Consider the following 143,460-nt stretch of genomic DNA (forward strand, 5'->3'; position numbering starts at 1 on the left):
CAAATCCCACAAAACATCTTTCACAATATAAGCTGATTTAAACAAGCTTCCAGTACACTTTCTACTTTCTGGTACAAAGGTCATATCAAATTTCTCCTTTTAACTCTTTGTTTTCCACTACATCTGACACCCACACATGTTCTGAAATGTTACTGGATAGCCAGGTAACCGTTATTGTCAGAATAGCTTGTGGTATTTTTAGAGTGTAAGATGCCAAGTAGATTTTGCTACCCATCTTGTTACTATTAATCAAATCTTTGCAGACAGTACAACAGTCATGTTCATTAGGAATTATTTATACCACCATTTTTCTGCCATTCACATCCTCCCTGTTATTGATTAACTGTTGCTTGAAAAGGGCAGTGACCCAATCAAACAGTGTCTTTTACTGTTTGATGGTTTGGTCAGTTAGCCTCATTCGTCTGTTTCATACTCTGGATTAAATACTTGACAGCTGCAGCTGAAAAGGTACTGTCTGTTTCTACCTAAAGGCTCTTAAAGTAAAAATTAGAGACATATTTCATTAGTCTGAATGATTTTTCTATTTTATTTCTCTTTAAAATTTCACAAACAAAATGTGTTAAATAGCATCATATTTAAAAGCATAACATTATCTCTGTTAAAGGAAGTGCCCTAAAAGCCAACTTCCTTAACCTAAATGATGCAGATTATATCGTTCAAAAAAAAAAAAAAAAAAAAATCTGGCAAGGAAATGTAATGTTTGTTTCACTGTTTGGGTGGGAATCTTTTTTTCCTCACAATCTGTCTCCAGAGATACAGTATCTGTACCAGCATACATCGTGGCTCAAAACAATAACAGGAATTATTTGTGGGCCAAGGATGAATCCATGACCTTGGCCTAGTGGGGCTTAAAATAAGCTCCCCAGTGCACTCCAGGAAGGTAGACAGTGACACTGTAAGAAGTACAGTCCATAAGAAACCACACACACCACAAACATAACCACACACTTTTGTTTGCTAAAACACACAGAGGTTTTTGAGGGGTTTTAGAGATGAATCTGTGCGTTATGTAGCAGGCAAGTACCTTGTAGTGCTTGTAGCAACAGCACACAACTCACCAATTCATCACCATCACTTTTACATTTTTATTTATGTACAGAAAAAACAAACAAGATATAAACCGTTTTTAAAATGAGCTTCACAAATACCAGTACAGATTTTCTCAAAGTTTGAAAAGAGGCGGGCTAGCTGTTTCCCCATTTGCACTCTTTATGCTAAGCTAAGTGAACCATCTTCCAGCAGGTAGCCTCGTACTTAGCAGACAGACATGAGAGTGGTAACCCTCTTTTTTTTTTTATCCAACTCTCATCAACAAAACCATTAAGCTGATGTTCAGAAATGATGAAGTATTCCTTTTAAAATGGTTGAACTTTTCTATGAAGGATTATAAACAGCACAGAGCCCTATACAGCTGTTTCAGAATGTATTTTATCTGTTATGTTATAAGTGAATTAACAGGACTGTTTATTTCTTGTGTTTACTTCAATTGAAGGCTTGAATAAACACATAACATGTGTTTAATGAAGTCATGCATGGGACAGAGATAAAATTCAGGGGCCTGAATGGGAGAGAGCAGATGAACTATGAGAGAGACAAACAGAGAGAGAAGAAAGAATGTGAGAGAGATCATGCCAGGTTCTGCCTTTTGAAGTGTTGAAACTCTTGACTGGAAAGGCGAATCCTGCTTTGTGCATCATCTCACAAGCCCACCTCTTTGAGTGCAATTTTCAGGTACCTTTGGATATTTTATTAGATGTGAATCATTAGTCCAGAGAAAGCAGGCATAATGTTTTACTGCCGTGTGTATGAGATACTGCTGACTCAGTGTGAAATGATGTTGCAAAAGGGGATGCTAGAAATTTGACCTTTTTCATTCTATTGGCTGTTCCTGTTGTTCCAGCACCATTCATTCAGCTGACATTTAAATGAATACGCTTGTTCCCTCTCTTTCCAAAAGTAAAATTGGTCGATCAAAACCAATCTCAAGCTTGTTAGCTTAGCATAAAGACCGCAAGTAGTAAGAAACAGCTAGCCTGGCTCTGTCCAAATTTTAACAAATCTCCATACTGGCACCTCAAAAGCTAGCTAATTAATTTATTACATCTTGTTACTTTGCAGCTGCTAACTGCTAAGGTAACCACCAGTTAAGATAAACTGCAGACATGAGAGTGATGTCAATCTTCTCATTTAACATTTAGCAAGAAAACAAATAAGCATATTCCCTAATTGTCAAACTATTTAAACACAGACAGCAGTGTAACACTAAGTTCTCTGTGTAAATTAGTTTAATTTGCAGTTACATTGCTGACTTAACAGTCAGTATCAATTAGTCCAAGTTTCTAGACATTATGATCATTAATAATAATAAATAACTTATGGAAGTGAGACAGTAAGAGTGAACTTTTGTTCCTTCTGATTGAGGAAAAATTTATGGGTTTTTGTCCTCTGCCACAGGAAGTCTTGAAGTAACTGTAGTCAAGATGATGCCTAAAATGGTAAATAAATAAAACAAAGGGGAAGTGAAAGTGTTGCTCCTTCAGATGCAGTCATGCTAGTCTGCTCCTGAATGCATAGGATCTATTGGATTCCCATTAGCAATTATTTATTTCCTGCTGCCTGCCTGTTAGAGCAAAAGCCTCACCATTGAGTTCATCTATGATTCAGATGATACAACAATCAATTATTTATTTTGTCACAGTAAAGTTTGGCTCCACTCATGTAGGGATTTCACTCAGAGAGATGAGGTGATTACACATGGAGAAGTCTGTTTCCAGTTGTATGTTGTTACTGATTCTGTTAGGAAGTGAGGACATTCTTAATGCTATTTTTGACAAGAAAATACATGTTAATGGCATGGTTCACTAGATTTATTATTATTATTATTAGAATATAAGGGGTTAGAGGTTACAGTAAACACATTTTATCATGAGGTTCACAATCTCAGGTGAACTCTCAGCAGTTTTTGCACAGTAGTAACTGGATTCTCAAAAGCCTCAATTAATACAAGCACATGAAAGGCATTACAGTTTTACTCAACATCATTTCACTGTTTCCATCATCCACTGATCTGTTGTACCTTTAAGCCGCTGGAGTGGGCTTAAATGAGAGCTTGTGCACAGCGGAAACTATCTGACTACACTCGAAGAAGATAAAATGTTAATTCCCTGGATGGACCTGATGGTATCGCTGCTAGTGGCACTGACTCCACATTACACACTGGCTGAAGGATTTCATTTTTGATGGAGTGTGAATTTCTGTTATCAAGACAGACCTGTCACTCAAGACTACACTGATCTGTTACTTATACCCCTGCCAGTTCAAAAATAATTTGAGTAATGGGGCATGATGACAGAGTAGAAGCAGGAAAATCACATTGTAAAATGACTGAGTCACATTTCAAGCCCTGAAGGATCAAATAATTCGGATGTGGCTTCATCTTGGCAGCTAGACTTGTATGTACGGTGAAGCAGATGCATTACAATCTGTGGATGTATAAAGCAAACCAAGCTTTCCCCATCAGGAACATGGCTGCTTACTTACAAATGACGGTGCACTTCAAAGATTTGCTTTGAGAATGGAACATTCCAGCCTCTTGCATTGTTTTCTATGGCCATTGATCATTCCCTCTTGTAAGTCTGATGTAAACAAAAGATCCGTGTGCCAGAGGCCATGAAGTGCTGCCAACTCACCAGGAGTCCCACTTGCCTCACACTTCAACAGGCTAAGTGTGTGTATGTGTGTGTTTGCATGTGTATGTATTTCATTCTCCCGGCTCCTGCTAATCTCCTGACCCCAGATGGAGAACAGTGGGTGAGCAGATTGTATTTCCTGCTTGATTCAATATTAATAGATCAGTATGCTACTCTGCCACACACTCTTTGCAGGGCAAAAACAGAAGACCCCCCCCACCCACACACACATCTAGCCACCCTCTCTTATCTTGGCTCTTGGCCCAGCAACTGCCTATGTAGGATATGAGGCCTTGAGAATGTCGGGGCACAAACAAGGCGCAGATTCTGAGAGGGAAACTGAATTAACAGAGTAACCTGATAAGGTGTGAAGGACGGGACTATGGATCTGCTTCCATCTAACAATCTGCTGTGAGCATCCACACAATGGGGTAAAAGCTCCACTGGGATTGAGAATGACATACAAGGTCTGTAGGGCTCGTATTCATTAAGCATCTCAGCAGAGCAGAGTTATAATGTAAGATATTCTCCCATTCAAATCAGCATTTCTGTTCTTAGAGGCTTGAAAAACTGAGTGTGTGTTCACATTTCTGGGAACACCAGTGCGTGAATCTCTCATGCTGCTCTTCACGCTGCTCTTCATTTTAGTGCTTACAGTTTATGATGAGATTGACAGCCAGTCTTTAGGACTACTTTAAACAGGTTGAGAAAAGTGAACCTGAGCTTGACTGTACATGTGCGCACAGGAACATGGGATGACAGCTCGTATTTCGTGTGCAGTGACAATGCAGAAAGTTGCCTCATATTCTCATATAAATAATCTTAGTGATGGCAGAGTGTGGTTTATCTTGGCCTGACAACAATCTTTTTAAAAGGGAGGAAGTCATTAATAACACAGGCTGTTATAACAACATTACAGGGAGAAAAAAATATTAAGGTATTTATATTTTGTCAAAGAGGAATAAAGGTTAAGGTGTGAACAGGGATCATGCTTACATGTAGCGTGTCTATGGATGTATGTGTGACCCTGATTTTCTAGTATGAATGATGAGCCCTCAGACTATGGCTCCTTTGGGTGTGTGATGTTTAATACACAATTAGGTTTGTAGGTGCTTATGGTTTGTAGATAGGAACATTATCATCCAGGAAGGTATCAGAATGAATCATTGAGCAAATTGGTTTACTCCTGTGTAAGTATGGATAATTTATTTAGGGCTAATAAGAAACAGGAAGCACTCCAAAGACTACACACTTTCTCACACTGTCATCATCACTGAAGGTCTGCTGGATATTGATTCAGGCAGATACTGGCCATAGGATACCAGTGTCTAAACAAGACAGAGAGGACAGCCTGGATTTAAGTGTTTAACTCAAAGACTTGATGCCATATTTTTCCAAACAAAGGCATACAAAATGGGCTTGAATCTAGGATAAACTGACTCACCGACAATCTACCAGACCATAACACTACTTTTAAAGCACTAATAATCCCTTAGCTCTTTGGATTTCAGCAAATTCGACCATGTCTGTGGGATGAGAACATGCCTCTCACCTGTACAGTCAATCACGAAATAGTGCTGGCCAAGCACATACCACTTTGGTGTGGGGGCAGGCGGTTCAACAAGCCCTATACATTATTCCATCTCTGCTGTTGCTGCTGAGCAAGGGCTGTTACAGTCGGGTTGGGGGTCGACGTGTCTGTTGGCTATAAACAAACCCAGCCACAATGGGACGTTAACAGCTGACGAGCAGAGAGGAACACCACGTGAGGAGCCAGATGAAAAGGTACATTCATTTTGGATCTGCTAAAACATGAGGGGGGTATCATAATTCAGGGAAATATCTCATGTGACTGTCGGTGGCAAACCATGTTGCTGTAGACCAGTAAGCTGGCGCCGCTGTTTCTGGCGATGGTGATGGTGATGGTAGTGTTGAGGGAAGACGGTGTCTTTTCCAGTCTTGATGTGAACTGGAGCTGGTGACACATTAGGGGAAACACGCAGTCAGACTGGTCGTCTTCCGCTCATAGAGCCAGGGTACTTTTACGGATTTCATCGAGATGGCTTGGAGAGTGGGAAGAACACGGTCGTTTTATCGGCCAATCCTTTATTTAAACTAAGGCTGGTATTGTTTCTGTCTGGGGGACTCAGAGGAAAAGAAAAAGGTAATGTCTACAATTAACTATTTTGACTGGAAATTGAATTGAGACGTTGCTGCGCCGCGTTTTACTCGCTAATGATTTGGTGGTTCATTTTGGCGAGCCGGTGGTCTTGTCTTCTCCTAACATCAGCCGGATTACCTCCGTATTGTTGTCTCGTCAGACTTTGCTGCCCTCACTGCGGTTACATACCATAATGTGCCCTACATGTACGGACAGGTTCGACCACCTATTGCGGTTGCTGCGGTTCCTAAGCCCACGTCTGGCTACACAAATCCCGAACCAGTGTTGTGTTGTTCCTGTGCTGCAGGCCTGCCGACGGGGATCAAGGCGAATGCCAACGTAGCGTTGTTAGCATAGCGCCTGGCTAACTCAGGCTAACGTTACTGGTTAGCTGTTTGATATTCTACATCTTTTCTACGGTGTTTACTTCAGCTGTTTGTAAATGAAAATAGCTCTGTTCGATATTTCGTTTTTAAAAACTTGAGCGTAAACGCAGTGTTTAAAGTGAGACCAGCCCTCAGGTAATCTTGAAGCAGCCATTGTATGTGAACAGACTGGAGGATACATAGCGTTGAATTATAGGACCAGAAAGTTCCGTTATGTTTGTTTTGCTAACTAGCTGCTCAACTTTCCGTTTGCGGTCGCGCAGCTCGCAGGGGAACCTAACTGCGCGGCGTGGACATAGCCTGAAATACAACGCTTTTATCATCGTGCACAAGAACAAGAAATGAATAACGGTGTGAAGTGAGGTGACGGCTGCTGCTGCTGCTGCTCTTGTTACACAATGATGTGGTGAGTTTCATCGAGGGACAACGGTTTTTCTGTTGCAAAATTGCCTTGTCTCGTCTGTCATGAATACAGTCTGATTATAATTTCGATTTAGTTGTAAAATATAATGTCAAAAGTAATCGAGAAATGCTGCCTGTAGGAGGTAATAGACTATGTCTGACCAGAGTTGTACGGGTGCAGCTGCATATACGTTGTATTATAGTACATGCTGTTGAATTTATTAGAGGTGTCTGGTAGTCAGGCATCTTTCAGAGTATTAAGAATCTGCAGTTTTGTCAGTTAATCACTGGTTACGGTGTTGCATTTAATGTCATACAGTATCAACATGTTGCCTTTTGAGTGACATGAAGAGTAATAACAACTTGCGTTTTTAAGTGAGGAGTAACATTTTGTTAATCAGTTTTAATTTGCATGGTTTTGCAGATATATTACAGGCTTATCTGATCTCCCTGTGCCAAAGCTTCAAAGTCCCTCATTTGCACTTGCCTCTAGCAGTCCTCTGGATGAAATAAAGATGCCCCAGACGAAATTAGATGCATATTTTTGTTTATATATATTTGTTTTTGGGTTGAAAGCAATTGCATATGCTGCCATTACATATAGAAACTTTAGACTTCAGACTTTATTGCCAAGTAAGTTTGCACATACAAGCAATTTGTCTTGGTATATTGGTGCTAAAAAACTGACAGACAGAAAGAAAATTAGAAGTAAGAGTAAGGAATAAAGAGCAAAAAACAAATACTATATGTACAGGGGACATAAATATACTTATAATTTAAATGTAGAAATACAATACAATATACAAATTTATTTGTCCTTGTTCGCATGCAACAAAATTGTGTTTAGTGTATCGAAACATCATATTTTCCGTTATAGTGAGGGTGTGGTTTCCTGTATACGTTCAGTTTTTTGAAAAGGATTGCTCGACACAGCTTGACCGGCTGATAAAGTGTGTGCAGGGTTAATCACTCCACAAACACTGCATCTTTGCTTCACCTCTCTGCTTCTCCTACTTGAGAGGTTTATCAAGGTTCCTCACACGAATGCAGAAAAAACACAGTTATGGTTAAAATTAAATTAAAAAAATTAAAAAAAATTTTTTGCCAATTTTAACCTATGTTATATTTTTATTTTCTGCTGACAGATGAATCTCTCTTTGGAGATCATATGTAAATGTGGTGTCCCTATCCCCTCTTGTTGTTCCAGGTGATGACCTGGATGGTGCCATGTGAATGACTGAAGACCATGAAGCCCACACACAAGCTGCTGTTTGTCCTGTGCCCCATGCTGGTCCTGGGCTTTATTTACTACTCCTCCGGGAAACTACATCTAAACGTTTGGGGCCAGAAGCCTCGTAAGTGACATCTCCAGTTTGACTACAACATTCATTCATCATCTGATCATCCATCTGTCGTAAACCTACTCGTATTTTTATCTGTTTTTATTGAGCAAGTCTGTTTCACATCTGTCTCTGTTTTGCTGTCTGCCTCTCTGTGCTGACTGCCAGTTAGCCCTGCGTCTATTTCAGTGTGTTTTTTCTGTTTTGTTTTATAGTCTCTCTGCTAAACCGTTTGAATATCAAGCTGTGTGTTGATGTCACCAAACCTATCTGTGCTCAGTATTAAATTAGCTTGTCTTTCACCAGACCACCGGATGTTGTAGGGGGAATCTAATCAAATATTCGTGTTAGTTGCTTCATCTCTGCTAATCGAAATGAGCTGATGCACCCATTTAGTTTGTCTCAGATGAGACTGTCTGTGGGTAGGCCTCTCTCCCCTATGTAGGCAACAGCAATAAAACCTGTGTGGTAACCAAACAGATGAAAGCTTGTTCTGCTTTATACAATCCTACGTATTCTCTCATCTGATTTTGTAGATAAGAGGAAATGACATTTTGTGAGTTCCATACTCTGATGATGAAACCCTAAAGCACAAAACGGAAAATGCGGTTTTGCAGTGCCGTTTAATATCATGCTGAGAGTTCATTTCTTCAACTTTTTGCTTAATAATAACCATGACCATTATGATTTGGGTGTAGGTTATGAGTCAGTGTTCCTAGTAGTGTTGAAAGTGTTTTTGAGTCCAAATTTAGAAACTTAGTGATGAGGGACATGGATGTTTGTATGCTGTTGCCATGTGGCTAGGAAATAAGTCTCCAGGTAAAATGTATGATCAGAATCAGCTTGTGCAAACCGATGACGGTGAAGTGGGGGAATTATGTCATACTGTGTGGGCGCCCTGAAATGGCTATTAAAATCCAGCAGATGGGGCTAGAAGATTTCTCTTCAAAGTTGTGGAACTTTCTTTCCTGTGCCTCCTACAGTGTACATTTTCTAGGAAAACATTCTCAGGTAGCAGGGTTTGGCCCAGAAAACACAAATGTCACTGTTGTGAGCCAGACTGAGAGCCTAGCTAGAGAAACAACACTCTGTCTAATGTGTTAAGATTGCGGAAAATGTTTATCTCTCACATGTTGTGTCTTTGATATCCTCACACTGGCTGTATTGGAAAGTTTTGTTAGAGAACTGGAGTTTGGATTAGTCTTATTCTGAAAGGGTAATCCACCCTTTCCTGTTAAGCCCACTCTTTTCCCAACTGCTGCCTGCGTTGAGCAAAAATACAGTCATATTTAGCACTGATCTTAGAGGAGAAGGCACAGGGATTATTTTTAGGGTCAGCAATATGGTGTTTCAGGATGGCTTGTTGATGCCAGGACTGATGCTCTGGTGTACGCCCATCAGTTCACACCGCTCCATCGTAAGTGCTAATTATCAGCTGACTCATCAGGAACGTTGCAACCTCCATCCAAACACTGACCTCACTACTTAAATGTTCAAGTGATGGAGAAAAACATTATACTATATGTAGGAAGCCTGTAAGTGAACTGAGAATGCTCTTCTTCCCTGGTGTCATTACTTTCATTTCAACTCATCACTGTTCCTCAGCATTGCTGTCCCTGTGAGGAGATAAGTGCCTTTGGATTTCCTTGCCTTATGTGCCAAGTGCCAGTGGTGCAAGTTCTGATTTTCTATCTGTAAAGGTATTCTGTTGTGTATTCTACATTTGAACATAGAGCTCTACCATAACAGAGACCTGCGTAAAAGCCAGAAGACAATACTGAAACAAATATAAGAATTCATCAATGTTATTGTCTGAAAGGGATATTGTGCTAGCACAGCATAAGCTTTTAATGTATGTGATAAATCATTTCTTCTAATACTTGTTTATTTTCACATTTTTCATGTACTATGACTTGATTCCTAACTCTGCCTGCTCTTGGTCTCATGGGCAACTTTAGCATTTCAAACTGTCTGTGTTGTTGCACTTGACCTTGCTCTGCCTAGTAAAGTAAGTGATGTACTGTTGCTCTTTGTCCATTTTGTGGTGGCTGTGGCAAACTGTCAAAGTAAAATTTAATTTCACTGCGAGTGTAAATATACTGAAGATTATATGGTTTACATACTGTCAGTGACTTTCATAACTTCCTCCAGCAACTTTGCTTGCTAAACTTTTTGTGTGTTCATTGCTGACAGAGCACATGATCGATAAATGACTGGCTGCAGTGCACATCACAGCAGGTTTTAGTTTTCTGTTGCAACACTTTCCACTTTCTCTAAACTCAGCATTAGTCTTCATAATTCTAAAGCAGGGGAGTAAAAATGCTTTCAACTTTGTACTGTGTCACCTGCATTGGATTGAAATAGTATGCAATCAGTTTATTTTAATAACTACGTGATACCCTTTGATGTGAGGAAAGCCAAAAGAGCGGGGCTTATTTTCTCCCCAGCACACAGTTCAACAGCACAAAAAGGAGAGGAGCTTTGATTGCAGTGAGAAATATTGGCTTTCTGCTGTACTGTGGTGCCAGATGTTTGGCTTAAAGAGGGTCAAAGGGGAAAGATGAGCATGTGGACAGTCTCTCCTGCCCTGCTCCCTGCTCAGCTAAGCTATGCTGTCTGACTGAGAGGATCTGGATAATCTCTGTTCCTCATTCTTTACTTATAGCACGAGACACTAAGTCACTGCTCTAGGGACAAATGGAACATATAGAGGCTTATACCCTGCTCATCATGTACATCATTATGAATGTCCCTGTAGTTATGTTATACTTTTTTTTACTACCATAAATATATTGCTTGAAAGCGACAGTGTGTTCTTATTTATCAGGCTCTTTAACTTGTGTCTGCTTGCAACAGAAAACATAGGTTTGGGATACACTGGGTTATAAAATCCAGGTGAAAGAGTTGCATACTAATTGATGAATGATGAGCCTTATTAATACAGAATCAGAGCCTTTAATAATGCATTAGTAGTATTTTCAATAAGTCCTTGCTCTGATAAGCTGACTACCTGTAAAAAGTGTGCGTGGTGCTTATAACAGTGGGCTGTTTGTGCCTTGTCCTGTTCCTCTTCTTTAGCCTCAGTTTTATGATTAATCCAGAGTTGTTTAAGCAATAATGTCTGTAGGCATTGATCAGAGCAAATTCTGTTCCCTTTTGATGATTTTTAATTTTCTTTTTTGTTGGGATTTTTGTCTATTTTTCAAGCAATGACTGGGGGCAGCATTTCCTGTGGCTTTTTGTTTTATAGTATCCTTTGACTACCGGAGAGTGTCACTTTCACAGCAGGTTCATGTGACCGTTGTCATTCTTTTGTCAGCTTGAGCGGACGTTTGACTGTTGTAAGGCTAGAGTGATGAGGGGCCCATGTCCACTTTACCTGTGTCCTTTCAACAGCAGAGTCTTCTTTTTCCACCTAATGTAGTTAGCCTTTAAGTCGTACTCATTGTTGCTGCTCCAGTTGAGCTCTCAGTTAACATGGTTAAGAATTGCTGTGGCTGACACACAAAGGCCCATTAGCTGCTGCTTTTATTTTTTTTTCCCAGAGTCTCATTCAACTCTGAAAGCACAATTAAAGCCCGGTCAGCTGCGATGAAATAAATTCACACTGTCTGCTGTATTGACGTGTTAAAATGAGAAAATAGGCTTTTTATGCAGCTGTACAAGTAATGCATTGATGGCTGCCTGCACAGACACGATCAGGAGCTCTTGTTGTTAATGAATCAAACGTTCTGTCGCCTCCAGCTCTCTCTGTAATTGCTGGTTTTGAGTGTCAATATGTTCAATTACAATACAGCCGTTGTCATTGATCTGTAGTCATGTTGTGAGACAACTTTGAAAGTTTAAAACAATGATTTCATTGATTTTCCTCAGTGCAGCAAGGCAGGAATAATAGTAATGCATTTATGACGTGCAGTCAAATCACTCTAATAACCATTTAGGTGTCTCAGAACAGTAACAGAAAGATAGTAAGTAGGAATAACTACACTGGTTGACAAACACTAAGTGATGGAGAGTAAAAAGCCACTGTAAAGAGAGTTAAAACTGCTGAAGTCAAGTGCTCTAATGATGTCCCACTTTTTACCAGATAATGGCTGCAGTGAAGCCTGTGGTTGAAAGATGTGGTTGAAAATGCAGAAAATTTGGACCATGTGCTGATTTTTTTTTTCCACGCTGCTGTTTCCAAGATCAATAATGAACCTTCAAGGTCAACAACTTAGCTGTTTGCCAACTGATTAGAATAGAAGAAAGAATTGATTTTCTTTTGAACTTCCCAACAGCATCAGCCCTTATACTTTGTATGCTCTGGTGCTATTAACAGTAGTATCACCTCAGGGTGTTAAATCACACTTTTAATTATCACCTGCAGGGTGAGAAAAGACTGAGCCACCCAAGCTGCTATTTACAACTTTTAACCCTGTTGATTTCCAGTAAAATACTTCTCTAAAATAAACCATTGAGGTAGTTCATAATAATGTTGTCATCACAAGATGAATCTGTTTGCTCACAGTGATTCTGTGTGAACCAGATTTTTCAAAAAGATTTTTTAAGAATGTTTCTATACTTTGCTCATACATCTGTAGCAATATATGATCCTTCATAATGGGCTTCTCATTCCCCCCTGTTGTTTTCAGTGCTTCTTTAGTATTAAGGTCAACAGCTGCTCAAGGAGCGTGCTCTAAATATTCTCAAACGCAGCTTAGTTTTCATAATCAGGGATCGCCTTCTCTTGTCTTGGAAATGTAGTGGTACACCTCTGCCAAATCAACTGGAGCAGAGTTTGAAGCGAAGTAATTGGGGAAATGTGATCTGCCAGAAGCCCGCACATGGAGAGGCAGTGTTGCACTTGCAGACTATTAAAAAAGAAGACATCTTTGTACAGATTTTGCTGTCTTTGTGCTGTTTTTGTCCTTGCTCTGTTCGGGCTTTGTGTTTATTCATCCGCATTTGGGTGAAATGACACTGCAGCTGTCCCCTGTCTATTTTGATAGAGACGATGGACTAATTTCTTCTTATTTTTTTCTCTAAAACCTGTGCAGGTTTTTTGTTTGAAGCTAGCTCTCCTTTTAATTAAAGGCCTCCAGTCTCTACCTGTTTACTAAAACTAATTATAATCATTAAAAAGGGGAAGGAGAGAGGTGATGTATGGAAATTTCCTAAATCTGAGCGTAATAACACCGTCTCTGTGTTTGCCAATTGTTTGTGTGTATGTTTTTGTGCACACCCGCTGTCTTGTGTTTTGCTGAAGCTAATGTTGAAACCATATTTTTTTAATCATTGTACTATACTTGTACAAGTACTTTGGTCTTGTTTCATAGTTTTATGGTTAATAGTTGCTTCCACAGTTCTACAGTGATGATCTTACTTCAGTGTCTTAACCCCCTTTTGTTTACAGACAATGATGCAGAAGAGGCAACTGTAGTCCTGACTAAAGGGACTGAAGTTAAAAGAATTCCAGGTAGAGGCACTGAGACTCTGCCCATATATACTGGGTGACCTGTGAAGCGGGTGATTTTAAACTGGGCTGTTGAGGGTTTTTTTTTCCTATGGAATATATATCTGCTAACTCAGCAATGAAAGCTTTCCATTTTTACCACTTTCATCTACCTATCATCATTTTAATGTTTGCTTTATTATCAGAAATATTTGTGCTCATTCACTCATTCAGTCCTTGTGGGTAACTCAATACACCACCATAATAATGGCAAAAACACAATCAGGGCTTTCTGCAGTTAATTTTCCACTTCATTGGGCTGTTCATCTGTGAATAAAGAGTGAGACGCAGAATTGTAATTCCACCTACTGGGATTAAAGCTACTAACCTCTCCTTCTCCTTCTTCCCTTCTCACGCTGTAATGTCTGACATTTGCAGTTGGCTTTATTTTCAAGTCCAAATGCTGCCATAACAGACTGACCTCAAATGGTGCTAACTGACCCTTTTGTGTTTCAGAGGTGGAACCAGACCACAGCGAGGGACCAATAGTAAGCTCAGGTACATCGGAAGCCCCACCGGCCTAACCCCGCCACATCTTTGTTGTCCTGCCGCCTTTAAAAAATAAAATAAAAATCACAGCACCTTTTAAAACCCGGCAATACTTCAGCAGCCACGTTAATTCATGTAGTTCTAGTATTAGAATACTGAATATGACAATTTGTGAGGAGTTGAACATCTGCTCAGTCATTGTCCTCATGAAGCTGCAGTGTGATACAACACTGCCCTCTGTTGTCACAGCTCGGTAACAGATGGTTGGCAAGTGAAGCAGTCTGCAGGAGTTTTGGTGCACAATGCTGTTAGGTTCCAGAAAGTAATATTTTGTCTTACTGGTTGGACCCTGGCTCCTTTAATTTCTCTCAAGCTGTTTCCCTCGATTTGGCCCTCTGGCTGCCTTATGCTTCTCAACTGAAACATAATGCTGTCACACACGCACACTTGCTCATCTTGGCTGCTATGGCAAAGTACCCATCTTCCAGGGCAGTGCTTGGATCCCTCCCTAACCAGCAGTCACGCATTCCCATTGTCCTTTTTCTTTATCTTTCTCCTCCAGCTTCTCTGTGAAGACAAGGGCCGCAACCACAGGAGTAATACAGCGCTTCTACTTTCAACTAATGCTCATGTTAAACCTAGTCATACTAATGCAGTTACATCAGTTTACAGACAGAAGTTAATCTAATATGTTAAATGTTTTTATAGACCTTGTATGCATAAAATATAGGACTGCATTAGATGCTTAAATTCACAATAAAGTTCTCATTTCACCATAATATTTATCCGCTAGTTTTCTGTGCTTCTCTGTCTTCTACCAACGCTTTACCAGGCACCTATTGGCTGCCCCTTTGGTTGTCCATAGGTGATCTTATTAACTTCTTTTCTAACTTTATTTTGAACTCAACAGATTGTTTTGGCTGGCTTCTCCCTAACCTTGCTTGTCTCGTTTGTCACCAATTCTAATGCTTTTACTTTTACATTTTGTCATTTTGTTTTTCCTTGTGAAAGATGCACAGATTTGTTAACTACAGCTATTGAGCTGATAGTTGAAATTATGTAGACTGGATGGCCTGTGCTCATGATCCAACTATGTTTCCACCCCAAAGATGCCACTTTTTTCTGTCTTCATGCAGACTTGTGTGGTAACAGTTCATTTCTATGTCTTTCTTCTGTTCCAGTGTATGATAAGCAGGGCTTTCTGCTGCAGCTGGACGCAAAACTGTGAGTAAATCTCTTTCTAGTAAACACTTCTGTCATTTCATTTAACACATTTAGCAATTCTCCATCATTTACTGCATGGGATATTCCTCACTTGTTATAATTAAACCAGCTGAATCCCCAGTTAGACTTGGACTGCCATTAGTTTAGATTTGTTTTACAGCTCGTTTCATTGAATACTCAGTCATAAAGATTCTGGTTGATGGGAAAACATGAAACATGGAAATATAAACCTTCAGCCCATTAATCTCACTTGATTTTTTTTTTTTTTTTTTAAATAAACACACAGCGTTTCAACAGAGTCCTAACCAAAGCCTGGTGACAAATGCACACATTTGATTAGTGGTCTGAGTAATACATGTAGAAGCTAGTGTGAATTGAGATTTTTCTGTTTGTTCCAGAGCGGCTGTGGTTTGTCAAGTTGAGAACGCACTACACCAGAACATGCTCAGTCATTACACGGCTGTCATCGTGTCAGCGTGTCTGTTGATATGTGTATAATTCCCTGAATTGGTTTGACACTCTTGCTCTAAACTGCAATGATAAGGCCCTTTCTCTGCGCACCCCCCACTATTAACACGCAGGCAATAATCATATGCTGCCATCACCGCCCTGGCTCTCACAGGGCATGTCTATCCATGCTCTGCATACACACTGTAAGCACTGTGTCAGCGCACACTTTAAGGTGGTTTTCACATGGATTGAGTTCGTCTAATGCTGCTCCTTACATTATATCTACAATGTCATTAATTACACCATCAGAGCACATGCATACGTTAGTGTAATTCATCTTAAAGCTAGTAATTAGTTTTGTGACTGGTTATTTATTTCCACTGGTAGTATGACTGATAGAAAAGTGCCCCATAGATTTCTTTCTCATCAAATCACTTACCAGCTTGAAGCCAGTTATGGTGGAGTTGCAAGCGAACAACATTCTAGCTGGACTGAAATGTATTATATCAACACAGAAGAGCCTCACATTGTGCACAAGCAGCCTCTTCTCTTGCCAACTCTGATTTCAGGCCTCACATAGTGCTAAGACACAGGCCTCTCTCCCTTCTCCCTGTTTATTTGAACTAGATGCATAGCATCCATCAGGTTATGAATGATCGTGCTGGTAATCGGGAGGTTCTAGTTTAGCTCCACCAGTGTGATTATTTGAACAAGGCCTCTCTGCTTTGTCTCGCCAGTCACAGGTGATACTCTGAGCTGTTGCTGAGTCCTCCGACTTCCTAAGCAACCCGTTTCCATATCTCTCAAGCAGATTGTTTGACAAGCTCAAGCTTTTGATGCTTTAAAATGTGTCAGTATAATTGATATTCAGTTATCATGATGTGTCTGACTAATCCTCTCCCTCTGTTCTGTTAATGTGTAGGCCATTGGAGTTGGCATACAAGTATGGCAACCTCAGCGAAGGAGTGTGCAAGCCAGGATATGCAGCAGCCAAGATGACCACCATCTTTCCTAAGTGAGAAAGTTTGCCTTTTCTTTTACACATAATTTGGACTGGATGTCCTGAAGGGTTTTTTGTCTAAACCTAGAGGCAGACTCCTTCTTCAAATGTAAGAGCTTCATATACACAATCAGGAGCTTCACAAACAAGTCGCTTTAATTGGATGTCAGCACAAGAAAAGCTAAAACTTGTACTCGAGCATACCACGACGCATGATGTCACTGCACGAGCCAACTTGGCCTTCAGGGGTTTTGAGTCAGATACAGAGAAGCCGCCACATTCCTTTACAATCTTCCTCAGTTTCAATCATGTTTCTATCGTCTTCTCCCCTACCACAAAAACTCGACTGTGTCTTTGTGATTCCCCCGTCGCACAAAAGAACCTTTGTTGCCCGAGTACAAGGTCTCCCATCTTTCACCCAATCATATCCTAGAGCCTTAGAGGCGTCGTCTATGAACGATACCGACAAACTTCCTGTCCTGACTCATCACGAGCTTCCTGTTACCCAGCCCACACAATCCTCCACGGCCCTCTCTGATGTCATCGGCTCCTTTGATTTTCCTCCACGCCTCTTATTTGCCGCCTCTCTCAGCTCGATCTGTATGACATTGCCCCATTAGCATTCTCGGAGCTAAGCTAATAGAGGGGCAATTTTCCGCATTGTTGAACAATAGCCAGTGGCACATCAATGCAGTTCTTGACCCAGTTATGGGACAAATTCACAGACTTCCATTTCCAAGTATTGAACTTGATTTATCTGTTGCCTGAAGATGCAGTTACAGTCAAAGCTATAGATGAGAAAAAAAGTTCCAACAGTAAATTCTAGTGTATTACTCAGCTTTTTAAATTTTACATATGGGATGTACAGTATATATCAAATGACTTAACTGTGTGTATTCCTACACGCAAACATCAGCCACACTGTCAGCTGTAAATTGTGGTGCTGCCCTCTCCCTATCTGAGAGGCTACGTGTTAACAATGTCCTCCCTCGTAATGACTTCCTCTAATCAGCCGCACGTGTCGGATCAAAGTTCTGTACGACCCCTGTGATTACTACCACCTTCAACCCAGTCACACGCAGGTCAATGAGCACAATTAATGCCACACCTTGTGTAAGTTTGTACATATGTATGTGTTTGTATGTGTGAGTGTATGGTTGAATATACACAGTCATGCAGTATGTGATTTATTGTGTCCCTATGTGAAAGGGAGTAAACCAATTAACATGTTGTTTTTCTTTATCTCAGCCTGCTTTGTATGTTTCCCAGGCAAAACCGAATCAATTTAAATGTTCTTGTTAGCATTTTGTCTAAATAGGAGTGGCCTACAGTTCAGCTGTTAGAGAAAACCTACTTAACCTCTAGAAGTACGGTCCTGTGGCTCCCCCTCTAATCATTCCCGCTTCCTCCATGTTTGTCTTCTCTGAAGCCCTTTGCCCTCGCAGAATCCAATTTATTATCCACACCTCCCCTCCCCTTGGCTTTACCCAAACCTGTTTGCATTGGAACCCTAAATCAAGCGTTGGCAGTGAACTTGGAGCGGCACGGTTATGAAAATATTGCCAGTGAGAGATGGATGCACCAAAGGAAGCGAGCACAATGCGTTCCTTGCCTGTTGGCTGTTTTGGGAGCCCTCACTTTTTATTTAACAACAAGCAGCCCCCTCTGTCTCTCTGCTTTGTCAGGATGTCAGTGACTGACTGTCGGTCAGGGTTCAGTGACTCGCAGTGATCCTGTGTTATTTATAGCCCCCTGTGGCCTCAGAAGTCTCGGGTTTAATGAATCTCCATTTGTTTTGGCAGGACAGAAGTCTGCGAGTGTGTGTGCCCCTCGTCAGGTGATGTGAGGAGGCGAGAGAGCTGTACAGAACTGCCTCTCCTCTTGAGACTTTGCTCTCATGCTTTAAAGCTGGGGGATAATGAGGGTATCAAAGACCGATTAGGGTGCTTGGAAGGGGTTGAAGCTATCCGGAAGGCCTCCCAGTAATGTCAGCCATGTTTGGTCATTGTGCCTCAGAGCTCCACATATTTCTTGTGAACCCACAGCAGTGTTGTGGTAACAAGCTATCCCAGATTCCCGTTGAAAAACGAGGGAGTGTGGTCGAACTTGTGTGTCCTCTCCTGATTCCAGAGTTTAAAATGCCTTTTCTAGTTATTGTGGTCTGTCAGCTGTCGGAGCCATAATTTATGGATGGTGAGGAAGAACAGCCATTTGTATGAGTGTGTGTGTGCAGTAAAGGGACAGCCAACCATCAGCGCCTCAGCAAGATGCAGTTGCTGGTGGTCTGGTTCCAGTTAATGAGACAGTACAACAATCCCTGTAACTGTCTTCTATCACAAACAAAATAATACACACCAGCTCTGCAGATCTCTCTGAGGCGCCCAGTGTTGTCTTTTCTGTCCCGAATAATCATTTAGGTCTAACAGTAAAGTTGTACAAGTATATTCAAGTTGCTCCGTGCATGTCAACATCAGTAAAGAGACATCTCTCTCCTCTTGTGTCCCTCCCCCCAGCTTAACAGCAGGTCATAAAAACACACATCCATCCTGAAGCCACACTCGCAGAAGTGGCACGTAGCCCAGCACTCGGGTCGCAGGCGTGACTAAGAGGAAATGGCTTCTTTTGATTTTAGTGCTGCTATTAATCAAAGAGGGACCCATACATACACTTACACAGACACACAGGATAAGGAAAAGGCGATGCTGGAAGTAGCAGTTCACAGGGCGTTAAAAACATTGGTCACAGATGTATTTTTGAATATCAGGGTGTTTTTTAATGTGGCAGGATGATTGGCTTTCTCGCTCGAGTAGTTGAAACTTTGTGTTCTCTGTCATGGGCAAGACATTTTATATTTTAGACTCTAGTCTCTGAGATGGTTGTTGTTAGAGAACAACATCCTCAGCTCTAATTCAGTTTGTAGAAACAACGTTGCCCCAGATCATTTGAGGAAAAGCATTCTGGCACAGCTGTGTTGTCTGGGGAGATTTATCAAAACTGTGTGTCAGCTGTGATTTAGGCTTGGTAGGAGAGGTTATGTTGATGGGTTATGCACTGCAGCTTCCCCCTGTGTCACTCCCTGCCTCTCAGTTTGTATTGCCCACTTAGTTTTTAGCTACCTTGCTAATGTGTGTGCTTGTTTTGGGAAGCTTTAGCAGGGCACAGGAGGGGGAGATGCTATTAGATTAATGACAGTGGAACAAGTGAATTTGTTTATCACTTTGTGGCTTAAACTCTGCCCAGGACATTAACACTCTGGTCACAGGTGGAACGGGGTAAATGGGAAGCCACAGGCTCTGTCTATGGAGAGGAGTAAAGGTGTGGTGGAGGAATGCACAACGTAATGAATAATTCTTAATGATAGGAATGGTTTACAACATGATACCTGTCTTCTAACCTCTGCTGAATAAAACTCTTTCCCTCATTCACCTTCTTTCTTCCATCCTTTCTTTCCATTTCAGGTTCATGAAACCAGCACCCATGTTTCTTGATCGGAACTTCAAACGTTTAGGAAAAGTCAGCAATTACTTACCCCCATTTGGTTTTAAAACACAAGGTAAGATATACTCATTTCATCAGTTACCCTCCCCTGGTGATATATCCTGAACATTATTTAAATCATGTATGTTCTCAAGGCTGTTGTTTATAAAAACACAGCCAATACCGCATCTTTTTGATTTGTTACATGTAGGCATGCTTGTGCAAAGGATGCATTATTTTTTCACTTACTTAAAGTTAGGGGATTCACAAGACACAGATTTAAAAGAATTATTAAAATTAAAGCAGCATTGCTACATTTCCCCTGTTAGACCCTCCTAAATACTTGCTTCTTTCCAACTCCTCACCTTAGGTTTGTAGGGCAGCTCCATGGTAAAGATTTATCTTGAGCCAGAGTCGAGAAAACTCAGATGACATCACCAGGGTTATTTTCTTAGACTTTGAAACGCTCCCTCCAGAGTCACAAAAGACATCATACAACTGTTTTCACTGGCTTAATAGTACTTCTTGTGATTAGTAAACTGAACTTCATGCGTAAAAATCTTTGGAGTGTTCCTTTAAAGTCAGCCTGTGTTCTCAGTGTGACTGTTTTTATAGGGTTTAGATGCTTTGCTGGAGCGTGACAGCGGCTGCATGGTACAGTACTTTGTGCCTGTAGTGCCTGGTATCTCAAAGTAATAAACCATCTGATTGTGTTGGTATCAAGCTCAGTTTTGCGTGTTTTCAATATTGCCATGATTTTTTTTTACTGTTTTGTTCTGCATCGCCAACATTACATTTCGGTCAATGGAGGCGATGAAATGAAAAGTAAAAGCTGCCAACCTTCCTCTCTTATCACCAGGCATCAGTTGGCTTCTCATACTGTATCTACTTATCCAATCAAGGCCAGTCAACGCACTGTCAACAACATTAATGAGACAAACTATTCTGTAATCTGATATTCAGATTGAATTAACACTTTATTTTTCCTTTTAAATTTGCTGAAAAGTATCAGGGACGTGGGCAGTTATTCAGATGTTCACTGGGCCAAGCTAGTTTTTTTTTTTTTTTTCATCATCGAAGTTTCACTGTGTTTCGCTGTGGGGAATGCCAAATTTCTGCCACTTGGCACTGTTCATCATTTGTCATTGTTGTTTTTGGCAGAATGCATTTTGCCTCAGGCTTGTTACTGTGCCCTGTCCTGAGTTAAGACAAGGTGAGAGAGCTAATCCATCACAGCCCGCACTTAGTTTTTGCCAAAATAATGTTATCATGAAATAGCAATGTAAGCAGAGACTGTTTTTGAAAACCACTGCTATTGGTTTATTCGTGGACTGTGGAACAATAAAGATGCCAAAAGCAGTTCCCAAACATCAGCTTTTTCAATGAAAGCAGTCACCAAATCTATCTCACATCATCCGCCATCATCCAGAACAGATTCTTATGTATCAGTATTTACAAATTGTCAAAGCAATCCCTCCTTTGAGTTGGAGGATATTTTAGAAAGGAGGATGTGTTAAATCAAATAGATGCCGTATTTTTATTCATTTTTTAATTAAAAAAAAAATCCCTGGCCAGTTTTCAGTCTCAAGCTCTGACCTAGCCAGTGTTATAACCCTCTGTCCAGGCTAGGTCCAGGTAACAAGACCTTTGGCAGTCAGTTGTTTCTTGATACTCTGACTATACTGTGTCCATATATCAGAAAATATGATTGTATGTGTTTATTTACAATTTGTGTGCCAGCTTATCACAACTACCTTGTTGGATGAGTTCTGCCTTAGGACCAGGGAACCCTTATGTCTCCACACAGTCCAGATTTCATGTCTCCACACACTGTGCTTGTTCTCTGACCTTAAACACACATCAGATATCACGGCAGCACATAATACCATGGGAAGTGAAGAGATAACATTAACCTGGCTTCAGTGACATGCTCTGTCACATATTTTCCAGTACTTAGAAGCAGAGGGTACACTGAATGTTACCTTTGTGCTCCGGCAAGTTCTCTGCTGTCATACTAACACACACACACACACACACACACAGACACACACACACAGCCTCAGTTGCTATCAAAAGAGCACTCCCTGTGTGAGTGTTACACCTGGTTTCTGTTTTCTCCACGGACTGCGACGGCCGTGGGGTTTCCCTTTTAGTGGTACCCATGTGGAGAGATGATACGTGTGGATCTTGAATAGAACGCCACAAAGGATTCCAAATTGGGAACACAGAGTGGCGGTGGTGGTGGGCGGGAGTTTTATTTTTACTTTTTTATTCTGCCAGGAGGTATCTTTTGGCACACATCAACCATAGCCTGAGAACAGTAAAGCTGTGTTGATTCGGTCTCAGAGAAAAGCTGCTTGTCAGGATGCCAGTCAGCCACTGAATGGTCGACACGTGTTACTGGTTATATTTTGCATTAATTGTGAGATGCTGCACTGCAGATAAAATGTTATTCTTTCTAAATAATGTCTGTTGGCAGTCCAGAGTGAACATAGTGAAGCTGTTTACATGATGTTGTTCAGTTAAAGAGCGGTTTAACTCAGTCAACTTTGACACATTATCAGACATTTTTATGAAAAGACAAAAAAATCTGCTTAATAATGGTTAAATTTTCTAGTACTATTAAGAAAGCCTCCTTCTGTTTTCAGTTTCAGTGAGTCTGACAGTTCTGTACATTATCTTGCAACCTGCTACAACTTATGTTGATAAAGTGATGTATACGTGCCTTGTATACTATGTTTGGGAAACCTGTGGGTAGAAAAGACAATTCACGGAAGACACAAGTTTAGAGTTGTCTCATCTGGTTTGTTTATTACATCTCAGTGCTGGTTACCGTCTGTCTTTAATTCCCCTGATGGCATGAGAGGCAGTTGTGTGTAATGCCTGGAAGCTGTGTGTAATATTGAATTATCTTCCAGTGTGGTGTACACAGGATTATACAAGTTTATGTATATGGTACTTGTAAAAGCTGATGTTGACTGTTCAAATAATCAGAGCACTAGCATTGCATGGTGTGCCCAGAATTGCACAGGGCTTAGAAAATGTGCACTGCAGCCCTCTTAATTACACTTAGGTAACTGACAGAGGCCTTCATGTGGTATTTTCAGTCAATCAAACTTTATTTGTATGGCACCTTTTGTACGGGGAAGTGCAATTCAAAGAGACACTTCAAATGTAAACAGTAAAACAATTTGAGACTAATACACATGCAAATAAAAACCATGAAAAAGCAATTTCAAAAAGATTTGAAAAATACAAATTAACATTAAAATCAAATCAATGTGAATTAGCTCTTAATTTAGCTGAGTGCAGACTACACTGATGTGTAATTTACTTTATAATGTCATTAACATAACAATAGTCTTTACACAAGCACCGTCTCTGTCACATGATCACACTTGATGTGCATGTAAACTTATCTTCTCTGTAACATGAGACAAGAACAGGTGCACAAGTATACATTCATATTAGAAAGTCTGTTCCCTCTTTTGCCTTTTTTGACCCAAAGAAGAAAAATATTTGGTGAAATATAACTTCTGTGTATAATTTATATCTTTGCATGTTGCATCGTAACCATCACTGGCCTATTATAAACATGATGGTCTCATAGATTGTTGCCAGTTGAGACAGAGGTGTTGTTTTCATTCTCAGCATGCCACTAAATGAAGGCACACAGACCGTTATGCAACTTTACAGATAGTTAGGAGGAAGCATGATTCAGTCAGAAAAACACAGACATGAACTGTGTTACACACAGCAGTCTTCAGCTATTTTTTAGGATTGTCCAGTTACAAATATCCTCAAATTTGTCCTCATACGGCAATCAAATTATAATTTTTTCTTTTTCACCATTTCAGTTGATGTTGAATAAAAAACCTACTTAAGTGCAATCCTAACAAATACCACTCTCTCATCACAAGATTCTTTATATTGTTTAGACTACACTTTTCCCAACAATGTGTCTGTGTTTATGTGTTATGCGACGCTTCCGCCGTTCCTCTATGTTGCCAGTAAAGATTTTTGTCATTTCAAGAGTTCCATGTCGGACTAATGTCTCAACGTACGGCCATTTGTCTCCAGCTCTACCACGAGACATACTTTGCTGAAATGTTTACCCCGGGTACTTAAAACAATTAGCTTCCATGTCGTCCTTTGGAAGAGAGTCCTGCCCATTGTGATTTTTCACTTTTCACCCGCTTGGATCCAGGTGTGGTCCTCGCTCTTGTGTTTATGCTGCTCGGGGTGATGCTTGACGCCAGACATCGACACCACATCCAAACAATGGGCTGTTTCTCCGCTCGCCTCTCCTCAGCAGGTTAATCATTAGGATCGTTAGCCAGGGTGAATGGGGCTGTAATATGTCTTACAAACTGCTTTGAGGCCCCAGTCTAAACTCTCTTCTTCTCACTCTTCCCTTTACTCTCACTTTTGCTGTTGCTCTTGGCCTCTCTTTGTGCTATATGGTGATTATATTATGTTAAGGGGAGAGGGCAATGAAAATGCCACTCACGTTATAACAATGTGATGCAGGGTGACTGGGATGCAAATAAACGAAAGGTAGTCATAGTATCATAGAAGTGTAATCCATGCAGTCCTTCCACATTACTACAAATGTAACTCAGATTAAATATAGTAACAACTGTAATGGATTCTGCACATCTGGGATGTTATGATGAATGGTGAATTACAAGTATGAGAGGCCTAAAAATGGTCAAGAGGAGAGAGAAATATATGAAATACCTAACACTGGAAGCATGACTCCAGCAGAATGCCCTGTAGAACATGGCAGGAATGCATGCTATGGCTAAACATCTGCGTTTCTTGCCCCGCGATCGGAGAGGTGCTGGCCACGTAGGAAGACAGGCTCAGCATCGCCCACTTAACCAGGAGAATGTGCTTGTTTGAAAACAGCATTCCTCTCTGAGTGCTTTTATGGGAGAGTTTCTACATACACACGCATACCAACCTGAACCCTGTATGTCTTTTTCTCCCAGATTTCACTCCTCTCCGTTTTCTCCCATCACCCACTATTCCTGAGGGTTGATTGGTCACTCCTTATCTGTGACTGAATAAACGGAGAGAGGTGTTTTCTCCTCCAACTGTCTCAAGACCACCTAGACTATATCTGTATCTCTAACACTATGTCAGAGTTTTCGGCAGTTTATACATCTTCTAAAGGAGCAGTTTCCTTAGTTCTGGCTTTTCAGATATATCATTTTTACTGTTAGAAGACATCTAATGTTAAATGTTAAACTGCTGGACTGCTTCATAAAGAGTGAGCACTAAACATCATGACTAACCCTAACGATAACAGTGCATTTTCTGATGCCAGATTATGTGATACAGTATCTTAGATTTAGGGAATTTGACTGTAGTGATCTGAAGCTAGTCTTCTTTCTATTGCCAAGAGAGCAATTATCCTCCAGTGTATTTATACACAAACTTCTCTGGGCAATAAATTAACGTACACAATATGCTCACATAAGAAGTCATTTTTGACAACTTATTGTATCATTAATTGTCCTCCGCATGGTGATGGTTTCTGTTTTTTCCTCTGCAGAGAAAACCATAGACAACATTTTAACTGCCACAAAAAATTATGGACTTGGAGAAGAGCTGGACAGGTAATTATCCTGCTTATGTCATCTACATCAACAGGAAGTCCTGTTTTGTTTGCCTGTCAGTTCTTGATATTACTAACCTGTGACTCCTGCCTTCCAGTCTCAGCTGTAAGAGATGCATCATCGTGGGCAACGGAGGCATCCTGTCCAACAAGTCTCTGGGCTCTCGTATAGATGACTACGATGTTGTAGTGAGGTGAGACGACTGCTTCAAGACATAAATACTATGATAACGACTTGATGAAACTTTTAAGTGCATAGTCTGTAGTTGGTCTTTAGTATAGATCAATAACAACATCTTAGATACTTGTGAATTTTTGTGTCATGAACTTTTGAAGCATGATTTCAACTCACTAAAACATTTTTTGTGCTGGCAGGTTGAATGAGGCTCCAGTCCGTGGTTATGTCAAAGACGTAGGGACCAAAACCACCATGAGGATTACCTATCCAGAGGGAGCTATCCAGAGGCCTGAAAACTATGAAAAAGACTCACTTTTTGTTTTTTCCGCTTTCAAACCACTGGATTTCAAGTGGCTGAAACAGATGGTCTTCAAGGAGAAACTGGTGAGGATGTATTTAAATCATTGTTAAGGAATGAAAGTGAAAATCTTAAACATATTTAAAGCAACACAGTGTAACTTTTGCTTAGCAATAGTGGCCTCTGCAGCCATGTGTGGTAGTTAATTCTGTTGGGCTCCATGTCTGACCAGAAAACAAAGTCGATTAATCACCTGATCAAAGCTGCGACTGCATAGTCCCACTCACTGAGCAGAAACACGCCCCAAACTGTGTATATCATCCATGACCTCAGGCATCTGGAGCAGGAATTGCTGTAGCTGTAACAAACACACCAAACTCTATCTGTAACACTTGAAGTTTTCTTGCTGAATATTGGAGATTATCGCTGGTTTTTAATGACTGCTGTATCTTTTTAAGTGATCTGAAGTTCGCCAGTATTGTTGAACTTGCTGGGCCTGATTCTGGCAGTTTAAGCGGCTGCATATCACTCCGTAACACACTTCTCACAGGAGATTGTACTTGCTCACCAAAGTATCATAGTGCCAAAACAAGCTTTGAAGGCGCAGAGCAGCAACAAAAGAGGTACCGTTGTCCCCATTCCAAATCAATGTACCATCAACACGATTTTTAAGCTGTTATTTTAAGGTAAAATAGTTGCATAATGTTGCTGTAACACACACACACCCCCGAAACAATAACTGAATGACGACTCACAGCAGAAAAATCTGAAACACTTTGAGTGGGTGTTTGAATATAAAAGAGTCCAAAATGAGAAAAGTGTCTGCTGCACAACAAAACTCTCAAACTACTTGGAAGTAGAGTTTTTACTTCTCCGGGTGTCTAAATATGTCTGAATATCTGAGTTATGTGGGGTTTTTTTAGCAGAGCATAGCATTCTAACCTCTGATCACATTCTGTACATTCCTTTCTGTGGAAATGTAAGCCAGTCTAGTAAAGGGATTAAGAAGACAACATGAATCTACTATACAGTGGATGTTTCAGATGGTTTAAATACTTAATATGGAAAGGACAGTTGAGAAAAACCAATGACTATTACACATGTTAGTTGTTCTGCTGTCTCTGGCGAGAGAGTGAATTTTCTTCATACTACATTGCCATTTTCTCCTGAGTTACGTCACTCTCCTGTTTTGGGTGTCCTTCGAAACATTATGATTGCCACAGTTAAATGACAGGCTGTGAATTGGCCTCTTAATCACAAGGGTCAGACTGAATGACAGAACTGGCTTTCCCTTATCTCTTAAGGTATTGCAGAATGCATTCATTCATAATGGCCCCTTTGCCCCCTACATTATAACCTTTGTCACTAGAAAAAGCTGTCATAAGCACTTTGATTCAGTTCTTCTTGAACAGTCTCTAGTGTCACTGTGAGATTTCTTTGAGTCCATTCGGCTCCAGGACAATGGGAGCATTTAGTAAAAGCTTTTCAGAGTCATTAAAGTAGAGGTAGTGGTACTTTAAGTCCCATACCAGTGTTTTTACATGTTTCAGCACATCTGTAGTAATTCATTATTTCTTAACATCATTGTTAACCATCTTCAAGTGTTAAAGATTTGAAAAATGTTATATCTCAGCAATACTCGATCTGAATATTGGTCATGGCAATAAATTTTAAACACTTTTCTTGGGCAGTCAGAAAACCACAGTCATCAAAGATTTTAAACATCACTCCAATTTTTTGTTAAACAACATTAAAAGGTGCAAATTTATTTATTTATATGAAAGAAACTGCACATGTGTTGTAGAAAACGGGCTAAACCTTTTATAAGTAGCTGTACAATCTTTTTATTTTATTTATTTAACCTTTATTCAATCAGGAAAAAACCCATTGAGATTAAAAATCTCTTTTGCAAGAGTTTCCTGGCCAAGACAGCAGCAGTATAGGTTACAGCAATGGAATCATTCATAGAAACACACAAATATGATGCATAAATATACAAAATTTTAAAAAAAGTACATAAGAATAATTATCTTAAAGGCAACTAATTATCAAGAACATCAAAGCAGTTGTAGAAATTAGCCTATTAATCTATGCTTCTGTCTCATCAGGCTCCCCCGAATTGGGGAAACCTGCTTCATTTTCCACCACAGCTGTGACCAGGGGACATTTGTCGAAAACCGATGAGTGAGAAAATGGAGATTAAAAAAGAAATATAGAGGAAAGGACGAAACATTTATCATAGGGGATGGGAAGGGCATGGAATGGCAAGCTGAACCTAAGTAATGGTGTGAAGTTGGATTAAAGGATGAGAGAACAGAGGAAAGATAGATGGAAAGGGTAAAGTTAAATAGGGTAAAGGGATAATAGCTGGGGAAAAGAAAATGAGCAGTGGAAGGTAACGGTAAAGTAAAATGGAGGAAAATAGCTTGCTTGGCTGGCTGATGGCCCCTTCAGCCTTTGATAGGGCCCAGATTTTTCTGGTGTGTCAGAGGGAGAGGACAGTGGAAATGGCTGCCTGGGATAATTGATCTGGCCCCTGGCATCTGACTCAGCCGTCTTTGATCTGCTGAGGAAGGAAGAATGTCTCTCATGGGTTAAAAATCAGGGAACAAAGAAGAAAAAAATCATCAGTGTCTTTTGGGCCGAGCCTCGATGATAATATGGAAGAAGGGAACTGACAGATGTGCAAAGACCTATGTTTGACCTCTGGATAGTCTTTGTTTTTACACATCTGCAGTACTTCATTTACCATCATATAAATACTGTATATCATCCTATGTAAATGTGTCCTGGGCAATTTATTTCACTTTAATGGCCAACTGAGGTCACTGGAATTAGTTTTTGGCATTGGAGGTAACCTCAGTTCAGCGTGAGCAATATAATACATGAGCAGACATCAGTGTCACATATCATATTAAAACAGTAGTGTATGGACTTAGATACTAAAAAGACCCAAACTAAAGAGTTTAGACTTATAATTGCCCACTATTGTGCCATTAGACTAGATTTGAATGAAGTGAAATTAATGGAAATTACTGTAGTATTTATTTGCTTGTTTAAACGCTCCACATCACACTGATCACTTTAGGGAAACACACAAAGATGTCATTAATTTGTTTTGTCATTAAAATGAGTGCCATGTAGATTTTAACACACAGTTTGTTACTGTGTGTTTCCAGAGCAACAGTATCTGTTTAATAGTGGATTTCAAGTCTTAGCAACAACATGAAAGGAACTGAAGTCCTGCTAAAAGACTGTTGTCCTAGCTTCATTGTATCCGACTCACACCCACCCTAACTAATGCAGTGGAAACATAAACATGAAGAGGTGTTTATGTGTGTATGTACATGTGCCTTCTGTGAACTCAGGAACACATTTCCAAAAACACAAACTCACATGTTTTATGTTTTATTAGTTTTTCTCTTATTACCAGATAACTGTCAGAGACATTTGGTTCAGAGAGAGATACTGCACACTCTGCTCACCGACTACGAGCAAGCTTCCCTCTCTGTGCTCTGTCCATTTAGTCTGTGCCAGAGCGAGATGTAATGTAACTGTGGACAGCTGTCCTTTGGGAGCTTTTACATCTGCTGGCGGAGAAAGGGATTTCTTTGTGTAACCTGCACACTCACAGCTGGAAGGGATGCAAAACCTTTTTACTCGCCTCCTGCAGTTATGAAAGCAAGTGTCTCTCTCCCGTCTTCTTCTTTAAAAGGTTAGTGTGTGGTACACAGTTGTAGTGCAGCCGCAAGTGACTCATCTAGCCGGCTGTCAGTGTGCCTGACTATCCTGCGCTATTGTGGCCTACAGCGCAGACTTGGATGGCTGGACAGAATACAAATTAGCGAGGCAATTTCCCAATCTGTTATCCAGTGTTTTGTACACTCTCACAAACACACACACACACACACACACACACACACATAACCTCCCACTCAATCACGCACGCACAGAGTCATAAAGTTCAGGGCAAAATTCAGATGAAGTCTAGATTTGAAAACTTGACCTTGGACCTGATTAGATCTTCAACCCTTCAAACACGGTTCTCTCCCAGAATGTGTCTCGCATTTTAGATCAGTGAAGCCCTCTGCTACATCTACAATTACTGTGCTGCAGCATCACAAGGCTTCCGACCTCCCTAATCCCTCATTACCGCAGGTATACGTGATTACGACTCAACTTTGTCACTCCACTTGAAACACTGACCCCACATATGCAGCAGCCTGGTTGATTGCCTAGTTACATGCTGTTTACAAATGTGCTCAAACATGATTTCCACGATTGTTGATATTTCCTTTTTTCCTATGCGTCTCGTTTCGATTTTCTATTTTTATTTTTTTTTGCCCCTCATGCACGGGGCGCACTCACAGTTCATGCACACGGTTCATGCACACACAGCCGCAGTTGTTTGTATATGTGGGGATATTTTCAAACAGAGCCAGTGAAGGATATACAGCCGGTGGTAAACACGGGGTTCGAAGGTGGAGTGTCGGTGTTCTATCTCTCCTGTTTGTTTACAGGAGCTTTCCCTGCCTCTCTACGGGCCAGAGAGATAAATGATAGATGGAGACAATTTGATAGAAATACAGCCAGGGGTTCTTACTCAGAAGTATCAAAATATTGTGGTGAAACCAGTATTTTAAAAGCATTGCACATCTCGTTTGCCAGAAATCAAGTGTGCGAGGAATTACCAAAATAGCCTGTTGCTTCATATTACCGACAAATTTCCAAATTAGCTCCCTCCAGCTGGAGTGTTGTGAGGAAGTATTTCCTATTCTTACACTCTGTAATGTTCATTTTTTTTCAGTTTAGAAACATGTAATTTTATCCCAAAAAGTTTATTGTAACTCTATCACTGAGAATGCTCCGTGGGACAGAAATAACAGCTATATGGCTCTTTTGTAAGCCCAAACATCTGTGCAGAAGCCCAAAGTAGCATGCATACATGCGTTCATAAACATTTACATACTTGTAAACATGGGTTCTGGACATGAACCAAGTGACTAACATGGTGTCCGGATGTCACTGATTACCGTGAGTGTTGTGTTTCAAAAATGAGTCACCTACCTAGCCTGCAATGATTAACACTCAGACCTGAACACTGGGTTCCTTTAGTAATATGCTGTCATGCAATGGATGTTGGGTAATTGAGTTATTTATGCAAGTTCAAGGAGGACTTTGACATGTCAAAGTAGGTCACAAGAAAGACTAATTTGGCTTTTTAGTCCGATACCAGCCGGTCCTGCTAGCAGCGATAGCTTTGTGATCTTCTAAGATGTCACCATGTAGTAGCTGGGGGCCGCACTGCAGAGACAAGTCCTCAGGGTCTCAGTGTTGTTGAGTGCTGGCACCGTTTTCACGTTCGCCGTCATGGGAGTGTGGAGACAAGGGTTTCACACAGCGGATAACCTTAGAGGAAAAGAGAAACCACTGATAACTCAGTGAGAGCAGAGGTCATGGTATGTGTCAAGAAAAGCAAAGGCAAATTGGTGAATGCTTCACATTCCTGGCACAGAAAAGTGAATAAAATAACCAAAGCTGCCATTTTACCTCTGTGGATCTAAGAAACCGTAATCCCCTCTGTGCTGTGCACCTCACTATTTACCACCTACTTTGGTAAACCTCTCTTTCTTTCAGACATTCCTTCTGAAACGGTTCCTCTTCAGTGGAGCACTTATGTGGTGAGACACTGCGACTTGTAAACTCAAAGGTCCGACATGTACACAGTGCTAATGACCTCCAGACAACCTTAATTGTGATTGTTAGCAGTTTGGGGACTGCCGTTTTCGTTTCTAAATTGCTTTAAGTCTACCTTCCGGAATCCAGGCCACCTCGTTTGAGACGTCCTCTTCATAAGCCTCAAACAAGACCACATCCTCACACAGTGGTTTACAGGGACCGAAGAGCCCATATAGAGACAAAATGTATGATAGCTGCCTATCAAGGAAGAAAGGACGAATGTCATTTTAGCCATATTATGAGATTATTACGAACAGTACCGAAAGAGCAGATCCAAACTTTGAAATCAGACATGTACTGTATCTTGTGACACGATGGTCTTGCTTCACTATGTTTGTGTCTGTTTACAGTGAAAGGCTTTAAAGCCACCTGTAGTAACCGAGCAGATGTGAAACATTTTGTTCTTGCCTTTCCCCTCTTGTTACACACCCATTCAGTGTGCTCCACATTTCTACACATTTCATTTAGTCCCTCAGGAGCTATAAACTGAGCTATCTGCTTCATTCAACACAGAGAAACCTTTTATTTTAAAGGTGAGCTGAAGTTTCATTGGCTTATGCTTTAACCCACACCGAGACCAAACCACACTGAAAACTATAAACGCAAGGCTTTAAACCAGGCTGTTTTCTTATTTGGGCATTTTTACATTTTTGTTGGGTAAAGTGCATTTTCAGGTTGTTTTTTTTTTGTAGCTGGAAAAGGCTTCATGTCATCGTGTTTATACCCAGTCTAACTTATGTAAATTTCCCACATGTGGGATAAATAAAGTCTATCTTATCTTAAGAATGTCACCATCAGTAACCTATAGTTAGTTGTCTGATATTTTTATTGGTTTTTATTGCGCCCACATGTTTTGAAAACAGATGCACACAAGCAACCCAAGGTAGTAATTTTCACATTTTTAGAATGTTGTACATTTTCAGCACCCCTTCTGTCATTGTTCCGAACCATCTCTCTCTCTCCGCATCACTTTTTCCATCTGTTTGATCCGTCACCTCTCTTGGCTTTACAGTAGCTCCTCTCCTCACCCTCTGATATTGTCTTCCCCTAATCCCGCAGTTAAAGATCCTTTGGTGTTGGTTTGTATAGCTTGGATTTTCCTACAGCTGTGAAATTACTAGTCAAATACACCTAGCCTTTTTTCTGATGTAGTCAACAACAGTGACATAGTACCGCCTTAAGTTCCCAGTTAGAGAGGAATCTCTCGGAATAATACATTTTCACTTCAGTTAAATGAACTATTAATTGTACACATTTGGGTTCCATCCCACTTTTATAGACACCCAGACTTAACATCAGCTTTTTTGACACTGAGTGACTCTAAATCTGTCAAGTCATGTTTTGATGATGCAGTTGTGTGGGACAGTACAGTCACCCGCTAAATGCTAAGTACGAGTTTGCTCATGTCACTGTGGCCCTACCTGGTTTGGTCAGGCTCTGTTAAATGTCTAAACATGAAGTAAGGGACTGTGAGTCTGCTCTTCTTGTCCTGTGTCATTCATCAGAACTATTTTTCCTCTTCATTGACTCATAATTTCAGAAACACTGCCAAGAACTGTCAGTATCCTGACAATACCAGGCTCTTATTAAGGGTGCCTCTGGGAATATGGCAGCAGATTCATCTCCAGTACATCTCCAGTGCATTAAAAAAAAACCTGAGTGGAAATGCTGGAAATTCAATAAAGAAGTCTAAATATTGCAAAACTGTAGCCTTCCTCAAATGAATACATCAAACATTTCCACCATGTTCTCCACATTGTTTTTCACCGTTTGAAGTTTGACTGGCTCTACTTCATCTCTTTGCGCCCTCTTTTTCTGCAATGATTTAACGTTAACCAACTGGTGAGTCAGTGCCACCAAGTGTTTTTCTGGATGTGGATGAAAATGCACATAAATTTACGTTTTCCTCTGCCAGGTTTCTTGAAATTTGTTCAGATTTTGAGCTAAATTTGGACAGAAACTAACATCAACATGAGTGGAACTGTTATGCCCCACCACCTTCTGACTGAGTGATGTCGACCTCTCTGACATCTATCTGCTTGCATTGCAAACTATCAAGTCTCCAAGTTCAAGGTTGTTTTAACAGGTGCTTTATTGGAGCACGCAGCCCTGTGTACACACTTAAATCTAATAATCCAGACCAATTTAACCGTAAAGCTGTCACAGGAGAGGGGAAACAGTCATTTCCTCTCTGACTACAGCCCAGCTACAGCCTAACCAGCCAAGCTCCATACTTCTGTTCACCTTTGAGCGTGTGTGTGTGTCAGGGCTCAATGAGTAAGTGGTGTCGGACTATTCTGCAGCTTCCTGTCGTGTCCGTGTTCAAATGCTACTGGAGCAGCACTGTTTCTCTTGACAAACTAATACACACTCCCGTAGAGGTTAGTGGTCAGTTCACAGTGGAAATCACATCCTGTTCTCTGGAGGTTATTTGCAAGCGCTCTGAGTACTGCTGCTCCAGTGTTCACCACTGACAGTGCAGTGATTTAACAGCCTTGCTTTTAACCTTTATTTACCCAGACAAGGCTTGACATCGTATTAAAACTCACCTTGTGTCACAGTCGTATATTTTATTATTCATACCCAGTAGCAACCCACAATTGCAGCATTCACTGATGTCACTTTAAAGCTCCTCTGGAGCACTGTGAGAGCTATATGTGCTGCCTAAGGAGGTTTATCATTAACTTTCCCTAACCATCCTAACTACTGCAGCTTTGAGTTGGAGACCTTTTTCATTTAAACAACATCCCACATTCCTAAAGTCATAACAGCACCCGCCACCCCCTCCTTCCCTCCCAGCAGACCTGAATCCTTACATACTAATTGCTCTTACATTTGTCAAAGCCACCTGTACTTGTCTGAATATCTTCAAAGAGATCCCCACCCCATGACATTTTGTCTCTATGGTACATGTCAGGTCATAGCTGTGTAAAGCAAGGGGTGTGTGTTGTGTGTCATTAGCTTCTCTCCTTCCTAGAATAAAGAAAAAAATGCATCACTCTCTTTATTCAGCGTACACAGACACACACACATCCAAACAGCGCTGCTAAATAGATTGCTGGCAAACACAAGCTGTGTTGACAGGAGAGATGAGCTGCTGTTCCTGTTGGAGCTTGCCGGAGGCACAGAGCTGGGCCCGCGTTCAAAAAGAGCCGCCACTGTTGAAGCCACAAAGCCGGCAGACTTGTTGCTACTGCCTCTGCCAACACACACAAACACGCACACACTCACACACAGTCATGCATTGCTGTATCAAAGGCGGCCAGGCGGGTGTTTGACTATTTGAACAGGTGATTCCCATTTACATCTGCTGACCCTGTTGGCTTCATGCCTTTTAGGAAGTCACACTGTCAGGCAAGTCAATCACGCACATAACAGCGGGTGCTAGTTCATAGCACTTTCATTTAGTTTATCATTTAGAGTAATGCTGCAAAGGGGACTAACTTGTAAGAGGTGTGATTTAGATCAGATTTTGCTAAGAAGTAAGAATTGGGTAACCGTTTATCGTTTTATTACCATTATTTTTTTGGACCCTGAAATTTTGTAAAGAGCCTTTTTGTGATTTAGTGTCTCAGTATCGGACCATTCAGTGGCTACTTCGGTATGACTGAGTTGAGCAAGTGTGTTTCATTAGAGTTACATAATTTTATTCAGGTGGTGCCGCAGGCCTGTCTGACAGGTTGCCCTTGCGACTGATGATGATTGCCTTGTGTAAAAAGACCTGAGGTCTGGCAGAACACCCTCAGGTCAAGGTGTGATTTGAACCATTTCCTGTCAAATGCCATATTTAACCTCGGATGTTGGCTAAAGAAACTGTTTTGGGGTTTGTGATTTCCCAACTGCAATGTATAATAACACATCAGTGTTGACTTGACCGCTATTTTTCTCCAATTAAAATTACACAGTTCACTAATATACCAATATTAAAGCTTAAAGCAAACTCCTTCATCAGGCCTAACCCCTAACGCCATGTGCAACAGAAGCAGTAAGTTCTGATGGGGAAGCCGGAGAGAAACCTTATCAAGACATGTTAAGGAAAAAAATGGAAAAGATCAACCCAGTAATGGAAAGGAAAATCCTGCTTCTGAGTCAGTGTGTGCGTGAACACAAACTTCCCAAAAGTTCATCACCATCGTCATCATCATCGTGACTTTTATCTGTCAATATTCTCTTAGTTTTCTGATTTTAAATCAGAAGAAAAGAACTTGTAAAGTTAGAGTAATTTGGGATTTTTTATGTATGAATGCTTTGACTTTAATATTGCACCGAAAAATGAGAATGAGAAATGAGAAAAAGGTGTGTTAAGATGCATCTTTTCACTACAACAAATTAAATTTGGGAAAGAGGTACCAGGTCAGCTGTACCCCTCACCCGCTGCTAGACCCTCCTCCTGCCAGCATTTGTAATTACTGATGTCCTGTGAGCCCCTCACTCTGACTTCATCCATTAAAGGCCCAAAAGCCATTTTCCTAATCAGTGCTAGTTGGGGTCTGGCTTCTGGTTGGCTTCTGTGTTTTATGTCAGTGTTACAGAGGATAATGTCACTTTGATGTTGGGCTGGTAAATCGTGGTTGGCCGTCCAAAATAGAGATGTCATCATGTGAATGCCTTGTTTTGTGTTTTATGTACATGACTGACCTTGCAGAGAAACAAAAACAGTAAAGTATTTATGACTAATGTACAATTTTTCTGTTTTTCCTCCATTCTTTCCTCAGAAAAATATAGATGGTTTTTGGAAGTCGGTGGCTCACTCTGTCCCACGGGAGCCAACCAAGATGAGAATCCTGAACCCCTACTTTATCCAGGAGGCTGCCTTCCAGTTTATAGGCCTGCCCTTTAACAATGGTGTCATGGGAAAAGGAGTAAGTCACGTGTAGCTGAGAATATCCTTAAAACAATGCACGATGAGATCTTCTTTTGTCAGTTTCTTGGAAATTTGTTACATACACATTTTCCTGGAACCCTGTATAGGTAATCATGGTTATAGTTCGAAACAGAAAGCAAAGGAGAAAGTTCTCTCTTTCTAAGTGATTTTAGATATATGGCAAAATTGTCAAAAAAGGCACACACATTTGGATTGATTTTTTTTGTACTGAAAAACTGAAATACCTGGATGTGAGGTGAGTAGATTCAGACTTGGGTTGCACCAAACAAGTGCTCTCTAAATTGATTTCTGTAATAATAATATTCTGCACGCACATCAGTACTACTACACTGTAGCCAAGCTTAGATGGGAACAGCACAGTGCCCTGCTTTGCACTGTAGTCTTTTTTTCAATAATTGATGGAGGAGAAGATACAGAAGTTATTTAAGGTCTTTTGCTTTACCTTATGTTCTCACTCACACAGGAGCTTTGATGGGGGAACAGTTGAAACAAAGATATGGGTTCCAATCTATTTTTTTCTCGAAATAGCAGGTTTCTTTCTTCTTTAAGTAAGTTTGAACTTAAATTGTGGTTTTGAAGCCTTTTCCTGGAGTTTATGTACCTCAGAATGGCAGCGTTCCTCCACCACTTTCACAACACAAAGAGGGAAAGAGAAAGTAGATTAAGAGGAAATGCCAACTACTTTCTCACTGTTGACATTGCCAAAATGTTGGATACCTGCTGCAGCCCTGGTCCAGTCTAAATTCACAGTACTCACAGTAGTTATTTTGCTAAGAAGTTGATGTATGTGCTTTGTTCATGACTCATTTTGTTTGTCTGGACCTGAAACTGCTGTGCTGTATCAGGTGTTGACCAGAGACCAGAGAACATTTTGTTAGTTAGTCTGTGGCTGCCAACCAGGGTACAGAGCAGAAAAATATAACCTAAATGCAAAAGAGCACATGATCTGAAGTACTGCTGTGTATGTGTATATGGTTGCATGTGCTCATACTGTTTGTGTGATCTGTTGGTAGGTAGAGAGGGAATATTGTTAGAGAAATGAGGAGGGTATCACCGTAGCTCTGCCCTCTGGGGCCACCAGAACACCCCTGCATGAACTCCCCTCTGCAACATGTGTTCAACATGTGGGCATCTGGCCTGTGTGTGTGTGCGTGTGTGTGTATGAGAGAGAGAGCGAGAGGGAGAGAGTACATGGCCATTTGTGTGTATGTGTGGGTGTTTGTCTCATACAATACAAGCTGCAGAGTTGTATGATTTGGCACATTCTTTCTCTACAACACTTTCCTTTCTCTCTTCTGACCATCAGAGTGTATGTTTATGTGCGTGAAAATTAATGAGGAGGTCTGTTTGTTATACCAGTGTTTATGTTGAGTGTGTATGTGAGTGTGTGTAAATTAATCTGTATTCGAACACACAGTAGGGGGTTGGCCAGCTGCTAGTTCAACTCCACCTACCCTGAGGGCTGCAAATCAGGGTAATGGTTTAAATGGGGCCTCCTTCCACTCTTTCTTCTGGACCCGCTTTTTTTTTTTTTTTTCAACACACACTTTTTCCCTCTCTCTTGTTCTCCAACATTCACACACACAATCACACACACACAGCCCCAATACCCCCCAGATCTCTGGCAGCCCACGGCAGTTAGGAAGCACAGTTCAACCCTGTAGATCACTGTGTTGTAGCAGGGGTCTGCAGGGGTCGCGTCTTAAAGGTAATAGTTAATCACCAAGTGCTCAAAGTCAGTTAGCAGCAGCGGAGCAGAACAAAGACAGAGGTATAAAGGAGAGAGGGAAGCAGATAGAGGAGAGGGAGTGGACATCTGTCTCTGAAATAGTGTTTCAGAGACTGGAAATGAGAATACTGCACATGTTTTTAGTCCATATTAATCTTTGTGTTGTTCAAAATGAATTTACATTGACAAATGCTCCTGGTGTGTGCATGCGTGTGTGTGTGCTGTAATGACCTGACAGCCTGTGTCTCTGCTTTTACTACAGAACATTCCAACGTTAGGAACAGTCGCTATAACGATGGCACTGCATAACTGTGATGAGGTGGCGGTGGCAGGTTTCGGCTATGATATGAACACACCCCACGCACCTCTGCACTACTATGAGACTGTCAAGATGTCCGCCATTAAAGAGGTGAGTGACTTACTTCACTACAAGCTTATCTAAAAATCAAGGTGCTCTTAAATTGCCAGATGGAATCTGGTGTGACCTTCTGTCCATGTTAATGATATTAATATATATTCTGGCTTCTCCCTGCCCACTCTGGCCACTGAAGAATAGGTGAAGAAACAAATGACTGTAATCTTTGATGAGGAGGGACCACCAGTCATGTGGAGGTTGAGGGGGAGTTGAAATGGCTTCCAGCCAAAATACATTCACTACAAAGCGTTCACTATTTGGGCTGATGGTAATATTAGTCCAAGAACTGTGCATGAATTCAACTGCTCAGCTTTTGCATTTATATCCAAAGATATTCCAGTACTTTGAGATTCCCTCTGTGCTATCTGCGTAGTCATGATTTGTGTCTAAATGAGGCACATAGTGTTAGTGATAAAATAAACATTTGAACTTCTGCTCTCTCCTTAAAAGTGCTTCAGACACTGTAGGGAAAAAACCCTATTAAATCTAAACTAAAACTAGAAAAAAGAAAACTGAAACAAATGAAAAACTTGAGTCATATCCCATGTAATTAAAAACTAAAACTATTAACACTTTCTAATAGAACTAAACTGAATGTAATTGTAAGAGGAAAAATAAATTATGAGTGCAAACATTTAAGAAATTAAAACTTTAACTACCACTAGCCTTTCATCAGTCTCTGTAGCAGCGTGCTTACTATTGCTGCGTGGTTTGAACAATCATTTTCTAAACGCCCTCATGACAGACCTCTCCCCTCCATCAGTCAACTCTTCCTCTCTGTGTTTACACTGAAACCCAGTGGAATCAAAGATGTCACCCGTGTGCTGACGGGTGTAAACCATGAGCTCAGTATGACGATAACCTTTGTCTAAACTCCCAGTGAACCCATGGCATTTATTATCATCATCTTTATCAACATTATCATCATCAGCCACACATGGCTAATTAATGGGAATACTTTTGGCTTTTTTGTTTGGAACACTTTAACCACTGCCAGTCCCTGGGGTTGTTTGATTTTCTGGAACTGCACGGCCGCTGAGCTGTGAAATCATCCACGCATTATTCCACCGCTTTGGAGAAAGAGCTTGTTTCCTATTAGGGTGGATGCTGTGAAGCTCCACGGAAATCCAGCGGTCAGAAAAGATTCACTAAAATTGAAAATGAAATGTCACACACATCATATGTCACACACATCACTTGCTGCTGAGGTCACCTGCTGTGGTACATGAGATGCTGCACTTTTATCTGATCCTCAGGTCTGTTAATCAAGTTTAAACTACCAGACCAGCACCAACCAGCAGACAGACAACTTTAGCAGCCAGCTGGTTAACATTTGCAGGCTACCTAGCTAATTAGCTAGGCAGTTGTAGTATTTTAAACAGCTTTAAAAACTTAGATGTTAAAAATGTAGGTGCTAAATATTCTGTTGGTCATTCTTTAACAAGATTTTCCTGTCCTTAACTTCTTTACCAGTGCTCAGTTGTTTACTTGTTTACACTTTCCCTGGCCTGCAGGGAAAAGTGTGAAGCATATTCCTTTTTTCCCCCCTTCACATCAAAAATAAATAAACAAATAAATTGAAAAAAATCTTATCAATTCTTAAATCGATGTGACATGATTTTTTGACTGCAGAAATGGATCTCTGTTGGACTCGCAGCCCTGTTTCTGATGCTAATCTCCCATAAAACTGTAGCTCATTGTTCCTCGTGGTCCTGGTGTGACCCATCACGCAGTGGTAGGAGGTTTGACTCAGAGGGGCCCAGAGCTCTTAGGAGAGTCTTAAACTGTCTGAGTCCGAGTCTTGTAGGGCCCAGCCTAGCTTTCTGCTTTTTTCTTCCTCCTATTCCCTCCTGTATGTTTCTTCCTCCACCTCTTGCCTCCTTCATTTGCTCTCTGACCGTTTCTTCGTTTCACCATCCCAAAGCACCGCACAGGAACCAGCAGCTCTGGTTACATGTCAACCCACTGGACTGAATCCTCATAGCACAGCAGGGAGGAAAACTGACCCAGCGTGGCTTTGCACATATAAATGCACACATGTACACCCACACGTATAGTCACTGGGAATATGAAATTCCCAGACTAACAAACAGACTTATGGCTCAGTGCATAGCACAGTGCTTTTGTTATAAGTACTGTTGAGTATGGCCTGTACAGTTTTCCTCTCTGTTGTCAGACTCTGACTCTGTTTTTTTTTTTTTTTACTCTGGTTCTCCCGTAGTCATGGACACACAACATATCCAAGGAGAAGGAGTTCCTCCGCAAGCTGGTGAAGGCCAACATCATCACAGACCTGACCAACGGTATCTGAGTTTACAACCCACCCACAGTCTCCCTCTGCCTTTCCCAAAGGACTACAGAACAGGAAGCTGGGAAATGGATCGACCCAGGGAGTGAGAACCCTTAGAATCCAGGTGGCCTGCACACTGCCGGGGTTTTTTTTTTTTTTTTTATCAAAAGGAGATTATTTCAAATTTTAAAAAAAGATACAGGAGGGTTTCTGTGGAGAGATGCACACATGTGCCTTCTGAACCAAAGACTCCTGCTGATTGAAGCGGGGGTGGCGAGGGGGCCCCAGGGAGGACTGGATCTGCCCGATTCCTGGAGACAGTCGCAGAAAAGCTCCGCCGGCCCCCAACGGCTTCAACGTTTACCACTTCAAACCCCTGAGTATCACACGACTTGAAAGCCGAGGTGACATGTTGACATGCAGATGTCAGGGGTTTAGCTTGACTTACTGGCTAACTAAATGAAGAGAAAGAAGAGAGAGGGATGAGAAGAGGACTGTCACAGAGATTGCGCTGGGATGGGTTGAGTATTAGCAGTGCCAAACGTACCTCGTACAGGGGAGAGGTCGCCCTCCTCTCCTTTTGCTGCCTGAATGTATTCACTTTCCTCAGTGTAAATATCAAAGATTTTTACTGTGCTTTTTAACAAGCTGCAGCAAACCCCCACCCCTGTCCCCGCCCCACCCACCTGCCATTTGTCCATTCATTCCTTGACTTTTTTACAATCTGTCCAGGGTCCAAAATTAACACTTGCCAGATGACAGCAGATAAATCAGTGAGGGTCACCTGCCACACAGACTGGAGTTACTTTGAGACACAAACATTATAATGTTAATTAAAATACAGTTTTCGCTGTAAAGCCTCTATAGAGGAACTGTATTAGTGACCCTATAACAAGGTGCTTGTAAAGCTGGCAGAGTGATTGAGTGTGTTTTTCTGATGTCTGGATGGTTAGTTATCCCCATGTTTCTGCTCAGATCAGGTGAGAGGCCACCAAAAACAAAAAAATTAAAAGTATTCAAGAGAAACTAGATTTGTTTGTTTTAAATGGTGATTTTAGCTTTAAGACTCTACACTACAGTACATAGACAGCACACATTTGACAAATGTATGTTGATTGTTTTGATCTATCTAAGTTATTTGTGACTTTTATTTTCTTAAATTAACCAGCTCTGGCAGGTGAGCCCCAAAGTGAAATTTTCCATTTGTAAATCCTTCCTCCTCTCATTTCATTCGTGCCACAGTACTGTCTTCATCCCTTCATCAGCTGTGAGCCTTCAGGCTGTGGCAGAGACATACACAGTCGAGGAGAGCAGAGACTGTATGTCAGATCCCTCTCCCAACATCCTGTTGCTGCAGACTTTCTTGTTCGTCAGTAAATGGTGGAATCTCGGATTGTAGAATATAAATATATATATTTTTTGTTTTTAGGTTAATTTTAATAATTTATTTTGTTACAAAGTCCTGATGTTTTGGTCACAGGCAGGCCTGCTTTCCATTGTTTTGTTCAGAGAAAACACAAATGGTTGAAATTTGTGTTTGGATTTTGCCACCATGTGCTTCCTCGGAGACTGCATCTCTTAAATTAGCGGCAGAAGCAGTGTTGTGATTGAATCCACTAATGAATTGGCTTAGTGTTAAACGTCAGCAGCCCTTTGTAGTTGAGGGTCTTGCCACATTTTTCAGTATTTATATGCGGCATTAACACACAGTAGAAACTGTTAAGTATTACACAAACAATCTTGTTTCCTTCCATCAAAAAAAGAAGTCTGAGAATGTCAAAATGCTCATAATTTTATAATATGAATGCGAAAATCAGCTTTATGTAGTGATGGTGCATTTTAAACTTTTTTTGGTCAAAAGACAATTCAGTATGTTTCATTTTTTTCTTTGGAAGTGTATATTTACTGTACATGTACATTGTACATAAAGATTTACTTCCAGTACACACATTCAGTTTGTTGCTGCTGTTGTTACATTTGTTACATTGCTCCGTCACGTTTCTTTTCTTGATTTAGTTTCCACAAACACTGCTGGGATCGTGCAGCCGCGTGTCCTACCCAGTCCCTTCAGAACAGATCCACTGGGTTTGAAGGAATGGTTCATTATTTTCAAAAATGAGGCCCAGTTTTTTTTGTTTTTTTCTTTTTTCTTATTAGTTTCTTGAGAGCCAGAGTACAGGGAACAGCTGACCATTGCACTATCATGAGGCACTCTCAGTGCCTTACACCTCATCACCTGGAAAACTGTGGGGAAGAGTTGGACGTAGGAAAGTTACCGCAGCTGATTCAGCTCCAGGTCAAGACAGGTCACTCCTCACATATTTGGGACCAGTCCATTTCATATGAGTACTGTATGTTCATTATATATACAGTGTGGGAAGACTTTAAGACTGGTACTGCTGGTGGTTTTGTATGTTTTACCCCATAAACTACATATTCACTAGTGTATTTTAAATGTTGGCTACTAAACAGCAACTGTTTTAATGCAACAATGACCAAATTCACTTTTCACTTCATTTATTATTGCTTATTGTTTGTCTGTGATGCAGCTCCTCAGTTCCATGGTCTTTGGCAGCTGACTGTTAAAGGGGAACTCCGCTGATGTCACACATGAGGAGTACAACTCTGTTGTATAATGTCGCTCTGGAAGAAGCTTTTTTAGGGACTAAAAGAGGATAGATTTGAACATCCCCCAGCTCTGTGGAGGTACAATGCTAAATCACTGGAGTACCACTTTAATGCTTGAATGTTAAATGCACGAGGAAAGACAGTTTGAAAATGGTATGGTCCCTACTGACTGCCACTGCACCATATCATGTTAACTTTGACATAAAATAGAGGCAAATGTTAAAGAAAAACAGTTGTGATAAACAAGATACTAAAATATTAGGAACCAGTTGCTACAATTTTTATAGTATGTCGAGGGAAATGGTCACTGATAATATAAAATATGTGTCCACAGTGACAGTGGGCTAAAACATGCTAAACCACCAGTATAGTCTTTAAAGCTTTGAGAATAAGCAGATCCTCATCAGAAATAAACCCTTTTCTTTGTCTATTTTTTTTTTTTTCTTAAAGTAGGTTTTGAGTTTTATGAATGCTGGAGGAGTTCAAATGGATTGGACCCAAATTGCCTCTTTTAATATCCTCTACATTATAAAACAGAATGTATTCACTCATCCTATTTATAAACCTTGATTGTTTTTAGTTTGTTATTTTTAACATTTCACCTTCATCAGTGGGAAGTCAAAGTATTACTGTTTGTTTTTATATATATATATATATATATAAATGGCTTTCTGCGACTCAATAAATAAGTTTGTAATGGATATTTGCCTGTGCATGTTTGCATCTTTTGATTCTGTGGAGCAACTGGATATATCTTTCCCCAACAGCTCTACAGTATTTTTTTTTTTTTGAGTTGTATTTTTCTTGTTGTATAAATGTAACTCTGTACACTGTGAATTTTCAGTATATATAGTAAATATTTTTTAAGTATTTAGTCTACTTTCTGTTTTATCTGAACTGACAGGTGTTTACTTTCATCCCTGCCTCTGTCACAGTGTAACAGCAGGTGGCCCGAGGATCTTTGCAGATGATCTCAAAGCACACTGTGGCCTTCAGGGCCACAGTCCATTGAGCTTACAGCAGAGGGGGGCCTCACGTCACGCAGCGTACATCAGGTATTCTACAGTCTGTATGTCACTTTCGGAGGTTACAAACTGCAGGAAGCTCACAGTAAAGATGAAGGAGGGATTGAGTGGAGGAGCGTGGAGAAGGGGATTTCCTCTGCTGCTCTGTACTCTGTATCTCCTACCTGCAGAGCCCAGAGGAAATCATTTTTCAATCCTCCATCCACCGGACTTCCTCCCTAATGTACTCTCCTTTTCTCTTGTGTGTTTATGTCTCTCCCACTCGCTGTCCCTCTCTGACTCTAACTTTCCTCCCCTCACCCTCTCCTCCTCTGTCCTTCTCCCCCATTCTTTGTATTTTGCTGTCTGTTCCCATCTCTGTGCCGTGTATTTCTTTCTCTTCACCTGCTTAACTCTGAGGTGGATCTTGTTTCATCGCTGCAGCCCAGAGGGACCCATTCAAAAACCTGCTGCGCTCACACACACACTAAACACACAGACCATTCAGCTGCAGCCGTGAAACCCTCACTCTCTTTGACGCACCACCGCAACATCACCATAAACTATGGTTGCTGGGAACGAGTGAGAGCAGGCCGTCCAGCTGTGGGCTGCTGTAAGTCAGCCCTGGTGTGAGGTGAAAGGACAAAACGCTGAGGGCCCTTAAAGCGCCACTGGACCGTCCCATCCTGCTGTTAATGGGGTGCTAGAAAGTTTTTTGGCCCCCACAAGTCACGCCTCACTGGTCACCAAAACCACCGTGCTCTGGCTACTCTGACTCAACAGATTTCCTGACCTCCACAGGGTGGGATTGAATGCTGGCTCCTTGCAGCAGGAACCAACCCCCCCACCCCCCACCCCCAAAGCAGCTGGCTGGCCAGCCGGGCTGGCTGGAGGCGGTGGTTCTTGTTTGTCCGGCAGACGGGGGTATGAGCACGCCTGCACCTCTTCAGTCCGTGGACCTTTTATTCTCTGCGACAGGTTTCCCCACCCCACCTCCTCTCAGTAGGGTTGGAACGGAGAGGCCACGACCTCCGGGCCTGAAATTTAAACTCCTCGTAAAAAGAGTTGGACTGTGGAGAGAAAACACCCATTCAGACACCCATTTTTTCTGTGTTTACTTAATGCCGGGTCAGCTGAGATGAGGGAAAACAACATTCCCTTCTCCGCACTGTGTCCCACATTCTGTCAGTTTACCTTTGTCTGTGGTTGGGACACACCTACAGGGCTGTCCAGCACCTGTATCACTAAAGGGAAATGAGCATTTCTTCTTGTCCTGTCAGCTTCTAAACAAGTAGTGTGCAATGATCATTCATGGATCATAAGTGATTATGAACAAAGACAGTTTCAGAATTTAGAATTTTTACAATTTTATGAAAACTTAGCAAACTCTATCTGCTGATGAAGATCATGCAATATAATCAAAAGCTCCAGACGAATGGCTACGCTTACCCTTTGTTGAGAATGGAATCTGTTGTTTCAAAGATCAAGAGTGACCAAAATATACAATTTTAGTTGATGTAAAACAGCAAAAGGCCACAAATCCCCACCCTGGAGAAGCTGAAACAGTGCATATTTGGTATTTCTAGCAGTGCTAATGTGATGTTGATCTGTCCGTCGATCAGTCTGTCCACCACTTTGGTCCAGACTGAAGTACCTCAAAATATATTGAATGGTCTGCCATGATATTCATGGCTTACAGAGATAAAATTCCAGTCAGTATTGTGATCCACTGGCTTGTCTTTTAGATGGTGATGCCTTCACCTTTCAAGCACCACCATCAGATCAAATTTTTAACTGGTCCAACACTGGTTTAAGAAAGTGAATATATGTTATACCCACTAAACATTGTGACTGTGAGCATGTTAGCATGCTGCCATTAGCATTTAGCTCAAAGCAGTGTTGTCCCTATTTATAGCCTCACTGCTGGCTTGGCTGTAGACACTTAGTTTTGTTGCTTAAAAAAATAACTTAACTTGATTAATTGAATATCAAAATATGTAATGTATAATTTTTTATTATTTTTATCATTTCAGCTACACTTCCTCGAGATAAGACTGAGGCCAGAGAGATGCTCTGAGGTTTCACCACTGCTTACCTCCATAGCTCCCATGCTGTGTACTCTGATCACCCTCCATCCATCCACATAATAACTGAGCCATATGCTGACACTTTGCTTTATGGTTTGTTTGTATGAACAGTGATACAACAAACCAGGAGGACGCCTGCAGGAATGCAGCTCTGATGAAGTATAAATTACTGCAGATTCATCTGTGCTATTTTCACTCGTTGAGCTAATGTGGAAACACGTTGTTATGGAGTTCATTGTTTTGCTTGTCCAGCTACAGTAGGACTTTGTCCCACAGATTTTGCCTGGGGGCTTTGGACAGCGTGCAGGATGAGGGGAGTTCCCACTTGAAAAAGTGGAAACAAAATTAAAAACTGGAAGAGGTCCAAGAAAAAATAGAGTGACCTTGGATGGAGTGCACACAAAGGGGACAGACAGGAAGTACAAGCGGTGAGGGCAGTGACCTGTGCCTCCAGAAGAAACCAGAGAAATACCCTTTAACTGTTCTTCACATCTGGAGCGGTCACTCTGCTTTATTCTTTTCTGTCTCCCTTCAGCATCACCACCCAAAATCCAAACCACCCACCCTCTTCCCTATCCGGTCCTGAACTTGGACAGACTCAGCTACAGAGGTCCAGTACAGCGCCCTGTATCCATGGTGACCACTGTACACATCCGAAAGGGACAGCAGTACTTTTCGGAGAGGAGCGTTAACTTTTCCAGACACAGACAAAAGATAAAAATCAAAAAATCTCATATCTTCATGTCCACATAAATTCAGTTTTATATTCTTGCAAGGAAATGAAAAATTCCACAACAGCATGTTCCTGTGACTAAACCTGTGTGTGTGTGTGTGTGTGTGCACACATACGCGCTGTGCTAAAGATATATTTGTGTTGTGCTTGCATGGGGTTTAACAGTGGGTGTACAAACAGTGTCACACTGCAAATCCCTCTCACAAAGCCAAACAAGTTCATCGCCATCGCTCACTGTGATGGATGATGTAGACACACTTCTGAAAGGCACACACACTTCTTAAATTTGTGGTGCCCTCTGCTGTAACTCTGCCACCTGCCTGTTGACTTAAAGTTTACACAGTGATTCATTTTATTGAGAACATTTTTCACTCTGGAGGTTATTGTCTCATCTTTTTAAGAGGAGTGCTGGCATTATTCGGCAACGGAATTACTTCTATGTGTGTGGTAATGTTTCAGGTGTATTTCAAGGAGTAAAAACAAATCTGTGCTTTGGGTACTATTAGGAAAAGAAGTTTTTTTTTTACTCGTCTTTGTCTCAAATATTAGATTTTTATGATTCTAGCAGACCTCTCTTCCCTCCTGTTGTTGTTCAGCTCATCCTTATTATCTGACGGTACATTCCTGCATGTCATACACCTCAGCTGTGTGCATTGTTGCCTTGTTGGTTGCTACTATAAATAGCGCTGTGGCAGAGACCAGGATCCTCCCTGCATTTGTCTCTGCCTCAGCGCAGAAAGTGGGCCCGGAGAGGAAAGCTAAGGAGCTGTTTACCCAGCCTTTGTGCTCGGCAGGCCTCAGTGTTTGCCCTGCAGGGAGTGCCTCAGCTGGAAGGCCTTTCCGTGCATCGGAGGGTGGGTAGGTGGGTGGGTGGTGTGGCAGGACGGAACGGTACAAACCTGCAAGTTGGAGGGTGGAGAAGATCCAGGAGGTGGTGTGGTGAGCTGGGGGGGGGGGGGGGGGTACGGTGTGCATCTGTCTGTGTGGAACGTGACAGCAGGTGACACACTGCTGAAGAGGCCAGGGCTGAGCAAACATGTGAAGCAGGGCAGCAAACATGCGTGAGTGTGTGTCTGCAGGTGCACACAGTCAGTCATGCATGGGTGCACGGGAGGATTACTTCAGTGGCCTTCTGGGCACAGAACCCAGAGACCTGAGGGGTCAGGAGGCTTTGGGCCAGAGCCTCTGTTTGAAGTGACTGTTGGAAGGTCAATCACTTGAATACAAAGGGATGCAATAAGACCATAAAGAGACTCAAAACAATGACAAAGACTCAAAACTATTAGCAGAATGACTACAACGACTGCAAAGAGAGACAAATAACCATAAAAAGATGCAAAACAACCACAAACACACCACAAACAAGCCAGAGGAAACAACCACAAACCTCCCTCAGTCTGGGTGTCTTGTGCTTACGTAGGAGGGGTGAGGCACATGTCTGTGCCCAAGGGCCCATTGCCATGAAATCAGTCCATGCCTGTGTGTGTGTAACCACACTTGCACTATCTCTGTGTGTGTGCAAGTACAAGTGAAATATAGTGAAACACTGGACATTTATGAGTCTGGAAGTGTAAACACTGAAGGACAGATGTCACTTTGATGGATTCTTCCACTGGAACACTTTTCCAGAAACACTCCATGACCGTCCTCTGTGACAATCACTTCCCCTCTCCCTCCCTCCCTCCCTCCTCCCAGCGCAGGAACAAAAAGACATCTGAGCTATGTGGATGGGGAAGAAAAATCGCAGCACTTTGTACAGCGGGCCACCGCGCTCCGGTTTCACAAAGTCTCTGACAGGCGGAGCGGCGCGCTGTTTTTACGCATAGCCTCCAGTCCTGCGAGGCATTGTAGACATTGTTTGGTAGCTGTGTAGTAGACTCCTGAGAAGACACCGGAGCGGCACAGTCTCTGATAACCTGGATACCTGAGTCCGATGTAAGTTTTTAAGAAAAAAAAAAGAAAAGACAAGAGAGGCGCTTGCTTGGAGACGCGGACCGAAGCTGCGTAAAGGCGTGACGCATGGACTTGTAATGTTTAAGAAAGACATTTCGACCGATAGAGCTGCGTTTGTTTCCAACTGAACTTTACGTTCAAATCCGCTGAAGATCAAGTGACAAGTAAAGGAAGAAGAAGAAGAAAGCAAGGCGTCACAAATGAGGTGACGGCGCAGAGTCTCTCCTTGGACGTTTTGATACTGTAACGACCTTGACTTCACTTTTGAAGAGACGCAGAACATGTTGTGAGAGAATCTCTCGCGGTGTTATTTACTCATTAACTACACGAGCTGTGTTTGGAGGCAAGACTGAACAGGTTACTGAAGGTAAGGAGAGGGGAGCCATGCCTGAAAAACTGGCTTCATTTCATTAAACGATGGTTGGACGTGAGTCAGCGGAGAAGCAGCAAACTGGGGACACGCATTTTACACACTGACTGTCTTTCTCCCTGTCTCTTTCACACACACGCACACACACACACCATGCTGGGCTGTTTGTGTCACCCCAAACAATCTCCTGCCTAATTAGATTTTATATAGGCTTCACACCGCGTGCACCAGCCAGCTGTAAAGTTTATTTTCTCTGACCTGGATAGCTCAGCCGCCTGCAAAATGTCAAACTTAACATGTCATTTGGTCTTAAAATACACTGTTTCCTCAACTGAAATGACTGAAAATACAATTTAAATAACTTCACTTATTTCCAGAAGAGTTTGACTTTTCACGACTTTTTCCCTCAGAAACGAGACTGATGCAGAAAACGAGCCTGAGCCGCTTTTATAAAAACACTTGTTTCAGGAGATTTGGGGGGAACATTGTAATAAAAGTGATCACGTTCAGGGGTGGTAGTTCACTCAAACTTTAAATCTAACTTTAAGGCCCTTTATACAACTTCAGGATGATGTGATTTTAGCTCACAGGTAATAATCTGTACTCACTATTCTCCTCTGTTCTCTGCCCAGGGTGCTGAGGCTCTGACAGGACACCGGCCAGAGAAAAGAGCGATTTCGGCCGCGCAAGAAAAAAAAAAAAAGAAGAAGAAAAGAAACGAAAAGAAAGAAGGAGGAGGAGGAGGCGCCTCTCCCGTTGAAGCTGAACCGCTTTTAGATGGATTCTTCATGTTTGCTTCAGCCGCAGAGGAGTCAGCCCGCTCTGAACACTCGCACCTTGCCGTGACAGTGAAGTGCAAAACATGACGCGTCGCGGCGTATGGATTGCCAAAAACATGAGCTGGACGCAGCGCGGAAGAAGCGGCTCTCACATCGTCCCCGGTGCGCAGCAGACTGCGCGCAGCACAGCCGGTAAGACGCCGCTCTGATTCTATAAAGTTGTGTGAGCAGTGATTTAAAACTATGTCTTAGTCATTTTTGAGGAATATTGTTGGTTACATTGGTGAGAGCAGACCTGCGCTCTTGTCTTCGTGTTTGCTGTGACAACACTGTTTGATGTTTGATTCCTTTTCACATCAGTGGCTTTTTTTTTTTTTTTTTTGCTGAACTCCAAACCTGCCTGCACGCACCTGCCAGCTGTTTTAGGCGCCTCTTCCTCTCAGGGTCACCGTGACCTGGACTCAGTGTTGGATTTAATTTGGTGTTTATTGGGAGCATGTTTGAGAAATGTAATCCGGGAGGAGGATGGTGGAGGTGTTTGTTCTCTGCGTTTTATGAGGTAAAGTTGTATGATTTATGGTTTGAAGCGTTTACAAGGTGTGAGGAGGTGACACTGAACTGTGGAAAAATGTAAATCAAAATGAGTGTGATATTAAATGTGTGTGTGTGCTCTTATGGCTGAGAAGGAAACAGTGACATTCAGGAAGTCTTCCTGTGTGACCCTCCTCTGTGGTGGGCTGCAAATCTAAATATCAAAGTGCTGGTTTTACACACACACACACACACACACACACAGCTGCATCCATTTCTCTCCTCTCCGATGCCTCTGAGGGGATCAGGGGCAGATGAAGTCTTTTAAGCTTCAGGTGTTTCGACGTGTTGGAAGTCAAGCACATTTTTTTTTCAGTCTCAGATCAAACTCATTGGATCATGAGCTGGTGGCAGGGATGCTGCTTCAGGATCTTTTGCAACAGTTTTTTTTTCCTTCCTCACACTCACACTTTCAGTTTGTGGTACTTTCCGTCCCGAACTGTGCAATTTGTCAGGATTTATCCATTCAGAGATGTTAGAAGAAACTACATGATGCATCACTGACTCACACATTCACAGATGAACTTTCATACTTACTCACTGACTCAGTGACCCACTGACTCACACATTCATGTATGTACAATGTCACTCGTGCTCGACTGGCCTCAGATGTTCAGAGTCAGATCTTGCTTTGGTGTTTTAACTTTGTGTTTCCTCTCTGCTTTTCAAAGCTGTTGTATTGTACTTGATGAATCTCTGTGTGTCCGAGAGCTTTGGCATCACCTGAGATATGTCACACATCCCCAGCAGGCGTCCCCCCACTGAATGCCCCTGTAAAATGTGTGAAAACATGTCGTGAAACAACCTTGTTTTTCTTTGCTCGTGTCTTTTAAAATCTCAGGTTTGTTCTCAGGCCATACATGAGAGTATCGCCTCAGCTTCAGGCATCTCACACTCCCCCGTCATGCTGCCACAGCTTTCACTTCCTCCAGTCAAAGGTCACAAGGTCAGCAGCTCCACCGAGGGTCAGGTACCGTGGGGCAGCGCGTTCTCTTTACCAGCAGCCTCCTGATGTGTGGTCTGGTTTGTTTTAACTGGCATGTGGCTTTACGAGTGCTAGCGGGCCGTTTGTTGGTGTTATGGGTTAACTCTTTCTTGCTCTGATGGGGTTCTGTGTTGTTCCTCAAGCCCAAGAAAATCCAGTTTAACAATTGTAATCAAAATGACAAAATAAGTTATCATTATTCCCACGCATTTATACTGGAGCATCCCCATAAATATATTTGGAGCCACAGTGGCTGCAACCAGGATCTGACACAGTTTGTCTTCCTCTCCCAGTGGTCTTCATTACTCACTTAAGCTTTCAGATGCAGAGCCTGATATTTCAAATATTACTTTTATGTATTTCATTTGATACTCAGAGATATACTTAGAAAATGTAATTCTGCAAGATATTATTTATCATCAGATTTGCCAACAAAAACATAACAATCTAACTCACCTGATGTCCAAAGGGAAATGAACTGGAAAAATGCAGAATGGAAGATAAAATTCAGCCACTTTCAGAGCTCAGTAAATACTACAAAAGGTATACAAAACAATGTTTTTCCTTTCAGAACTTTCTTTCTTAAAAAAATCTTTGTTGAAATTCTTGATTTTCAGGAGTCTTCTTAGTCTTGCATTGCTTGTATTAACTTATTAGAATGGCATTAAAGTTGAGTTACGTTAGCTACGCAACTAAAAATAATATACACATTACCATCATATAATGTGACAAAAAGAGGTTTATTGTACCAGATTTAGCTACTAGGCTACTATACTGAGATTTAGCTGCTAATATGTCAGCTGCAGAGGCTAAAAAGACCACTCACCCTAATGGTCAGCCCTCATGTCTCCAATGTTTCTCCAGTGTAACATCTAAACAACTGCAGATAAATATTCATTACTCACCCAAAATCTATATGTAGGTCTTAGATAGCATGTCTGGATTAACTTCAACTGCTATAGTATATTGACAATCATTGTAAATTAGATTTTTTCCCTTGTTTTTCTCATTAGTACTTCATATCCTTAGTATTCAGAGTTAGCTAGCTAGCTAACATGAGAAAAATACAGTTTCATCCGTGTTTTGAAAATATACATCTTTACAGCTAGCACAAACTGCATGTTTTTTGGTTTGAATCTGGACGTTGTCATTCAGTATGAGTATTTGGGGATTTTAAGAGTAATGAAAAAATCTGCATTCAATACACTATACAGTCAACATTTATCAAGTTGCCTTTTTAGTGTGTATTTTTGTTCTGTTCTCCTTTCACAAAATTCACTGCAAGGATCAGTCATTCTTATGACATTTTATGGACTGTTACAAGAACTAATAACTTTAATCGTTCTGTATCCACTAGAGAACAATAAAAAACACTATACAACAGGTGAAATCTACTGACTGCTCAGTAGGTACAAAGGTGCATAAAAAGCATCATCAAACACAGCGAGAGGATTCAATTTTGCGAGCAACATGTTATTTAACCTTTTTGCTTCCACAGCAACGTTGATGCATTGACATATTCAACCTTTAAACTAGGGCACAGTCTTTTCAGATTAGTGGAAATCTGTCCTTAAAAGATGGATGTGTGTTCTGCGCAGGGAGCCTTGTCTTCAGCCGTGTCTCAGCCTCAGTGTGTAACGTTACTCTGGTTGTTTTGTCCCAGCACTAATGGAGAGAGTGCAGTGAGAGAGATTGATTATGCAACCTGAAGTGCCACAGGGCAACTTCAATCTGGAAGTGCTTAAAGTACGCAGCGAACCACAGTGATTCCTTCAGGGCAAATTGAAGGAGGCATGATCTGACAAAAAGGAATTTCAATTTGTTAGATGTATTCCTTCAGACAAATGCTTCCCATGCAACTTCTGTTTTCTGGGCCCTTGCTTTTGTAGCGGTGGACAATCTTGTGTAAGTACGCTTGGGGAATTATTTCTTTCTCTGATCTTGAATTGTTTTGTTGTTGTTGAGCACTTTGGCTTCTTCAAGTTCAAACAGCTTAAATTATTTAGAACAAAGCAGCAGTTAATACTTTTGGAGCCGCTGATGAAACATAAAGCTAACTCCTGTCCTTATCGTAAAATCTCCCTCCTTAAAACAACTTTTTCTCAAAATGCAGAAGAATGTTAACTAGCCCAGCACAGTGTTTGTGTTTGTGGGAGCGTTTTTTGATACAATAAGCTGTATTCTTCTGAAATTAGCAGGTCAGATTCATTAATCATAGCGTCTGAGGGCTGCTTTGAACTATCAGGCCAGGTCATTAAACCCAGCCTGTCTGGGGCGCGAGCGGGCGACACGGAAACACTTTGGAGAGTGCTGGTTCACCGAGACACAAGACACACTATTAATGGCCAGTTTTGAGTCTGTGTGTGTGTGGGTGTGTGTGTGTGTGTGTGTCACTGATGGCCACTTCTCAGAGTGTTATGCTCAGGCTCAGTGTGGGCTTAATTTGGAGAAATAACAACATGAGATGGGAGCAAGAAAAGGTCGTGAGCAGGGGGGAGAGGGGATTTCAGAGAGTGTGTGTTTGGCTTTATGTGAAAGATGAGGGGTTCTGTGTGCATGTGTGTTTGTACAAAGCCAGTTTTTAGTGGAAATGTCAGTAATATAGAGAGAAACTGAAAGATGTTTTGTGTTAAATGTTAATTGTTTTCTATCTATTCCTCTCCATCCCTCTCCATTCTTTCCCTCTGTCCTTTTTGCGGCCTTTTAAGCGCCACCGTCCTCACGAGCACTGGAAAATGAAATGCTATCCTCTGATCATTGCTCCAACACAGCTAAAATGTGTTCCCATTTAAGGTGAGGCTCACCCAACCACTCTCTGTGTGGCTTCCTTTTAAAACCAACTTAATCAGGCAGGAATTTGGGTTATTAGGGTCAGGGACACAGGGAAGTTGCCTTAGTGAGAAACACAGTGAAGGAGAGCGAGACGGTCAGGACACAGATGTGTCGCATCAGGAGGGTCTCTTTATCTCAAGGCTCATGGGAAAAACAGGCCCAGAGCAGCGGATGACAGTGTCCCATCTAATTTACCTGATCGGGTCACAAGAGGCTTATAAGTCTGTTGCATTGTGGGTTTCTACATGGGTAATTAGTGCTAACTGCACATCAGCTAAACTTTCCAGTGACCCTGTGCGGTTAATCTTGTAGAGGCCGTTGTACATCGTGGAAGTTACAGCTGATGTGGAAAATCCTACAGCAGGTTCATTGCACTCCCTCATTGTATTAGAAACCCTGCTCTTTCATTGTTTTGCAGTTTCAAAAGCTGTTGCAGTTTTTTTTGTTGGTGTATTAAAAGACAACTCTGGTTTAAAATAACTTTGTCTTATTGGCCATCAGTCCTGTTGTTTATAATATCATTATATTCATTAATTTAATTGCTGAGATCTAGGAACATGGCAACATTGCTAATCATATGGTTTCAAAAGCTGCATTTATTGAATTCATTTTTTTTGTCCACTTGTGAGCAGTAGAACAAAACAATGACATAGTTGTGCTAAATGTGTTAGGAAATAATTGTCTGGGGTTCATTCAGTTGTGTTTGTGTCCAAATGAAAAATGTAAGTTCAATATTCACTCTCTGTTTTAGCTCTGTTTTTTGTCTCCACCAGCTCCTGAAGGAAAAACTTCTGTCTGTCGGTCTGTAGCTGCTAAATGCTGCAATATGTGTACCAGCTAGATGCTAATTGTGTCTGCTGTGCTGAGCAGGTAGCGTACGGTGGGTTTATCAGAGTTGGCTGATCAGAGTGTTGATAATTAAACAAAACAATAAAATTGTGGGCCCCAAAACCAGAACAAAGAAATAGTCTGTGCATCTGAGAGGGACTGTAGAAACAGGCGATGACACTCTGAGGGTGTGTCAGTACAAATGACCTCTTTTACATTACCCATAATCATTTGATGCATGGTTAGCGTAAAAATAGTGATTAAACCAAATCACAAATCTTGTTGAACCACATTTGAAACAGGAAATTAAGGCAAACAGAAAAATGAATAACCAGACTATTCATTACGCATCTATCAAATTTAACAGACTGACTTGCTGTGTGATCGCTTGTGTTTCTTGCTCCATGGGATCTATTCTTAGCAATGTTGCTGTTTTCCACAGTATCCACAATCACCTTGTTAAATATGTTATCATAACCACTACAAATTATGGTTTAAATTACAAGCATAAGTTGCACAAGCCCAAGTTATTCTTTAATTGTTGTTTATGCAGTAATACACTACATACCAGCTTCTCATTTCTCCTTGGAAATAAATAGATGTTGTTGTGTTTACTCCCCACAAGTTTCAGAAAACCAGCCAATCTAAATATCATGTTACTTTGTGACACTTACAGTAATTTTTTTTTTCTTTTCTCCTAATGAAATGTTATTGACAGATTGATGAAATAGTGACGTGTTAGTGAAAAGCCAGAGATCCTGGCAGGACACATAACAAAAGCATGTAGGAGAAGAACAGAAAAACAGAAACATGTAAACACAGAAGGGTGAGTTTGATTTGCATACCTTAAACCTGTTAGCTGGAAACATTGAGGGAGTGTCTGAGTGTCTTAGCAGCTGATGCTGTCAGAGAATGCTGTCATTTTATGCCCTCAGCACCGTTTGGATATACCCGTAATATATATCTTCTGTGCTCTCTATTACAGCCTCAGCTCTCTGCTTCACTGTGAGAAAATGTTTCCTTTCATGAAGTCAGGTGGCGTTGGTGGTAAAGATGATGACAGCACCTCCTGCTTTCTCTCTGTCTGTCGTAATAATGCCATCAGGGCTGTAGCTCGAGGTTAATGTAGGTGACATGTTTATGAACCGTGAAGGCGTACATTTTATCTTGGTTGTTATGACCCAGTGATCCCAGCGCTTTGATGACCTGCAGTAACTCTCCGCAGCACCACTGGCAACTTGAACCTGCACGTGTGAGGGCGTTAATCCAGAACTGTTACTCTTCAAACACATTGTTCTCCACTAAAAGTGCTTCATTTATCCCAGTGAAGAACCATTAGACACGTTTCTCTGTTGCTCTGCTCTTTGGTGTGGAGAGAAGGCTGCAGGGTCAGTGAGGTAAATCACTAATCATTCAGGTTTGTCATCAGGAAACCAATAATTTTTTCCTCTAATAGGTTCTTCTAATGAGGTCCAGGTTGTACTGTCTAACCCCAAAGGCAAAGCTTGAAAGAGGTACTGTTCTCTCTAATAGTTAACCCTGCACAAACTGCTAATCAGCAAAATAATCACCATATTGAAGATTCATATTGAAGATGTATCTTGAAGCATGTTTTTTCTTTTTACGTGAGCTGCAAGCACATCATTGATATGTTATCATGTTATAAATATAACAAGGTGAACATGTTGGCAAACAGTTACCTGTTTATACAACCAGCAGATAAATATTTCTGTACTATGCGATGAATGAAAGTTCATTATTCACTTTCCTTTCAGCTTTGTTTTTGATTTTCACCTTTTCAGCTCTTTAGCTGCTAAATGCTCCCCTATGTTAGCTAATTGCTGAACTTGTAGTAAGGTGTTTATTAGAGCTTTTTCCCTGGAAACAGCTGCCACCTGCAGCTGACAACGAGTCTAGTGGGAGTGATGAGACTGAGCCAAAATGTTGAAGTGGCAGTGATTCCGAAACAATGAGCTAAAATAGACCTGAGGGGAACTGCAGGGTCATGTGGTAATTCTTTAAGGATGGTCACTGCAAGTGACCTCTTTCACGTTGCACACATCATTCGGTCAATTGTTTATAGACAAAAAATGAATTAGAGCAGCTTTAAATATTGGTGACAATTCTATACTTTTGTATTAAAATGCTGGAAACTAGTGAAAAGTGCCCATGCTATGAACAATCCAGCAGTACACACTAAAATATGACATTTTATGGAGTTATATAAAAGAATAAGACATTTGAACTGAACCAGCAAATCTTATACAACTGAATATCAAACTTGTTGACTATCAATTTTCTGTCAGTTGAGTTGTCACTGAGATGACCATTTGTTTCAGCACTAAAAAGTTAGTCAGTAGCACCTGTCTCGGCCATCTTGGTAGTTAGAGCCCAGCCCGGCCCAGCTCATGATACTCACAGTCAGTCACCCTGCTCCTGACACATTATTCCTCTCAGCTCACCAGAGTTTCTCTCTCTCATACTCTACTGTCTGTTAGTGGCCTGGAAGAATCTCAGACACCTTCAGGCTCAGATGTTGTCAGTCGCTTAATAAAATCTCCTGGTGGGAGAAACACAGAGAGGGGTAAGGTCACACAGATTCACTCCCCTCTTCACCATCCTCCTCCAGGCTCTGTAGTGTCTACACCTCTGATTATCCCGGCCTCCCCTGAGTGTGTGTGTGTGTGTGTGTGTATGCTCAAGAGTGTGAGAAATTGACTAAGATAGGCTGTGTGTTTTTGTGGCAGAGGAGAGGATTATGAGAGAAAGGAGTAGAAAGAATGACTGTGTGTGCGCACCAGAGTGTGTGCACGTGTGTGTGTGTGTGTTTTGGGGGTTAATGTGGGGGGCCTACCTACCTATCTGAACCGAGGCATGGGACCTGCTATCTGTTTCTCATTTCAGCGGCGCTCTGTGGTTTTCCAGCAGTGACAGGCCTCAGAGTGGAAACTGGCACTAACGAGCAATTACATCCTGCCTGCCTGCCAGGGATTATGGGATTACAGACTGACCGGGCTTCAGTCTGCGCTCTCTTTCTTCTCTCTCATTTTGTCATTCCCTTGCTTCCCTGTGTTCACCTTGTCTCTGCTCTCAGACTTCTCCCATTCAGTGGTTCAATTATCTTTTTCTCATTTGTCTTTCCCCCTGGACAATAACTCATTCTCTATTTTTAATTCTCCTTACTCTTATCACAGAATTTTTATTATTATTATTATTATTATCTCATTCCCTCTATCGCTCCTCCTCTACCTTTTTCTCCATTGACTTTGTGGCTGCCTTGCATGCTTAAGACATGCTGTGGCTATCTGCTGAAGAGTGAAATTGGTTTGGTTGGAAAGGGACGATAGCTCATACAGAGAAAAGGACATTTGATGTGTATGAAATATTAAATGAAGTATGATGAAAATGAAAAGCAGGAGGAGGAGAGGACTGTAAAGAGAAGGTGTGGTAAAACATGACTCTTTGACATCATATTAATTTTTAAAAAAATTATGTTTATTAATGTAGCTCCAAATCACAGATTTGTCCTAGAGGACTTTTCTTAGACTCTTTTGTTAGGCCCCTTGTATGACATACTGAAAAGATATTAAACTCTGTCAACAGAACGCCACGAGCAAAATTAAGGCAAAGTTACAAAACCGGTTTTCACACTGCTCTGGATGCATATATGCAGAGCTCTGGGGCACATGGACATACAGCAGATATCATCATACTTCATTTTTGTGGGACCTCCGCCGATTTCTCTGTGTCTGGTAGTGATCAGACGTCTCTCCTGGTGTTCTGCTGCCTCTCTCTCCTGCATCTCCTCTTACACTGCAGGTGTCTTTTATTGAGCCAGCAGTGATTTACTGTACTCTTGTTTTTCTCCCCACTCCTGCAATCAGGCACCGTGTTAGTGACAGGTTAAAGCTGGAGGTCAGAACATTTCATGCACGTGCACGCGCTCACAGCAGAGAACAGAGTGCGTCTCTAATAGGAGGTCATTATCAGAGAAGTTTGGCTTTTAGAGGGAGGCGAAGCAACGGGAGAGCTCAGAGCTTTCTCTCTCTCTCTCTCTCTTTTTTTTACAAGGTGATAGGTTTATAGAGGCTCTGTGGGCAAAGCTCAGGTCCCAGGGTGTAATAGTATACAGTAGGCACATAGATCAGTAATCAGAAACACATTTATGTTATGCTGTCCTGCTTCCTCTCTGTGTCTCTGTTGGAAATACCAATAATAATAGCCTTAATAACATCTTTGAAAGTAATAAAGAGGGAATTATTGTATTATATACATGTCCTCAGAGAGCTACAGTGGCATCAAGAAAAATGTTTGAGAGTGAAGTTTGACGGCTCTTAGCCAAATGTTTGACAGATATATATAAGTTGTAAGACCTTCATTTTATGCCTCTTAGGCTGATTATTAATCACTGTCACAAACTTTATATAAAACAATATCTTCAGTGTCCTAGTTTCTTCCTCAATTCTCGTCCCCATTTTAACTAATGAAATTAATTTAATATATTAATCTTTAGTTTAAATATGTGAACATTAGATTTAGTTACTTTCTTATTCATGTGGCATGATGGAACATCAAAATTTATTTCTCAGTTGCAGAAAACAAGCTAATGTAGCTTTAGCTAAGGCTAACTCCCTACTCAAAAAACTATTCACACATAGGTCATGATCATTTCTATGCGGTCAGATATTTTGGGCAAATATGTATTTACTGTGTTTTGACTTTAGGGTGGTACAGTCAGAAGGTTAATATCAGTTGATGGTTAGAAGATGAAGGTAGAAATGCTGACAATAATGAATAAAAACTCTCATAATATTCCTGCTTTAGGGCATACGCCTGTTCAGTGCACATTACATTGAGTGAACTGACTTTTGTGCTGGCAGCCCCTTTTCTTTAACCTCATAAATATCCCCAAAACAAAATCCACATCCATCTTCTCCAAGCACTTAAACAGTATTTGGAAAAGCAATTCACAAGAACAGAATAAGCTCTGGAAATAGTAGCTGGCTCTGGTTTTATGGGTTGTACTTGCTTCAGGAGGGCTTACCCACTTAACTAACTGTGAACAACAACTGGACTGCAGAGGACCAACAATGTAAATGGAAGGTGACAAGAACTCCGCTCTCTCTGCTGCAGACATGCGGCCTGATGGACAAACCAGAGGCTTTAATCAGCCAGACGAGGCAGAAACACATGCTCGCCTCTCTAAACACACATAGAAATGTGCACATGTAGGGTTTGGATCTGAAGCTGTACATACACACACCATCAGCAGGCTTGTGTCAGTCTGGAGCTCTTCAGGACTAGTGTCCCGCTCCTTCTTTTAATCCTCTCTCTCCGCCCCTCGACTCCCCCACCCACCTCATCCCTGAAAAGGCTGGAGGCGTCAGGCTGTAAACAGCTCCAGAGTGCCGGGGTGAAATGAACCAGCAGACAGGCCCGTGTAGACTCCCAGCTCGCTGATCTAAAAGGGGCTAAACACTCCCAGCTGTGGTATTAGTGACTCAGAATGGCACCTCTCCTGAGACCCAATGAGGATCTGTAGCCCTACGTCCCACCTCACACTGCTGTTAGGTTTTAAATCAGCTCAGAGACAGAGGGAGATGGAGAGCCGGGGAGTCAGCGCAGTTTGGTTTTAGGTTGCAGCGGTGGCGCGTACACTGTCTGTCTGTCTGTCTGAATTATGCTCAGTTTGTCTCTCCTCCTCCTGTTGTTCCTTCTCACACCCCTCAGTGTCTGTAACCTCACTTTCCCTTGACTGGATCACTAAAGCTGGAACATGCAGGATTGCATAAATGCATCAACAGGTCTTATCGTGACCTATGATCCTTAACGTTTTGTCAGTCTTCCATTTCATTGCGCAGACAGAACTGCTGGGATTGTTTTTGACTGTTAAATAAACAGGGTACACTACATATCGGTGAGATCTATGAGCACGTGAACAGTACATGTTCAAATATGTTACTGTGGGCGTACAGAGTTGCTGTAGTTCAGTGCCAAGGTTATACAAAGCCTCTTAGAGATGAAAGATGTGGTTTCAAAGATGTTGGAGGTATCTGCGGGCTGTAGATTGTTTCACCTGACTAGTTTAGCATTTTTCAAAGGAGAAGTTAAAAAGTGCTTTACAGGAGAAAGAAAAGTGAAAGAGGGAATAAAAAGAGGCAGAGAAGACAGAGAGAACAAACCACAAAATATGTTGTGACATTTTAAAAGAAACAAAAGGAAAGTGGGATTTATGCACTGATTTGGCAAGTCAGAGACTTTGCAGGAGGCTGCTCCAAAGCAACAGCAGAGGCACAGTTACCTCTGGTTTTTAAACTTGACTTTGGAACAACCAGAAATCTCCAGAGTCTCCTACCACTCATCAGAGTAATAATAATAATAATGGGACAAAGCAGGCGATTTGAAGATGTTTTCTTGGGCTCTGAGAAATTGTGATGGACAAGGAAAGCAGGAAAAAAACATATGTTACACAATTTTTTTTAGAATTTTCTAAAATCTTGTTTTTCTTTAAATTACTTGATTGTTTTACCTTTTCAAATCTCTAAAAAAAATATTTAAATTAAACAATTTGTCTTTGGTTGACAACCAAAGACAGGTAAACAATCTCTTCCCCTTCAGGAATTACCCTTGGACTAAATGAGTCATCAAAAGATGATCAAGAGACATCAGGATAGATTCTAATTATTTAAGCCAGTCCTACTACTGACATGTCTATAAATACATTAACAGAGTGTATGGTCACTATAATGATTCATCTTGTTCATACTGGCTGTGAAGAGATTCTATCCTAGAACTGACATGGGAGAGAAAATCCACAGTCCTTGTTCTGTACTAAAATGAATTCCAAAGTTTTAGAGCAGAAAATGGTACAACGCTGATGTTTTTTTGTATTTTAGTCACGCTAGAGGCATAGCTCTGTGGATGTCTGTTGGTTGGTTGGTTGGTTGGTTGGTCGAGACTGAAATATCTCAACCACTGGACTGATTCCCATGACATTTTGTACAGATGTTCATTGTACCCAGAGGATTAGTTTTTTGCAGGATAGGTGAGGAGCATGTTCACTTCTTCCACTGAGTACTCTTCCCATTTCTGAAACACAGACCTCTGCTGACTTTCATAATCCGGCAGCCACAAAAGATCTTGATGACCTCATGTTATGGGCGCTCTGCAGCCAGCACTATCCTCCACCCTGCACGTACTATATATAAACATCTGCATCCGTGACACCTCTTATCACCTGTCCTGCATCTCTGTGGTTTTTGTCTGGGACCTCCGCGAAGTGATCTCGCTATGCCTGGTTCCCCCTGCTTGTGCCTCTGCCACAGGAATGACCCTGAAGAATGCCTTTGACAAGTATATCGCAGATGCTGCCTTTTGTTGCCAGACTGAGGCTGTTTGCATGGATGTATGAACTGGCAAGCCAACACTAGCCACGCTAGCTGGCAGCAAACACTGGTGTTTTACTGAAGCAGCAACAAACATACTGTCCTCACACACATTGAAGACGTGATTTATGTGACATGTCGGCTTGCTCAGGGGCCCGCGGGGCTGTTTTTTTTTTTTTTTTTACAGTATCTGGACAATTGTGAATGTATAGACATCATATTGCCCGCATGTTGTGCCTTTAGTTTATGTTAACCTTTTCAAAGGGAGTTATGGGAGGAGAAATGTTGACAGAGAGAAGGCTTGTTCTTGTTCTGACATTCCTCTCTCCCTCTTTCTCTCTTTCTCTCCAGGTGGGACCAGATGGAGGGTTCGGAGGAAGGATAGACAGGAGATTACCTCTGTAATGTCAGCAAAGGCCAAGGTTTGTCAGAAACAGACGCCATTGCCAGAAGAGCACTGTGAAACTTTCCCCTCCTCTTCCCACACTTTTTCTTCCTCCAATCTTCTGTCACTTCTTCTGCTCTCCATCTCTGTCTTTGTCTCACTCTTCTTATTTGTCATCCATTTATATGAAACCACCATCTCTGCAAATAACCACCAGCCTTATCATTTTTCATTTCCACCGTACAGACCACTATAAACCAGGGGATGAGTTATGTGGAGGTATAAATTGTTAATGAAATCCATCCCCACAAGGCTCAGACCTGAGCTTTCCTTAAAACCATGTCAGCGCCAAAGCTTTCATTGCTAAATTATAAGCCAGTGGACAAAGCCTGATCCGGGGCGGAAAGAAAGCAGAGTTATTTGACTTAAGTATTACTGAAGAGTAAGTGAGATCACTTTTGATGAAATAGGCTTAAGACAGATCTTGAAGAGCTTTGTGTGTTTTATGTGCTCTTGTAAATAATCTCATTGTCTTCATCTGTTTTTATATCTGTAAAGCACTTTGTCAAATTAGTTTTATTATTAAGTACACACTCACAATGAAAACAACAATATGGCATCATGATTGTTATTTTATTATAATATATGACTAAACACCGCCGATCCTCTGATGGTGACTGTCTTTTATTTGTAAGTAAGCTACCCACTAAGAACCGTATGCCACTGTAATTCTTACTTTTCTGGAAGTAGTCCAGAACAGTACATATCAAAATCTACATAAAGGATTAGCTCAACATTTTGGAAAATGCATGTATTCAATTTCTTGCTGAGAGTTTGAGGAGATGCTTGACACTACCCTCATGTCAGTATGCTAAATATGAAGGTACAATCAGCAGCTAGTTAGCTTAGCTTAGCATAAAGACTGAAAACCAGAGACAGTTAGCCTGGTTCTGCTAAAAGATGGAAAAGGAATAAATATGCTAAAATAATGTTGCTTAATAAACTCTTACCAAACTCTGCAGTTCCTCTCAGTTCTACCTTGTGGGTCATTATCTTCAGCCACAGTAGGCAGCTCTGACAAACCCACTGTACTGTAATGTAATAGCAGACTGACAAAGTTAGCAACTAGCAAGTAACTCAGCAACAGAGCTACAAGAAAGGTGAATATTGGACTTGCATACGCTAGGCAAACAGAAACACGGCTCTAAATAAATAATGTATATGCTAATGTTGCTCCGCATCTGCTGGATATGTCAGTGGGCAACTGTTTGCTAACAGATTTTCCATATCAACTTTATTGATATCAACTTTAGTTGTCAGTATGTCAGTGCCATGTTTACAGTTTGTTGCTCTGCCCCCAAGTGCAAAACAAACAAACAAACAAACAAACAAACAAAAAAAAAACGCAATGCAGCTTAAAAAATGACTACATTTCTAAACTACTTTCCATGTCCTCAAGGAAATTGTGTCTTTGAGAATCTTATTCAGTCTTTTATTCATTTAACTTTAACATGCAAGAAAGTCAAATTAATAAATCCCTCAGATTTCTTTCTGCCAGCTCACATGTGTCTTCTGTGTCCTGTAGGTGCTGCTCTGGGTGCTCCTCTCTCTGCTGCCTCTGGCGGAAGGAGCTCATATGAAAGCGGGTGCTGCTGGTGTGGGATCAGACTCAGGCCACGCTGTGGGCCTGCTGGGAGGCCAGGAGGAGCGAGAGCTTCCTGTGACGTTGCCAGAGGTGGTGGAGGACGAGGAGCAGGAAGATGACAGTGACCCTTACTCCACTTGGCATGCTCTATATGGTACTGAATCTCTTATTAAAGAGTCATTTACAGCACATCTGCTTCACCAGGCAGCATTAGAGTGGAAAGAGGGAGTGTGGCAGGGGATCTGCTTTGTATCTCAGTCAACTAAATATACAGCCATAAGATATATACAGTAATATCTATATACTGTGTTTACATGTAATTTAAAAGGTGACACATTATTTTAAATTTAAAGTTAGAGTGAACCTGTAGGTTCATTGATAATTGATGTGAATAAATTCTGATTTTCACTGCAAATCTCTCTGTTTACCATTTCTCTTTCCTTTCCATTTTAGATCCTTTTGTGATGGATGAGGTGGATGACCATCCCAGTAGTCGCTGGGCCGGGCGTTCTCCACGCTCCTCTGACCCCACGGAACCTCAACCCAAGGGATCACAGAAGAAGAAGAAGAAGAGGAGGAGGAAAGAGGAAGAGGAAGAGACAGGAAAAAGAGATAAAAAGGGTAAAGGTAAAAACAGGCGGCCAAAGCAGAGCAGCAGAGACTGCCGTGTGGAGAAGAGAGAGATGAGGGTTCGGGACCTGGGCCTGGGGTTTGACTCAGATGAGATTGTCCTCTTTAAGTTTTGCGTGGGTTCCTGCCAGTCTTCAAGAACAAATTACGACCTGGCGCTGAAGGCGCTGCTGGAAAATGGGTCGCTGCCTCGGCGCAAGGTCAGCAGCCACCCCTGCTGCCGGCCCGACCGGTACGAGTCAGTCTCCTTCATGGACGCCCAGACCACGTGGAGGACCATCCAGTCGTTATCTGCCGCCAGCTGCATGTGTATGGGCTGAGGAGATGAATGAGGGTAGGTGTCATCCACCCTTAAGAGAGAGGCTCAGGGTGGATGTTGTATGAGGCCTGGGCTTGGGTGTAGAAAACAGCCAGAGTGGGCGCTGTCATATACACAGAGCAGGGGAAGTGATGAAGGCCGCTTTCTGGCTTTGCATCTTCAGTTGAGGAGGAAGAGGTCTGGGTGCAGCTGGACGGTGAGGGTCAAAATCAGAGACTGGGGGGGAGGACAATGGGGAATCACAGTCTGGATTTACAGTTGCCTCATCAAAGGATAAATTGTTTTCAACTGAATAAGTGGTCGCTAATGCAGGATACAGCAGACCAGTTATTACTCACAGAAGAGACTCTTTATGTGAACACGGCTGTTTTGATTCTATACGGACGAGACCTGAAGGCCGAAGCTCAAGAGATAAAAAGAAAAGACACAGTTAAAGGACTTGTGCTGTGTTTATATTCGGATTTAAACAAACAAACAAAAAAAAAATGAAATGATGTTCACTACAGCTCACAGTGAAACCAGCTCCTAACAGAAGTTCAATATCTTTTTTTTTTCCACACACAAACAGGGACATTACATTGTATCGTTTCTATGTTCAGGTGAACTCAGCCAAATGGATGCCATGCATCTTCATGTATTACTGTATAAAAGTAAAATATATTTATTTCTGATAAATTATTTATTTATTATAGCTTCATATGAGAGCTGTTTTTATGAACTCTATATTGTAGATAAATATCTATTTATTGCCAAGATTCAGATTACATGTTGACAGTTACTTCTGCTCGCATACAGTACGTACATTTTTTATTTTTTAAAGGTGCTGATTTTCACATTTATTAAACGTCTCATGTACCCTGAAAACTTCCGTTTTTGAAATTAGTTGAGTGATTGTATCAAACAAAAGCACCAAAAAAAAATTCTCTCACATTTCATCCATGGGAAACTTTTTTTTAAAAAAAAAAAATCTGAATAACAAACTGACCTACATTGAATAATGTGGTATACTCAATAAATATTTTTCCTCAAGAGCATCTCACAAACGTGAGAGCAGATCTCTATTTTTGTGGTGAATTCTGGGTAGTGATATCAGCTTTTCCATGGTATGATTGAAACAGAAAATCAGTTTTACAACTAGAATGTGTGTAAGGCAAACAAGTGAAACATTTATACTACAGGACCTCAACGTTTCTCAGTTTATGCAAGTGGCCGAGTAATTGAATTCACTATTCATTATTATTATTATTATTAGTATTATTATTATTATTATATTACATAAAGTTTCCTTTATTTTTGTATGGCATTATTCTCCAAGGGAATAAAGTTTATATATATATATATATATATCATTGTTATCATTGGCTACTTCACATATTGCACAGATTCATACTGACTTTAGAACAGTATCAACATCACTACCCTTTCCCGGTTAAATTTACACAGGACTTTTAATGTTGTAGCGCCACCTGCTGGTTTAAAAAGCCAAATTTACCCTATTGTCCCCAGTTTGAACTGAGGGAGGTGTAGCTCTTCTGCCGCCTGTCTGTCAGCTGAGAGTGGTTGCAGTTAAAACACTTTCATGCTTCTTTCAGAGCAGGTAAAACTCTTCAGTGTCACTTTATTTCTCTGCACAGACCCACCAATACATCCAGCGAACACCACAGGTCACACAGCTTACAGCAACAGTATTTTTTTTTTTCTTTTTCCTTTTTCAAAGGGTGATGTGTTCACTTTGGCTGTTTACAACTGCAAATATCAAAACATTATATTTAAATGTCCTATATAAAACAAGATTTAACAAGGTTCAAATGGCCTACATTCATTTTTCCCTGCATCATGCAACACTGTTCAATGGCACAGAGTAAATTAGCAGCGTGTACGTTTAAAAAAATATATGAAACTCAGTGCAACAACAACATGTAATGAATAAACATGTATTAAAAATGGCACATATGGATTCATACAGTGTGTAAAGCTCTTAGAGTGTCACACTTTTGTACCCATGGGGTATAATAATATTTAGCTTAAATTGTCACCACAGCCTTCATCTCATGCTGTCTGTGTACTTTAGGCAGGAATTAGAAATCACATTCATCTCCAAAAGTGACCCCAACATCACCAGTAATACAGTGCAGTTTTCCATATCCACCAGTCAGCAGTTATACATACAGCCAGTGTTTTTCTGGGCCTCATTCTGGTTGATATAAAAAGCAATGCAAAACTGGATGTGCCATACTGCATAATCTGCTGTTGTGCCTTAAAATAAAGCCTAAATTAAATTTGGAGAATTTTCTGCAGCAGGTTAAATAACATAAGAGCTATGTAGTGTTTATCACTGGCAGCGTTGGTTTTTCTCACAGTTGAATTAAAAAGTACCAGTTTGCTGTGCAGATGGAGCAACTGCCAGACTCACAGGAATATTTCTGAACTGGTGTTGGCAGATAAGAAATGTCCATCAAAGGCATTCCGCTGACTGACAGGAGCTCGGTGTGCTGAACGTGCAGGTGACAAAGTCCACTCTTCTGACATGCGCAGAGAGCGGCGGTGTTCTTGGAGTGCGTCCTGGGGACGACTTGGCCGCCGCCTCCTGTTTGGAATCGGCCGCCACTTCCTCCTCACACCCGAGGATCGCGGTCGACTCGACGCTGAACGGGTGAAAGTTGACCCGGGCGGTGTCGTACTCCCACGCTTGTCTCAACGCGAAGTCTGTAAAGGATTTATTTTTGATCGACACCCGGTGCTCCACGTCGTTCCTGTAGCTTGCCGTGCGTAATGACGCGTAGCTGGTGTCGTTGCTGTGTAAAGACGGAGGGGAGTGTTGACCTTCTGCCCAGCCGATGTTGTCTCCACGACTGCCCTTAACCCGCGCCACTGCCCTCTTCAGCCTCTCGCAACCCTTTAGCAGCAGGTTTTTCCGGCACAAAATGTAAACCCAGGGGTCTAATATGGGGTTGAATGAAGCGAAGCGGATCGCCAGCAGGTCGCTGCGGTAGTCAGGCTCCCCCCCAGCAGAGATATAGGCAGGGTCATATAACTGGTTGACGAAGATTCGCACCTGTCAGGTAGAGACACATGGGCAGAGAATGTCTGAGATAAGTGTCATAATATCAAATACAACAGAAGTCAATAACCATATGCATTAAGCAAATAGCAGTGCGCAATTATTACACTAGAATAGGCAGTTGGGATAAAACAGGTTGTCGCACTTACCACTAAAGGGATGGAGCAAACCAGGAAAACGATGGTCATGAAGACCAGAAGCCAAAACATTTGGATCTCCGCCGCTGAAGTAACTGACTGCAGCCGGGGGAAGAAGCGACGTGAACCTCCCTGTTCGCACAGCTCCGTCCTGACTATTCCTGTCCTCTGTTTCATCCCCACCAGCGACCTGCACACCGCCAGGTTACACAAAACTGTCACTGCGATCAGCACCAGCATCACGCCGCCGTACAGGAAGGAGTAGCAGGCTCCGAGAGGATCCATCGCTCTCCAGTCCAGAAAGCACCAAGTCCCAGGAAAGTGCCTGACGTGCTTCCCGAAGCCAAAACTGGGCATAATGCACAGTACGATGTTAGCGAGGTAGGTGACCAGGAGCGCGAAACGCGCCATTGTCCTATCGATGTGCTGGGAGTAGAAATACGCATGGTTTATGGCCAGGTATCGCTCCACGGCCATTGCGCACAGAATGGACATCCCAGCTGAGCCGAAGAAGAGCATGGAGAAGGAGAAGAAGTGGCAGAGCAGCGCTCCTCCCGGCCAGCGGTTGGCTACATATGTGGCGATCACCACCGGGCTGGTGAAGCACGTGCCCAACAGGTCCGTGATGGCCATCCCGCAGACCAGAGTGTAGAAAGTGGTTTCCTTCTGCTCCTTTTTTGAGATGCACAGCACAACTATGGCAATGAGGTTCCCCAGGACTCCCACGGCGAACATCGTGGCTGAAGTGACCAGAGACTTGGACTCCAGTCGAAGCGCACTGTGGTTGTGGCCAAGAGCGAGAGGAGACAGCGGCTCAGAAACATTCGCGTCCAGTTCTCCAAGGGCGAGAGTGTCGTTGATCATTATTAAAAGCAACGGTGCACAAGTGCAAGAAACTTTCTGTGATGTTTAGAAAGCGTGCTCTGAAAATAGAGAGCGTTACTCAAAATAAAGCAGCATTACTGGTAAAATTACATCCTGAAATATCCTGGAGCATAAAATGCGGTGCATCCAGGTGATTATTTTGCTCTGTTCCCAGCAGCGTGTCTGGCTGCGCCCATATGTAGGTGTGCCTGGTTGTGTTTACATCGCTCGGTGCTCCGGGTTTTTAAGCTGTGTGCTGATGTCAGGTCAGTGACGTGCGGGCTGTAGGAGCGGCGACCCGGGCTTCCCAGGAAGACGCTTCTGCAGCCAGAGTATCAATATTCAAGAAACACCTGTAGCGTCAGCTCAGTAAACCAGAGAGCCAAATGCCAACACCTGGCATCATTAAGCACAAAACCCTGGTTTAGTCTTGACTGAGCAGCACAGGCGCACCCTGAATATTACTTTTAAAAGTACTTTTAAAAAATAATAATATTCTATTTTTGCCTAAAGTTGCTTTATCGTTGCTCATAATTTAAATTTCATACAAAGAACTATAAGATCTATTCCGGATTTAGAGACTTAATACACATGACCAACTGAGATGATGCAGCTATCTGAGGTTCAATAAGAAGGATAGGTTAATTAGAACAATAAAAGAAGTTTGTAGAACCATAAATGGAGACGGAAACGGTGCAGATCATGTCATAAATCCCACAGGTCAGCACCAAGGTCAGCGCCTTCAACACAGTCAGCACCACGAGAGAGACAGAGTCTGTCGACATGCTGCTGCAAACTCAGCATCTGACCCATTATCGATAACTGATCAAGTGGTCCAGTAGATCATAGTTTGGAAACACGTGGAGTGACCCATTAATTCAACTCACTGAGAAAACGTTACGGTCATTTGAAGACGTCCCTGTAAAACTGCAATCCAAACCACCAAAGTATTATCTCTAATCTGATTTCTGATGTAGTTTTGATCACGTTTGTGCAATCTGATGTCAAAACAGAGCACAGCCTGGTGAAAAGAAGAGCCCACACACTGCAACGAGAAGCTTTCCACATACAAAATTAATCAGTCACTTCCACCACAGAGCTCCACATGTTTCTTCTGCAGAAGAGGGGGACTCGGGGGGACAAACTGTCAGTGTTACTGATTAAATATATTTATGGTTCCGCAGCCACCGATCTTTAAGTGTGGACTGGCTGTGACCTCTGGGTATTGTAACGTGAATGCGTCCTTTTCTGAGACAATACAATAGCATTAGTGTAAGCACACAGCTCAACAGTATTTATGGGGAACATTATCGAAACTCATTTTTGTCACTTGCTTTGTGAAGTTTTTTGTTTTGCTCTCTGTCAATCTCAGCAGCAAAGTGGAGCACATGGAGGGTTTAATTTTAAAGGCGCCTTTTGAAATTCTCCTTTCAAAGGTCTCAGCAGGCTTCTTCTAAAAAATAGTTTAAAGAAGGGCCACATCCAAGGGGCTGAAATACATTAAACGAATGAGTTAAAAGGAATAAATAAAAAGAGATGGATGAACACCTGACTGTCTGGCTGACAATAAACAAAGAGGAGAGAGGAGAGTGCCTCTGTGTGACTCAGTGAACTGCGAAATGACTATCAGCCTTATCATCATCATCTGCAGCTCCATTAGCTCTTTTCTCTCTCCTATATATATATTTCATAAACTCTATACTTCTGTGGGTCCCATGATGTCATTCCATCTCGTCTCCATTTCCTTTGGAGTTTGTTTAATAAATCGTGCAATATAAATATCCCCACGGCCAATAGGCAATATTGTAATTTCATGAGTAATCATGATTAATAATTCAAGAATTCCCAAAAGAAATTTAAGGTCTAATTTTGTTTGGAATTTTCCTTAATTAGCCTCTCTCTCTCTCTCTCTCTCTCTCTCTCTCTCTTTTTTTTTTTTTTTTTTTTTTAACTGGTGTGTATATGGAGCCCTGTTGAGCTCTGTTCCTCAGGCGTAAATTACGCCCAAAAATGAAATGTAATTGACACCACGCATTTGCAACGTGCGCTGGGAAAATCTGTCCGCAGGTGTTTCTGTAGTATCACTTTGTCCTCCCTTATATGGTGAAGCTGTGAGTCACTGAACTGAACCACGCAATGGTTAATTGCAGTTCTGCCTGGAGCTGTGTATATACAGTACATATTGCAGCTGTAAATCGTGTACAGTAGTGGATGGAGATCCTTTGCCTCAGTATAAGCAAAGATACACTGTAAAAACACTCCATTAAAAATCTGTTTTAATTGTAAGTATGTACTTCAAGTACCAAAGTACTGCACAAAATGGGCCATATATCCCATATATATTATCAAATTAGTATTATAGGGTTATATATGTGTGTTAATGTTTAAACAGTCGTGTGTTCTAATAGTTGCCATAGGCAACACATCATACACCCTTGAAAAGTTTAATTTATTACATGAAAACTAACTTGTAACTAAAGAGGTACTACAAATGAAGTGGCGTTAAATGTTCGACATGTTGCAGTGAAATGTAGTTATGAAGCTGCTTAAAATGGAAATACTTAAGTAAAGAACAAATATGTTAAAAGTGACATGTCAGAGATGCATGTGGGTTTTTATACATTATAGACATGGCATATACAGTAACACGTTACACACATGGCATAGTGCATGGTATAAAGTCATAGAGTAAATAATTGAATAAAGATTCTATAATCAGTGCTACAATAAATTATAGTGTTTTAGTGTATTCATTTTACAGGCCTACCACTATATATCTCAACAGCAGCTTACACACACACACACACACACAGAGAGAGAGAGAGAGAGAGAGAGAGAGAGAGAGAGAAGCAGCAGGAGGATAATCTAATCAGTGGAAATGAAAGAATTCATCATATACAATGGGAGAAAGCTCTGTCTAATGGTAGACTGTGGTGGAGGTTGAGGCTCTTTGTCTCTGTCTGTGTAAGTAGATTCCTCTCCTCCTCTCATAGACTGATGTCTCCTGGGTGTGTGTGTGTGTTTGCGGGTTAGAGTCTGTCCTCCGCACTGTAATAACCCAAGGCTTTGAGACGTCAGAGGCTCTGAAACCCACACATAAAAATGCACCCTACCTGAGGGACTTGTAGCCACCCACACACTGAGCAGACATAGAGTGAGCGTAGTAAGGATTTCTGTTGTGTCTGTGTGCAGCTCTGTATGCATGTGTCAGTGTCATCGTTCTTCTCACCTGATCCTTTGGGACTCTCCATCCATATTATGGGACTTTAATCACTTTTCACAGCTTCTAATCAAGCATCCTTGGAGGGCATGTGCAGTCTGGAAAGACACTGATACTCACAAATTCATTAGGCTACCTGTATATATGTGGAGACCATACTGGCTAGTTTAATGGTGTTAATGGTTTGTGTGGGCGTCTCAGTTCTCACTGAGTAATAACAGGAGATTCTCAGTGCTCATTATGTACAAAACACCATTATCGATTTCCTTTCCTGAGGGGAATCATTATGAAAGTTAGGTATTGATCAGCGTACAATCAGCTTTATTATACTGGGCTGACTGCTGACATGCAATTAAAACAACAATTTTATTTCAAGTTAATTTAATATCACATGATCTATTGTTGGAATGCAAATAATCACAGCCGTGACCTTTTCAGCTAAAAGTGACAAAACAAATAAAGACGATTTGTGTTTCAGTGGCTTCTCAAACAAATTTAGTTTCTTGTCATATATTTACAGCCTAGTGTAAAGAAATAGCTTGAACATTCTGGGGAATACATTTATTCTTTAGCTTAGCTTAGCGCAAAGACTGGAAACAGGGCTAAATAGCTCACCTAGTAAAAATCTATCTTATATATCATTGTTTAATCTATACAAAAACTGGAATGTAAAAACAACAGGATGGTACAACAGTGAAACTATATTCATTGGCTGGAAGCAATGACTGCCTAAAGATTATAGAGAGTCACTACTCCCTGCCAAGAAGTAGTCTGATACATAACCTCCAATAAAACCATATTTTGTTATTTTTACACCATAGTTTTGGTTTGAATCAACTCAGAGAGTTTAGGTGTGCATGTAGACAATTTACCTGTGGAGCTAGCCATTTCCGTTTTTGCAGTATTCATGCTAACCTAAGCTAACCGTCTCTTGGTGGTAGCTACATATTTATCATGCAGATGTGAGACTGGCATTGATCTTCTTATCTAACTCTTAGCAAGAATGAAAGAAACTGTATTTCCCAAACATGTCAAATTATTCCATTTATTTAATAAGGAAAAGCACATTCTCCCTTTTTCTATTTTTTATTACAAGAACGACAAAGCAACTCCAGTTGTTTATTGGTATTTAAACGTATTCATCAGCACATAATTGACAAAGAACTGTTTTCTGTGTTCCTTTACAGACACAGAGAACAGTTATATTAAGGACTTTTGAAAGAATTATGGAGCTTTCCATCTTCTAGCTATTAGTCACTTGGCAGCACAGCTAGCCAGAGACGTCTCTGCTTAACAGTTCCAAGTTAGAGCTATCATTAAGTAATAGGACTTCTGGCAAGTAAGGAATTGTTTTGGACCCAGTAGTTGATAACATTTCTGAAACCTGAATGCACAGGGTGCAGTTTGGTGATGATAAAGCTTTAATTTTATGCAGTATGCAGGGAATCAAGTATGTTCTGTGTATGAAATTAGAATGAGTAGCTTGAAGATTGGGTGTCCTGGAAGATGCATGTTCTGCCAGGTCAGTGTCCAATTTTGGTTGAAGATGAAGATCATGAGAGGAAAAAGAAAGATGTGCCAGGTAACTGAAAATGTTTCTGGATGTCTTGAAATTCTTGGAGGCCCACAGGACGATAAACGTCACAGAGGGTGGGCACGTATTTACTGCTCCATTGAAATGAAATTGGTTGGCTTCCCAGTTGGAAGTTATTTCTCTGAAAAATGTAACTGTACCTGCTTTTCAGCAAGATGCCTACCTGGTGGAGATTACTTCTATCATTACAGTAGAGCCCATTTCCTTAATGCACTAGATGCCAGACGTTGTTCTCTTGACTCAGTTCTCTCTCAAAGACCGTACCCAGACTCCATTAAAGTCACCCCCTATTAGAGAAAATAGATAATTGAGGTATTGCATTAGTTAAGCAATTATACAATTGCAGCATTGTAGTGCCATCAATTTTATGCCAAAGCTGTCAGGCTAAATGTCAGTGATTTTCACAAACTACACAGGTAATAAAACAATGAACAGACTAACATTCATAAAAATGTTAAAATCTAAATTGATTTAAATATCAAGACATGTCATTTGTCAAAAGAGAAGCTGTGACAAAAGAGTATTTTATGTTTTACACCATGTTTTCTTTCTCTAAATGGATATTCACTGTGCCTGTATTTCACATTAGTGTTGTTTTGCAAGATGCACCTGCAGTTAGTCACAGTACAGAACTACCTGTTGAAAGTCACGATTTCAGTGTTCCTTGAAAAAACTTGAATAACTCAAGGGTAGATGTTTTCAGAAAAAAACTGTTGCTTTTTGTCTGATGTGTGTGAGTGTCTGAAAAAAAAAATCTTATAGGGAGATCAGTTTCTTACTGCTGAGGTGAAATGTTTGCCTCAATTCCACACGCAAATGCACAGAGCAAGAGAGAAAGAGACAGAAAAGATTATCCTTTTTTGTCTGCTTTTTAAATTTTATTTCACACTCCCATAGTCACACAGTCCTATCCCACAGGGGTTCACAGTGACATCAAGTTTCCTTTCTGGGTACAGTGAAAGAATGAGATGTCGTAATGGCTCCATGTTGGTGACGTCTGCACCACTGTAATTTGACAGTGTTGCTTTTCTGTCTTTATGTCGTCACGCTGCTCAGTGCTGGTGGCAACATTGCGCCGCTCTGATGTCATCATCCAGCTTTATCTGATTTTTCCTCTCCCACCACCCCTGCCTCTCCACACAGATGTCCATCTACACTGCTGCTTCTGCTGCAGCCTGCCAAGCTCATTGCACCGCGGAGGATAAAGCTCATTTACTCTCTCTACTCTCCCTTATGTTATTTTCTTTTTTTCCTCTCTGGATCTCTCTCTTTTGTCTCCATCCTTCCATTTAGTATATGATTTTCCATTTTTACCCCTTTTCCTTTTTCTTTTCTGTTGATAGCTGTTTAAAATTGTATGTAGCATTACCAGCTTATTGATATGGCTGCTGTTTATTTTTTTGAGCTGCTGGTGTGTTACAGAAAGATGCCTGTTGATTTGAGATAGTCAACAATCATCTGTGTATGTGCTGTAGGCCCTGCAATGTTATCTATTGTACAATAGATGGGTGTGATAAACCCCAGGGGCAATACATATCTGTTCTTCCCACATACACAAACGCACATGTACACCAAAACACAGTTACTTGACAGCTGTGTTGTCAAGAACATTTTGAATGCTAACATCCCACACATGTCCTGCTACATGTCAGTTTAGGTTTGCGGCATATTCGTGTGTATGCAAGTGCATGTGTGTGTCCCACACATCTTAATTTCCCAGCTTTTCTCATTTCAGGAGCCTGGAGCTCACAGAACTATGTGACTGGTGAATCCATTGGCTGCCTCTTACTGAATGTTTTGTGAATAAATATGCTACACTACTGCTGATAGATTATTCTGGCATTAAATTGCACATGGAATGGAAAAACACACATCTCATTTGAACTCAAAAACTGTATCTGTGGAGGTGTATTTTGGGTTCTGAAGATACTAGCGAGAGCTATTTTCCAGAGAATTTGAAGATTAAGACTCACGTATAAATTTGAATGAGTTTTGTGTCTGAGTGCTTCTACTGTGTTTTTTGTGCCAGAAGAAATTTCACCATTTCACCCCCCCCCCACCTCCATAATTGGCTCACCATCAGACTGAGTGCAGCCATCAGTGCTAATGGCTCTCCATACTGCATTTTCACATCATGTATCAGGTGGCTGCAGGATATTAAACATTTTCATCATGTGAACCACCACTAATACAACCACACAGATAAAAATACTGGCGAACACGACACGCTACACACCAGCTCACTACCAACAGATCTGCCAAGTTTTCGAGAAACAGATGCGATGTTTAATATGTTGCTGCAGTTGCGAGTCTAATTAGTTTCTTAATTTTTGGTTTGGGAACAAAATTGTGAGGTAAGAAAATACTCATCTAGGATTTATATGTGTGTGTGAAAATGTGTGTGTGTGTGTGTGTGTATGTACACAGATGCATATGCACTTCAGTGAGCAGTGATGAATTACAAATCCTGAGGACATTTTAATGTTTGGCATCTGTTACATTTTGTGTGTTCATGTGAAGGCATTTCATACTGATTCATAGCTGCCTCACTAGTATGGATGGGTAATCATTTTTTCATTTCAGACAAAAACCTGGCACCTGGTCAGTTCACTGACAAACAACTTGTCACACAGAGAAGAAACAAAAAAGTAAAATTGTCAGCTGCAAGGTTTGAGTGACTCCTACTCAGGGAAGAAAGTAAAATTTATTTTTGTGAAGATCTATTTTTGCAGATTGGCTTTTATTTCCAATGTTTATGTAAATGTGCATTTCATATTTTATTTCTTGTTTTACTCAGGAACAACATAATGTTTTCCTGTAGTGTTTGTGATACAGTTTAAGACGGTGAAGTGATCATGTTTGTAGTCAGTTTTCAGTTGTCCTACTATTGTCACAGACATTTAAAAGATGAAAAGATAAGCTGAATGAATGTACTGCTGAGAGTTCATTGAAATCATTAATTTAAGTTTCCAAAGAAGCATGCAACAGCATGAGTCATAACTCTTCATAAACTCCTCTGTGTTGTAGCTTAAAGAAAATATTTATGATGGAAACTTGCTGTGTGTGTCTTTAAAGGATCATTACAGTTTATTTCAACCTGGTTTATTTCCAATAAATGTGGTTATTGTGACTCAGTTGGCTGTGCTAACTTTGCACTCATGTAGGAGGCACCACACCGGTTGCCCAGATATACATAGTTTGTTCAATTATGTCATGATTGTTTCTTATCATAATAATGAAAACAATACACACCATGATGAAGGCTAGTATCAAATTCAGTTCCTACCCCTGTTCCTACTCTCATGACTGTATGTAATTTCAAGGAAACTTCTACATCTGCTGGTAACTGTTGTGTTTTGCCATCTACAATGAACAATTATTTTCTTTTTCTGACATTTAGTTTTACCTTGAAAAAACTCTCAGACATGTATTGTCTGAGTGTATGCAATACAAAATGATTTGAATGATTGTTTTCACGCCCGTTACAGTGTTTTCAGTGTGATAATGAGCATCTCTGTGAGACTGCAGCTTGTACCTGTCACCTACACACACACACACACACACACTATACAGACAACCCACTGCAGGTATTATTAATGTGACAGTGACCTGTATTACTGGAAGTCGTCTCACCTCATCACTCCCCCCGACTATATTAACTACTCCTCCATAGTCTAATGTTAATCCCATTACAGTGTCTTAAAGTATCAATTTCACACAATCCTATAATACTGAGACTGTGAGAGGAAGAAATCACATTAACCACACAACTTCAGTGAAACCAGGAAGCTTAATAAAACTGATTTTTTAAGACCTGTCACATGAGGGTGTGTATTAGATTTCATATCTCTATAATATAGTGAACGGAAGCAGTTACATCATCTTTCATTGTGTGGAATGAAAATATGAATATTGTGATTTTTGTAAGGGCATGTTGACAGAATGGCAGTAATTGGTTAAATATGTTTGTACTTTCTAACCCCCCCCCAACCTAAACCTAATCCTAAGTCCAAGCCTTACCCTAAACCTAATTCTAACATTAAGCCTAAAACAGCCCTTTGAATTTATGTCGGAAAGTAAGGACCAACCAAAATGACCTCAGTTTGCAAATGTCCTCACCCTTAAGGTATAAAACTTCAACTGGTCCTCAGACAGGTTGTTATACAAGTACACACACCCACCCACACACATACACATACACAGTGTGTGGGATGTTGGTAATGAAAGGTACGTCAACAGCAAAATGAAGAGTTGGAGGGTATAGCACTTGCAATTTGGAATGTTTGTGTGTGTGTTTGTGTGTGTGTGTGTGTGTGAGTGTGTTTGTGTGTGTGTGTGTGTGTGTGTGTGTGTGTGTTTGTGTGTGTGTGTGTGTGTGTGTGTGTGTGTGTGTGTGTATTGGGGGGGGTCATCTCTTGTGTTTTGCCTTTCAGATTAACACTCATCTAACATACAATAGACTTGGTTAAATTTCACAGTCATCCTCCCACAAAACATTTTCAGGAAGGACATTACACAACAGGTACATGTATGGCCTGAAAATTTTATTATTCATCATTAAGAATTACCATGAATAATTTTGTCACATGAAGGGATGTCACAGCCATATAATTCACGATATGTTCACTTAATTTAGCAAACTGTGAAATAATCTAAGACACAAATGCTGACTTTGTCCACAGTCATCACTGTCTTTCAGACGATTTAATCTATATGAAAAAACAGCCTTTATCCCAGGCAGCTTCTTCCTTACATCTATGGATTATATTTGTTTTGCCTAACATCATGTCCTGTTTTCTATAATTTACTCTCATCTATTTCAGCCTCTCTAATCATCGTTTATACAGAAGCATTAGAAGACATCAATTAGAGGGAGAAGATTTGACCACACTACATAAAGAAAAACAAAAAATCACCAGTGAACTCTTCTCCCACCAACAACTTACAGCTCATAAGTAGATACAAAGCCACATCTCAAAAGTATTAGACAGTAATTGGAAAGAATGGATGTGAGCAGAACATTTTCAAAGGCAATTAAAAAACAGTTTGAGACCTCTGTTAAGCAGAGTGAGAGAGACAGATTTAATGCCACAGGCAAACTAATTAATTGCTAGAAAAATAAGTCACTTATCTGTCATCATCATTTCTGCCTCCATAGCTGCCAAAGAACCAGATGACTACTTAAATTGAAATATTTTGACTGTGAGCAACATCAGCAACACAAACCACAGAGATGATGCTCCAGTTGTATTTTGACTTCTACTTCCTATGTGAGGATGTCTACTGTTTGTTTTACCTCTAACAGTCAAACAGTACATCTCAATAAAATGTTTTGCCTAAAATTGTTTTAAACATCTCACAGTTGCTCTCCAATAGTTTTTTTTCTTTTCTTTTCTTTTGCCTGTGAGTGTTACCGTAGACAGTGTCAGCTCTCTACCAGCATCTCTGACTTTTTAACTGGTTGCTGAACATGTGAAGTCACCAATATCTATCATCAGTACTTCATTAGGAAGAAAGAAAACACCAAAATACCATACACTGTCAGAAAATCATCAGCAGTTAGATAAACAGATCTAAAGTCACAGTTAAGAAGCAATTTACATGATGCAAAATGAGAGAACTGAGCTCATACAGCAATTTATTCATAATCAGTTATTCTCAGAATCGATAACTAATTTGCAATTAATTAATTGTCTAATGAATCATAGTCTTAATATGCATATTGTAAAGAACTAATTTTCTTTTTTAGTTGGTACTTCTGTAATAGATATCTATATATGGACATCAATCAATCAATAGATAGATAGATAGATAGATAGATAGATAGATAGACAGATAGATCAGTCACAATATTAAAACCAGTCAGTTATGGTGTGTTATATTTTTTGACTAAATTTCCAAATGAAATGAACAGGCTATAATTGCAGTAGATGTGTTTCCATGGCAAGGGCATGATGGCTTGCTCGGAAACAGGACACCTTACTAATAGGATTTGATCAGCTCAGGGGTCTATAGAGAAATATGAGCACAAAAGTTCATTCTTAACTTTGGAGACAGTAATTTGAAAAGAAAAACATATGGCTGAAAGCTCTCTGTTGTCGAATAAAGGAAGACCTGAGTCTTTAATTGCAGTTTCTTCTTTCTTGTTAAATAGGCTCACACTATAGTCTGTCCGAAATGCTACCTTCGCTCTTATTCTTGGCTTTCCATATTTTTGAATCTATGCTCTAACTTTTGAATTATCCCCAGGTGCTTCATGGTATGTCAGCCTTAATGAAAGGCCTGCCATCAGGCTCCTTCTGTCTGTCTGGATGAAGTTTTCCATGACACCATTTAAAGGCCTGGCCCACCCAGCGGTGTCTCTGCAGGGGAAAGCCTGTTGTGGTTGTAAAGCTACAGCTACAGAGAGCAGTACATGAAAATATGACCCTCAGGATGACTCCTCTCTACCATCAGTGCAGAGTGATCAGTCAACAGTATGACATATCTGTAGATTTAATGCTCTTAATGTCAGCAGTCCCAAATGGCACAGATCAACTTTTTTTTAACTATTTGAACCACAAAACCCATAACTCACCTCCACACTGTTCAAAGGTATAAAGGGTAGATGAGCAATCTCTGCTGCTGACAGTCAGAATTTATTAATATAATCATAAATGTTCTTTGCTCTAGAGATGGTGATGTTTGTCTGTGATCAATTTGTTGGTCCAGCATTTTGTTCCTAAGTAACATTTACTAAGATGAATCCTAATGACTGTACTAATTCCTTCCATTTTCATCTAGTATCATCAGAACAAAATGTCCTGCATATTAGGCTTGAGAAAGAAAAAAAAAAATTAAACAGACAAATTTATATTGCCATGTTTCTCACAGCAAGAGTCTACATGCTATTGGCTCTGTGAGGCTGTACTTATGTACAGTGGTGCTTTGAGCTTATGTCAGCATGCTAACATGTTCACAGTGACAATGCTAACATGTTGATACCAATTATTTACTATGAAGTCATCTTGTTTTAGCATGTGAGCATGCTAACATTTGCTAATTAACAGGAAAGTACCAAAATATTTCACAAAAAAAAAAACTTCGAACATGGATTGTCTAACACACTGAATGTAATCTTGGTGCTTAACATATATTAAATAAATGCATTTTTGATGCTTTTGAAACCTTCACTTTACATCTATGTTTGCTTGTAGCATTTCCTTTCCTCTGCCTTTCTTGGCACATTGCTTCATTTTTTAAAAGTTATTGCCATCTGCACAATTTACAAAACAAAAACTCTGCAGGGTACCTTCTAAAACTGATTTCCCATTAATCTGGCTGCAAATATTCCACTTGTAATTTAATTTTTAACTCATTATTTTCATTATCTAAAGACCCTTCCTCCATTTTTATTCATAATATTCTACAGGGCAGACAGTCAGGATATTGAGCAAATTCCAGCTCAGGAAGAACCACTCTAAATTTGATGATGACCCCCCAACATGGTGGTGTATTGAGAAATTAATGCATGCAGTGACATTTAGCCACCTCGCAATATCTGAAATAAAGTTTACTATATAGGGAATATTCCAGAGAGTAAAGCAAAAGTCTGATATTTGGGGGGAAAAATCACTTATTCACTTTCCTGCTGAGAGTGAGATGAGAGGAACAAAATGTAAAAATAACAGTTTGTGGTTTCACAGATTTCTTGGTCCAGTACAATATCTTCCATGAGTCTCCACTGGTTGATGGTGAGAATCCACAGTTGCTGGTAGGTAGACAGACAGCGACTAGCTGCTGTTTCCTGCTATTTGAAGTCTTTGTGCTGAGCTAAGCCAACCAGCTGCTGGTGGTAACTAATATTTACTGTTTTCTCATCTAACTCATCTAAGTGTAATTTCCAAATGCCCAGTACACTCTGTCTACCACATAAGTATTGGGCAGCTATAGTTTAACCACAGATTTCTAGTCTGTTTGCCCAAGTTTTTTTCAGTAGTATTGTAACAAAGTTTTATTGTTCAAGTCACTGTAATCCTCCTGCAGTGCAAATATTGGAAATAGTGGAAATATTAATATTTGTCTGGTTCAGTGGTGTTTTATGTGTGTAGGGGATTCAGCTGTTTGCCTACGCCTCTCTGTCTCTTTCGGAAAGGGACATCATTGGACTTTATAGGTATAGGTCTGTAACTATTGGTGTTACAGTGTTTGCCAGTGATATTGATCTTTCATGTGTTGTCCAAGTCAGTGAACGACATGTTCATATCAGCTTGTGTAAGGTTTGTATATGTGAGTCTGGTCACCATTAAGTGCTTTTCTTCAGAAATAAAGTGGGTAGGTAAAGACTGAGGATAGTTTCAGTCTGGTTTGGACCACATTAATGCTGATGTAGCAAAATATTTCACTTGGAGTCTGCTGCCTGATTTGTATTTTTTGTACTTATGACAAAGGGACATTCTCTGGTAGCCTCTCATCCATCTTAATCTATATACCTTCCTTTTCTTTCAAAGCATTTCCTTTTCCTCCGAGGATCTAATTGCTGGAGATAATGCAAGATGTAAGTAAGGGAAGAGGTTATTGCTGTACCGGACTCAATGTCACAGTCTGTATTTGTGTTCTCAGATATAACAGGGTGAGGCATAAGCCATATTGTTCCACTTCAGAAATAATGAGCTATTCTTACTCTGAAAATATCCTATCTTCTTTAGGGTACTATAACAAAGCAGTGTGCAGGATTTAGGGATTTTGCTCTATGTACAGAAAGAGCAAAATCTTGTGTGTTTAAGCAATATGTACATCCAGTATCCAAAACATACCGTTTGAATTTTAATGTGGGTTTTTGTACCGTGTTGTCTCCTAATTTGAAAATGCAAATTCAAAGTTTGTTTCACATCAAATGTCATCAGATGTGGTACAGTATGTATGCAGTCTGTTTATAATAGTACATTGCAAATTGTCAGCTGAATTTATATTTTAATGATGTAATGAGATGAAAAATAAAATGTATATAATGTTTTATTTCATTTTGGTTTTGTAGAACATATGGGAACTAACTTTTCTATTTGACTCAATTAATTCATCTTACTACAGACAAACCTCCACTTCCACAGCACAAATGCGTTAGGGGATATGCTACATGCTCAGGATCGAAAACTTTAATACTAAAGGTGGAAATTGGAAAAAAAAATGTTATTTTATTGCATATTATATATTATTATTATATTGCATTTGAGATAAACAAGAAGTACTCAGTAGAAGTACTCAGAACCTTTACTAGAACTGAAATAAATGGTTAAATAAAAGGTTAAAGTATTCCTCATCCAGACTGGCACCTTTTACAGTGTTAAAATATTACATCAGAGGATTATTATTACTGAGGCAAAACAAACAACATTTTAATCAGGCTTATTGAGTGAAGCTAATTTGAACTGTTTCATAATGCTAGGCACCCATGCTCCACCCCCACAAATCATTTTTCATAGTATATCTATTATTCTTTGCCATATACGCATTCAAAACTTCACATAGTTACATTCTGGTGAGTTCATACAAAATGTTCTGCAGAGTTTATACCAAAGAGAATTTCTTCCTCTTCTTCGCCATCTATCAAGTCCATACACTTCACGAAAGCAGAAGAATAGACCCCAAAACATTTTTCAAACATATCCCAATTCCCTTTTAATACATTAGCAACTCCCACAAGTATTTGTACTTATTTTGTCTAATTAAGCCTTTTGTCTGGACTGTGTAAGGACACAAAGACCTCTTGTGTGGTATTCTCTGCCTGAGATATGGAGAGTGTGTATTTTTACGTGTCTGTGATGCCTTTATGTACAGTAAATCATGTTGAACCACCTGCACCCACTCACCTCTTCTCACTCAAAACAAACAGAGAGCATGAACGAAGGAGTTTGTTTCTTGTACTTATACAAAAGAAGAGACAGAATCTCCTATGTGATAAAAATCATATGAGGTCTCACGCATTTGATTAACAAACCCTTTCTCCTCTTTACTCGCTATTAGAATTTAGGTTTAAAGAAATCTGCCACACACAAACCACATACAGCAGAGGCATTAAACTAGAGCCAGAGCAAAACTGTAGCTGCTCTTTCCCACTTTACATTGCATATTAATTATAATTATATTATTAATTATATTGGCTGTTGAGGAGAGGCTCTGCACCTTCAAGTAGCTCTACAGTATAAAAATTAGTCAGCGGGTGTGTGTGTGGGGGGGGGTGGGGGGTGGGGGTGGGTGGATAGGTGAATGTTTGGGTGGATGTGCCCTTTACTTTGACAGGATACAAGTTTCTGTCTGCAGCTCTATTACTGTGCAGAAACCAATCAGGTACAGTGAGAGCTGAGAGGAGAGGGAAAAAAGGAAGAAAAAATATGAGAAAAAAGAAAATTAAGGAGGAAATGATGCAAATGTTGCTCTCATATAACACAATTTCAGCACTTCTACTCTGCTCTGTTTTTGTTTTCAGGGCCAGAGTGAGACCTTTATTAGCTTATGCCAGATGTGCCAGCAGAATAATCAAATACACAATGTAGGAAACAGCCTCTTTTTCAGCCTCGGTACTGTGTGATAAACTATGTCAAGTGCACTAGTTCAACACCCACAATACTTAGTACAGAAAAACTCACATTTATCTTGTGAGTCATTGTTATTTCCTTTGTAATTTGATATCAACACATCTTTCATAGGTCATCATTAAGGTCACTGCTGGATTGTGGGAGGTGAGAGGTGCCAATATTCACCATTTGAAAATTGAAAATTGCAAATAGTGTCCTCCTGTGCCATCTCAATATTAAAGAACAGAGCCATCAGCTTTAATGAAAATGTGTTCTAATGCATCTTACTGTTGAGGGAAATTGGCTCAGTGAGCTGGAAATGTATTTAAAAGAGCACTGCGTGTGCTTATTACTCCTAGCTTTTAAATAATGCCTCATTGACTGTATCTTTCCATTTTCACCTAATGCTGGGAAATCACTGTTGCTGCTGTTCAGTTTTTGTTTATCTGAAATACAGCGTATTAAAAGTTGTTGTGGTTTCAACTGAGCCATGTGATGTACTGTGCTCATCTTTATCGCGTGGGCCGAAATATCTCCAGTAACATCAGAGGCCAGTGTTTACTGTAAATGCACCACGAGTACAGACCATACAAGCACTGTCAACTTAAAACCCCCATGCTGGAATCCACAGCCCGCAGGGGGGCAAACCACTTCAGATTACTAGTCAAATGTTAACCAATTGAACTGATACAGCCTGACGCATAGTGTGTTGTTTTTCATAACAGGGATGCTCTATCCTCCTGAATAATCCCCAAGATGGAAACTTTTTAATGCTTTAAAAATGTCCTCGGGTTCTGCTGTGCATATTTTTTAATCCACTGGAAATTTTATAAGAGAGTTTGACGGTCTGACTTTGATGAACACTGATTAACATTTTGCCTGCAGGAAGGCCCAAAATTTCTAATATAAATCAAAATGTTACTTTGTGTCTGCTCAGGGTGTATGCAAATGCTTTCTAACACATTACCCATAACAATTTTACATAATAATGTCAAGCCTGTCAGTCTCATTTCACCTGCTCCCGTATTTACATTCACTATTCTGAGCACATAAGTGCATTCACACTGGCAAGTATGGAAATGCATGCAGTGCACTGTGAGTATGCGGATGGTACACAGGGGGAGGAACCACCAACCTATTTTTGGTCTTGTCAAAATGGCAGCCAAGGAAACTACAGCTGTTGCAATGGTAACCATAGTACCACGCAAAGACATCTTATACATCTCTACAGAAAGTACCACTGTTCTGAAGCCATCAGTATGTTTACTGGCTTAATTTAGCACTCTCCAGTGATTTGGTATGATAATCATGGTCAAATGTTGCGATCGTCATTTCCATTAAGTGCACAACGGCCATGTTGGATTTGAGACAACAGTACCCTCGGGCACAACGCAGGTAAGTACACAGTGTGAACAGTGTACTAAGTGGAAGAGTACTAATGGAAGTGTACGCAATGAGAGCCTGTTAGCCGGTTTAGGAGTTTTTATGCCCCCTAGTGGACAAAAATCCATTCATGCAGCTTTAAGATGCCAGTGGGATTTTGAACAATATTTTATTTTCTAAAATGCTGTAATGCTGCTATTTTATCTGACAGCATTCATCTATCACAGCATCTCCATGGGGTCATTTTAGTCTGGTGTTTTGCTTCAGGGTAAGAAAACACAGAATGTGATTGTGTTTTCAGGAACAAAATGCCAAACAAACAAACAAACAAAACCCCCCATCTGTCTCCAAACTGGTGAAGACATTACCAGTCATAGACCGCACAAGAAAAACTCAAAGCACAAAATTTTGAGATATGTTTAAAACCTGAGATATTTCTTTTACCACACATTAGAGTGAAATCATACCTTGAGATTGAGTGTTTTGAGACACATAGAAGATCCTTAATGTCTGCTCTTTTAATTCAAGAATTACACAATTACAGAGCTTGAACCTGGAACCTATGTACTGTGAGGTGACAGTGCAAACCACTGCACCAGCATGTTACCTGTTCTTAGGGAAGTCATGACATTAAATGTTTCAGAATATTTAATCAGCAGTCTACATAACAAGGGGAATAAATAAGACTCTAAGTGATTTCATTTTATTTGAAAGTTCCTTTATTGCATTATTTCCACAATTCATTTTTTATGATGAAAAGTTGAAAAATATGCAAAGCATCACAGGTGGGAATGAGATTTGAGTAACTGAAGTTGCAAACACTAAAACATTATTTTTTTATTTTTCTCTCTCCACACACCTGCTGCTGCAGCTCCTACCAGTTAACCTGTGTGACAGTCTCAGGATGTGGAGTCTAATGAGGAAATCGACTCAAGAGGCCCAAAGCGTGGAATATTGATGTCAGCTTGACTTGAGATTTGTATTGTAAGGCACAATTTTCAATTTGCTTATGTGTCACCCGCCGAGTCTCATATAAATATCAAGGCTTTTTAAAATGTATTAACGTGTGGGGTAGATCGTGATCATGTTTTACTTTATTACTTTTTCTTCCTCATTCCTCTGTCTGATGGTTGGTGTGTATATGAGACTGATTTCTCCAGGCTCACACTGATCTAACACCCTCTCCCTGCCTATTACAGTTCATTGCCCCCCCAGGTTTAAAGGTCAAGGTGTTAGTCAGTTTAAGATTTATTGTGTTTGGTCAACCGTGCTGGAATTTGTCAGGTGGACTACAGGAAGATAACAAAATGATAGGTGGCTTGCTGCTAAGAAGGGTCTGTGTGTCCGTGTGTGTGTGTGAGAGAGAGAGTGTGTGTTATTAAAATATAATGAGGAAATGATGGTGAGTCATTTCCAGGTGCTGATATGAAGCTGTGCAGTGTGTGAGAACTCACTTGTTGGCATTTGATTGTTTGTTTTGTTTTTATCACCCATTTGGCATCATAACCCTCATCACTAATATTCATGTTCCCTAACTGAAAGTGGAGGTCAGGAGCTGCAGACCTCAGTCTTAACACTTAAGTCCTAAAAACTTGAAAAGAAAAGAAATAAAATTTAAGTCAAGTTTTGACCAAGAAAATTTTTTAAATGGTCTGATGGTATCTTTAAAGAACTGGACGGTTTCAGTCCTTTATGTTCATCTTTTTTTAAGCATTTACTGCAACTGCACTACCAAATTACTGATGAGCACAAATTACAGATGATCCCAGAGTTGGTTTGATGATCCCAGAGTGGAGTAAGGTAACTAAGCAAAAGTACATTATCTTTCTTCGTTTAGTTGAGTATTTCCTTTGTTTCACTGTTGAATGATTACAATTATTATAAATGACATTATTATCATTTGGCTGAAATTAGCCTCTATACAACAAATCAAAACAGTTGTAGCACATTCAAATACAGTGTATATGATGTACAAATGAAGAATATAAAATAACATAGGTTTCAGAGAAAAAGTTCTATACTTTTCCAAAGGTTTATTACGTTTTTGTTCTTCAGTAAACTTCAGTGACTTGAGTAGCGAATTCAGATTAATTCAGGGAAAAGGTAAAAATTTAGGATGTGATTTTGCAAATGTCTGGTGGTGAATAAAACATTCTGCATGTATCATTTCGGGTCAGAATAGCGCCCTTACTATGGAGAAACTTGTGGCCATTTCCGGGTAGCCATGTGAATCTCTCACACATATGACGTTGCCAGTCAAAATCTGTTCGATTGGTCGGGAAGACAAGGGGGCGTCCCCTCTCGTCTTTCATTGGGTACTTTGTTAAATCTCCTCCCTCTGATTGGCCAGAAGCGTCGCGCTGCCATTGGTTGATTTCACGCTCTGACAATTTGAAAATCGGTTGTTTCGCGTTCAGAGAGAAAGACGCAGCTGCACGGAGAAAGGAAGAAAGAAGAGGATTAGGACACAGTTTATTTAAAAAACAAAGGTAAGAGTTGGATTAAAACTTTCTGTTACTACAGTTTAAGTTTCAGATCACGGAGTCAAATTAACATATTACACTATGATGTAGCGAGATCACGTTGTGTGATGTTTGTGTTGTTTAAATGAAGCACAGCTGTGGTAGCGTTAAATTGTTTCAGTTCAGTCTATGAAAACAAAGCACTGATTCATATTTCATACACTGCGTTGTTCTGTTTGAACCCTTATCTGATACTAGTGGAGCAAACGGCTATTCATTCACGAATTAACAACAACTATTGTATTCGGCAGAGAGTTGCTGTAATGTTTGCAGGGGAGGACGGTGCCCAGCTGCAGTGCTGTGTGACGGTGGAGCAGCTCAACACCTCCGGCCAAGCCACCCGGAGGCAGGTCATCCGGAAAGCCTCTGTTATCCTGGGCCGGAATGAATTCCAGGAGATTATCCTCCGGGTCCACGACGGAAAAGTCCCGCAAAGTTATCTCCTGAAAGAGTTCAAACTTTTCACCAAGTTCGCCAGAGATGGTAAGTGTACCGTCAAACTGCTCCCCGAGAACATCCAGGTGCTCATCTCCAACTGCCCGCCAGACCAGCTGAGCCTCTTCCTCAAAACCCTGAGCATCAAACACCAGGCCTGGCAGAGCAGCAAGCCCCTGAGTGACAGAGAGAAGCTCAAAGCCGGTCTGCCCCGCAGCTTTGAGGCCATCAGCCCCCTGCAGCAAAAGGACATCCAGAAGGTCAATGAGCTGAGAAGCAAAGCGGCTCCCAAAGGGCTGGCAGACCGCACCAATAACATGACTGCTGCAAGACCAGGACAGCAGGTCAAGAGGTCGAGGAGTGACACTAACTTCAGCCCAGTGAGTTACACACACACACACACACACACACACACACACACACACACACACACACACACACACGCACACACACACATACACATACGTACATACTGTATGTTGCCCTTGAAAATACTGTGTCACCAGCTGTGTGTTGACTGTTTCAGGTGAAGACAAACCCGAGTAAGAAGCCCATCCTGTCACTGCCCTCACGTAAACTGAATAAAGAGCAGGCTGCTGTTCTCAGTGCAGTGCTGAGTGGCAAGAACGTCTTCTTCACTGGAAGTGCTGGTAAGACAGTAAGCCGACATTTTCATAACAATGACCAGATGTCTAAAAGAGATATCCTTATGATACAACTGTCTTCATAATATTTTACTGATGCTGTTGTGTGTTGACAAGCTTTAGGCATTTAGTCTCTCATTAATATGAATTTCCTCAAGCCAACCTCATGTCCATCTGTTATCACACATTAATAGTGTTGCCTCCACAGGAAATGAGCTACTGTATTTGTGTGAAATTGTCTAATCTATTTGACTTTGTGTTTTTCAGGAACAGGAAAGTCTTTCTTACTCAAGAGAATCATGGGATCTCTTCCTCCAAAGAGCACCTTTGCCACAGCCAGTACAGGAGTGGCTGCATGTCACATTGGAGGGACAACACTACATAACTTTGCAGGTCAGTTATTATGCCTTAAAAAGATTTTGCAAAAGTGTATCTGTTTATATAGAACATAATTAGTGGTTAGGGATGTGCAGAGGTTATTTTTTTTCCCCAGTCTAAGTGGATTGTCAAAATAATTGGTCAATTTGCTGGTTTCAACCAGGACCTATTCTTAAACTGGGCTGAGCACACACATTTATCAGTGCTATCTGTACTTTATCAGTAGAGCTGCAGCTAGTAATTGTTTTCATTATGGATTATTTTGCAGATTATTTTCATGATTAATCTGGTAGCCTTCATATTGTTTGTTTTACCAACAGTCCCAAACTCTGAGATGTTTACAATGATGCACAGCAGCAAATCATCAGACTTGAGAAACATGAAACTGAATGTTTTGCTTGAAAAAATGAGTGAGACAGAATAGCTGACAAGTTTCTCCTGATGAGCTAAATGTTTCAGGGCCACTTATCTTCAATACAAAGAATAAGGTCTTTATGTCTTTTTTCCTTCTTTCTTCTTTTGTGCCTCATTTTTTTAAAGCAGAGCTGCAGCCTTTGACTCTGTTACAGTGTCTGTGATGGCGTATTGCAGATCATGAATCTTTAATATAATGAAGGACGAGGAGGGGGTGTTGGATGTCTTTCCATATTCGCAGATGTTTTTAATTAAATCTCAATATACAGGAGAGGGTGTGAACTGAGTATTTAGTCATTTGCCTCCCATCTGACCACCTGTCTTTCCATTTTCTTTACCTATACTCTCTCCAGGTATTGGGTCTGGCTCTGCCCCGCTGGAGCAGTGTATTGAGCTGGCTCAGAGGCCCGGGGTGCTGCAGCACTGGACTACTTGTCGACACCTCATCATTGACGAGATCTCCATGGTGGAGGCCCAGTTTTTTGACAAGCTTGAGTCGGTTGCCCGGTGAGATGAGATTCAAAGCTTAAGATAGTGGCCAAAAAAAAAAAACATATATACAATATTATGTCATAATATACATACATGCTTATTCAGTAAGCCCAAGCTCTTTATCGTGTTTAGATTCAGCCACTGTGTGTCTTTAGTTTTATTGTGGCTGAAAGCAGGTAAATATTTGCTTTCTAGGTAGCTGCAGCCTTTAGATTAAATTATGAGGTTTAAAGTGTATAACAGTCCATATACATAAATCATTAGATTGCATAAACCAGATAAAGGTCTTCATCAGTGCACAATGATGATAAAATTCCTGGGTGTTTTCAATGTAAAACTTTCCTGAAATAATTTCATATCATGTTTAGGCCTCTGTGTTAATAATTCCAATTGATCTTTACCTTTCTATTGAAAAGTTAGATAAAATCTAAGTACTGAATGTCTCTAATAACCAGCTCATGCTCTTCTTGATACTGCAGTGAAAGTGAGCTCAAACACACCTTGGGGACACTTTATGATTTAACATGCTGTTTTCAGACTCAAACCTCAATACCATTTCACACACAGCGTTCCTGCTATGATACAGTTGGACGACTTCCAGCATGAAAAGTTTTAACAGCACAACAACAGTCTTCATATTAATTACACTTTGTTATTGAAAGGCTCAGTGGTGCTCTGCTATGTGTGGTGCTATATTGTATGAGACACGGCAAATATTTAATATGATTATAATAAATCATATTTACTGTAGCTGTGCCGCTTTCCCACAGCTGCTAGTAATGTGCTTTATATAATTAGAAGTAGCAGCGATAGTCTGTTTAGAATAAACAGATGAACTGAACATCTTTTATGAACCTTGAGGGCCACTGTAGTTGAATAAAGATGCATAAGAGAGCAGCTCAAGGTTTGAGAATACAATATTACAGTGTCACAGCTACTGTTGTAAATATTTAAGCAGCATTTGTCTAAAATACCTTGTGTGTGCGAATTAATATTTATATATTATGCATGGCAATAAACGTGGATCACCTCTAGCAGAAGTCCTCATGTAGGAAGGACAGCCATGTAGAAAGTTGGGTAATTGAAGCCACTGTTACTGTTTTGTAGCATTAGTTGCAAACTTTCATTAGTTCTTGTAATGATTTGCTGATTTTCTTTGTCTTATGTAGCAGTATACTCAATATTTTTGAGTAATAGGCTGTTTGTCAGGAGGAATTAAAGCAATGTAAAGGAATTTTTCAGACTGTTATAATCACTATATTCATCTTCAGTGATGTACAACTTCTCACTGCATCCCTGTAGGTCAGTGAGGAGGTCTACTGAGCCGTTTGGAGGCATCCAGCTGATCGTATGTGGCGATTTCCTTCAGCTGCCTCCAGTTTCTAAAGGAAAGGAAAAGGCCAGCTTCTGCTTCCAGGTCAGGCCATTGTGAAACTCAATGCTTTCTGTGTATTTGTGTCATTTTGTCCGTAATACTGTGTGTCAGTAAGATGATGGATGATGAGGGTGATTTAAACTTTTACACCGAAAAACAACTCTACAACTGCCCTGGAGGAAGTCCAGCTGAAAAGAAGCTTATCAAGAAACCGTGTCGGAGACATTTTCATCCAACTCTGGTATATTTGATATTTTGTGTTCTCCACTGATGTGGATGTGTTCCTAGGTCTGTACTATTTTGGTGTATATGCTGAGAGATCGGTCTGAGTACATTTGAGTCATTACTGTTCCGAGTCATTCAGGCTTTTTATGAATCTCTATTATTGCCCTGTGTTAGGATCTGTTCTGCAGCCTTATTTCCTGAGGAGCATTAATGGATGTTATTAAAAAAAAGACCCTTTCCTCTCTATGAACATTCAGGCCAGGAGTTGGCGTAAGGTTATCCAGGTCAACATGGAGCTAAGAGAAGTGCGAAGGCAAACAGACCAGTCCTTCATCTCCCTGCTGCAGGCAGTGAGGGTGGGCAGGTAAAATAATGGGCATTGTCCATTTCTACACTAATGTGATCACAGGGCACCCATTTTTAAAATAGTTTTATCCCAAATGAGCAGAATAATGTGCTGTTCATTTATACATAAATGCATTTCCAACTGTTGCAGAAGCAGCAGGTCGATTTTTTTTTAAAAAATTATTTTTTTTAATGTAACATTTGCCCTCTGCTGCAAAAAGCTTTGAAAAGGAAATGTTCCGTTTTAACACCATTCAGGGTAACAGAGGAGGTCACCGCTAGGCTGTTGAAAAGCGCCTACCATCACATTGAGAGGGATGGTATTCTGGCAACCAGGCTGTGTACGCACAAGGATGACGTGGAGCTCACAAACGAGAACAAACTCCAGCAGCTGCCAGGTCTGAATTCTTCCGTTCAATTTATTTATTTATTTTTAACAGCCTGGAACAGGTTTGTTTGGCTTGGAACCAGGTGAAAATAGGCAAAATTGTTATTCGTGACTTGAGTCCTGTGTGGCAACCTTGTAGAAAACTGTTTCCTCTCGAGGTGTTTTCAATCTCAGCTGGATGCCATTTATTTTCTGACTCTTGTTATTTCCTTTTCTGGTTTACTTTTATTCTGCACTGCATCAGGAAACTTCGCGCAGTGTGTTTGACTCCCTGTGGCAGCGGTTAAAAAGTTTTTCTTTAACTAATTTTTTTAAAAACCATTTTGGGCAGCTAGGCCAAACTAACAACATTAATCGTGATTTCTTTTTAAAAAATCTTGTTTGTGGTTTCACAGTCAAATGTTTTAATGTTCTCCATGTGAATATTTAATTGTCCTCTGTCATATTTTGTAAATGAAACCGCCTGCCTTCACAGTGTCATTATTACCCACCTAATTAATCTCTAACTGTTCCTCAGGTTCAGTGCGAGTGTTTGAGGCACTGGACAGTGACCCAGCCCTGGTGAAGACAATAGACGCTCACAGCCCCGTCAACAGGGTGATCCAACTCAAAGTGGGAGCTCAGGTATGACTGTAGAGTGTAATTCCATAATCTCTGTACTTACCCCAGTCTGGATTGTAATACTGCACTTCTGATATGTGTCAAGCATTCAGCTCGGTTTGAGAGAAGAAGTGCTTTGAAATTTTTGGTGTTTGTGGTTTTAAGGTCATGCTGACAAAGAACCTGGATGTTGCTCGAGGTCTGGTGAATGGAGCGCGAGGGGTGGTCGTAGGGTTTGAGTCTGGAAAACATGGTCAGTATTTAAGGATTTGACTTGCTTGAAACATTTAATTCTGCCATGAAATGCCAAAATTCATATCCACAACAAAATAGATTTTTTTTTTTTTTTTTTTTTTTTTTAAGTTCGTTATCAGTGCTGAGTTTTATTTTTTCCTTTCATTTTTTTTTATCATTTATCGATGTCTAAAACTTCACAGGAGGAGTTTTAATTGTAGAATAGCTGGTGGATTATGTTAATCACGAATGTGAGGCTGAAACAAAATGACAAATTACCTTACTGGTTGTAACTTCCTTGTACTGACTCAACCTTTCTTTCCCTCAGGACTCCCTCGTGTGCGTTTCCTGTGCGGCGTTACGGAGGTGATGAAGCCAGAGCGCTGGGTGTTTAAGTCTGGTGGCGGGATCCATCTCAGTCGACAACAGCTGCCTCTTAAATTGGCCTGGGCCATCTCCATCCACAAGAGCCAGGTGAGAATAGTCACAGCCATACAGTGAACTGGCTACAACATGGAGAGAGATATTGGAGGGAAAATTGGTCAACAAATCACTATGATGACCTTACTTTCTCTTCAAGGAGGACATTGCTCAGTGTTTCCAGAGGGCACTGATGTTTTGTGCGAGTTTCTCTTGAATGAATGACTCACTTGATGAATGGCTGTTTTAATTTAATTGGGCCTGAAACTAATTTGTTTTTCTTTTGTATTGCGTTTGTCACGTCCAGACAGCTAAAAATGGCTGATGGTTTGATTGCAGTGTGTGAACCTGGCCTTGAAGCTCAATCAGTCTTGTCCACATTATTGCTTGTCATGCAAGGTTAAGATCAACAGGAGAGGGAAAATGAGAGTAATCTGTATTTATCAATAACTCATTGCAAATGGATTTATGTCTGATAGCAGCACAGTGGTGGGAAAAGAAACCCCTCACGCATCCTTTTATATACATTAGCGGTGTGGAGGATGGTAATGTCTCTTGGTCATAGCAGTTTCCTGACATCAGCAGGAGGCCGACTCTGTGGTTTTGAGTGTAATGTCCCAACTATTGAATGTATTTTCCCCTGAAGGTGGATTTCATCATTCTGTAATGTTTCCTCAAGAGCCACCATGAGGCCAAATTTCCGTATGTTTATTTATGACCAAATACCTGCAAACTACCCATCAGCTCTAGCTGTAATGTTTAGTTTAGTGATAATTGGCAAATGTTAGCATGCTAAGATGCTAACACGGCATTTGCATAATATGGGAAGGATTGTAAAACTGAGAAGGATGTCCACAACTAGCAAATGTTCTCCTCATCGAGACAGTTGGGTTATTGAGGGCCAAAATATGTTGCACTGACGATATAAAATTCAAAACAAAAAAATAGTTATGTGACGTCTCTGCGAAATTTAGTTTGCAGTGGCTTTCTAAAACTGCTGTTTGATTGAAATTCACCGTCTGAATTATCAAACAAACTTAATTATGGCACAATAAAGGCACAATTGTTCATATTATGAGCATTCCAGCATGACTTTACAGATGCTGTATTTTATAAAACTTAGTTTGTCCCCCAGTGGGAGGTGTTAAAGATGCTGACAACATCACTGAAACATTTCCAGTTCACTCTACAGTGTCCCTTTTAAAGGCAAAAAATTTGTATCAGAAGAAAGTAACAGTTTCATAATCCCACAGCAGGCAGAGAGGAAACCAGGTTAGGTAAGACTAAGTGCAAAAATGCTATTTGATCAGGGAAATTGCTACTGAGTTCTGGTCGGACACCCTGAGTGCTAACCCAGTATTACTGTAACCCACAAATGAGCTGTAACTGTATCATCACCAATCACACAGCTTTCTCACCGGCAGCTCCCGCTCGGCTCTCACAGCAGGCTCCTATATCCTGACCTCAGACTCTGAAATTGGTTATAGAGGGGGGGAGGGGGCCCTCTGGATAATTGAGTTCATTGGTCACAACCAGCGTGTCACCACTGTTTGAGCTGCAGCAGAGTATCTGAGGAGACCTGCATCCCTTCAGAGGAAATGAGTGGACATAAAAAGAATAGAGGAGAATACCGGAGGACAGGGATGGAGATATTGGTCATGAGGAATTTAATCTTAAGATTGTGCTGTGCAAAAATAGTTCAATCTTGTGTTATGAGGTGAGAATAAATCCTAGAGTCAGCGGTTCCTGTTTAATGTCAACTACAAGAATTTCCATCGAGGAAGGCAGGCTGCAGCATGAACAACAAAATACCAATGATTTTTTTTGTTGTAAAATTGTTTTCACATGTTGCTTAATTCTGGCTTACAAACAATTTTTTTCTGTTATTTATTGTAGGGAATGACACTGGACTGTGTGGAAATCTCTCTGGCACGTGTGTTTGAGAGTGGCCAGGCTTATGTGGCCTTGTCTCGGGCTCGGAGCCTGGAGGGTCTCAGAGTCATGGACTTTGATCCCCGTGTGGTGCGGGCAGATCCAGACGTTCTCCTCTTCTATAGGAAACTGAGGAAGGAGAGGCTGCTCATGCAGGTTGGTACAGTGGGTCAACTATTCACCTAAATTTTACCTCAACTGTAGATAACAGTAGTAATAAAGGCAATAACTTTGATGTACCAAACTGCAGTGCTCACATTAAAGTGATTAGAGTGCACAGAATACAATTTTTTTTATTCAATATAACTTTCTCTGTCTCCACTGCTCTTCACAGGCCTCCATGGATGATTTTGTAGGACACAACAAAGAAAACTCTTGGTGAGCAGGAGAATCCCTTTTTCATCCTCTGTAATGTTGTGCACTGTGTGCATGAGTTTTCTGTTTTTATTTTCTTGAATGTTTTGCAGTCACATACATCCTCATACACCATCTACCTCACAGTCCCTGTTTTAACTGACAGTACTTGAAGTCACACTGCCACCATGTGTTCATTGCTGTTAACTTTTGTTTTTTAAGAGCTTATTTTTTTTATAATTCCTTGATTTTTAATTTATTATTATGACTGATGACTTTTATTCAAATAAAGTTTAAGTCAACATAACTTTTTATGGAGTGTTACTCTAAGGTTTCAGTTCATGGAAAAGTAATAGATGAAAAAACTGGTATACCTGGTATAATTTTTAAAAAAAACCTACACCTGCTTTAATGGTCTTTCAGCAGTGGGAGTGTCCATTCAGTGTGTGTTAGTTCTTTCACTACTTTGTGGCTTTAAGACATCTTTGAGTGAGTACATGTCAACTATAGGGCATCTTTGGCTGGTTTGTCCCACTGCTAGGCAAAATCCAAATATAGTTTTTCATCTTTCCATGTATCATAATCATTTCAAAGTAAAATTCACATTTAGAGATACTATAGTCACTAGTTTGTGTCCAAATAAATCTGACACTAAAAATCATGACAGGATTAACTAGAGACAGATCTGAATGTTTCTGTTTAACAGGCGTGATTATTCCATTATATATTTTGTCTACATCCCCTAACCATAAACTTAGATTTTCTCACACTGACACAGAGCAAAGGGTTGGTAAAGTAAATATACAGTCAGTCTTGTCTTTACCACAGTGGAGCAACTCAGACAAAGTGGAGACCAAAGAAAACCTTTATTTTCCAGTCAGAACAATGAATCCATGCCCAAACTTGAGGTAACCTCTCCACTACTGGAGCAGTATACTTTCTTTTGCATATGATGTGACCACATTGAGGGATAATCCAAGTGTGTCTTTGCACCCATCACCCATACAAGCAGTGATTCATAATTTACAAACTGCATCTGACCGTGTCTAAAGATATACACTGTCTATAGAGAAAAGGGTGGCATGTATTTATGCAGGAGCCTATGCTATTTCATTTACATTAATACACAGGAGAATAACAACAACAGAGCTCAGAACTGTTCAGATTATTTTACAATTTTAGCAGTTAAATAGATTCTACAGCTGCAAATGGTGGGAACTGTGCAGGCAGGTCATTTCACGTTGTGGAACAGCTTGTGTGCTACCTATAATGAAAGAGGAGAACAAAATTCACATCATCATTGGATGACATGCATTTTAGTCTTTTATATGCAGAAATGAAGAGGCACATTGTATTTTTTCCCCTCCATTTCTACTCTTCCTTTGTGTCTCACACTTACACAATGGTCTCGTGCATGCAGGAAGTCAAAGAGCTCTTCTGTGCAGTCCTCCTCAGTGTTGGACCTGGAGCTGACCCGGGCTTCACAGGTCTCCAAACGCTCCTTGTAGTGCACACAGTGTTCAGTCTGCTCACACTTAGCTCGTATCGTTTCTAGAGGATCCTGAGAGGGACAAGAGAGAAATCAGGGAAATTGGGCCAAAACTTCAAGCACAGTTCTCAGCTTGAAGGCTGTTTATGAATAAAAAAAGCTATGGTAATTAATAGAGAGAGAACAAATTCTTATACTTTAGATTGGTATACAGACATACTTTTAACGTAACTTGACTGTAAGCTTGTGCCTTTGCACCACAAAGTGTCTAACATACAACTTGTGAAAATATGTGGTGAGTGATGCACACAGTACAATTTAACATCAACTTTTTGAGCAGTTTAATTATGAGTAGGTGACTTTTTAAATGATTATTTCTGATTCTGCCAATTTCTGTATTTTACTCTATATTTACAGTGATTACGGTCTATTCTTCCATACTTTTTGTAGTTTTTCCTAAGGGTGCTTTGTGAGTTGAAAAGTGAGTTAGTTTTCCTGTGAAACCAAAGTTAGTGAAATATATGAAAAGCAAACTTACCACCATCTCTTCCTCTTCTTCCTCCTCCTCTTCCTCCTCAGCAGGCCCATCTTCCTCCTGGTCAGTGCCAATAATGTCAAAGATATTTGGTTAATTTGGTCTCTTTGAAATTAATAGCACCGCTAAAAAAAAATGACAGTTACAATCCAAGGCATCTATTAAATTTGAGGGTCATTTGTCATGTTGTAGCCATGTTAACTAAAAGATTAAAGTCAAAGTAATTAACATGAACAACTAGCTAGTGTTATATATGACAGACAGGAGGCGCCCTGGATCAGTCACCATTAAAACGACAGGATACCTCTATAATTTAAACTCAAGTGTGCAGTAAATGTGAATTTTAGCTGCGTTTGATGCTTCAAAATAACATTTAAACGTCTTTAAAAGAGATGACACTGGACTCATACGTTACACTGCTAAACTGATAGCAGACTCAGGTTAACGTTACTGCTGTAACCTGTTGGGTAACTTGGCCAAATACACTGACAAAAGGCGAATAAAAGACATATAGCGACATTTTTCACTACCTCGTCGTCGGGGTCGCCGTACGTGAGCATTTTCCTCTCGAAAACCATAATTACGGCTCTGAAATTTTCGCCACAAAATCCCGACAAGGGACGACAGTCCGAACTCCGAAGGAGCACCGCTTTTCGTTGAGGACGCGAGGTCGGTCACACACAGGAAACTACGAGAAGGATATCCGGATAAAGTTTCCTATTGGTCAAAAATGATTACTGACGTTGCTCTGATCCAATAATCGACTTAGCTTTCGCTTAAGGCCCGCCCATTCAAACAGGCAATCCTTGCGGAACTTTTATTTTAGCTGTCGGGGCGAAGTCGGACCTCGAAACTGAGGCACGGCATGATGGCAATGCTCATGGACACCAGATTTCTGTTAAGAAAAGTAAAAGATTTAAGGAGCTTGACGCCCAAACGAAACCGAGTGAAAGACAAATGGGTACGTTGTCAACACAGTAATAGATAAAGCAGTTGGTAATCGTCGTCATCAGAGACAGTGTACATAGACAGAGGTGTAGTAAATCTTTATTTGTCAAGAATAACTAGCCACATAACTACATGTTGTTAATGTTTCTGCAAAATGCCCTTGACGTTTGCATTATGGCAAATGTAGTTATTGAGAGTTTGACCAAGCGTTTGCCCTTGAAATGTAAAGTAATAGTTGTGATAAACTGCAACTACAGCTGTGATTCCTGTAGCTAACTCTAACAAATAACACATTGTATTCGTGATATTGTCATGATAGTATAAGACATAAATAAATTTTATGATGTTATTGATGTTCTCTCATGCATTATAAAAAAAGTGAGTTACCTTTTTTATTTTTCATTGGAGAATATAAAACAAATTCTATCATATCCTGCCCCTGCTTGTTGGTGTTTTAGCTAACAATTTAAACTTGCCCAGACACAAAAGAAAGAACAAAATCATTTCAAATCAATGTTTTGACCTCCTTACTTTTTGTACAGGCTGCTACTCGTCCCAAGTACCCCCCTACCAGCCTGGCCCTGCAGCACTTTGATGCAACCTACAGTGCTCAGCTGGGGCAGCTGTGGCCATCGGTCCGAGTCGCCTTGCTCTCAGAGAGAAAATACGGAGCCCTGCTCAACAATTTCTCCCATGATGCTGTCCTGGAAGACCTCCGAGCGAAGGGATGCAGGGACTTCATCAACGACACAGATACAGTGGGTAGGTGTGAGTGAGTTTGCAGTAAACCTGCCATTGCTGGCTTACTAGTTTACCCTGGCAGAGAAAGTGCTGTGCTTTCAAGTTTACACACTGAGAGCTAGGAAACTTGGACTTTCCCTCCTTCAGAAAGCCATAAGGTTGAAGTCCAGTTTTGGATCATTAAAAATACAAATCTCTCTCCTCATTTCTGTATTTTTCATCATTTGTGCAGCTCAGCCATGTTTGGAGGAAGAACCTGTGACTGGTGTGAAGGAGGAATCCAGTGATGTTCCTGGGAAGAAATCTGATATTGACGGTCAGCAGCTGTTTCCCCTTCGGCTTAGTCCTCACATCAAATGTGCAGTGTTTCCCAGAGGGGATATCACAAGATTCAAGCCTGCTAGGTGAGCTTATTGGACATACCTTTTGATATGTGTACTAACTGTCTCTGTCGCTCAAAATGTTGTAGACATTAGCCCTGTTGTTTAAGTCTTAATAAGTAACTTTATAATCATACGTTTATATGGGTTTAAAAGTGCTTAGTGAAGCCAAGTGGTTGAACATTTTCGAGAACATTTTATTTTCCAAATGTGCATTTCAACTTTCAGTTCTCTCTTGCTCTCTTAAGACCAGACATGCACAAGCTGTTGGGTTACTACCTGATGGACGCGGCGTCCGTGCTGCCCTGTCTCGCTCTGGATGTTCAAGAAGGTCACAATGTGCTCGACCTCTGTGCTGCTCCAGGAGGCAAGACCCTGACTTTACTTCAGACCCAGTCTATCAGTGAGTGGACCGCTCTCATGTCTCTGCTTTCCTCACTCCGCCCACACCAAAATCTTATTCACTAGTTCTCGGTCTGTGAGTTGTAGTTGTGTTGCTGTGTCAGTCGAATGTTGCTAACCATCCACGGTTTGTGTTTATGTCAGGGTTTTTGTGTGTAAATGACACATCAGTGTCTCGGACATTACGGCTGAGGAAGGTCCTCAACAGCTACATTCCTAAGGAATGCTTGACAGAGAGGAATCTACGCATCACCTCCTTTGATGGCACCAAGTGGGGGGAAATAGAAAGGGAAACTTTTGACAGAGTAAGCCACTGACACAAAATCATGCTGATTATTTCTCAGAAAAATGACAGATTTGGCAGCACCTGAATTTATCATGTTTGTCCAACTACTGCCACTTTGTTCACCTCCTCCTTTCTTTCCTGTGTTCAGGTCCTAGTTGACGTTCCCTGCACTACAGACAGACATTCAGTCATAGAGGATGACAACAATATATTCAGTAAGACCAGGACTGGAGAGAGGCGGAGGCTGCCACAGTTACAGCTGGAGCTGCTGCTGTAAGTATTACAGAGAGTGTAGATAGTATTACTGCAGTTTATGTGGTTACATTAAGTGAACATGATTATTTCATATAAAATGAACAAGCCCTCTCTCTGTCCTGCAGGGCGGGAATCGAAGCAGCGTGTCCAGGTGGGGAGATCATGTACTCCACCTGTACGCTTTCTCAAATCCAGAACCGGAGTGTGGTGGAACAGGCCATCCACCTGGCTCAAGAGAAGCACGGCATCAGACTTGAGGTCAGTCAGACACACACTCTCAGCATCAACAAGAAACTGTGTAGTAGAGGTGCACTTCAGAGTAGTGGAAGATTATTAGAGGAATATCACTTCAGAAGTTACAAAGGACAAAAGCTCATACAAGAGGGAAAGCACAAACATTAAGGGAATCATGCTTTAAATCCAGATATGCAACAGAATTTTTGGGTGAAGAGAGTTCAGGGTATCTGAACGAATGTTCCTGTTGGGATGTATTTTGTTATTTGTCGCATTCCCGGGTGTGGAGCATGTTTCCCTTTATGTTTGCGCTTTCTCTTTTGTATGCGTTTTGTCCCTGCTGCAACTGTTAGAACTGCTGCATCACAAACACTCAAACCCAAATCACACCAAATCATTGGACCTTTTTGTTGCCTCCCCCCACCCCCCTCTCCTAATCATATCCACCTCCAGGTTGTCGACCTGCGACCCCTCACACACATGTTTAGGAAAACCTTTCACTTCGCTCCTGACCTCCACCTGGGTGAGATGGTCATCCCACATTTAGCCGCTAACTTTGGGCCTATCTACATGTGCAAGCTAAGGAGGCTGACGTAGCTTGTGGACTTTTGGACTCTCCACTCCCAGATTAATATTTGTCTTTATTTAAAAAAACTGTACCTGTTGGAGCTCAGTTGATGGACTTGACTGGTGACATATTTCAACCTTGGAGTAAATGAAGTTTCCAACTGTGGACACACCGGACAGCGCTGAACTACAGTTTGTTATGGAGACTTTTCGAGACGCCAACAGGAATGCCATTTCTCAGTTTTGGGATTCTTGAATGGAATTTTTTTCAACACAGTAGATTACATGAAAGACTGGAACCGGCATTGAATTTCACCTGCAGTTTTATTTTTGCTCCATAGGTGGCAACAGTAGCTAAAGAGTGAAGGTTTCCTGTTCATTCTGTGCCCACTAGAGGACACTAAACATATATCTGCAAAGGTTATAGCACCTCCAGCTCATATAGTATGTCCTCCTCCTCTGTGTCAGATGAATGTGTCAGGTTATGGAATCACATTACCAAAACACAAATTTCTGTCAGAATTACCTGCTCTCTTTAACTCTCCAGTGAAAATAGGTTTGGCTTGTTCTATGGTTATTCATCAGGTTTGATGGCTTTGCCTAATAATGCGATATGTGGCTGTGTGGAAGGAGGGCATAATGAGCAGGCAGGTAATGACTTATTTGACCATTTGGCTTCTCACATCTGAATCTGTGCAAGTTTCATTATTACAGCTGGATTGACTCTGTTTTGCATTGACATCACCCAGAGGTGAAACATTTCCTCTTATCACAACCTAATGTGAGGTGCCTCTTTTTCCATCACATCGCCGATGACCCTTTATGTTGTCCTGCCCAGGCAATGTAGCGTGAAAAAGGTGTGTGTGTGTGTGTGTGTGTATGTATGTGTATGTGTGTGCATCTAACGAGTCCACCAACCACATCCCACTGTCATTAAGCTGCTCCAAGTGCAGGAGCTGACTCCCATCCGCGTGCAGGGATGGACGGCAGCCATGCGGCTCCCAGATGAACATTAAAGAGGCAGCAGAGAGCTAAAATGGGACGTCTCGCCCTGTTTTTGCCCCTCCGCTTTTTTATTCCACAGATGAGTGCAGATAATTTTCTGTGCGATTGTGAGTGATTACTGTATTACTGCGGTAAAAGGGGGATGTATCGGGGAATGCAGAGGGAATTAATGACACATAAAAACTATTTTTATATTGACTGCTTTCGTCTCCAGGGCCTTGAATGCCTCTTCGCACATCTTGTGATTACCTAAACGTATTGTAAATATGTGTTTCCTATGGGCTCTTACATAAATTTACATGTTTTAACACTCAGGAGACGGCAGACTGTTAGAGATGACTTACTCTCTATTCTGTCTGTCTATAGACTCGACTGGCTGCCTGCTTTATTATTGAATTAGCCAATGAAGCGCTGTGCATTTGTGTCCCTGTGTGTAAGCCTGTGTTAGGGAGACATATGCTGTGTATTAGAAAGATGAATATTATGGATTTAACTACACAACCATGCATCTGTTGTGCTTTCAAATACAATTTAAATGTTGTATTTTTTGTCAGTAAAGATGCAAAATACTGTCATAGTCCTATGTTTCACCTCATACGACACAAGCTACTGAATGAGTGATCTTTTTGCCCTTTAGTAATGAACTCTATATGTTAAAACTGGGCACCTACAGTTGGTACAGTAGGGAAAAAGGACTGACACTATAGACTTGGGTTGTGTAAAGGGGTTGATTACCTGCCACTGCTAAAGTTAATGATTCAGTTTTGAGTCTTCAGTGGTTCAAGATGAACATTACCATGTCTTTATGTTTAGTAAATACACACCCGGAGGCAAGTGGTGTCTTAGTTGTAGTCTGTGTATTTAAAGCAGATGCTGTTGTTCCTGCTGTGGTGTTTTTTTTTTTCAACCCCAGAGGTGAAGATCAGACTTGTGTCCCAGTTGGCAGTGGGAGAGAGGATTTCACCAGTGGGGGTCTTTGTCACAGATGCACTGTGTAGACTGAGCCCAGCAGGACGTGCTCTCTGCTGCTCTCAGCCACAGGCCGGTTAGAAAATAGATTATTAGGGTTTTTTTTTTTTTTTAACCAGATTCTTTTTTTTTTTTAATCTAAAAAGTCATATCTATTCAGCTTTACAGGTAGTGAAGGCCTTCTAGTTGTATGTTTACAGAAGTGACAGATTCATTTTCACTGAAACTGGTATTACAGCAGAGAGACAGGCCGAGAGCTGGTGACATGCATAAGTCGACTTTTTCCCTTTCCACTCGTTCACTTCCTTTTTATTTTTTGCAAAAATTCATAATTCATGGATGATTTTTCAGGGAACTGTATTTCAGTCATAGATATACTACAACAACAATGAAACACACAAGTAGAGTTTCAGACGCTTTAGATCTCAGACTGTCCTCTAGAGGCCAATTTACATTCTGTCATGATAGCACTTCATAATATGTTTTTCTTATGTGGTGGATTGTTTTTTTTGTTTGTTTGTTTTTTGGTAGAGTTTTTTTGATACCATTAACACAGAGGTAACAAAAACCAGCAAGTTCCCTCTTTGTCAATAATAGATTTTTACGTGATTTTTGCACAAACCAGAGGTGGAAGAAGTATTCACATCTTTTACTAAGCAAAATACATAAAATTAAAGATACTTCATCGCAAGTAAAATTTCTGCATTCAAAATCTTACTTCAATAAATAAAGAAGTATTGCAGACAACTTATGTTTAAAGTATCAAAAGTAAAAATACTCATTCTGCAGAAAGTGGCTCTTGTAACTGATATACTTTTATATATGACATTGTTGAACTGTTAATACTGCATCAATTTTAGTTTTAAACTTTAACAATGTACTTTAAAACTTTTTAAAATCCTCATCTTTGTAAAAATCTTGATCTCAAAAGTAAAAAGTAACTACAGTTGTCAGATAAATGTAGTGGAGTAAAAGATCTAAAATCTCTTCTTCTGAAATATGGTAGAGTAGAAGCATAAAGTGGCATAAAATGGAAAGTAGAAGTAAGTAATTAAGTGCAGTACTTAGTTACTTTAAACCACTGGTATTAATATTATGTTAAGTTTCTTGATTTGTCAGGTACTTAATTTTCTGGATTTTTCATTCGTTTCTACTTAATATTCCCATTCAAATATTCTATATCATAATAGAATTTCCTAAAACCATCACAGAAGATTTTATCCACATCACACACACATCACACAATCCTAATGTGTGTTTTTTGTATTTCATGTGGATATATCTGCTGCCCTGGACAGTGTAATTTTGCCATGTGAGAAATTTACTGTTATTTTGTCGTTTGTTCCTCTTTATAACTCAAGAGTCTTCTTACTTATTACTTCCAACAAGCTTCGCAAACCAGCCGTGTTTTCAGTGTGTGTGAGCTAAGCTTACGCCGACAGACTCAATACTCCATGAACTGGCGGAGAGCACTCCCGTTTGGTTTAGTGGGGCCCGCATTGGAAATGCAACCGTAGGTTTAGGCTGCAGACAGATTAAGAAGAGAGAGAATGGGGGTTTTCTTCTCTCTAAGAAGATTACCCGGGGAGGGGCGAGATGGCAGTCAGAGTGTTTAAGAAAAAAAGGACAAGAAGAAAATGGAAGATGAAGTGGAACTAAAGGAGGGTGGCCCAGGATACACAGTTTAGCCACCTGTTGTTTGCCTCTTGATATCACTCCTCTCTTTGTTTTTCCATCTGTATAAGCAGCTATCTCCATTCATTAGTTAACGCACTAAGATAAGAGTTAGTTTAAAACGCCTGAGGGAAAAGGACAAAGATTGTTGTCACGTCAGTTTTTTTTTTTTTTAGAGAAGTTTAGACACCTTCAACCATCATGTAGGAGTTACATTTCTGTGTGAACTGCAGCATCCGACCAAGTTTTAGTTTCTTCTTCTTTTTTGTATTTTTTTGCATGTGTATGTGCAGCTGTGAGCCTGATTATACTTGTGCTTCCCTCTCCCCTTAAGTTCCCGCTGGTGGTTTCTAGGAGGGCTTTGATGTGTATCTGGGCAATGCACTATTAGAGGGATTTCCCTGGGCCCTGACAGCTCAGAGAATATGCAGCGAAATGGCAATGCCAGTGGGCTAAAAGAATGCTGGAAACAGGATTAGGATCATATTCTGGCAGACCCTGTCACCTCCTCAATGGGCCGAGGTTTCTAACGCTGGCACTTTTCATTCTCGCCATGGTTAAAACCTTTAAGAGAACCATGGAGAGGAGGGAGAAAAAAGCACTGATTGAATGGTACACTGTGATTTTTGTGTGGGGGGCTTGCTCCAGGGGTGTGTGTGTGTGTGTGTGTGTGTGTGTGTGTGTGTGTGTGTGTGAGAGAGAGAGAAAAGGAGAGTCAAAGCAAGAGATGCAGCAAACCGGTGTGGGTCAAATACAGAACACTCTTGTTTGACAGTGTGTAAAGCTCATTTCTGTGGCAGTCTCAACTCCATGTACACTGCAATATTTACATGTCAACCAGAAAGATGTCTGACCTCAGTTTTAAAGTATCAGATTCATATCTGGACCTCACATGCTCTCATGCACACACACACACAAATACACACATGTCATCACTTGGTTAAAGGAAAGTAGATGGAGATGTGTGTGTGTGCCAGCTGTATAAATAAGTGGTTATGGTGTTAGTGGTGAATATACAGCCCTGAGTGTTAGAGATGGAAGCACCTGATCCAGCACCAAGGGCTCAACACACTTGACCCTGCAGCACTACAATCTAGCAATCCCTGTTCAACCCCCAGGGCGTGTGTGTGTGTATGTGTGTGTTTGGGGGATGGGTGTTAAGAAAAGAGAGAACATTTGGAACAAGAGTATTGCGTTATGTTCTCCGGTCCAGAGCCCCATGGGAGGAAATCCTGCCGTGTACCTGGACAGATTCCTCCCCTGGATAACAAGGACATTCACTCCCGCTGCATATCCACACCACAATCTTATCAGTCACACGATCGGGATGCCCTTGGCCGAGGACACACACACACACACACACACACGCACATTCAGTGTAATAAAACACAACAAGGTTAGGGTGAGGTGTTACACCCACATTAACGCTGCTAATCTGGTGAGATCATTATCCCCTTCTATCCGATTTTTTGGAAAGCGGTCATTCATAACGGTCGGAAATATGGCTCAGCGCAGCAGCCAAGGTGCATTTGTTATTTACACACACTGAGGGGGAGAACGTATGTTAAAGGCCGGTTCAATTAACAGCAGAGCAATGTCACACAGACAGTACATGTAAAGTTTACTGTGGAAGAGCAAGGGCACATTTTGGAGGATGTGGAAGAGATGCCCAATTGCCCCGCATAAATGTGTGTGTGTGTGTGTGTGTGTGTGTGTGAGAAAGAGAGAGTCTTTGAGTGTGTATAGGGGCACGGTTGGGTGGGGGTCTGTGCGTTTTGACAAACCATGCTGTTAAAGATATAATAGCAGCATAATCACCGCCCCGGGCCGTCATTCTTCAGGATAATGGCCTGCTTATTCATTGGGGATGGCTTATGCCTCCGCACAGCTTTTTATTTTTCAGATTTTTCACATGACGTTGTTCTTTTTTTGTCTCTTTTACTCCCCTACACTTTGTCACCCTGCAGATTCTCATATATTTGTTTTGTTGTTGTTGTTGTTGTTGCTCTTTTGGTTTGACCTTCCTCCCACCTCCTTCCTTGTCCTGATGCTTTTCTTCACCTCACTGTTTCTTTTTCCTCTCACCATCACCTTTAATCCCACAGTTTTATTTTTGAGACAGAAGAAGGGTTGGTCTGATATGACTTTAAATATAGAACTTGCATTACATTTTGCTTGCTTTTACTTAAACCAACTTTGCTCCCTGAAAGACTTTTTTATGCTCTGGATCAATAGGTGTTCTTCTCACTTAATACTCACTGACAGGCAAATTAACAACACCATTAAAATGTAAGATCATAAAGCTTACAGTATATTAAAAGTTTTTTATATATGAAAAAACTTTGACATGGGTGGTCCATGTCAAAGTTTTTTCTTTACCAACCCAAAACTGAATAAATATTGAGCACAGATAGAGAAGTCTTCATTATAAAGATCTCCAAGCAATGTTTTTATTTGATGATTATTTTACAACAACACTAGTTCAAGTCTACATTGTTAGGGAGGAGTAAAGGAAACAACACTGCAGATGGTCCGATCACTTTCCTCCTCCACCGTTATAAATCTATCTACCACTGGACCAAGTAGTTTTGACAGAGACAGTCGGGGGAACAGCATTAGAATAAGAGCAACAACAGAACTCAAATAGAGTCAAGACAGCAGTACACAGAGGACTCAGGTCAATTATTCACCGAAATCTTTTCACCTTCCTTTGACTTCAGGCTTTTCTGTCTGGGTCGATCGCAAAGTACAGAAGGTGGCAGTTTCCCAACAATCCAAATTTGTTCCACTGCTTCTTTTAAGTCAATCCCAGAGAGGAAACTGAACACATTTAAAATATTAATTCAACCCAGGATCCGTACACAGACAACCAAGAGAGGAGGGGTAGACGGGGCTGCCGGTGAGCTCAGCAAATACAATCTTACAATCTGACAGCTAAAGGAATTTTATCTGAGACAAGAGTCCATTATCAATTATACAACATAATAGGAACTTTACAATTACCCTACCAGTAAACATTAATAGATAAACTTTTTTGTATTTTACATATTAAAATAATGTGCTTTTTTTTTCATATGAAGACTTTACTTGCCAGAACACGTGAAACAAAAAAACATCAGAGATGTGTGTGATTCTCCTCACCAAGTGCTAACAGTCAGCCTGACCCTCAATGAAAAGCTGCATGTTTCCTCAAGAGAATATTAAGGCAAGAATAACTGCTGAGAAAATCTGAGTCAAGACAGTGTTCATCCAATAGTCCAAATTTGTATAACATATCATTTTGTATTCAGTGGAAATTGATTTCCAATTCATTGTAAAGTGATGTCAGTCATGTTGCTACCTTAATTGACCATTAATGTACAGACCTTTTGAATTTATAAAGGCTGCTTTAAATGGTATGCATGTTCATAATTGCATTTGCCCCAGCTCCCTCAGCCCAGGGCAAAATGTAATTAAAAGCTTTGAGAATTTAGTCACTGAAATCATTTTCTCATTATCAAGCCAGCCTCTGTACAAAGTGGCATATTACTGGCCATTAAACTGGTAAATTAGTCACTTTTAATTATGCTGTTGAGGACAACATGGCTTGGGTTTATTTTTATTTATGTGCTGTTATGTAGTACATGCTATGTACATAACTACGTTTCTTAATTGAAATGTCAATGGTCTCTCTGCTGCATGAGCGATACCTTTTTTTCCCTCCTGGCCAACGAGCCTAATTCCTCCAAAAGTGCCTCATTTATTCACATTATTCTTGTAAACATTGTTTGCATTGTCTTTTAAACTGAGTGCATCCATCATCAGTTTTTCACATCATCTGTAGTGATTCTTTTGAACTATTTCAGATATTAAGAAGATCCAACTTTACATGTCTGTTGGAAACGTCATCACATGAGTCAGGAATATGTTTGTTGTTCTTTGAGTTGAGACATTCACTTGATCTGCTGCATCTTTTTCTAGCAATGTTCAGCATGTAATGGGTTTTCTTTTCCTCAAGGATGTACTTTGGGACCTTGAGCTGCAACAGAAGCTAAGAAGAATTAAAGAAGACAGAGGGGTGGTTTGTCTTAAAAAGCTGTTGTATGGAGTTCTGTAGGTCCAGTGCATGTTGGCATGTTTTATTTTTGGACATCTCTGCATGTCCCGCACCCATCTACTCAAGTTGGGGTCAGTATACAGCTCCTAAAGACCTATCACAGTCACACAGACACGCAGTAGGATGGGGTGATGTGTAGGCCGTGGAGGCTGTGGCCTGGTTTACACCATCCTCGATACAGTCTGATTCTCAGTTAGACATTGTGTCCAGTCCCAGCGACGCGGCGTGCTGTTTGGCCCTCAGACGCAGGTTTTCGATGCTGGTGGTCTTGCTGTTGTGGCTGGTGAGGCCGCCCGCAGCTGACGCCTGAAGCAGCGGGCTGTTCCACACCTGCTGGGCGTGGTGGGACAGGGACTGGTAGTAGGACTGGCAGGGCAGAGAGCCCAGCGGCGCGGGGGGCATGTTAACATTCATTCCCAGGTAGGGGAGTGAAGACGGGGCAGCGAGGTCAAAGGCGGGGTAGTGCACCAGGTTGTTGGTGGCAGCCATGTGCTGGCGGAACTGCTCCTGCAGACGAAACAGGCTGAGAGGGGATGAGGAGTAAGAGTGGCTCTGGGAGAGAGGACCGCTGCTAGCCAGGCCGCTGCTGGAGGAGGAGGGGGTCACGGACGGAGAGACCAGGGGAGAGTCTGGACAGAGAGAAGAGGGAGTTAAGTTGTGATTTCATTATTAGTCAGCTGATGAGGGATGCCGTGAAACAGGTGTCACAGTATTTTAGGTTCTTACCTGGTTTAGGGCTGAGTCTCTTGCAGGGGGAGACGTCCCCAGGTGTCACTGCTCTCTCACACTTTATCTCCTCTCTTTGAGATTTACTCTCATCCTCCTTATCTGTGGCGTTATCCTCCGTCGCCGACTCGCTGCCTGAATGTTCTGCCGACGTGACGTTCAGCTCCATGTCCAGCGGTACGGGACGGACCACCGGACCTTCTGTCTCCAGAGAAGATGAAGAGGAGGAGGAGGATGAAGGAGGCAGCTGGGTGTCAGGAAGGATGGTGGCTGAGGGAGGTGCGTCCTCCTTCTCGCTCCCTCCTTCCCCTGACGCCTCCTTCTGCTTTTGCAGCTGCTCCTTCTGGAGGCTGCGTTGCTTCTTGCGGAACTTGGCTCTGCGGTTCTTGAACCAAACCTGATGCCAGAGGGAGAGGAGGGTGAGTTAGAGGCAGAACAGAGTGGATAAAAACTGTAGCAGGGAGTTCAGCGCACAGCAAATGGCTGATTTAAGTGGCATTCAAATGATTAAATAACATATGAACATATAACATATGAAGAGCACAAAAAGTCAAAAAAGTGCCATTAATAAGAGATGTGTCCACAAGGCTGTAACAGAACTAATGTAACAGAATTAGCTTTCAATTTAAAGCAAATGATCATAGTCAAACTTAAAACCAAATCAACTGAAATATGTCAGTAGTGTTTTAATTAACACTAACATCACTGTCTTCAGTGAACTTGCATTTTTTTAAGTGAAAGTGTGTGTGTAAGCCATAACAAGTTTAATATAATTTTCTCTCCTCTGTTTATAATAATGCACAGTCAGTGTTGTGTTAATACAGCAGACAATTACAGTGGGCCTCACAGCTTTTTTTTTTTTTTTTTTTGACTTTGACTTTTCACTGCATTACTTACTTGCATCTAATTTAAAATAAAAAAAATCATCTCAAAAGAACAGGTTAGTATACGCTCACAAAATTACAAATGCTACAAAGAACTTAACATGTCCCCATAAAAATACAAAACCTCACATTGAAATGAGAGAAATTATACGGGGGATAAAATAAGTTCACTATTGACTGCGACAGACACACAAATCATCTCAGTTTGTTTTCTGTCCGCTGTACAGTGGTTTTCCTGTAGTGGGGGCCTACCTGCACTCTGGCCTCGGGCAGGTTGGTGCACATGGCCAGCCGCTCCCTCATCACCACATCCGGGTAGTGGGTCTTCTGGAAAGTCTTCTCCAGCGCTTCCAGCTGCTGCGCAGTGAAGGCCGTGCGGCTCCGGCGCTGTTTGCGGTGCTGAGAGCCGTAGCGAGCCTCCAGGATGATGTCTTGAAATGCACAGCCGTTGGAAGGGAAAACACACGGCAAGTTTTATTTTACTGGGCACGTGGGATCATTTAAATTTACTTTGCAACATGACTGAAGTCTGCTGCACACTGTTTCTAAATATAGGCTACTATAAGAACTGGGTTATAAGGGGGGGGGGGGTTGTGCAAGCAGCTTCTATCGCAAATTTACTGAGGGCTTCCAGAGCTGATTAAGTTGTTGTTTGTTATATCCTCACTTGTGTAACTTGGACCAAGCTGTATACAGAAAATATCTCATCAAATATTGAATTATGTGTCTGTTTTCAAAAACAGTTTGACGCTAAATTTGTTAGGACGCAGATAGAGGTCTGTAGTGGGTGTACAATATGTGTGTGTGTGTGTGTGTTTGTGTGTGTGTGAGCGTGCACTCAATTACCAGCTAGTCTCTCGGCCAGTGTAAGCGCGTGCACGGATGGGCGGTAGTCGGGCGCGTGCTGTGCCTGTTGCGCGGCCTGCTGGTGCAGGTTGTACATGGCGCTGAGGGAGTTCATGGCGTGCAGAGAGTAGCCGTTCACCCCGTAGTGCTGCATGGTGAGAGGTCGCTACCTGCGGAACGGAGGAGAAGAGAGGACGGTTGTGATTTACAGATATGAGGAGGCAGGGGGTTCAGCGTTTTTATTCAAGGACACTTTTGACTTTAAGGGCGCGTGGGTACTGATGATGGACACCCTTTGAACATGTCATCTCCAGCCCACCCCTCGTTTTGATAAGATATGAGGAACACACTGCAAAACGTCTATTTATAGGTGATGGTGTGATGTGACACACACGAGGTTTTTTCTCTGTGTTAATGACAGCAGGTCCACACGCTCAAGGGCCAACAGATTTTAATGTGCACACTCAGACAAAAGTGTTATCCATTAACATCCAATTACCACTCTGTTCATTCCATTAATTATACAAAAGACTTTTAATTGGGGTAATTATCAGTCGTTCCCATAATGAACCGAAACGGATGCCTTATTCATGAATTTATTCACGTCTCTGTGATCCCGGAGAAGCTAAATCCCCATTGAAAACGTTGCTTTTGACAGATCAAGGCTTTGATGAAATGTGTTGGAAAATGATATAAGGAGATTTGTTCCGGGTCTCGGTGGCAAAACCTGCAACCGGATACCAGGATTATTTTTTAATGGGCTATGATTAAGGAAATGCTATTTTCATTGCTGTTCAATTATAGTGACTGTCTTTTCATCTTAAAAATCATTTAATAACAACATTTAAAAGCAATTGCGATTTATTTTGAGCATCTTTTGTTATTTATAAATATTAAAGATCCCTAAATATTTATAGCTTTTACACTGTTTCGAAGACATTAATTTATTGAAGGTAACATCCATGTCAGAGTCTTTTTTAAAGGCAGCAATTTCCAAAACTCTATTTTGTAGTTCTCCTTCACGGCCGAGATTTTCATAGATGGAACGCTTGAGGACACGATTAGATATGTATTAGCACGGAGGAGAGTGGCAGGAGGGGATATCTCCGAGGCCCAAACAGTTATTATAACTATTACAGAGAGACCACAGGGAAAAGATATAAATCTTTCTGCTGTATGACAGGTACAGTATCCAGGGAACCGGTGGGTAAGTTCTTGGACTTTAGCAGATAACTTGTAAAATATTTTCGACAGAACTTTAATGTTGTCATTTTATCATTTTATCGTTTGTTTTATTGGTTTACTTAATGAAAACTATTTCAGTGACTTAAACTGTAAATGTCAACAAATTAATTCAACAACAAATCAACATTTGTTGTTAAGTAATATTTGATGGAATTCCAGATATATTTTTGAACGGTTTCAATTGCTCCATGCTCTGGATTCAGACAGGATATTAGTTATAATTTGAAACATATTTTATGTGAATTTGATTATTTTACGTAACATCATCGTCGGATGGCATCCTGATTATGACTTAATAATTGTTGTAACGATGAAATGGAGATATTATAAGATAATATATTATTATTATTATTGTCATTAATATCAATAATAGTATTATTATTATTATTATTATTATTGCTATTGTTATTATTAATGGAGGTCAATAAGGCTCCTATTATATATTATATAATATTATATAAGGAACCTATTCTATAAAACAGAAAAGACTGGGTGGTCGTTCTTTTTTTCTGTCCATGTCTCAGTTTTTCAGTGCAGTGCTGAGACTGAGTGTGTGTGTGTGTGTGGTGTGTGTGTATGCCCGCAGTGCCCATTCCCAGCCTATTAAGTGGCTGCGGCGGCTGATGAATGTGATCAGAGGGCAGTGGGGAATAGTTTAATTCGCCGGGACAGAAGGTGCTTCGCTAAACATTTACTTTACTCCCCCAAGTATTTGAGTTGAATGGGCCCCCCCCTCTTCCCCGTCTCCCCCCCCCCCTCCGCCCTCCCCTTCCCCTCTCTGGCGGCCTCTTATCCCATCGCCCCGGGGCAACGTTTTGGCTGAGATGTATGGCTTCTCCGCGGGTAAAAATATGCATGTTGATCCCCATTTGGCTCCCCGTCTAATGGAAGTGCAAATAGGTTTCGACTGCGAGGCCCTCCATTTATCATCAACGCTGACACGGACGGACGTACAGTGGGACTGGGTGGTTAGCTCTGGGTTGGAGTTCCCGTGTGTGCGCGCGCGGGCACGTGTGCGTGCGCGTGTGTTCTACTAATAGACTAACGATTTTTTTCCCCAACTTCTTTTCTGTTTCCGCATGTTTCCTCTGAAGTTAAAGGTGTGTATTTTAAACTGATTAACCCTCAAATCACACAAAATTGACACATACAGCTTATGTCTTTAACGTTTCTGAAAGGATACAGATTTATATTATAGTTTACACCTGGATCACTTTGAGAGATTAAAACGCCTGCCACTGATTTTAATCTCACTTTTTGCACCATGCAATAAAGCTGCCAAGAAATGTATTTTGATCTTCTCAGCTGCGCGTTGTTTCTCTGCAGGTAAACTTTGTTCCTTTTTTTCTGTCTTTTCAGCATAACCAGCTTTATATTTACCACTACATCTCTGGTTATAGCCTGTACCCTCTTGCCCATATCAAATTCAGCACAATAGCTCATCACTGTGAGCCCGTCAGTGCTGTTATTGTCATTCATAAGCCTCGATCTGCTCCAGGCGCTGGGCCCTCCTGGCAGCCCCGCTCAATGCTTCGATTATCAAACTGTCATTATGTAAATTGGCATGTACAGTGCAACTCTTTGATCCGACTAAATTAGGAAAAATGTTATTTGCTAACAGCCCTCAGGGGCACGAGTCGACCTGACAATCTGCTCTTTGCTGTGTCACTAGTGTAAACTGTCAAAGGGCGAGGAGCATCTTTGATTTTTCTCTGACATGTTATTATGAAGGATATTTGATATGCAGAAACCAGGTTGAAATTTAAAGATATTTCAGCGTCTGGTATTTTATTTTCAACGTTTATCAAGTCTGTTGAACCATTTTTAAGATCCCAGTGTCACTGCGACAATAGTTTATTATTTTGTAACAGAAGTCTATAGCACACAACATTTAAATAAAATTAAGAAAAACGTAACATTATCTTGTTCTTCTGTAAGTTTGCTTCTGTATCATTTTATAGTGATTCTGAGTTTTAAAGAGTTCCCTATCAGAAGAGACCAGAGTTGTGAAAGAGGTGAAGAACAGGAGCTCTTTTATTTTGCGTGTCAGATTTTGGCTCGTGCATAAAACAAGAGGTGCTCGGTAAGAGTTAGCTTTTAATTTTTCTTTAATTTTTCCCATTATTTGGAATATGGCTGTTTTTAATTTCAGTTCTCATGCCCCACATTTTGGAGTGCACACAGAGGCTTTGAAAAATGAGTCTGCATTTAATAAAAAATACATTTACAACCGAAAACTTTTCTTCACCAAATAACAAAATAAATCGAGCTACATTTGTTTCAGCTATTAGCATAACACACACACACACACACACACACTTCTTTAACATAATAAATCAAATTATGTGTAAGAGTCCTGATATATTTGCTTAAAATATCCCAGAGTGACTTAACAAACATGCGACCGACTAGTAAAGCCTTTTAAAGTTTTTTTTTTTTACTTACACAACTGCGAAGCACCGACACTGAACAGACAGATGTTTAAAATGTTTTTACCTCTTGTGGAGACTTTTCTATCTCTTCCTCCTCAGACAGCACAGAGAATCCAAGCTCCCCAACTTCTTCAGGCTTCAGCTCTCGCTCTCTCTTCTGCTCTCTCAGCTGCTGCGTGTAGTTTTTGTTTTTGTTTGTCGTTACTTTTCCGTCTTTTTGTCCTGTTTGAGCTGAACAAGTCAGGGCAGTGTAAAAGTCATCCACTCTGTTGCTTCAACTTCAAGTCCGCTCGCTCGCGCTCCACCTGCACAGAGCTCTCCTCTCCTCGTGGTGTTTTCTCCGCGTCTCGCGCAGAAGTGGGAAGCCGCCATCTGCTGGAGCGCGAGAGCCCGGTGGAGGGATTTTAAGGGCAGCTTCGCGGGGGTCACGCTGGCTGCCTATTGGCTGTCCGTGCTGTCAGTCAAGTAAATAAGACAGTTGATCGTCCAGCGGCAGGCTTTGGTGCACTGACTTCTGGAGTTATTTTCAAATATGATCAATTTAAGCACATTATGTCCGCTAAATCCCTCCGTGTCTGTCTACACGTTTTTTCTTCTCTTGCCTCTTGATAAACAAACAAAGTGAGGAACGAAGCTTTCTAACGGTACCACTCTGCCAAATGTGTCGATATTTATTTCTTGTGTTATAGGTAGGTTAAGTAGGATACTTTTTTTTTTTTATGTGAACTGTACTTTGGTACATACAGGATAGTTCCTGAATGTAGCTTTAACCAACAAACTGAAATTAATGTAAAAAAAAAGTGAGAACGAATGAATTAGACATTGATTTTAAAATTTAAAAAGAGAGTTTGTCGACTCATGTTGAACATTTATCATCGTAATTATAACATAATTGTGAAATTAATCGGATTGCATGTGTCTAAAAGTGATTTTATTTGTTTTTGTTTCTCGATTCCCCTATCTGCAAATTTCTTGTATATGCACTTGGTGCATGAATCCAATTGTCTTTCCTTAGGTTTTGTGAAGAAAAGCAACCAACCTTTAGTTTGTTTGCTCTTCGGCTTTTTCTCCATGCCACTGGAGGAGAGGGAGACTTTAGAGAGATGGCTAATAGATGCCAGGGTGCTGCCTTTAGACTCTCTCCCGGCCTGGAAGGATTTGGGATGGGATAGGGAAGACAAGACGCCATCTCAGCCTCCAAAAACCCCCTGTCTTAAAATGACTGCGGGTAAGAGGATTAGGGCAATAATGCCCTTCTCTTCTTGAAGGGTTTTTAGAGAAGATTTCTTCTCCCGGAGCAAAACCGTTTAGGTAGGGAATTAAGGGCAGCGCAAAGTAGCCTTTTAATGTAAAGCTTGCATATTTTGTTGGGAGATTCTTTGGGAAAGTGCTTGGCCTATAACGCAGTTTTATCTCTGACCATGTTTCTCACTCTGACAAATTTTAGCAGGAGACAAAAGATTTCATGGAGTAGAGAATATTAATGTTCAGGCATTTTGACGTAAAAAAAACAAAAAAACACGTGACTGCAGCCAGTTACACTCTTTATGGACCGACAGTAGTTTGTGGACATTTATCATGAAGTTTACATGGGTCACTTGGAGTGTGTGTGTGTGTGTGTGTGTGTGTGTGTGTGTGTGTGTGTGTGTGTGTGTGTGTGTGTGTGTGTGTGTGTGTGTGTGTGTGAAGTGAGGTGAAGATGAGAGCTGGTTTACATGTCATATGCTTATTTTCTTATAAGGAAGTCTGAATAGCAGCTAATCACCAAGAATGTATCCTAGTATTTAATCATTCTATTAACTTTGAATCTTGAAATACAAAAACTCTAAAATTACACGAAGAGAAGGAAATAAATATGATGGGACTCTTGCGCTATAATCTTAATCAATTGTTACCAAAAACCGATAACGTTATTAAAATTGAAGCTTCTGGTGACTTGAAACGGATGAAATATTCGATGTGTTTATTTGCTTAAACACTGAATTTAGTACAAAATGTGCAAATTTTAACTCTAGTTTTGGGTATGTTTAAATTCCCTTACTGCATTTGGCCATAAATGACGCTTATTATTATTATTATTATTATTATTATTATTATTATTATTATTACTGGTGTGATTGATCCCTGCTGCATTTTCAGCTTCTTTCCAGCCACCTAAAACTTTCCTCCATGTGCTGTGTTTCAAAGTCTTCTCCCTCTCGCCTGGAAAAACTCGTGTGCCTCCCTGGTTCTGTCGCCTTGGTAGGCTCCTATCACTCGGTTTTTCTCCGAGGTCTGAGAAAGAAAGAGGATTAACTTGTGAACCAATGGAAATAAGAACTTAAACGGGAGGTAAATCTGGCCACTGTCTCTTTGTGAGGACCGTCTCTAAAGCAATTAAAGCGAGAAAGAGTTTCTTCTCAGCGCCTCTCCACCTAAAGCTCCTTAGAGCGACTAGAGCTGTCCAGCGCATCTGAAGGGCTTAGACGCCAAAAAACAGCTCCCTTTACCCCTGTACCCTGCCATGCACTGCTGAACACAAGGTGGGGAGGCTAAACAATGACCTCCAGTTGACGAACAACTCAGAAATTACATATATATGTATTAATTTAGCAGAGGCATCTGAGCTTTTAATGGTTTTCTCCTTGTAGATTTTAACCCTTCAAAGTGAGTAAACTCCTTCTCTCTTGGTCTCCTGTCAGGTTTAACCCCTTTTGTGCTTCTCTTTTAGCAGAAAACACGGATTTTATATCCCGCTTTAGAATAATTCACACATTTCTAAAGTGAACTTGCTTCCTCTCGTCTGAGTCCGTGCTTGATAGAGGTGTGAAGAACAAAACGATCTTTATAGCCAGTGAATTTCTGTTCTCTAATAGCTAATTAATACTCTTAATGATGTTTCTGCAACTTCATGAATACATTAGGTCTGCAATCCAGCGAGCCTCAGCCTCCCCGGCACCATTCAAGGGTATTTCAGCATCTGTTCATCCCACGGCAATTAATCATTTTGATGTGTAGTTTAAAATCGACTTCTTGCAGGAGACCTTTTTGACAAGAATAACAAAGCAATTTGCCAGGAGCCACCTCTTAGACACGTTATTAGCAGCACTTCCACAGTAAGACCCGCTTTCCCATTTATTTATTTATTTTCTAATATATTAGATAAATGAATTTAAAGAGACAGCAGACATTTTTTTCAGTTTATTGTCAGCACCACGCCTCTGAATCCTCCTGAAATCCCTTTTATTGGTGACAAGATCTCAGGATCTCTTCTGCAAATCCCCTCCTCTAAAAGTTTTCAACCTGTCAGTTTCCTCTAAAAGCTGTATAATTCCCCCCTCTCTTTTTCTCCCTCCATCCATCCCCTTCTCTCTTTCTTCTTGCCTTCTTTTCTCCCTTGTTTCAATCCCTCTGTCTCGTTTCTTCTCCTTGCCCTCTCTCTCTCTCTCTCTCTCTCTTTCTCTCTCTTTCCCTCTCTCTCTCTCTCTCTCTCTCTCTCACTCTCTCTTTGGCCCGGATCCCTCTGCACAAGGGGCCCCATTGTATAGTCCTAATCCAGAGGCAACACAGCTTTAGGGACATGCAGGGATAAAAGGCCCATCAAGCCCACAACTTTATGGGGGCAAATCTCTCCCTAATCCTTCGCTTTATCTAAACAAAAGCCCCTCTGCCTTAATCCACCTATGTGTTGAAAAAGAGGAGGAAAAACCTGAGAGAGTGGCAGAGAATGGGAGAGGAGAGAGAATGAGAAAGAAAAGGAGAGAGCGAACAAGAGGGAGAAAAAAATCTCACACACTCTAGGATTGAACTAGGAGAGATCATACAGGCAGGGTCAAAGTTTCCTAGAAGAGCTGAGTAACACAAGCTTTCACCTGCATGAAGGAAAGTTCACATGTCTTAACTCAAACTCCTGCACCATGAGTCCCTCTCATTTAAAGACATATTAGTGACCACATTAATGTAGATACCTGATATTAATGTGTACATGCTACTGAAGACTTAATGAATAGTGTGATATTAAAATGCACAAATATGTTAACATGCAAAATGATGAAAAACGGTCTAAAATCATGTGTTTAAAAATCTCAGAATAATGAAAATATCATAACTGATGTTAACAGAAAGTTGATTTTAGGAGCAAAACTCAATACTTGTTATGATGTTTTTTGTTTGTTTGTTTTTTGTTTCTTATTTTGCTAAAATTCATCAACATTTTACATGAAGATGAAATATCTTCAAATCACGCTGCAAAATCTCAAATATAACAAACTTCCTCCAGATTTATAGACAGTTGAATGAAACAATTCTTCTCGTCTCTGAACTGAAATATAAAGAGGTTTTTCTGCCCACACTCTAAACTAAATGTGGATTAATTACGGTTAGCCTTTACTGGACAGTAAAATTTAAACAGTTTGTTACTGTGCGTGTCAACAACTCCCATGACACGTTGACAGTGCTCATGTGCGTCACAGGACTCGTGGGATATATTGTTGCTGAATGCTGATTATTTGATCTTTGTTACAGTGATTAGAAGTAGGAGGGTCACAGTGGTCTGATGGTTGAGGCACATACCATGTACTGTGATTGCAATAGGTTAACTTTACTACTATCCATCATTGTGTAAATGTAAAAATACCCCAAATCTAAATGAGGATGAGACTTCAAGTCTCTGTTGAGCTTTTACTTGTGCAACTACTACTTGATATTTAATGCCCAAGTGTGACATAAGAGTCACAGTCCAAAAAATGCCATATCTATCTACTTGTGAAAGTATCTGCAGAATTAAAACCGTCTCAGAGGGTTTTTATATCCCAAAAGCTTTTGACTCAGGTGTGGTTCTTCCTCTTAGACCCTCTGCTAATATTGACTCTGGATGTGGCCTGCACTGCCCAGATTCCATTTTAAGAAATGGGTGCATGGAGCCAAATCTCGAACAGCGATGACAAAGCTAAAGCTCTTCTCTGTGGAGCCAGAATCCCTTCACTTCCTCTGAAACATCTGTCTTTACTACAGAAAATCCCACTTTATCTGCTCCAGTATGGACAATCAGACCCTAATCTGGAGCTGGGTTTAGCAGACTGAGAGCTCACAGGGTTTAAATCAGAGCTCTGAGGGATAGGTGCTGAGACTATGTGATACCTGCAGCATTATGGGTAAATACTAACACAGAATTTTGAACTAATTACTCCAACTGTCCACTTTTTCTTTCTTTTAAAAGGTAATTTATCAGAGATCCTTTCAAAATAAAATGCCCCACCAATCTGTCAAAGCTCTCAAAAGCACAAGCATACATTTCTTTCACTTTCAGACGCTTTCAGCATGGCACTCGTCATGTAGCCTTCATTAACACCCTCAATTACCGTCTCCTCCTCGGCTCCGTTCCCTCTTAATAGAGCTAACACAGAGCTAATGAAGCAAATAGTTGGGACAGTTTAGTCATTAGAGACAATTAAGACAATCCAATGCAATCCAACTCAGACCAGGAGACGAGCAGAGTAGCTGGGGAGAAATCCAGCAACCAGCCACCCAAACCAAACACAGTGCAGAGTCTTTGCAGAGTCAGCTAGTGCAGAGAAAAGCTTTAGACTGGATTGAAGGAATTTTCCCTCTGGTGGTATCACTCGTAATACTTGAACCATTATAAGGCTGATCAGCAGTTGGCTGAAGGCATCTCTGTTTCCTCCATGATGCAGGGATTACACCTGGCCTCAGGAGGAGGAAAATGTTTCCCAAAGAGGCAGGCAGACGCTGAAGGAGAGACGAGGCAGCCTCAACGCATTCCACCACAATAAAGTATAAATCCTCTTCTTCACAGCGTATTACAGGAATGAACATAAGGGATTGTGTCATTGTTGGCCTATAATCTGGCTTTAAACTCCTTGTTTTACAAATGGTCCTCTTTAAAAAGCACTTTCTTTTTGTAGGGGTCTTTTTTTCCTCTCTTCATCCTGTATTAACCTGCTGTTTCCTCATCAGCAGTTTTTTTATTTGTTGTTTTTACGCATGTCAGATTTTGGGGTCAAATATTGTGACAGTCTATATTTGTATCCTCCCTTTGATGAACACAGGTGATGTGTAAAAACACTGTTATAATTAGATTCAAGTGCAGTGGACCTACTCTTGTTCTGAAGGTCTTGTGTTAAGTGCATTATATTTCCTAGCAGCTAGTAGTAGTGTGTTCTCTGCATGGTGTGTCACCAAAATAGATCATGCACACTGCAACATACAGTATATGCTGGGATATTATAATTTTCCAAATGCCTTTCCATGTGTCCTTGCCCTCAAAAGCTAAGGGTAATATCCTGTCCTGCTTTGAAAGGGGAGATGGCGGCACTTTTTTCTGTTCGTTGAACAGGCAGCCTGCATGAAATAACTCCTGATAGAAATGCTCAAGCTGTCATCCTCTCCCATGTTTCCATCTCCTCTATCTTTACTGAGCCATCTGGATAGATTGTTCACAATCGAGACCTGAGAAATTCAAACAATTATCCAATTTAATGACTGAAAACTTTATACATCTTTGCCCTCAGTATGAGTAAAGCAGCATTTATTTTTCATATAAAGTAAATTACACAAACATTCATGGTCCCCAGATAATGGAACCACTTTGGTGATCCACTGTCTTTTCATCCAGCACCATCATGAGGTAAAAATGTAAATTTACCCAGTATGCCTGTAAAACTAATGACAGGGTTGCAGTTTTGTTTTTGTTTTTTTATTTTTTTGTTTCGTTTTTTTTTTTTTGTCTGCCACAAGGACTTAACTATTAGGCAGCAATCAGGTTATTTTGACTGGCATTCAAACCAGAGATGCTCTTCATCAGTTTCTTATTAAGATGAATTAGTTGTGGTGATTGAGTTTTCAGAGACTTCTGATAGATTAGAAAATCAAGCAACTGTGACTGATAAGAGATGTGTCTCGGAGAATGTGGACGGAAATGATTTATGGAATATCAATGTTTTGGCTTTCTCCAACTTTAAGCATCTTTCTAAAAAAATAGAAAATTAAAGTTTGATGACTTTGTTATTTAAGATGGGACAGGATTTTGGCACAAACACAATTTTAGAAGCCAAATTAAGAGTTTCTTAGAGCAGTAAATAACAGTTACATCACTGCTGAAACACAAATAAGGTCAGTTAAGGGCTTGACTGGTGTTCCCTCTCTCTTTCCACCCACACACACACACACACACACAAACACACAAACACACACATCGGGGTGAGGCCAGGCAGCAGGTCTAGATCCAGCCCACAGTCTTCTGGCAGGCAGCCTCTTCACCCGTTCGCTCTCCCTTGTTTTCTCCGTCCTGCTCCTTGTTTGAATCGCTGTGGCCCCGTTGCTCCCTCCTCCTCCTCCTCCTCCTCTGCTCTCTCCATCGCCTCTGAAAGGAACCTTGCTGGGCCCAACTGTCTGTGTAACGAGCTGGGCAGGACAGTCACAGTGGGGTATGCAATTGTGTGCGTCAGTGTATTTACACTTGTGTTTATGTGTTTGCAGTGAGCATTTTTTTTTTTTTTTTTAGGGAGTCGGCCCATGAATACGTAGATGTGGTGTTAGGTGTTTGCTGTCACCGTTACTTCTTCTCATTTCACACACAGGACACACACAAATGTTCTCACCTCTCAGAGATTCTCCAGTACTTCTCCACAGCAGGGAGCGGAGGGAGGAGGTGGAGCAGGAGGCTAATGGATATGTTTGTTTACCTATTTGTCCTTGACATGATCAATTGATCAGCGGGCTAATTCACTGCCACCATGGGCTCATTACATTTCCATTTAAATTGCAAATGGATTTCTTCAAGGCTTCATCTTCCTTTCCCCATTTCCATTGCATGTGTATGGCGTGGATGTACAGTAGAGGTGTGTGTTTCTGGACACCTCTGGAGCAAAACATAATGCCCTTGCCTGCATAAATTTATTTCTGAGCATGACACAAAAGTTATATCAGGCAAAACACTGGCTGAGTCTCACCTTGTGTCACCTCTCTCTTTGTCTTCCTTATTTTCCTTTTTATATGGATTACAACAGGGATAATTACCTGTATCATGAAGTTAAATGGCTGTCATCAAGTCACACAGACACACACACACACACAGTCCCCTGGGAGGAATGTGAGCTAATTCCTGGGCGTTAAAAGCCCATGATTATGTGTTGCTGGGAAGATTATAGTGAACGATTACTAGTGTGGAATTTGAGCAGTGGAGAATGAACAGCCAAATTGAGCAGCAGCGGGAGATCGCTAAGCTAAGCGGTAATTGACACTATTGCAGATGAGCTTGTGGTAAAGCGGTTTGGGCTGCAGAGCTGAATTTTGAATACAGTTAAAGTGCAGTCTAGACATTTGAACATTGTCAGGTGACAATTTTTATTTATTTTAACCATCAAAAGTCAATTAAACTTGGGCATGATTTTAAAGGAACAGCTTAAGAAGCCCTGGTGGTCTAGGGGTTAAGGTGCCAACCATAAAATGCAACATCCTCCATTGCTTTTGTTAATTGTCTCTTGGCTCAGTCTCTTGGCTCCAGCTTCAAATTTAACAGGCAGATATGAGAGTGATATCATTTTTCATCTAAATCTTGGCAAGAAAGCAAATAAGCCTATTTCTCAAAATGTTAAACTGTTCCTTTAAAGCTGCAATATGTAAGTTTTTTTTTTTACATAGCCAGCATTTAACAGCTGTTTACCTACCAGTCTGGAAGAAATGTTCAGCATCGTTTACTCGCCAAGAGCTGTCTCCAGTGGTGGAAAGCAACGCCACTGTAAACGCTTGTTTTGCTTTTCTTTCAGTCACTTCTTTACGTCTGCTGAAGTTAGCATGCTAACCAGCTAGCCCAGGCCCGTCCAATCTCATAACACCACTTTGTGATACTGAGTCACTGTAGCATGCAGTCTGTCCTCAGTCCAACATGAGAAGATGAAGTAGCACTGCCCAGAGGGTGTATTACCTCTTGTCTTGTAAACACCATGATGGCTGAAGCTCTTGGTAAATAAACAGCTGCTAATGCTAACGCTGGCTATGTAGCGATAACAAAAACTGACCTACACATAGCAACTTTACAGCCCAGTTCATGCTTGCCTGATCCATGTGACCACAAGGCCCATGTGTAAATTATGTGCCCATTTTTTCTGTCCATGTCCTCAAAGGTCTTGAAATTTGTGACCATGTGGACTTTATGGACTACAAGTGCAACAAGAAAAGCAAACTGGATGCTTGCTTCACTTACTGTTTGTATGCAGCGTATCTCTCTACTATCCTTGGTACTTGTTACGCAATCGCACATCTTTTTTTTTTTTCTTGTTTTTCAACCACATATAACAAACATTGGAGCTCTTCTTCTTCTTTCCTCACTGAAGTATGTGCAGAAGCATCTGCATGTCTGCCTGCACGTCTGCAGCTGTATGAATAAACCTGACAAGAAGTACATGTACACCTCACATACAGTATACCATTCTCATCATCATTGAATATCTTTGTGCGCTGGGCTCTGACATTATTAAAGTTAAAAATCGACAGATGGTCAGACAAGCCGACAAATGGATGGAAGGACAGATACATGAATGGCAGGGGTTCTACTATGACATCTCATGGGATTCATTTGTTTCATTGGCTTGTTTGGCCATAATGGGCTTTATATGATGACTCCTCACCTCTGTCAGATTCCACCATGATCCAAACACACACACACACATTCATCACCACCTAACACACACACAGTACCGATCAATGGTCATAAATTTGATCCCTGACAAGCCTGACACTTGCACCCATGAGGCCTTTGGTCACTCTGTTTCTCTTGACCACTCCTTATACAACACACTCATATACTCGCGCACAAACACACACACACACGCAAACAAGCACTTTTTCCCCTCTCTCACTCTCTTCCTTCCCCTGACACACTTGTCAAGGACCTCGTTGACCCCTGACCCCGCCCCACTTGGCACTGTTATTGATTTTTCCCTCCGACCCTCTCAATCTGGGATGAAGAGGGGTGAGAACGGGGGAATTAGTCGCCATAGTCAGGTATAACGGAGGGGATGCTGAGGATGAAGGGGTGCGATCAATGCGCACTGATGGCTGAGCTTGCAGCAGCAGAAACAACAGTCAGCCATGGAGAAAATCAAAAGGGCTTGAGGCAAGATGGGTGAGGGCGGCTGATGGGGGTAAGAGAGGGGAGACAGGGGAGGCTGGAGGGAGGGAAGGAGGGTCTTGTTTATTGTCTTGTCATGTTTCAGATGCATTGTGTATTTATTGATGTTTTATGTAGTGCTTGATACAAAAGAATAGCAAAAAGGTAGCATTAAAGATTGAATTAAGACTAAAGATGGAAGATATGGGAAAAATACTTACATAATAATTACAAAGCTACAACATTGCATATGGCTAATTGCATGATACTGTTTGTCCTTTGAGGAAGAGCTCCCCACAAGCCTCACAGTTGACAATTATCCACTGATTTTGAGTGGGAATATTTTTCCACTACACAACTCTCCCTGCTGCTGTATGAAAACACAATATATGTCATAACAATACGACGACCTAAAACAGAAATTTGATTTTGTCGGATTTCATTTATCCTCTGATTCCTATTAGTTTCTTTCTCATACCGTTTCTCCCAAAACTCCCTTCCTCACTATCCTCCTTTTCCCTGTCTTTTTGTTTTTCTCCCCCTGTCTTATGTTCCCAGTCATTTCAAGACTTTCAAGGTGAAACCAAGACTTTTGGGGCCCCTGGTGGGTTTAGGCGCCATGGTAGTAATCCAGTCTCAGTTTCCACAAGTAAAAGAAAGTCCTCTATACCACCAAGAGTTAAAAGCAAACATGGAGGAGGCATTTTATCATATCTTCCACCACCTTTTTTTCAGTTCATTCTCTATTTTTAATCCTAAACTAATTTCTTGAATTTTGAACTTTTCACACGAGTCTGCCATTAACTCCAGCAGTTTATGATTGTGCATGTGTCTCCATGTATGTTCATTTCACATTTCAAAGCAGAGCCATGTGGTGTATCTATGTGTTGAGCAGATAAAGTCAGATTTCCTTCCGTTTATCTTTGCTTGTTTTGTTACACTCTGATACATCACATAGATGTTTGTCTGATATGTGTGCGCGCTCTCTGTTAGTGGTGAGCAAAAGCTTTTTACGAAACCTTGGGTCCTTTTCTAACGCGGCTTGCAATAATCCAGTCTCGCTCCTCCGCTCCACCACCACCTCCTCATGGATCAGGTTAGAGATTTCACAGCAGTTTTTGGAGGTGACACACTTAGACATAATCTTTTTTTTCTTATTTAATTTCCCACCATCCTCTCAGCTGATTCTCCCCCTGTCACTTTAGACGCAGCTGAGAGACTGATTTGGCTTTCATAATCTCTTCTTGCATTCCCCACAGCCCCCCTCCTCCACTTGAAGAAACCTCGAAATATCATAAGGAGATTATTTCATTCGTAATTGATTGAGTGGCTCCTCACCACAGACCAAGATACTTCAAAGTGTCTGAATTAAGACTTGGGGTGGGATGACTGAAGCAGGGAGGAGGGGAGTGTGAGGAGGCGACGTGGCTCCATCAGGCTACTGCCGAGGTCGAGCAGCTGAGTCTCTTTGGCTGGCAAATAAGAGTTGAGTCTGATCCTGTGATGGCAGCAAATTGGCTAAAGGAAAGATGCATCGGTCAGGGGAACATTTAGATGAGGCCTCTCAGCTCCTACAGACGACTGGTTTTCAGGCTACAGCTTGTCCACTAGGGCAGATACTCATGAGGGAGAAGTTCGTAAACTTCCGACACCTTTAACTACTTTCAGACACACAAGCTTTTATGCAGTTTTCAGTCTTTTAGCTTACATTTTCTGAAGATTTTGCAGTTAAAGGAATAAGTCAACAGTGAAAAATTCACTTTCCCACCTATAGTTAGGTGAGAGGATCAATACCACTCTTGCATCTGTCAAATCTGAAGCTACAGACAGGAGACGTTAGCTTAGCTTAGCTTAGCATAAAGACTGGAAATGGAGAAACAGCCAGCCTGGCTTTGTGCAAAGATTAACACCTACCAACACTCCTAAATCTCATAAATTCCTGGAGTCTCCTTTTTACACTTCAGTTTTGTATGAATAAATCAAATACAATATAACGAGTTATTGAGCTTTAGAGGTGCTTGTCCCTGCATTTTGTCACCTTTCGACAGAATCAGGCTAGCTGTTTCTCCCTGCTTTCAGTCTTTCTGCTAAGCTAAGCTAACTGTCTCCTGGCTTCATACTTATCAAGCAGGCATGATAGTGGTTTTGATTCTTGTCAAAACCGCAAATAAGCATCAAACTATTTGTTGAAAAGGCAAGTGAGGTCCAGAATTTGTCTCTTCTACTGGCCACAGGAAAGCAGACTCTGTCTCTGAATATCAAGTTGTTTGTTAAATCTATATTTCTGATTTCATTCTATAGCCTTTACAGCCCCAAATACTCTCTCTATCACCTTTAAAAGCTCGATCCTGCAGATTTCCAGCTTCCTGAGCGCTCAGCATTTGAACTCCCAGCTTGCTCATACCTTCCCGCAGCTCTTCCCTTCAGCGGGGGGAGATGCTGTCGACCCCCCATCGCCTGCAAAGCCAATCCAGGTATCAGGTTAAGCATTATCCTGCCGCTCCCTATCAGTGGGGACGCACAGATCCCATATGATCACTTATGAGTCTGAAGCAAAGTCTTTGGGCCCTGGAAGACAGAGGATGAGAGGGACGGTTTCTCCAGTCTCCATTTTGTATCTTTCACACCGAATCACCCATCTCTGTCTAATAATATCTTTTTTCTCTTTCTTCTGCCTCTCTTTCTCTCCTCTCCTCTTTCTGCCCCTTTTCCTTTCTCCTCCGCTCATCCCTTTGTCCCTCCATCACCCCATTTCTCACTATCAGTCCTGACCCAATGCTGATCTTAATCCTCTTACCTCACGGCTCCATTACCTACTTCAGCCATTTTTGCATAAAGAAAGAGGGGCTCCTCTCTTCTTTCTCAAACTCCCAAAGCTCAGTCCCCCAATCCTCCCCAAATATAGATCCTCCAAACCTCTGCCTCATATATCACCTCTTATTGTATATGACTTCATTTTCAGTCAAATGCGGATGTTTCTAAATCTAAGGGGACAATTTTATGGGGGGCAATGAGGCTTTAGAGGGAGGGGGTAAATTATTCGTACCCCTTTTCTTCTTCCAAGCCCTCATCCAAATTGAAAATGGCGTAAGTCAGTTCCCAGGCGGGTGTGGCCGAGTTGTGGGATTATCTCCTGTTTTGTGTTGTTTTTAATCCCTAAATGCCACTTCTGGTCCCTTCACTGCTGCTGGGGAAATGCAAATGCAGCACCACACTGCTCATTTGCTCTATAGTAATTTACCACATCATTGTTGATAACATAAGTGGACAAGAAGTCATACTTCAAGCGCTTTCTTTATTTATCTGAAACATGTTTTTTCATGCTCTGTAATTCATCACATCAGCCGTCTCCCTCTCAACACAGCCGTTTATGAGCTCTTCTTTTTCTCCCCTTTCTTTCCTCTCTAATTTACTGTTTCTCTCTCTCAGGGGAGAGATTAACCCCTAATCCCCTGATGTCCCATGGTTAATTGATATGATTTAACTATTACAAGGCCCTGGGTGGTTCCACACTGGTACCTCAGAGAACGAGCTCCCTCCGCTGAGAACTACGACCTTCTCTTGTCCCCCACCCCAACCCCACACCCACTCCAACCCTTCCCAGCACCTCATCCCCCCATCAAGCTTCCTCTCCTCCCTTTTCTCTGCTGCCTTTCTCTCATCTATCTCTTTCGTCTTCCATCTTGTTGTGCCTCCCCTTTTCCCTCCTCCATGTCCCCACTTCTGCTCTCACCAGACACCCCTCTTCTCTCTCTTGCTCCCGAGGGTCACCATTCAGCAGCAGCAGGTAACGGAGCACACTGGGAGTTTGTCTGAGCCATGAGACCAAAAGTTCATTTGAAAGACTTTATAGAGCCCTAAGTGCCTTGGGATGGTTTGTATTATATATTGTTCATGATATGAATTAGGTTTATGAGTAGGAAAATAAAAGGTGCTCTTTCCCTTTAACCCCCTACCCACCTTCTCTGGGACAAAACAGGCTACGTTCTTTGAAAAATAATTATTTTCTTTCATTAATGGTATTCCCACATGATGTCAAGAAACTCTGATGGCTTAAGGTCATACAGGCCAAAAATGAAACCACTGTGTATCTATCTCAGAGTGGATTTGACACTAAATCACAGTGGAAAATCCCTGGATTTTCAGACATTTCCAACAACAAATCCAGTGATTAGTCTGCATCTCTGTTGCTCATAATCCTCCAATCTTGTTTGTGCAGAAGCCATGATGCCACGGAAATCCCATAAAGAAGATAGCCTACACTAACAGGTTTTATATGTGCATTTCTTTTATATCATCTGTATTTTATTGTTTTAATCAAATCATGTGATTGTGATGTTCAGCTTCCCTCACACTGCGTTTCACTTTCTCATGTGAATATTTAATGATCACAATGAGTAATATTGGTTCCCACAGAGTCCGCTCTCTGTAATCCTTTATAGTTAAATAGTTCCCGATAAACATTTTTATTAACGATAGAAATAGTGCAATATTGTTGAAAATAAGCATAGTCACTTTCTTGCTGGCAGTTAGATGAGAAGATTGACACCACTCATGTCTGTACAGTAAATATAGGGCTATAACCAACAGATTGTTAGCTTAGCTTAGCATGAGCAGACTGGAAACACGAGGAAACACTTAGCCTTACCCAGAGGTTATAAAGAAAATATGTCAATGCACCTCTAAAGCTCACCAATTAACACTTTTCATATGAAAATCAAAGTGTAAAAAAATTGATTTTTGGATTTACAGGTGTTATGTACCATTCCTCCTCCAGGTCTCCAGTGGTTGCCTGGCAACAACAAATGTTTTTACACTTCTCTCGCTGTACAGATTAAAATTAGATGTAGAAAGTTAAGTTCTGAGCTTTAGAGGTGTTACATGCAGATTTTGTTCCTTCCGCCATATATTTTACATTTTTATTTTTTATATTATACTTATTTTATATGTTTTGTCATTGTTAAAAGGGAGCCAGGTGCAACAAAATTTCCCTTTTAAATTGTGCACTGTCCAGTGTAGTTCTTTTTAATGACAATAAAGACATTTTGAGTTGAGTTGAGGTTGTTTCCAGTCTGTGTGCTAAGCTAAGCTAACCAGCTGCTGACTCTCATTCTGCATGTTACTAGCTGTATTTTGTGGCTACTCCATGGTTTTATTCAGCACAGAAGTTTTCTTTAAACTTTATCTACTTATAAGATGTCATCTGCTATACTATATGTTATATGCTAAGACATCCTTTCTACATAGTTGATGTGTTATTTGTGAATCACAGTTGTGAACACTGAGTCCAACAATTTGCCAGTTAGTGTTGCTGACTCTGTTGTCTTATTGGGTATCTGAGTGAGTGTGTGTATTAGTCTGTGGTATATAAGAGCTTTTATTTGACACTCTTACATTCCTCATATACATCCTTGTGCCCCTAAACCTGTGCAGAGTGTGTTGACTCTATTATCAGTCTGGTGCTGAAATGTTTCACCCCGACTACAAATACGTAACATGAACTTCCTTTTGCCACCTCTCTTTTTCTTCCCTCTCATCACTTCCTCCCTCCCCATCTTTCTCTCCCCCTATTTTCTCTCTCACTATATATATACGTAACACTCGAGTCATGCATGTCCACCACACACACACCTCTACCTACCTGCACTGAAACCTGAGAGTGTGTCAGTGAAATCACTGTCATATTTCTCAGGCTGATGGAACATTCTGCCCAAGCCCGAAAACATAATAAATAGAGGGCCGCACTGTCTGCTCTCAGCTTTAGCAGGTATTCGTAATGTGATCATCCTCGTACCCACAACCTCCTCGTGTGCTTTTATCTGCAGCTTAGATCACAACTTCCTCCCCTCAGTTTTTAAAGAAGATAAAGGCAATAAAAACAAAAGTGCTGTAAGTGATAAATGTAAAAAAAAATAGGTCAATACTTAAAGGAAAGGGGGTCTGCATCTTTAAACCTGGCTACTTTTAGTGTAGTAAAGTATTTACCTGTGTGGACTCCTGTATGTAATGAAACAGACAGTAACAATATAATGAACAAGTCTGTGTTTTTTGGTGTGTAGTGTCAGCTGAGTACTTGGCTGTGTCTTCCTTGGTGAGCTCTGTGTGTAGGTGTTGAGGGGACATGTCATCAGAGGGGCAGGGGTGTTTGTGGTTTGGAGTGTTAATGGGGGGAGGGCTAAGATGGTCTCAGTGTGTGTGTGTGTGTTTGTGTGTGTGTATTCAGGATGATGTGTGTGCCGTGGCCTGCCGTTTACCTTTTGGCTCACCTAAAAGTCTGCGTCCACTCGTCTTTCTTCTCCTCCCACTCATCCTCCTGCCCTGCTCCTGTAGCCCCTGTTAAGTCACTGAGGTATTTCCACAGCAGTGTGTCAGTGTTAATATTTACTCTGATCTCATGGTTGGATGGAGGAGCTCCTCCTCGTCGCCTGGCGTACACCTCCTCATAACTCCTCGACCATGTTTACAACACTGAGAGCCAAAAGATGTTTGGAAATGGAACTGGCTGAAATAAAAAGCCTGGAGATAATTATTGTTTATTTCAAGGATTAATGTGTCTGTGATTATATTTAAATTGCTTACCAAAGATTATAGAAATATTAAAAAATAATTTAAAAATGTGGTTTTTAACTCAACAGAAGCCATCACCTTTATGTCAGAAAACTCAGACGAACTGAGGATCCAGTTCTGTTTACACCTGTGCTTTACCTCAAGCTGTCCTGTCTGCTTCTTCTTCAGTTAGCTCCCAGATTGCTTTTCAAAAACCTGTTGATTGTAAGAGGTTTTGTGGGTGAATTATGTTTCTATGTTACATTTAATTAACATCTCTGCTCTCTGCTAAGCTGCACAGCAAAGGGTGTGATAGAGGTGTTGATGCCTGCACCTCCCAAATTTTAAGAATAGTCAGCACATCATGCAATCTGAATGGTCGATTTAGCTATTTTCATAAAGAACATGAACAAGGCATAAATGTTACACCAGTTGTAAATACAAGTATAAAAGAAACAGCCATGGGAGCATCTCCAACAGCTCCTCTGCTTAAACGTCTGTTTAAAAAGATGAAATTCAAAATAGAAAAAGGCAAATATTTTATATGAAAAGTACTCTACACCAAACACAGTGAGCTCAGGAAATCATGCTCTTTTGTGTATTAGGGTTGAATATCTCTCTAATCTGACTATTTCTTCATTTCTCTTGCCTCCGTGCAGAAGTGTGTGTGATGTTAGAGTGTTTATCTTTTCAAAGCGATGTCTCCATGGAGCTGAGCTGTCTCGGTCAAACCTCTGGGTCACAGGGTCATGAACCCTGGGTAAACTTCAAGCTGCTGCCTCCCAGCAGGAGAGAGAGGCCAAGTCAATCTGTTCTCAGCTGCAGATCAGTGAAAGTGCTGCACAGAAAATAATGGTAACAGCATGGAAATACATTTCTATTGTAAGGGAAAATTTGACCCAAAAAGAAAATTATTAATTATAAGGCTTTACCCATGACAGAAAGAATTTAAAAGTACTTGATCAGTCCTGTGATTCTTGTCTTGTGTCTTGTATTTATTTATTTATTCATTGTTTTGTCTGCTATTACAGCGGACTGTCAGACTTTTAATTGGCCCCTGGCAACAATTTGACAGTCGATAGAGCAACGACCCTCATTAAACACCTATTTCACTTCCATTTGGTATCAAGAGAAAGACAGAAAGGAGAAAAAAAAACAATCAGCAGAGTCTGACTGTTGATTGAAAACAATGATGATTTAGTTAAACTGAAAATCCAATGCCTCCCTCCCTCAGCCCTGTGATCAGCACAGAAAAACACCTTATCCAGTCGATCCTACAGAAAAAAAAAAAAGAAAAAGAAAAGCTGGCTCCTTTTCTTTATCCCCAAAGCAGGATAACAGCCCGCGTTAGGGGAATATCCACGCCTGCCAATTGCAGTAATGGCCCCTAATTCCAAATTAATTCAGTCTAAATGAACTGTCAGAGGGAGATTGATTTGTTGGAGCTGCTGTCTTGATGAGTGCTGTCATGGGAGGGGGTGATTAGGCGCTGAGGCCTGCGTCGCTCTCCTGCTGCCTAAGGCTGGGAGGCTAAATTTTTTTTTTTCTTCTTCTGTTTTTTTTTTTTTTTTTTTTTTTTAGCACACCCAGACCTGGTGGCAACACCAGCTGTTTCTGGAATGACAGGTAAGGGGACATGTGGCCACTTGGGGATGACGTCCACTGAGTAGGTGGAAGTGGGGAGCAGGCGATCTGGGGCACAATTTCTGCTGGAATTGATGGGACAATCTGACGCTTATAGGGGGAAGTTGATAAGGTTCCTGAATAGTGTGTATGAATTGTATAAAGAGAGAACTTCCCCCGGAAAGCTCTGAAATACCAGAAAAGACCTCCTCATTTTCAATTACTTCCACAGTGTTGTGTATTTCTTTGTGTTTCATCTATAAATTGAATTCCAGCCTCCTCCACACCCAAAATTTCCTTCTGCACATAGTTTCAGGCTTTTTCTATGAAGACAACCTTATTAATAGGCTCTCTTCAAAGTTAATTAGCTGTGGAAACGAGGCCAGGGGCACTGGCGTTTCTACCCCAGAGGACTTTGCTATCCCCGCTGATTCCTGGGCTAGGCTAATTATTTCCCAATAACCTTACTTACTGGCCATGCTCCCTCCTCTGGGCCTGAGCCTAACAAGCGTCACCCTGTGAGTCAAGAGGCTGTTCTGCTTGGGTTTCTGCTTGGAAGTTTTTTAGGCGCCTGCCTTCCCCCGCGCACTCGCCGCCCCTTCAGATGATTTCTTCCTCTTCCTCCTTCTGAGAGGAAGCAAGTTCAGAGGCTCTCGTGAGCCCCAAACATGCGGAGGCGAGAAGGAGGTGGCTTTCTAAAGGCGATGCTGTTTGATGTCGAAAATTAAATTCCTTCAAATTCGCCATTAACGCTATTACTTAAAGTATTGGACACACTCCCAAGTATCCCAATGGCATTATGTCTGCTGTCATTAATTTTGCCACCTCCTGTAGCTCTCCCTGCAAATATCAATATCAAAAAACCTAAATAGTTAACCTTATTACTCTTGCTATTTATTTAGACTGTTTATTTACTTTCTTATTTATATATTTCCTCTCCCACAGCCAAAGCAGAATCGTCTGCTCTCACATACCACACATATGAATAAATATGGGCCACATACATATTCTGAGGGCTGAAAAGCTGTTTATCATGCAAAGAGGGAACATCAGAGGCTAAGAGGGGAGGTGGCTAAAATAGGCTGAGCTATTAGAATAGATATTAGAATATATTAGAATATTGGAAATTAAATGTGAACTTATGATCCTTTGACATACTTGAAGATGAAAGGAGAGAGAAACTAACACTTTAAAGACCAACATTTAAGATAACAGCTTATAGCCATTTAAAATAGCATTTTCCAGGTGAAGGTCACGATAATTATTGAAATGCAGCATCTCACCATTTAGAATAGACATAAATAAAGTCAGTCTGTGATCTATAATATATTTTTCTGACCCTTTATACTGTATTTGTCCCTCTAATTACTTCATGTGTTTGTTTCTGCAGGAGTGTTTTTCTCATTCGGTCATACTGCATTAATCCCCCTTTAAAGCTGTCCCATTTCAATCCTCACTAAGCACACAGCCTGAGGCCACCACTCACAAGCACCACTGTACGTACACTAACAGGCTACATGCACTAATGGTCAGGGAAACATGTTTTTCTTTTTTATTGATATCGATCATAACAGATTAAAGCCGAGGTTTCTTCATAACAGCTGAAGGATGCATGACAAGTATCTTTGGTAAGTTGGTTGTTTTTTTGCACACTTGTCATGCATCCAGCCTTAAGTGCTGCTAATTCCCCACAGCATCCAGAACAACACTATATAAAAGATGTTTGTCAGGATAAGAAAAATATCTGACTTAGACATGAGATGTTACTTTGTTGGTCTTGTAATCGTCTGCCACTACAAATATTTTCATCAGATCAAGCATAAAGTGAGTTGACAGTCAAATAACTTCTTGGGGTTTTAGTGGAGAAAAATACATTTATATCATGTGCACCTATCAGTATCACCAATCATAATCTAATGAAGATCCAACAGGATCTGACTCTGGTATTTGGTCTCCCACTTTAGGTCCTAATCTGAAGGAGCTGTCCCTTTTCCAGTGTACAATTATCAATATTACAGGCATTTCATTTTAGAAAACTAAAAGCTCCCTAAGAACATAAAAAGACACTCCTGCCCGTCATAATACTGTTTTCAAGTAGATCTTTATTGATATCCAGTATTTTTCTTTAGCCTCTAGATGAAATTAAAAAAAATCCCTGCTATATGTTTCAAAAGTTTTTATTTTTCCTTGTTTGAATGTATCAATAAATGTGTGATATATGTTTTCTTAAGATAATGAGCTAAAATATATCAGTATGGTCCTGTAATGGTAGGCTGTAATATATATATATATATATATATATATATATATATATATATATATATATATATAATTGTATATGTTCTATCCTTTCTTGGTAGTGTGGCTTAACATCATTAGGACAGGATCCAGTTTATCCCTTTAGGTTTTACAAGTTTTACATTTAGATTTAGAAGATTTGAGCACAACATCACAGCCTACAGTGAAAACAAACACTGATAGATTTTTCACATTCAGTGACCCTGGTGGAAACACTTGGCTCACTTAATTTGCAGTAAATATCTAAACTATTATTCTTGAAAAAAAAAATAGTAGCTTGTTCATTTAAATCATTTTATTTTTTTCCTCATTTAGTGACTGTAAGAACTGGTTGGACTTGAGCAAGAAGAAATGCGTCAAAACACTGAGATTTTAATGTCAGTCATAGATCAGATTCAAATCTGCAGATCTGAATCCTGCCACATGAGGCAAAATATTCTTTTCAGTTTATGTGTAAAATAAGAACTAAACACATAAACAGAGATTAATTGTCTTCAGGCAAAGTTTCTTGAAATGGGGAACTTGTATTTACTCACAGGCAGCTGGTTATGTGTATCACACTGTGGCCAGCTTGCAATGTATCAAACAAAGGTCTCATACTTCTAATCTGTATTTATTTGGTGATAAATACAGATTCAAGTGTAATTCATCAAATGCTGAAGGTTGACTATTCATAATGTGGAGAAGGCGCCTGACTGCTCATAGACTCAACAGTTCTGAATAGAAAAACAGGAGAGATGAAAAACATGTCTTTAATGTCTGCAAAAGACACAAAAAGATCAAATTAAAGAGTTATTTTTTACAAACTGAAAATAAAAAACCACCATATCAGAATAAAATAAATACAACACATGAATTCTCCGCTGTTCTTTTATTATCTCTAATCTATTTTCCACCAAAAGTTTCCCTTTGTCCTCCCATAATGCACCTGGGGCCATAATAGAACCCGGGCGTCTCATTTCCCTGATGGACCTCCGCTCCGCCTGACACCGCTGTCCACACACTCGTTAACAACTTTACTCCTCCTGTTGCCCCCGGCAATGCGCCGGATGGATAGACGGCCCCGACGTCTCCTTGTCTAACCCTCACTCCGTCTCTTTCCACATCATCCCTCTTTCCTCCATTGCCATAACAGTCACCTTCTCTTTCTCCACCTATTCTGAATTATCACTCCACCATGCCATTCTTCTGTTTGCTTGTTTTCTCCTCATTCCTTTTGAGAACTGGGAGCTATTCTGCTTTAAGCCCGTTCTTTGATCAATACAGAGTGGGGCTTTCTGACTGCATACATCCTACAACTTGGCAGCTTAGCCTATCAATACTATTTAAATTCTCCTTGTGGCCCCAACAAGCCGCTGCATTATTTAGCATGTGTACAGTCAATTGCACATTATCTACACAACATTAACAGGTAAATGGTGTTCATGTGGAATCTGTCTAACAGTAGTCATTGAGCGATGTGGTAACTAGCATCTTTGTCACCGTGGACAGTCAATGTGGAGGGTTTAATCTCTGAATCCAGCGTTTAGATCTCCTTATCTGTCTCTAACTTACGTGACATCTTCTAAATTCAGAATAATACAGAGAAATGCTGGTGCCTTTTAGTAGAATAACTATGAAAAAACTAAACTTCAGAGTGCAGCTATTAGAGTAAAAAAAAAAAAAGGTTACAAACTGCAGGTACAACACATTTTTTTACCGTCTCAGTTTCCTTTGTTGCCGTCTACAAAATGGAACAGCCTTGTTCTATCCAAAGCAGCAACACAACCATAAGTGTAATGTACTTCTAGATGTGGGAAAGAATGGGCTACAATAAAAGCTGGGTCTCATTTAGTGTGGAAATGTTTTCCCATCTCCTGAGTTGAAAGGGGAAATATTCATTAAGGAATAAATCAAATGAGCCATGACTGCAACAAGGTTGCAGTGGAAATTCAATTTGTATTCATAAACAGCCACAAGCAAGGAGGTGATAATTCAGAGGAGTTGGGTTACTGAAGCTGTTTGCTACTTGTTATTTAAGACACCCATGTTGTGTGTATGTGTGTGCATATACACTACATCTATATGTGCAGTTGTGTTTGCCTGTATGTGTGTGTGTGGCTACAGGCACGCAATCCCCTCATAAAATAATGAAGTCTGTTGGATCTATTAGTGATGATCATTTTCCAAATATTGTTTAAACTCTAAACTCAATCACGCTAAACAAGCACCAGAGCTAATGTTCTCTCATTAATGTAATGAAACTCAAGGTTCTTGTGTGAATAGTTTTGCAATGATTCTTCATTAATGATATAAACTGCACAGAGGTGGAGAATTCATCATTAAAACTGTTGTAAAACTGATTTAAATTAAAGTCTTTCACACGTGAAGTAAACAATGAAAATTAACACAAACAAACAAAAAAGACTTGAAACTTGAAAAAAAATGTGAAACCAGCAAAGTGTGTTTTCACACTAGGGGAAAAGCTGAGGATGAGGTGGCTGCAGCCTTAGTGGCAGAGCAGGGATGATGGTTCACAAAGGCACAACACAGCTACAAATGCAGAATAACCACAAGGAGACACAAAACAGCAACAAAGAAACATAAAACTAGAGAGATGCAAAACAACTACAAACAGACACAAGGCAACAATAAAGAGAAAGAAAACTATTGAAAAGAAATGTCAAATGACCACAAAGAGTCTCTAAATGAAACAGACATAACACAACTAAAAAGAGATGCAAAACAACCACAAAGAGATGCAAACAACAGCAGAGAGGTGACGTCTCGTGGACTAATGGTTAAGGTGCATACAGCATGACCACAGTGGCTGTGGTTTGATTCCCAGTGCACAGACCCTTGTTTGTTTCCTCTCTCTCTCTCTCTCTCTCTTTCTCTCTCTGTCTTGAAGACAAACCAAAATAAATTAACAAACATCTACAAAGAAATGCAACACAGTGACAAAAAGATGCTAACTGGCTGCAAACAGAAACAAAAACACAAAGATACATAAAACTACCACAAAAACACAAGAGGAAACAAACAACTCTTCTATTTGTCCTCACTTGATGTGTCTTTATTGCTCCTATAAAGGAGACGTTAGGGGTCTTTTACATGTCTGTTGTCTCATAATCCTTCCACTTCTGCAGGTCGTTATAACTCTGATTCATATCTTCCCCCATGATGCCTGTATGACCCAGAACTGGTCGCTCCAGGCTCCAATAATCGTCACTTCATCCCAGTGCATGTCTGCATCCTACAGACAGCCCTGTTTGCTAAATACATTCACAAGTATCAAGATATCTATATGATCCAAGTGTAACGCACTCACACTTTAGACAGCGTCATAGTGCATGAGCACACATATACTTCTGATACACACTCACACACACTCGGATACTCACAGCTTCCATCTAATCCATACCAGCTGTTTGGGTTTTTTTTCTATCAGGTGACTCTCATGTTAAAAGTACCTTCATTTCCTGTTTGTTTGTGATGAGAATGAGCTGAACATAAATAAACAAAAGACACGTTATTACCTTAAATTGAATTTTTACCCTTTGGCCTTAAATATAGTTGTTGTTTTTTTTAATTATTATATTTCTTTTCTATTCAAAATAGCCAAAATAGGACAGAAATGAAATATACACACGCTTCACTTACAGTAATATTTACTGTATAATGTAAACTAGATGTTTGCTTGCATTGTAGGACAGTTGTGTTGGGGCGAAACCATGTGAATGTGTTGCGTGTGTGTAAGTATGTATGTATGTGTGAATCCACCTACTACACAACACCTAAGCCACTTTACACATAGTTGGAAAGCAGATTAAGCCGAAGGCCAAGGTCTGGTTGATCCACAACTCATTTGTTACTTTTTAATCGCTCTTCTTCAAGTTAACCCCTCCATCCTCATAAACAGCTGAGGGTTTCTCTCTGTCTGCTAGAGAAAAAAAAAGAACAACAAACATATTTAGAGCAGAGAGAAAGGAGGAGAGATGAGAGATGGAAAGAGGATGAGTTCAACACTGTGCTAGAGCAGCCGCCAAAATCCATTACCTAAGTGTTCTTTATCTTTTCCATATGCTTTTGTTGTTTAATCTATCTCTGCAAATCCTGGATTCAGAAAACAAACAAATGGATCAGTCAGTGCGCCACTGCAAACACTAGAGAGACGTCACTGCCCAGAGTCAGGGGGTAGAAGTGCAGGGATGGATGGATGGATGGATGGATGGATGGATGGATGGATGGATGGCTAGATCAAAACATATAGACAGCTGCAGGAATTCAAGGACAGGAGACAAAGTTGCTATCTCTGTTTTGTGCTCTGTCGGATCTTCTACTTTGGCCCTCGCATCCTTGATCCTCTCAGCTTTCACTCCCTTTTCCCTCCACCCCTCACCCCCCCTCCCTCCCTGCTCTCTTCTTTTAAGGAGGATTGGAGTTTATTCCAGACAATCCACCCCAGTTCAGGAAGTGGAACGAGAAGGACTCAGGGAAATGCGGGATCATGGACGGACTTCCGAGGGGGAAAATCGTATCACAATAGCGCTGGGAGTCTTATCAGATTTAAGTGAAGGGGTTTGGGGTTTATAAAGCCAAGAGCTCGGGCTCAGTGGTAAACTTTTAGATCGGTGGGGGTGGGTGGATGCTCTGATTATCGAAATGGGTTTGAGCCTTAAGGAAGGTCTCTAAGTTTCTCAGCTGGACGGGAAACACAGAGACGCATCATGCATCACTGCTGCAGCACCCTGATTAGCTCTTAACTAACAGTGAAACAAGATGCAAACTGTGCTCTGCTAGATGCAGCCTTACCCCACCTTAACTACGACTAGCACTGACCTGACCCCTGTCTTTACAGGAGTGGTTTGAAATTTTGGAAAACATGCTTATTTACTTTCTTGTCAAAAGAGATGAGATGAGAGGATTGAAACCACTGTCATATCTGTGTGCCAGAGCTAAAAGGCAATTAGCTCAGCATAGAGAATGGGCGCAGATGTAAACAGCTGGCTCTGTTCAGAGGTCAAAATTACACCAATGAGCACTCACAAAAACAAAGCTCTCTAAGCAACATGTTATTTTTCATCAGAATAGTAATGGTATTTGTATGTGTGTTTTAGGGGGATTTAGATGCCGTGTGGCTAACTGTTTCCATCTAAATGCTAACCTAAGCTAATC

General features: G+C 40.8%; 7 protein-coding genes across 14 annotated transcripts; 4 read left to right on the forward strand and 3 right to left on the reverse strand.

Moving 5' to 3' along the window:
- The first annotated feature begins 338 nt into the window (after positions 1-338).
- On the forward strand, positions 339-44,788 carry st3gal3b (ST3 beta-galactoside alpha-2,3-sialyltransferase 3b). Of its 7 annotated transcripts, XM_018677108.2 has the most exons (14): positions 5,521-5,874; positions 6,521-6,663; positions 7,867-8,014; positions 13,395-13,457; positions 13,950-13,991; positions 15,164-15,206; positions 16,579-16,671; positions 20,115-20,209; positions 25,694-25,757; positions 25,855-25,950; positions 26,132-26,318; positions 36,687-36,833; positions 38,848-38,994; positions 41,222-44,788. In XM_018677108.2, the coding sequence occupies exons 3-14, from the start codon at positions 7,906-7,908 to the stop codon at positions 41,309-41,311; spliced, it is 1,176 nt and encodes a 391-aa protein (XP_018532624.1). In that variant the 5' UTR covers positions 5,521-5,874; positions 6,521-6,663; positions 7,867-7,905; the 3' UTR covers positions 41,312-44,788. The 7 variants fall into 7 exon arrangements, with proteins under 7 accessions (XP_018532627.1, XP_050926065.1, XP_018532626.1 ...); XM_018677111.2 differs by lacking the exons at positions 5,521-5,874; positions 6,521-6,663 and adding an exon at positions 339-468; XM_051070108.1 differs by lacking the exons at positions 5,521-5,874; positions 6,521-6,663 and adding an exon at positions 478-500.
- Positions 44,789-48,719: 3,931 nt separating this feature from the next.
- On the forward strand, positions 48,720-67,645 carry LOC108883691 (artemin). Of its 2 annotated transcripts, XM_018677117.2 has the most exons (5): positions 48,720-50,062; positions 50,698-51,036; positions 63,817-63,887; positions 65,436-65,649; positions 65,949-67,645. In XM_018677117.2, exons 2-5 carry the CDS (start codon positions 50,928-50,930, stop codon positions 66,443-66,445), a joined length of 891 nt encoding a protein of 296 aa, XP_018532633.1. In that variant the 5' UTR covers positions 48,720-50,062; positions 50,698-50,927; the 3' UTR covers positions 66,446-67,645. The 2 variants fall into 2 exon arrangements, with proteins under 2 accessions (XP_018532633.1, XP_018532638.1); XM_018677122.2 differs by lacking the exons at positions 48,720-50,062; positions 50,698-51,036 and adding an exon at positions 51,078-51,403.
- A 139-nt stretch (positions 67,646-67,784) lies between these two features.
- Positions 67,785-72,318, reverse strand: ptger4c (prostaglandin E receptor 4 (subtype EP4) c). Its single transcript, XM_018677115.2, has 2 exons — positions 69,655-72,318; positions 67,785-69,499 (listed from the first exon to the last, which is right to left on the reverse strand). The coding sequence occupies exons 1-2, from the start codon at positions 70,504-70,506 to the stop codon at positions 68,900-68,902; spliced, it is 1,452 nt and encodes a 483-aa protein (XP_018532631.1). The 5' UTR covers positions 70,507-72,318; the 3' UTR covers positions 67,785-68,899.
- A 17,310-nt stretch (positions 72,319-89,628) lies between these two features.
- pif1 (PIF1 5'-to-3' DNA helicase homolog (S. cerevisiae)) lies at positions 89,629-98,984 on the forward strand. The gene is made up of 13 exons (XM_018677123.2): positions 89,629-89,745; positions 90,030-90,593; positions 90,740-90,863; positions 91,125-91,250; positions 92,003-92,156; positions 93,444-93,558; positions 93,999-94,105; positions 94,345-94,484; positions 94,992-95,098; positions 95,240-95,327; positions 95,637-95,782; positions 97,625-97,816; positions 97,995-98,984. Exons 2-13 carry the CDS (start codon positions 90,042-90,044, stop codon positions 98,040-98,042), a joined length of 1,899 nt encoding a protein of 632 aa, XP_018532639.1. The 5' UTR covers positions 89,629-89,745; positions 90,030-90,041; the 3' UTR covers positions 98,043-98,984.
- Positions 98,862-100,736, reverse strand: LOC108883697 (cytochrome b-c1 complex subunit 6, mitochondrial). The gene is made up of 4 exons (XM_018677127.2): positions 100,569-100,736; positions 100,042-100,098; positions 99,414-99,575; positions 98,862-99,278 (listed from the first exon to the last, which is right to left on the reverse strand). The coding sequence occupies exons 1-4, from the start codon at positions 100,614-100,616 to the stop codon at positions 99,246-99,248; spliced, it is 300 nt and encodes a 99-aa protein (XP_018532643.1). The 5' UTR covers positions 100,617-100,736; the 3' UTR covers positions 98,862-99,245.
- A 116-nt stretch (positions 100,737-100,852) lies between these two features.
- On the forward strand, positions 100,853-104,888 carry nsun4 (NOP2/Sun RNA methyltransferase 4). The gene is made up of 8 exons (XM_018677124.2): positions 100,853-100,999; positions 101,529-101,748; positions 101,960-102,131; positions 102,356-102,510; positions 102,654-102,814; positions 102,944-103,068; positions 103,176-103,308; positions 103,738-104,888. Exons 1-8 carry the CDS (start codon positions 100,904-100,906, stop codon positions 103,879-103,881), a joined length of 1,206 nt encoding a protein of 401 aa, XP_018532640.1. The 5' UTR covers positions 100,853-100,903; the 3' UTR covers positions 103,882-104,888.
- Positions 104,889-109,925: 5,037 nt separating this feature from the next.
- On the reverse strand, positions 109,926-115,611 carry dmbx1a (diencephalon/mesencephalon homeobox 1a). Its single transcript, XM_051070109.1, has 4 exons — positions 114,054-115,611; positions 113,458-113,653; positions 112,322-112,718; positions 109,926-112,257 (listed from the first exon to the last, which is right to left on the reverse strand). The coding sequence occupies exons 1-4, from the start codon at positions 114,203-114,205 to the stop codon at positions 111,785-111,787; spliced, it is 1,218 nt and encodes a 405-aa protein (XP_050926066.1). The 5' UTR covers positions 114,206-115,611; the 3' UTR covers positions 109,926-111,784.
- Positions 115,612-143,460: the final 27,849 nt, after the last annotated feature.

This window comes from Lates calcarifer, linkage group LG4 (genome assembly GCF_001640805.2).
Source record: "Lates calcarifer isolate ASB-BC8 linkage group LG4, TLL_Latcal_v3, whole genome shotgun sequence".
Lineage (NCBI taxonomy): Eukaryota > Metazoa > Chordata > Actinopteri > Centropomidae > Lates > Lates calcarifer.

Bases quoted from the DNA above. Each gene is read 5' to 3' on its own strand.
- st3gal3b (XM_018677111.2), top strand. From the start codon at position 7,906: ATGAAGCCCACACACAAGCTGCTGTTTGTCCTGTGCCCCATGCTGGTC. The intron at 8,015-13,394 runs GTAAGTGACATC...TTTTGTTTACAG, and splicing joins CGTTTGGGGCCAGAAGCCTC to ACAATGATGCAGAAGAGGCA. The intron at 26,319-36,686 runs GTGAGGATGTAT...TTCTTTCCTCAG, and splicing joins TGGTCTTCAAGGAGAAACTG to AAAAATATAGATGGTTTTTG.
- LOC108883691 (XM_018677117.2), top strand. From the start codon at position 50,928: ATGACGCGTCGCGGCGTATGGATTGCCAAAAACATGAGCTGGACGCAG. The intron at 51,037-63,816 runs GTAAGACGCCGC...CTTTCTCTCCAG, and splicing joins GACTGCGCGCAGCACAGCCG to GTGGGACCAGATGGAGGGTT. The intron at 63,888-65,435 runs GTTTGTCAGAAA...TGTGTCCTGTAG, and splicing joins TAATGTCAGCAAAGGCCAAG to GTGCTGCTCTGGGTGCTCCT.
- ptger4c (XM_018677115.2), bottom strand. From the start codon at position 70,506: ATGATCAACGACACTCTCGCCCTTGGAGAACTGGACGCGAATGTTTCT. The intron at 69,500-69,654 runs GTAAGTGCGACA...TCTACCTGACAG, and splicing joins TTTGCTCCATCCCTTTAGTG to GTGCGAATCTTCGTCAACCA.
- pif1 (XM_018677123.2), top strand. From the start codon at position 90,042: ATGTTTGCAGGGGAGGACGGTGCCCAGCTGCAGTGCTGTGTGACGGTG. The intron at 90,594-90,739 runs GTGAGTTACACA...TGACTGTTTCAG, and splicing joins GTGACACTAACTTCAGCCCA to GTGAAGACAAACCCGAGTAA. The intron at 97,817-97,994 runs GTTGGTACAGTG...TGCTCTTCACAG, and splicing joins AGGAGAGGCTGCTCATGCAG to GCCTCCATGGATGATTTTGT.
- LOC108883697 (XM_018677127.2), bottom strand. From the start codon at position 100,616: ATGGTTTTCGAGAGGAAAATGCTCACGTACGGCGACCCCGACGACGAG. The intron at 100,099-100,568 runs GTAGTGAAAAAT...GGCACTGACCAG, and splicing joins ACGGCGACCCCGACGACGAG to GAGGAAGATGGGCCTGCTGA. The intron at 99,576-100,041 runs GTAAGTTTGCTT...TGTCCCTCTCAG, and splicing joins AAGAAGAGGAAGAGATGGTG to GATCCTCTAGAAACGATACG.
- nsun4 (XM_018677124.2), top strand. From the start codon at position 100,904: ATGATGGCAATGCTCATGGACACCAGATTTCTGTTAAGAAAAGTAAAA. The intron at 102,132-102,355 runs GTGAGCTTATTG...TGCTCTCTTAAG, and splicing joins ACAAGATTCAAGCCTGCTAG to ACCAGACATGCACAAGCTGT. The intron at 102,511-102,653 runs GTGAGTGGACCG...TGTTTATGTCAG, and splicing joins ACTTCAGACCCAGTCTATCA to GGTTTTTGTGTGTAAATGAC.
- dmbx1a (XM_051070109.1), bottom strand. From the start codon at position 114,205: ATGCAGCACTACGGGGTGAACGGCTACTCTCTGCACGCCATGAACTCC. The intron at 113,654-114,053 runs TGGTAATTGAGT...TTTCCCTTCCAA, and splicing joins ACACTGGCCGAGAGACTAGC to CGGCTGTGCATTTCAAGACA. The intron at 112,719-113,457 runs GTAGGCCCCCAC...CTCTGGCATCAG, and splicing joins TGCCCGAGGCCAGAGTGCAG to GTTTGGTTCAAGAACCGCAG.